Here is a 144,179-nt window from a genome sequence, read left to right as displayed (position 1 = left end):
AGAATCCGCAATGACGGTTATAGCTACTCAAGTCCCATCCGTCAGAAGTGCAATGGCTAGTTTGATTTTAATGGCAATATGACAGCTGTGATCCTCTATCACAACTGCCATATTAGGGGAAATTGTGAGGGACTAGATTTTTATTATGATGGATCCCATATCCCGAGGTGTCGGTTGGATAAGTTATCCTTAGCGGATAGTGCAGGGTCTCAGAGGATCAAGGATCCTTATTATTTCTTATAGTTTCTAAAAATTGTTCTCGATATTTTCTTATGTTTATGTGTAGGGTAGCAATATGGTAGACCAAGTCTAAGCTGGAATCTCGCTAGGAATTCGTTATAAGGCTACGCGTGCTTATTCCATAACGGTCATGGGGAGAGGACGTCGGTCAAGCAATATTTTTGGACTTAGTTGTTATTGTTATTCAAAAAGGGCTGATCGAGTGTTATTAGAAACAATTCATATTCGTATACACACACAACAAGCAGAAAGCTTACACTCAAGTACTCTTAACGATCATACAATCATTGTAATACACTTGATCAACGTCCGAAGTTGTACTCATTTTTATTGTTCAATGTGGTTGGTGGTTGATAGTTTTCACCACCCGAGATTTTTGTGCTGGAGATCTACTAGTGATCAAAGGGTTTTCCTCATATAAATCATCGTGCATTAGCTAAAAAAATCGTTCATTCAATCAAGCACTCTACCTGACAAACACATTTGGTTACGTTATCCTTAAACAGATTTTTGACCAAAACAATTACCTTGCTTATTCAATAGTTACCCTAAATCTATAAAATGATCATTCTTTTTACATAGTTACTATAATTTAATGTTTTACTGTATAATTACTCTTCTTATACATCTCAATCTGCTTTTGTTGCACGTTTACTTATATTTGTATAAGAGTAAATTACAAATTTTGTCCTTTATCTTTATACCAAATTTCAGACGGTGTCCTTTGTCTTTAAAATTGATGAGTTTTGTACTTAGGGGTTGTTTGGCAATATCTGAATGGTTAGTGCTGAACCAGTAAGAGGTCTGGACTATTAAGTGCTGAACCAGGAAGAGGTTTGAACCATTAAGAGCCTTTATAATACTTAACCGTTCAGAGGCAAATGTCTGACCAATTCAGATTAGAGGTCTTAACCATTCAGACTCTGTATAAATCTTAGCTATTCCGAGGCAAATGTCTGAACCATCATACATCTGCTCGTGAAACAAACAGTCTGAACCATTAAGTGCTGAACCAGTAAGAGTAAGAGGTCTGAACCATTAAGAGCCTCATTAAGAGGTAAACAAACAGCTCCTTAGTATTTTAAAATCCTGCATGTTATGTTCTTTTACCCAAACCCAGTTAGATTTTTCTGTTAAATCATATTAGATAAGGGTAGTTTAGTCTTTTACCTATTTAATTATAAAAATGTTACCAAATAAACAAAAATTAATATAATATAAACTCCCTTTTTTCTCTCTCTACTCTCTAGCTCTCTCTCTCTCTCTCTCTATAGACACCCAACCACCTTCGGCCACCATCCTCCAACACTCTCTGTTATACATCATCGTTCTCACATTTATGTTGCACGATTCTTCGAAATCGTTGTGAACTGATCTATTTTTATGATTTTGATGAAAATATTGATTCGTTGCATCAAAACCCCAACTCCAAGTCAACGCATCAATGCCCTCTGAATTTACCAAGATAAAGCAAGTTTGATGAGTAATAGGACAAATGATGAAAATTTGACAACTCATATATGTTTACAGTTAAGCACGTTAACTTGATAATTTAAGGGGAGGGAAAAACAAGTTTTGTTAAGAGCACTTTCCCCAAATTAGAGGTGCAGAGATGCTTTATTGTAAAATTAGAAAAACTCTTAACAATATACGGTTAACTTTTTCTGAATTTTATTACATTTGACAGTTAGCTCACCTTCGAAATTAATGGCAAATTCACCAAAAGCTTGTGAAATTGAGTATATTTGCACCTGCAAAAGAGAAATTGAAGCTAAAAAGCCTAATTTAGGAAGAAAACAAAGCTTTAACAACTAACACTGAACATGAAATTACACCAATTTCATGATTATTTCACAAATTCATAACAGAAAACCATTAAGTTGTTTGAAATTGTCGAGAAAACCTTTAAGTTGTTTGATTTTGAGTATAAGATAATCTTGTTGCAGGTTTGATTTCAGGGTTTATGTTTATGTGGATTACGACTAGGAGGGAGAGAGATGGTTGGGTAGGGTTGGAGGTGATGGAAGCAGGTTGTGGTAAGTGGTGGTGGTGGTGGTGTGGTGGTAAGTGATGTATAGTGAGAGAGATAGATAACATTTATTTATTTAAATCTCTTATCTTTTAAATAATGGTTGGATATTTGAATTATTTATATATTTAGTCCCTGTAAAGGTGAAAGGATAAAAATGCACTCACATGCAAGTCACATGACTAAATTTAACCAAAAAACTAACTGGGTTAGATACAAAGAACATAACGTGCAGAATTTTGAAACTTTAAGTACAAAATTCATCAATTTTAAAGACAAAGGACACCACCTGAAATTTGGTATAAAAATAAAGGACAAAACTTGTAATTTACTCTTTGTATAATTAAGCAACAATTCCTCTTATTCATGAATTACTCTACATATCAAGATAATTACTCTACAATCAAACTATATTCAAGTATAAAAAGTGCAAATCCAAAAATCCTTTAGATCGATGATAGTAGATTTAGTATCAAACACTAAAAAGCTATTTTACAAAAAATCAAATATAATAAGCCAGCTTCCTTTAGACACTGCACTCTCTCCAACTTGACCAAAAAGTCACTGGCAAGTTCAAGTATCATAACCAAGCTTCTTACATACACTGCATCCTCGATGTCTTTTCCCAACACAACTGGCTGTTTTTTTTTTCTTTTTAGATTTAATTCTCCTTTGTGAACCATGGCCCTTTTTCTTATTTTTTTTCAAATAAAAGATCAGAAAGTAAAAATATTTTATAGTACTAGGATGAAGTTTCACAGTTGAGGTTGATGGTTGATTATATCCAAAAAGAGAAGCTAACATATCTTTTTTCTTCAAAATTGGTCTAGTCTTACCACTCTCATCTGCTTTTTCAATCATTTCTTTTAGTTGATATCTAAGCTTGATCAATTCTTCATTATTTGAAAAATATCGACTACAAAGGCATTTGCTAGCAAACATAATCTCACGTACAATCTTCAACAAAAAAAAAGAACAATTGGCTCTGTTTGTGACTGCTTCCTTTTCCAACACCTCAAAATATACTTTTCAGGAATTACCTCTATTTCAAACATTCTAATGACAAGGAAAACATGTCGACATAACAAACCATATTGTTCAAACCTTTTACAAGTACATTAAGCAAAAAAATCATCATCAGATTTAGCTAGTACCTATAAAAAATAAACCAAATTACTATACATATATGTTTTGTTGTGAATAAAATGACACTTTTGAAATTAGAGTAGTATTAACTCTTTGTTACTGTACAAATAGATAATATTACTCTACTGATAGATAATACAAATTTACTTACATAATTACTCTACATATATGATAGGTACTAGAATTTAAAAAAAAAAAATACCTCCAAGAAACCTTTTCCAAAAGCTGAAGTGTCTCTAATAAAGAACCTTGCATACTCTTATTCTTCTTTGACGTTAACTAAACAATATATTTCAAAACTGGCAAGTATCTCATCTTGAGCGTAAAAGTATTGCCTGGTATACAACTTAGCAGCATGTCGTTCAAGAGGTGAATCAATCCGAAAATTAGGTATTGTATTACGCTTATCATGATCGTTTTTTTATGTGTATATTTTTTAGCTTCAATTGTCGTATCGAAATGAGTAAAAAAACTCAACAAGAGTCAATTGCGAGTTTGAAACAAGAATAAACAATTGATTTTCACTTTCAGACCTTGAGGTAGTACGCATAAGCCCTGACATATGCTCATCATGATAAAACGCAGGAATCCACATTGATCTTAAGCCAAACTTAGTTGCTATCCAAATATTATGTATAAGACCAAATTCACTCATTATTTCTTGTCACTTCTTCTCAAACGTTTCAGGTTCAATTGCATCTGTACAACCAATATTGCAAATTGATGTGCGTTAGGTGTGATATATTTTTGATGTATATTTTAAGCCCTTTAACACTTTTTAGCCAAGTTTTAAATTTATAAATCACGATATTTACTAACACTAAACACACATATGGGCAAGTGCACGCATCGTGAACGTAGTATAGTGCCGGTAAGATACCGAGGTCGTCCAAGGACACAAGAGCTTTTAGTACCTGTTTATCCTCAACTTCTAATCAAATCAAAAGTTAGAAAAAGGTTTTTAAACTAGAAAAATAAAACTAACTAAAATGCTGAAAAATAAAATAAAAGTAAAAACAGATAGACAAGATGAATCACTTGTATCCGACTCATGTGTAGTGGTAACCTTTGATTATTTCCGCACTTTTGCACTTTTTAAGAGATTATCTTAGTTATTGTAGTAGGCCCCTCTTTTGAAGGTGATGTTACCCTCAACCCAGTAGTTTGAGTTAGCAAGGATACAATCCTAAAGGGTCGGATTATTGAAAGATGATTAATTTAGTTATTAATGCATAATGTGGTAGGCCCCTCTTTTGGAGGTGACGTTACCCTCGGCTAAGTAGTCTGAGTCAGCAGGGATACAGTCCTAAGTAGTCGGGTTAAAGTTTTAATAGTAGCTTACATATGAGGGGATCAAAAAGTTTGGACCCCCGCCATCCAATACCGGTGGGTATTGAAGGAGGTCCTACTAAATTTGACCCAGGTCCTTGCAGGATCTATACACTGAACAAGGCAAGACTCTTACCAAACCATTCCCTTAACCCCCGACCAAGTAGCCAACATATCTCCATATAGACCGTGGAGATATGAATGGTGAAAATCTTTTATTTTATATAGACAGTAAAATAATGCCAAGACACCACGGACAAACGATAAGGAAGAATCACCTTCAACATAAGAAACTAGTTATTAAAGTCATTAATACATAACCAAATAAAAAGTGCGAAAAGATTAAAAATAAAAAGTATTACACTAAACACTTGTCTTCACCAAGTGATGTATGAGACTTAGGCAAACATGGCCTTTGATTGTTAAGAACTCTGACGATTAATCTTGGATCCCTAGATGACTCACACACTCTATGATGGATGATGGTGGTGGATGATGGTGTTGTGATGGTGGTGGTGGGTGGGTGAAGTGTGAGAGAGGTGGTGTGCCAAGGGATGGTTTGCAAATGAGCCAAGCACCCCTGTTTATAGCCTGAACAGCAGCTCGGGCACGGCCCCGTGTCCATCCTCCTTCTCTTTCTTCATTAATTGCAGTTTGTCTGCATTAGTTGACCACGCCTCCGTGTCCGCTGTGCACGATCCCGTGTGCAGAAGCGTATATCAAGATTTCCCTAGATTCTGCGAATCTTAGAGTTGACCACCATCCCGTGTCCACTGGGCACGCCCCCGTGGTGGGTGATAGAAGCTTCTACAACTTTGTCTTTTCTACAGACACTTGGGCACGCCCCCGTGCTCACTCAGCACAGGGCGTGTTCAGCCTTCTGTTCTCTTGTTTTTGCTTCGGAAGATGCTGTCGGGGGGTCGGGCATGCCACGTTTGTTCCTTTTCTTGTATTTATGCTAGATTTAGCTGCCTTTTGGCTTCTTTTGTTCATTTGAGCTCATTTAATCCTGAAAATACGAAAGGAAGACAAAAACACACCTTTTCCAACATTAGTACTAAAAAAGGGGTTAGTTTTATGCCATATGTAATTTATATGTTGCATTTTGCACATATCAAATACCCCCACACTTGAATCTTTGTTTGTCCTTAAGCAAAACCCTTTATAATGTGGCTTTACACTCCCAAATGGAATGGGTAGAAGAGAAGGTTTTTGGGCTTGTCATAGAGTGTCGGGATTTCCAAGATTCTTAGTTAAGTTTTATTTTTATTTATTTACAATCCTATTCGTCATGATTTATTTAAAACGTTACATAAGATAAATTACTTATTAGGGCATAACATGCCTTTTTAAAATTCCATTTATATACAAGTTCACATACCTCACGGGGGATCACTCAACACTCGGCCGAAGTTGTATTTTAGTGAATCACTCGAGAGTGGCATGGAACTTACTCCTACCATAAGCTTGCCAAGCAATCAATCCTCCTCCTTTTTAACTATACATACACCTTTGTAAATATCAAGAGGACTTTTGGGGTGAAGGGTTAGGCTTGGGTTAAAGGTAGGTGGTTGGGTTAGTGGTTAGTAAAAGGGCGAAAGGCGTAAAAAGCGTCGGTTTTCGTAACACCTTTTATTTTTTTATTTTTTTTATTTTTTTCTGTAACTTTTTATTTTGATGAAGTCATTCTTCAAACAAAGTTATTTTTGATAGACTTGTTTGTTTATTTCTTTTAGCTTCATCCTCATTTTTTTTTTTTCTTTTTTTTGACAAGGAAGTCATAAGAAAAACCGAGCTTGTTACTAAAACAAAGGGTTTAAAATAAAAAAGGGTTTTGGTGGGTAAAAGGGTGTTTGTTTTGGGTTAAGAAATGAAAAGGTTTAGTCTCAAAGGGGTTAACTAGGGGGATTTTGGGTAGGTGGTAAAAAAAATAATGGTGCAGCAAAAACAGTTAGTCCTAATGCCTCCATCATTTACTTACTCGGGTTTAAGTTGGTAAGGACCGGGAATGTATCGTCGTGGCAAGTTCTAGAGTCGTAACAACCAAGCGGCTATTCACACAAGAAACGAAAAATGAGCATTTAGTTTAAAGATATGTATTTGTATGCTCAATAAAGGCTCAAAACTCATTTTTTTGTGGGAATGGGTTTTTATGTGATCAAGTATATATAATCAAATTTTAACTAAACTTGTCATGCCGTTTCATAATTTTCTTATGTTGTTTCTTTTTATCACGACGCTATCGGTTGTAAATTTGTAAAAAACCTTTTTAGAATTTGAAATTCCCAAATCAAACCTAGACAAGTAAAAAAAATTGAAATTTTTTTTGAAAACAATTGGGGTGATTAGCGGTTCCAATAGAGTTTTGTGTAATGCTTGTAATTAGGACTTGCAAGATTCAAAGTTTTAGTATCCCCCCCCCCCACACTTAAATTACACATTGTCCTCAATGTGTCCCAAAAATAAGTTTTTAGCTTGTTTGAATGTGTAAAAAGGTGTGAAAAGCAAAAATTTATGTTACTGGGCGTCTGGACACGGCCCCGTGGTGTCCGGGCACGGCCCCGTGTTCAGATTGCCAGGAACAGAAATTAGTAAAAAGAAACAGAAGCCTGGGCACGGGGGCGTGTTCAGTGAGCACGCCCCGTGTCCAGTTACCTGAACTGAGCATTTTCTGCAAATGGTTGGCCACGGGGCGTGTTGGGTGAGCATGGCCCCGTGTTGAACTTGCTGTAATGAAGAAAAATTTGTCGGATGGCCCTGTTTTTTTTGCATGGGGTGCTGGTTCAAGTTTCCCTTGGTATCCTTCACTATCCCGAGTGTGTTTACCCATTACAACATCATCCAAACACCAATTTAACTAAAATCTTCATTCCATTTAATAGAGAAACTTACATAATATTCCTAATAATTTAAAACTTTAGATAAATAGGTCAAAAGAAACACAAGAAGTTCAAACCAAGAAGTTCTAGCCTAAAGTTTATTTTATTAGCAAAATTTCCGATTAGATAATTCTCTCGGTTGGATGCGGCTCGAAGAACTTTTTCCTCTGGACATGGGCCCCTCACACGTCGGCGAGCCATTCCTCTATCTCCCTTGGGAGAAGAAAGGCGGGCTCATTGGCATCGGTTTGAGGGGGTGCAACCTCCATCGGGACTTCTTGTAGATCTTCAAGAGGAGACTCCACTGGAATGTCATCCCATCCGGTAGGATTATTGACTCCAAGTGCTAGGTTCCAATCCTCTTGAGGGAGGATTGGTTCCATGGGAGGTGTCACAAGAATGTTCAACCTCTGGTGCAAGAGGTTGATTTCTTGAAAACTGTTTTCCAACCCCACCGTAAGATAATTTATAAGGTCTATGAGGACCTCCTCTACCGATGTCATCTCATCCAACGCCTCACGTAATGCCATTACGTAGCGTACGAAAGTTGTTTCAATTGAAGACTTTCTTTCCCTTCAACTGTTTCTAGAGTGCGCAAAAGAAGTTCCACTGTTTTGGCTTGACATTCTACGAAAATAAATGGAAAAGAGTTTATTTTAATGAAACAGTAACCTCGGACACGACCCCGTGCTCAATGAGCATGGCCCCGTGTTCACCTTTCTGCAGATTTTTGGAACAAAGAATCTCGGAGTTTTAAATTATTTTTCCAACTTTTAAAGCTTTTTTTAGCAAAAATAACTTAAAACAATGTTGCAAAACTTATTTTTAACAAGATTCCTTGAACAAAATCTTAACAAACATCACAATAAAGCTTGGAATCATGATAATTTCAAGCTCTAAAGGAGGTGTTGAGGTAAAAGAAATAGAGAAGAAGGTAATGGACAAAAGATGAAAGGACAAGATGGTTGTTAGAACCTTCTTTTAGAAAATACCTAGGATGGTATATGTGAAGATCCTCTCAAATCTATGTCCCTGGAATGGTCCAAATGTGCAGGATTCTTGGCTGCATTTATAGAAAATGACAGCACGCTGCACACGGCCCCGTGTCGGCTGGACACGGCCCCGTGTGCAGACAGTATCCTGACACATTTTGTCCGTATTCTGACAAAAAGTCAGAAAGGAATCTTTTGGTGGACACAGGGGCATATTAACCTGTACATGGCCCCGTGTCTAGAGGCTGTTTATGAAGTTTCGTCTATTTTTTAGGAACTTATCCGGATCGGATGGGTCCTTACTGGATGGAACAACCCCAAAGTGTCTAAGATACCTTAATTGCTCTAGATTAAGACGAGAACGCAAGAGGTTGTCGGTGAGGGTGATTCCTATGCTAAATGTAGGTGGACAAGTCCAACCCTTTCCCGGCTTTCGTTAAAGAAGGTGTATGCCGAATCACTCAGGTCTACGTATGCACCGAACGAAGTCGATGGAGAGTCCTTCACGGCACAATCGACACAAGGACGACTATCGCCCAAGTCTTCGCTAGAGTTCGAGGTAATATCAGGAACAAAGAAGTTGTTTTTATTCGAATGAGATCCCAACAATTCTTCTTGTTGATGCATATGTCTGTCGACTTCGTCTTGTATTAAATTAGATAGATCAGGGCACGAAAAACGAGATAACATGTTAAGGGTTGATTTCGCACGAAATGAAACAGCTATTTCGCACGAAATGACTTTGTCATTTCGTACGAAATGAGCTTGGTCATTTCGCATGAATGATTTCATGTGAAATACCCCAGCCTATATATACTTGATGTGTCACACCCCCAAAAATACCACCTAGGGAATGTCCCTGTTAGGCGTGTGATGTACCGACAACGAGCCACTAATTACATTGAACCCGTTCAAGTTATAAATAAAATCATCATTTATTACTGAAAAACATCGTCAATAAGTTTGAGTGAAAACCGACATGTTCAGCGGAAGCAAATAAAAGAAAACATAATTAACTGTTTCAAAATAAATGTATGTAATCAATAAACTCAGCATTCGTATCCAATCAGCACGACCCATGACCACTCCAGCTACTTCAGACAGCAAGTTCCAAATCCATATAATCTAACGACCTGCGAGCATGCAACAAGTGTATCAGACAACGCTGGTGAGTTCATAGTTTTACGAAAACGTTGATTACCAAGTGTTTAGTTAATCCATTGAATTTAATTCCGAAAGTAATGTTGAAAACAATGTTGATAATACCCCAATACAAGACGGCTTCTGATTATTTTGCCCTTTCTCCAATGCTCCTATCAAAGCATTGGTCATGACTAGGTCATTAGTTCAACACCCGTCCTCCCAGGTACGGGGTGAGGTTGCCAAACCTAAGTAGCGCTACTAACTAATACCATGTTACAACCCAGGTAACCAAACAACACGGAGGGACTTTAAAGGTGATAGGAAGAGTATATTATCCAACATTCCCGTTTTTACCCAAAAGACTTATCCATCCCAGGATACCCACTGACTGTCCCAACCACCGGGACGCATGCTCAAGAGATGAACTCACCTTCGGTTTGCTCGGTTAAGTTAAATGCTCGTTAAATAGTTGGTCCATCAAACCCTATCGTAGTTACCAGATACAGTCAGTTTCATGAATTCAAAATCCTCGTATATAGTCACACGTATTGCTCAAGCAACAACGACCAAACATGTAGTATCAATACCGACACACATTCACATTGCAAGCTAGGGTCGTACACATATGTTTTATTTTATTACATTTACGAGTTTGCCAATCACAAGAGAATAAGACTCAAGTCAGTTAACATGCAACTCAATTGTTACTCACACAAGTGTTTCAGCCCACTCTAATATGTTGTGAATTTTCATAGAATAGTTACCATGCTACCATACACAATACATGTGATCTATTTATCTAATACATAACACCATTATCATCGACAGTAACGGTATAATGAAATCAAAGCGAATATTGAACAACATGTCCTTTCTACAACCATTTGATTAGAATCACCTCAACAATTATTACTATTACCTTAATCAATCTAATCTATCCTAACCGTGCATACACAGGAATCATTTTGTACTCGGCCCACAAGTCAAATACGTTTCTTCAGGCCCAACTACCCCCTACACGTGCAGCCCACTTTATTTTTTTGTACCAGGAGTCAAATACCCATTTGTATAACCCAACCCTAAACCATTCCAATACACACCATAATGCATTCAGATTGCAATACATATGGTTGAAATTATAAACATGAATCCATTCAAAAAAAAAAGTCAAGGCATCGCACACAGATTTCTTGCATATCAAAATAATAAGCCACCTAATTAACATGTGACATGATGCACATAAAGTCTTTTAAGTTACTGACAATATTATTAGAATTCTCCACTTTGTCTGATTTGATTGAGACTACACACATGGCCGCCCACTTTTGTTCCAGGTTATCTACTTGTCAGACCACCTACCATCAACTATTGGACCCCTAAAGCCATTGCCATATCATAACCGGTTGTTGGGCATGTGCTAATTTAGTGGACAACTTCATTTACTTATTCAATTCAAACAATATATCAATCATTCCACTTTGATTCATGCTCATGTAAATCGAACCAAGTAGCAACATCAAATACCAGTTATGCGAAGATCAGGAGTGTCAACCTAAACTTCCATGATTATTCGTACAATTCTATTTACAAGTTCACACATAGTCGTGATCATATAACAGATTTATAACAAGTGTTTTTATACTAACCGAACGAGTCAGGGTCCAAGATGAACACAACGTACAGCTTCACGAGAGGGGGCCATTCCTGCCGATCGCAAGTTTTAAGGAGTAGGGTTTGTTGTGTCGCAGATTTTGGAATATAGAGATGTCACGTAACATGCCATTATAATGCCCAGATAACGCTAAATGGGCCGGTGATCCATCTTGGGCCGAGATCAGATTGAGACACCAAAAAATATGTTAACTGGGTTTTAATGTTGTAGGCTTAAATGGTGTGGGCCGAACTTAAGCGAGTGTAGGGCCGAGATAAAAGAATTAAGGAAATCTGACACACTCACAAGCATACTCGGATACGTTACACGTTAGACACGTTTATAAAAGTTACTAGCGTTTAACAGGATATTATAGTACGGAACATGTAACACGTAGGAGAGAATTAACGAAGAGCTAGGATCACTCGTTTAAATGTTACAACCCTCGAAAGTTCGGGTTGTCACATCATCCCCAACTTGAAAGAAATTTCGTCCCGAAATTTGACAAATAAGCACCAAGAAGTGAAGTGATAAATCAAAAGTGTTGCGAATTATTCTCGGGTGCCACATCATCCCCAACTTGAAAGGGAATTTCGTCCCCGAAATTCACTAGTTGCATCGGAATTGATTCAGCAGATTCGCACGATTGCGGATACTTAGTCTCGAGTTCCGACGAACTCCCATAGTTGGAATTTGGCAGTGCTCGCAAACCCTAACCTCCTGGGGCATGATTTCAATAAGCACCTTGACAATTGCAACATGACGTTAGACACAGACTCTAAGAAGGTATCGCAAGCGTTTCGTCGGACAAACACGGCTTTAGACTCGTGACGCAGATGACATAATGAACGTTACCCAATTGGTCGGGTAACTCGAGTTTTAGGCGACGTGACCGATTCTTTCCAGTATTCCGAATAACCCAACATAACGTAAATTAAGCTTGTCATGCTACCCAAACGTACCACACCCTCCCAGGGTGTTGTGTATTGCCTAACACAGATCATGCATAGATCAAATTCAGGGATGACAGGAGTTGGCACCTCGTGCCTAAAAGCTTCCTCTCCGAGAGGGACATTCCCAACTGTGAAAACTCGTCAGTTTTCTTGATTGCGAGAAAGTGTGCTGGTAACTTGAGTCTATCAATGATCACCCAGGTGATAATGTTTCCATTTTGAGTTGTAAGTAGACTAGTGACAAAATCCATGGCATCCTGTTCTCATTTCCATTTACATTCCCACATGTCGGATTTCGTTCGCACACATAGCTAGGTGGGCCTTCATGCCCGATCACCAATGCAAGATTTATAGATCCTAATATCGCTCATCAAACCCAGACGACTAGAATATCGAGGCCGACGTGTTTTGCTCATCACGAGTTCCCTACGGTTGCTGTATAATGAGACCCACATTCGTTCCAAGAGGTAACGAATATTGTCCATCCTGCAAAGGGTTGCTTCTCCATGCCCCGCACGGGCTTAACTTGAAAATTCTCTTCCTTCAATTCCCTAGTTTCAACAAAACGAGTTTGATCAGGTATGATAGGGTAGATAGTGAGTTGCAAAGCTCGTGCACGTTCCGGTTTCACAGCTGTATTCATACAAAAGTTCCCTCCAGCGATGTCATTAACTGATTTAACTCCCTCATAACCAGCGTACACGGGAGGCCCTTGTGATCGGTCTAAGTAGTGCATTCGGTACCGTCCAGGTGATGCCTCCATCTTAATTCCAAGGACCATGGCTTCCATCGCAGGTCGTGAATCATGTCGTCCTTCCTGTAAGTCCACCACGTGGGCGATCTCCTTCTCGTGTTGCACTGATGTGTAACTGGGACTCGGATTCGAACCATCATGGTATACCGCCAGATCATCAGTACCCTCGGATAGAAGTGATGCTCAAAGCGTTGTAGGGTTGGGTTTCAAAAGCTGAAGAAACGTTTCCCTGTTTTATTTCCCATGAATTCACAGCTCCCTGTTGTGCTAAGGAGGTTGGAGTTGCGCCATCTTCGAAAATCTCATGATGAATCTGCGATAGTATCCAGCGAATCCAAAAGATTGCTGTATCCCAGAAGGAAATCAGGATTTGCATAAGGTCAGTCTGAAATTGCACCTAACGATGTGGAAGTAAACCAGGTAACTCTTCAGAAGACACGTCAGAAAATTCACGAATAACTGGGACATACTCGATCTTCCTTTCTTAAAGTGGCGAATCAGTGACGAGAGCTAGAATAGCAGGGTAGCCCTTCAGTAGACACTTCTGGGCTTTCATGACTAAGACGATGCCAACAATGTCACCATTACGATGATCTTGAACTGATAAGGATTCCCCACTAGGGAGAGGGATACGCACGATTTTCTCTTTACAGAGAATTTTTCGCTCAACGACTACGTCAAAACTTACAAGAATATCGGAAAGTGGGTCAATGTCGAACACTTGACCCATGAGATCAAGTTTACAACCAAAAAGGACATGAGAAGCTTCTATGGTTTTACTATCAGCTAATTCTACTACATGCTTATTCACAAGAGGGGTGGGAGTCAGTTCTATCTGACAACTGAACCCTAGAGGCACATAACTCCAATCGAAACAAGAGTTGAATAAAACAGAAGCTAAAAGATCATTCAAAGAAGACGTACCGGCCTCAGCACTACCCTTCATTGCGAGTTTCCCCCAGCGCCAATAGTAAATGCTCTTCCACGTGCTCCGTTCCCACCATTGTTCCCATTGTTGTCATTCCCAGTATTGTTGTTGTTGCCAGCATTCTGATTAAGCTGAGGGCAATCCCGCTTAAAATGACCCTCTTCACCACACTGAAAGCACCCCTTCTGATTTCCCCGATTCTGTTGTGGCTGTTGCCTCTCCAGTTGCTGTGGCTGCTGCTGCGGCTGCCTTGGAAGCCAGACCCTACAATCTTTAGCCATATGACCCACCTTGTTGCACCTATGACATACCCGGGTGCACGGTCCGCGATGGTGGAACATACACTTATCACACTTTGGTAGTTTTCCCGCGTAAGAACCCTGATTTGAATTGTTGCTCTGATTCTGGTTCACAGAAGACGACTGGCTGAAACTACGGTGGATACTGTTGTCTGCCCTTTTCTGAGATTGGCTGGCACTGGTTGCTTTGTCAGTATCGTTCCATTTTCGCTTGTGATCACTGGCAGGTGGGGTAGCTGTAGCAGTCGAGATAGTAGCAGAAACACGTGGCGGCAAGTTGCCACGTTCGACCTCTTGGTCAGTAATCTTATGTGCCAAACGGACGATACGGGGCAGATTGTCTAGGTTTGCAGCAGTAACGTACCCCTTAACAGCTGGTGCTAAGCCCTTGAGATACAACTCAATTCGCCGAGGTGGGGGTCGAGACATGTTAGGGCACAAAGTTGCTAAATCATTAGACCTCCTAGTGTATGCTTCAATCTCAGATCCCTCCATTTTCAGATTGTAGAACTCGTTCTCCAGTTTCTGAATCTCATCACGAGGACAATACTCCTCTCGCATCAACTCCTTGAAATCATCCCAAGTAGTGGCATTCGCCATCTCAATACCCAACATCTGAACCTGGGCATTCCACCATGTAAGGGCACCATCCTCGAGTGTGCCCGTAGCATACTTCACTCTGTCCCCAGCTGGACAGTTACACATTGCAAATACTGATTCTGCCTTCTCGAACCATCGCAGGAGTCCTACAGCCCCTTCAGTCCCGCTAAAGGTCTGTGGCTTACAATCCATGAACATCTTGTACGTACAAGCAGGTGGAGCAGGTGGATTGTTTTGATTCGCAGATTGACCTAAGACGAAAGAACGTTCAACGCACAGGTAAGATTCGAGTATACGACACAAGGATAGAAAGTAATTGGCACATATCGTACCAGCCTGGTAAGCCGCTAGGGCTTCAGCTACACGAGTGTTGATCAAGTTGGTCAGCTCAGCTTGGGTCATCGCGATGTGACCACGTCCATGTCCTCGTCCACTCATGATTCTATGGGAGAAGAGGGAAAAGGTTACGAGTCGAAGTGAGGTACAGGTCAAGTATCACGTTGAAATGTACAATCTACCAAGTTTTCACACAATAGGGCAGAACCCTTCTCATGCTCGTTAAGCCTCACTGGGACTTGCATGCACCTCGCGTTATTATTATGTGTGCACCCATAATAATAAGGCGATTTGCATGCTTATCTCAGCGCCTCTTAACTTGCGCTAAAAGGTTCCCCACGTTCAAATAGCAAGCGAAAGGTTTTATATGATCAAGAATCACAATAGTCGATGGGTAGTGTCACGCTAACAGTTCACATAACAGGGGTCGGTAACATAAGGGCTCATACTGTTGTGCCAAGTGTGCATTCACGTGTAATGTTATACATAAGTGTACACTAGATATACTATGTAATAGTAGATAAGAAACGAACCTTGCAGTCTGGAGCTGAGTGTCATGGTCGATTTCGGATTTGTTCGGTTATAGTCTGGTTTTATGAAAAACGTTTTTCCCCTTTCTAAAACCAAGTTCACTATAACCAATGGCTCTGATACCAAACTGTCACACCCCCAAAAATACCACCTAGGGAATGTCCCTGTTAGGCGTGTGATGTACCGACAACGAGCCACTAATTACATTGAACCCATTCAAGTTATAAATAAAATCATCATTTATTACTGAAAAACATCGTCAATAAGTTTGAGTGAAAACCGACATGTTCAGCGGAAGCAAATAAAAGAAAACATAATTAACTGTTTCAAAATAAATGTATGTAATCAATAAACTCAGCATTCGTATCCAATCAGCACGACCCATGACCACTCCAGCTACTTCAGACAGCAAGTTCCAAATCCATATAATCTAACGACCTGCGAGCATGCAACAAGTGTATCAGACAACGCTGGTGAGTTCATAGTTTTACGAAAACATTGATTACCAAGTGTTTAGTTAATCCATTGAATTTAATTCCGAAAGTAATGTTGAAAACAATGTTGATAATACCCCAATACAAGACGGCTTCTGATTATTTTGCCCTTTCTCCAATGCTCCTGTCAAAGCATTGGTCATGACTAGGTCATTAGTTCAACACCCGTCCTCCCAGGTACGGGGTGAGGTTGCCAAACCTAAGTAGCGCTACTAACTAATACCATGTTACAACCCAGGTAACCAAACAACACGGAGGGACTTTAAAGGTGATAGGAAGAGTATATTATCCAACATTCCCGTTTTTACCCAAAAGACTTATCCATCCCAGGATACCCACTGACTGTCCCAACCACCGGGACGCATGCTCAAGAGATGAACTCACCTTCGGTTTGCTCGGTTAAGTTAAATGCTCGTTAAATAGTTGGTCCATCAAACCCTATCGTAGTTACCAGATACAGTCAGTTTCATGAATTCAAAATCCTCGTATATAGTCACACGTATTGCTCAAGCAACAACGACCAAACATGTAGTATCAATACCGACACACATTCACATTGCAAGCTAGGGTCGTACACGTATGTTTTATTTTATTACATTTACGAGTTTGCCAATCACAAGAGAATAAGACTCAAGTCAGTTAACATGCAACTCAATTGTTACTCACACAAGTGTTTCAGCCCACTCTAATATGTTGTGAATTTTCATAGAATAGTTACCATGCTACCATACACAATACATGTGATCTATTTATCTAATACATAACACCATTATCATCGACAGTAATGGTATAATGAAATCAAAGCGAATATTGAACAACATGTCCTTTCTACAACCATTTGATTAGAATCACCTCAACAATTATTACTATTACCTTAATCAATCTAATCTATCCTAACCGTGCATACACAGGAATCATTTTGTACTCGGCCCACAAGTCAAATACGTTTCTTCAGGCCCAACTACCCCCTACACGTGCAGCCCACTTTATTTTTTTGTACCAGGAGTCAAATACCCATTTGTATAACCCAACCCTAAACCATTCCAATACACACCATAATGCATTCAGATTGCAATACATATGGTTGAAATTATAAACATGAATCCATTCAAAAAAAAAGTCAAGGCATCGCACACAGATTTCTTGCATATCAAAATAATAAGCCACCTAATTAACATGTGACATGATGCACATAAAGTCTTTTAAGTTACTGACAATATTATTAGAATTCTCCACTTTGTCTGATTTGATTGAGACTACACACATGGCCGCCCACTTTTGTTCCAGGTTATCTACTTGTCAGACCACCTACCATCAACTATTGGACCCCTAAAGCCACTGCCATATCATAACCGGTTGTTGGGCATGTGCTAATTTAGTGGACAACTTCATTTACTTATTCAATTCAAACAATATATCAATCATTCCACTTTGATTCATGCTCATGTAAATCGAACCAAGTAGCAACATCAAATACCAGTTATGCGAAGATCAGGAGTGTCAACCTAAACTTCCATGATTATTCGTACAATTCTATTTACAAGTTCACACATAGTCGTGATCATATAACAGATTTATAACAAGTGTTTTTATACTAACCGAACGAGTCAGGGTCCAAGATGAACACAACGTACAGCTTCACGAGAGGGGGCCCTTCCTGCCGATCGCAAGTTTTAAGGAGTAGGGTTTGTTGTGTCGCAGATTTTGGAATATAGAGATGTCACGTAACATGCCATTATAATGCCCAGATAACGCTAAATGGGCCGGTGATCCATCTTGGGCCGAGATCAGATTGAGACACCAAAAAATATGTTAACTGGGTTTAATGTTGTAGGCTTAAATGGTGTGGGCCGAACTTAAGCGAGTGTAGGGCCGAGATAAAAGAATTAAGGAAATCTGACACACTCACAAGCATACTCGGATACGTTACACGTTAGACACGTTTATAAAAGTTACTAGCGTTTAACAGGATATTATAGTACGGAACATGTAACACGTAGGAGAGAATTAACGAAGAGCTAGGATCACTCGTTTAAACGTTACAACCCTCGAAAGTTCGGGTTGTCACATGATGTGCCTTGTCATTTGTAACTTTCCGATTTTAGTGCCGAACTGCTGCCGAAGTGTCTACTCACTGTAAATTGCTGTTATATCAATCAAAAAGACATTTAAAGTGAATTGCAAGCTGAATTAACTCGATACGTTTGTTTCCGCCTCTCGTATTGAGCAAAAACTCTTCTGAACAACTCGTCTGGTCTTGAAAACGATCCTACAATTGGTACCAGAGCTCAGGAGGAAGAGTTCTTACCGATTCAGCTCAAAATTTTGATTTCTACACCTTCTTTTTCACAATTAACAAGTTTTCACGGTTAAAATGACTTGATTTTCTCACATGTTATGCGAAATTGTGTTCTAACAAAGCCTTGAAAGTTTCAGAATTAAAAGCGGACAAAAACCTGATCAATTTGACAAAAACATGACCGAGATGATGACATCAGCAGCATTTCGCACGAATTGAAGATTTCATTTCGCACGAAATCACTTAGTTTCATTTATTTCGCACGAAATCAACATTGTATTCCGTACGAAATCAGATTCCATTTCATACGAAACCAGTTTTCATTTCGCATGAAATCAAATCATTATTTCGCACGAAATCAGTTGTTCATTCCGTTTGAGAAGTGTATTTCGTTTGAAAGGTGTATTCCGTGTGAAAGTCTATTTCGCTTGAATAGTTCGTTTCGTTTGAAAGACAGTTTTTGTGCAATTTTGTAACCGAATTATGGAAGAGGAATTTTACAACGCATTTGCTACTCCGATTACCATTGCACAGCACACAATGTTGGAAAATGAAACAGGCACTATGCAAAAACCGCCAAAGCTCATGAATATCGAGGAGTATAAAGGATGGGAGGAGCGATTTGAAAATTGGGTTCAAGTAAATTACTTGGATGCTTGGGAATGTGTTGAAACAAAATATGTTAGACCGGTGAATGACGATGTGGTGGTTATTGCAATTAAAGATCTTAGTGCTGAAGAGAAAAAGAAATACAAAGATGAAAAGATGATCACTAGTCTTTTGCATCAAGCTGTTAACGAAGATATCTTGGTTTTATTGCAACACAATGGAACTGCATAGTCAATTTGGAAAGCTTTAAAATCAAAGTTTGTTGGAAGTAAAGAAATGATCAAGAACAAAAAATCAATTTTGAAAAAGGAATTTGATCTATTTCGTTGTCTAAGAACTGAAAGCACTAAACAGATCATTGAAAGATATTGTAATTTGTTAGTCAACATGAAAAGGGTGAGCATCACAAAGGATAATGAAGAATTAATTGAAAAGTTGGCTGATGCATTGCCACATGAAACTTGGGGCACATACCTTATGATGTTGAGAAATAAGAAGGATTTTGGCAATCTAACACTGAGTAAGTTCATTGAAAAACTTGAAGCTCAAGAGATGGAACAAAGGAATATTTCAAGAATGAATGATTTTGATGGTGAACAAGATATCGGTCTTTAGTACAAAGGAAGTATCAGTGATAAGACCAACATGTGACCAAAGGTTGAGACTGCATTCAATGCTAAGATTTCGTCTGGAGGGTCATCTAAAGGATCAAACCACAAAACGGGATTTTCATCATATCCATCATTTGATCCAAACTTGTCAACAACAAAGAATGGCAAAGTTCTTCAATGCAACATTGCATTAAACCTTGAAAATGATCAGAATTACACAGAAGAAGTTGCAAAAAGTCACATGCCTTTGTTGGTAACTGTATTAGAGTCATCTGGGAGCTTAGTTACAGGAAGGATCGGGAATCCAATGTTGACTAAAGAGGATTACGATCAGATTGATGCTGAGGAGATGGAATTGATGGATATAAAGTGGTGTTTGGCGAGTGTGCTAAGAAGAGCTGAGAAATTCAAACAAATCACAAGAAGAGATGACTTCCGTGATTCAAATGTTTCTACTTTAGGATTTGATAAATCTAAAGTTACTTGTTTTCATTGCAGGGAAAAAGGATACTTCAAGAGAGAGTGCACAAACCGCGAAGCAAGTGGAGCTCAAAATCCGTTCAACAACAATAACTACTATCGAAAAGCGATTTATCATCAAGTTGCTCAACAATCACATCAACAAGAACCACAAACTGCACATGCTAAGAAGGCGATGGAAGAATCATCAAAGAGAGCTCTTTATGGTATAATAGATCAAGATGATGAAAAATTACCAGAAGCTTTTAGCTGGGATAATTATTGTCCGGATAAAGAGATGTTAAAAGCACAAGCTTTTGTCGCTCGAGTTGCTGAAGACAGTGATAATGATGATGATTATTATGCAAAAAGAATGGAAGAACACTTAAGAATGCTAGAAGAGAGTGACAAGGATGATGAAAAGATTCGAAAGAAAAAGAAAAAGTTAAAAAACAAGTTAGTAGTGATGATGAAGAAGTTCGTGTGATAAAGAAAAAGGCAAAAGAAGTTCCAGCTTTCACAGTTGAAACAGAAGTCGATGCAAGAAATATTCCTGTGAAATGTGAAAACTATGAAGCAGTTAAAAAGCAAAACAGTACTTTGATTCATAACATGAACAAACTGAAGGAGTCCTATGATGTTCTTAACAAAGCAATGAATCAGTACAATCAAACAAGCAGTGAACAAGCAACATCCATGAAAACACTTCAAGGAGCTTTCATGACAAAGCAGAAAGTCGTCAACAATTATATTGAGAAGTGTGCTGTTCTGGAACAGAAACTGGAAACTCAAAGGAATGAAACAGAAAGGGTAAATAGGTTGTTAAAAAGTTACTCATGTACTTCTTATGTTATTGACAGGATTTATCCAACGGTTGAAGGCATCAAGGCGTTTGAGGAAGTTACATCTGAAGAAAAGAATTCTGAAACAAAAGAAGAAAATGAAGTGAAATATTCTGGTAAGAGACAAAGTGTCAGTTACAACAAGTATTCACCCCCGCTTGAAAATGGATATTCGCCATGAAATCCAAATTCTGAAAGAGTCGAAAAGGCAACCAACTTAGTGTGGGAGTCTGAACCATCAGTTAATTTGCCAGAAAACATTGATGTCATTTTCACAGCGTCTGACACTGATCAACAATCTCCATTGATGAAGAAAGTGGTAGATCATGTGTTAGATAAAGATGAAACAGAGGAGTCTATGTCAAAGTCAAAGTCAAAGTCTGAGTCCAGCACTCCAAGTTCAACAGTCAAAAAGGACAAACGGGTTTACAATAAAGAATTTCTTTTATCAAAATCTAATTTGAATGATGAAACATTCAAAGTTGCTTATACTTTGAATGATTCTGACAAATTATATTCTGATGAAGAATTTCCAATAAGAGGTGTCAAAACTGAAATGATCAAAAAGGTTTTCAAATTAATAGAAATCAATATTTCTGAAATAAAAGATGTAAATCTTTCTAAAAAACCTAAAAAGTACACCTCAAGAGTTCAACAAAGAGAAAACAAGAAAAAGGGTTAGAGTTCTGGTTCTGGTTTCCAAAAGAATTCAAACCATAATGGTAATTACAAAAAGAAAGAATTAGGTTTTATACCACCAGAAAATCATAAAAATGAGAAAACTTATAAACCAAAAACTGTATTTGTTTCAGGAGCAAGCTCGGAAGAAGAGGAGAAAAGCTCATTCTAGAAGCAATCTAACAAAGAATTCCTTGCAAAGAAGCAAGAAGAAATGAAGAATGAAGTTGTTCAAAAGAAAGAGACGAGAACCTGTTTTCAATGTAAAACAGTTGGTCATATTGCCAAGAATTGTCCCAAGACAATTCAATCTAAATAGGAAGTGTTTCTTAAAATGAAAGAAAAGATGGTTGAGAATGAACCACCAACCAAACCTTTTATGGTTTTTGATGTGTGTAAAATGCAACATATAAATTACATCAAATAAGGCATAAAACTAACCCTTTTTAAGTACTAATGTTGGAAAAAGAATGTTTTTGTCTTACTTTTGTATTTTCAGGATGAAATGAGCTCAAATTCGCAAAAGAAGTAAAAAGACAGCTAAATCTAACATAAATACAAGAAAAGGAACATAAGTGGACTGCCGACCCCTCAACGACATCCTCCCAAGCAAAATAGAGAAGGCAGAAGACTGAACACGCCCCGTGCTCAGCCAGCACGGGGCCGTGCCCAAGAAGCAGCCGAAAAGACAAACCTATAGAAGCTTCTATTGCCCACCATGGGGCCGTGTCCAGTGAACACGGGGGCGTGGCGAAAGTACAGCAGGCGCATTAATTGTAATTGCGAATTACAATTAATGAAGAGAGAGAGAGTGTCAGACGGGCACGGGGCCGTGCCCAGCGGACACGGGGCCGTGCCCAGGCTTCTGTTCAGCCTATAAATAGGAGTGCTTGGAGCCATTTCAACTCATCCCTTGGCACACAACCTCTCTCACACTTCATCCACCACCCACCACCATCACAACACCATCATCCACCACCATCATCCATTGTCCATCATAGAGTGTGTGAGTCGTCTCGGGATCCAAGATTGATCGTAAGAGTTCTTGACAATCAAGGCCATGTTTGCTTAAGTCTCTTACATCACTTGGTGAAGACAAGTGTTTAGTATAATAATTTTTATTTTTAATCTTTTGCACTTTTTATTTGGTTTTGTATTAATGACTTTAATAACTAGTTGCTTATGTTGAAGGTGATCTTTCCTTATCGTTTGTCCGTGGTGTCTTGGCATTATTTTACTGTCTATATAAAATAAAAGATTTTCACCATTCATATCTCCACGGTCTATATTGAGGTATGTTGGCTACCTGGTCGGGGGTTAAGGGAACGGTTTGGTAAGGGTCTTGCCCTTGTTCAGCTTTTAGAGGTCCTGCAAGGGACCTGGGTCAAATTTAGTAGGATCTCCTTCAATGCCCATAGGTATTGGATGGCGGGGATCCAAACTCTTTGACCCCCTCATAAGTTAACAACTATTAATACTATAACCCGGCTATTTAGGACTGTATACCTGCTGACTCAGACTACTTAGTCGAGGGTAACGTCACCGTCAAAAGCGGGGCCTACCATAATTTGCATTAATAACTTAATTTATTATCTTCCACTAATCCAACCCTTTAGGATTGTATCCTTGCTGACTCAAACTACTGGGTTGAGGGTAACGTCGCCTTCAAAAGAGGGGCCTACTACAATAACTAAGATAATCTCTTAAACAAGTGCAAAAGTGCGAAATTAATCAAAGGTTATACTAATACACGAGTCGGATCCAAGTGATTCATCTTGTCTATCTGTTTTTATTTTTATTTTATTTTTCAGCATTTAGTTAGTTTTTATTTTCTTAGTTTAAAACCTTTTCTAACTTTTTGATTTGATTAGACGTTGAGGATAAACCGGTACTAAAAGCTCTTGTGTCCTTGGACGACCTCGGTATCTTACCAACACTATACTACGTCCATGATGGGTGCACTTGCCCATATGTGTGTTTAGTGTTAGTAAATATCGTGTTTTATAAATTTAAAACTTGGCTAAAAGTGTAAAAAGGGCTTAAAAGTACATCTAAATTATATTACACCTAACGCACATCAAGTTTTTGGCGCCGTTGCCGGGGACACAAGGATTTTAAGAAAGTTAGGAATCAACGGCCTAATCATATTTTTATCTTTCTTTTTAATTTTTTTTAGGATTTTCTTAGTTTTCAGCTTCTGCAGAGCTCAGCACGGGCGGTGCCCGCTGAACACGCCCCCGTGCTCAATCATTGGAACTGGCAATCCTGTTTCAATTCAGACAGTAAGCTGAACACGGGGCCGCGCTCACTCAACACGCCCCCGTGCCCAAGATTCACTTACTGAAAATAGAACCGTTAGATCCCGGCGGTTGGTAATTTCTGACATAAACATGAGTGATAGTAATTCTTTTTACTTTCGGCACTCTTATGGTACGTGGTGTCAATTATGTGGAGGCGAACATAAAGAATTAGAATGTTACTTTCTAAACTATAGGCCCCACTACATAGACCCACCGATTCCTTATAACCTTAAGAGGGGCGAAAGTAAAAATAAGCACTATCTCTCCCTCGAATGCGCCCAGCCAGATATTCTAGGGGAAATGCTCCTTGATGAGTTATTTCAACTAGAAGAGCTAATTCTAAATTGGTCAAAAGAGCTTAGGAAGGACTTTATTGATCCGCCCCAAGACGATGACCATGAAGAAATGTTGGAACCGCATTCCGACAACCTCGTTGCTCCCAAAAATACCTTCATACCTAGCGAAGACTTGGACGATAGTCGTCCCTGTGCCGATTGTGCCGTGAAGGACTCTCCATCGACTTCGTTCGGTGCATACATAGACCTGAGCGATTCGGCATACACCTTCTTTAACAAGAGCCCGGGAAAGGGTTGGACTTGTCCACCTAGAATGAAAATAGGAATTACCCTCACCGACAACCTCTTGCGTTCTCGCCTTAGTCTAGGACAATTAAGGTATCTTAGGCACTTTGGGGTTGTTCCAACCAGTAAGGAACCACCCGATATCAACGAGGTCCTTAGAAGTAACAAAACTCCATAAGACAGCCTCCAGACACGGGGCCGTGTCCAGGTCAACACACCCCCGTGCTCACCTAAAAGATTCCCTGCTGAATACGGACAAAATGTGTCAGGATTTCCTCTGCACACGGGGCCGTGTCCAGTCAACACGTGGCCGTGTCCAGTGTGCTGTCGTTTTCTATAAATGCAGCCTGATTCCTGCTCATTTTTTACCACTTCAATAGACAGAGATTCCTGGGATCTTCACTCATACCATCCTAGGTAAGTACTAAAAGAAGGTTCCCAAGGACCATCTTGTCCCTTCCACTTTTATTCATTTCCTCTTCTTTCAAAATTTTTCAACATTTCCTCCATAGAAGCCTGGAAATCCCATGATTCCAACTCTCTATGTGAAGTTTGTAAGATTATTTGCTAAGGATTCTTGTTTAAAGTTAGTTGTATAACTTTATTTTAAATTATCCAAGCTTAAAACCCAACTAAAAATCATGAAAATAATTTAAAACTCCAAGGCTCCTTAGCCTAAAATCCTGCAGACAAATGGACACGGGGCCGTGCTCAGCGAGCACAGGGCCGTGTCCGAGGCACTGTTTTGTAAAAATTTAGCTCTCTTCGGTTTCTTTCTCAGAAAATGGCAAGCAGAACAAGCGGGGCATCTTCAAGAAATAACTGACAAGGGAGGAGATCGTCAACAGCAGAAGACTCCCTTGTGAACTATGTTTACGCCCTAAGGGAGGCTATTGACGAAATGACGGGAGTGGAAGAAGCATTGGTCGACCGTCTCAACCATCTGACGGTGGGACTGGAGGGTTGTCTTCGAGAGGTAAACCTCTTGCACCAGAGGTTAAACCTTCTCGCCTCCCCGCCCTTGGTACCTGTAATAACCCAAAGGGCGTGGAACGTGGTGCCCGAAGTCATCATTCCGGCCGAATGGTACGCCATGCACCCTGAGCCTCCGCAAAGGGTGGTGCAAGGAGTCCCGGTGAATGTTCCCCCTCAGCCACAAGCCACTGAGGAAAATGAAGCTGCCTTCTTTCTTCCAAGGGAGATAGAAGAATGGCTTTAAACGACATCTAGCGAACCATCGGCCGAAGGTCCTACTATATCGGGAAGCTATTCTCGAAATTTTCTTAAGAAGTGGAACCCTTTATGATAACCTCGTGTACCTCCTGACCTAGTTAGTTAAGTTTTTATTATTATTTAGGAATTATATGTATTTCTCTATTGTTAAATGGAACGATGGTTTTAAGGATTGAATGGTTCATAATAAAACTCATGGTGGTAAAGGATGAAAAGGGGAACGAGAAAAATGACCCCATGCATAAGAACAAGGCAGTCCGACATCAATTTCTCCATTACAAAAGGTTCAACACGGGCCGTGTCCAACCAACACGGCCCCGTGCTGAACCCCCTGCAGAAAAATGCCTAGTTCAGGTAACTGGACACGGGCCGTGTTCACCAGACAAGCCCCCGTATCCAGGCTTCTGTTTCTTTTCTTTAATTTTCGTTACTGGCACCTGAGCACGGGGCCGTGTCCGGTCCCCACGGGGCCATGTCCAGACTGCCAGTAACATAAATTTTTGCTTTTAACACCATATCACACATCTAATCAACCTAAAAATTTATTTTTGGGACACATTGAGGACAATGTGTAATTTAAGTGTGGGGGGAAGCTAAAACCTTGAAATTTTGCAAGTCCTAATAACAAGCCTTACACAAAACTCCATTGGAACCGCTAAACACCCCAAATTTTTTTTTCAAAAATTTTCATTTTTTTTACTTGTCTAAAGTTTAAGTTAGGAATCCTAAGATTAATAAGGTTATATTTTTACAAATTTACAACCGAGAGCGTCGTGATAACAAGAACCAACATAAGAAAATTATGAAAAGGCATGACAAGCTTAGTTAAAATTTGATTATATATACTTGATCACATAGAAAAAACCCATTCCCACAAAAAGTGAGTTTTGAGCCTTTATGGAGCATACAAATTTACACCTTTAGACTAAATGCTCATTTTTCGTTTCTTGTGTGAATAGCCGCTTGGTTCTTACGACTCTAGAACTTGCCATGACGATTCATTCCCGGTCCTTACCAACTTAAACCCAAGTAAGTAAATGATGGAGGCATTAGGACTAACCATTTTCCTTTCTACACCATTATTTTTCAATTTTTTTTTACCACCTACCCAAAATCCCCCTAGTTAACCCTTTGAGCCTAAACCTTTCATTTCTTTACCCTAAAACCCTTTTACCCACCAAAAACCCTTTTCATTTTTACCCTTTATTTTAGTAACAAGCTCGGTTTTTCGTGTGACTAAAAAAAATGAATGATGAAGTTAGAAATAAACAAACAAAGCTCTTAAAACAAAAAGTTTGTTTGGAGAAATACTTCAAAATAAAAAGTCACTTACGAAAACCGACGCTTTTTACGCTTTTCGCCCTTTTCTACTAACCCATTCACCCACCTTTAGCCCAAGCCTTTACCCAAAAAAGTCCTCTTGATATTTACAAAGGTAACAAGTTAAAAAGGAGGAAGATTGATTGCTTGGCAAGCTTATGGTAGGAATAAGTTCCATGCCGCTCTCGAGTGATTCACTAAAAATACACCTTCAGCCGAGTGTGAGTAATTTCTCCCGTGAGGTATGTGAACTTGTATATAAATGGAATTTTAAAAAAGGCATGTTATGCCCAAATAAGTAATTTCTCCTATGAAACGTTCTAACCAAATCATAACGAATAGGATTGTAAATAAATAAAAATAAAACCCAAAAAGATCTTGGATTCCCAACACTCGATGACAAGCCAAAACCTTCTCTTCTACCCATTCCATTTGGGAGTGTAAGCCACATATTAAAGAGTTTTGCTTGAGGACAAGCAAAAGTTCAAGTGTGGGGGTATTTGATGTGTGTAAAATGCAACATATAAATTACATCAAATAAGGCATAAAACTAACCCTTTTTAAGTACTAACGTTGGAAAAAGAATGTTTTTGTCTTCCTTTTGTATTTTCAGGATGAAATGAGCTCAAATTCACAAAAGAAGCAAAAAGACAGCTAAATCTAACATAAATACAAGAAAAGGAACATAAGTGGACTGCCCGACCCCTCAATGGCATCCTCCCAAGCAAAATAGAGAAGGCAGAAGACTGAACACGCCCCGTGCTCAGCCAGCACGGGGCCGTGCCCAAGAAGCAGCAGAAAAGACAAACCTATAGAAGCTTCTATTTCCCACCACGGGGTCGTGTCCAGTGAACACGGGGGCGTGGCGAAAGTACAGCAGGCGCATTAATTGTAATTGCGAATTACAATTAATGAAGAGAGAGAGTGTCAGACGGGCACGGGGCCGTGCCCGGCGGATACGGGGCCGTGCCCAGGCTTCTGTTCAGCTTATAAATAGGAGTGCTTGGAGCCATTTCAACTCATCCCTTGGCACACCACCTCTCTCACACTTCATCCACCACCCACCACCATCACAACACCATCATCCACCACCATCATCCATTATCCATCATAGAGTGTGTGAGTCGTCTCGGGATCCAAGATTGATCGTAAGAGTTCTTGACAATCAAGGCCATGTTTGCCTAAGTCTCTTACATCACTTGGTGAAGACAAGTGTTTAGTATAATACTTTTTATTTTTAATCTTTTGCACTTTTTATTTGGTTTTGTATTAATGACTTTAATAACTAGTTGCTTATGTTGAAGGTGAGCTTTCCTTATCGTTTGTCCGTGGTGTCTTGGCATTATTTTACTGTCTATATAAAATAAAAGATTTTCACCATTCATATGTCCACGGTCTATATGGAGGTATGTTGGCTACCTGGTCGGGGGTTAAGGGAACGGTTTGGTAAGGGTCTTGCCATTGTTCAGCGTTTAGAGGTCCTGCAAGGGACCTGGGTCAAATTTAGTAGGATCTCCTTCAATGCCCATAGGTATTGGATGGCGGGGATCCAAACTCTTTGACCCCCTCATAAGTTAACTACTATTAATACTATAACCCGGCTATTTAGGACTGTATCCCTGCTGACTCAGACTACTTAGTCGAGGGTAACGTCAAAGCCAAAAGCGGGGCCTACCATAATTTGCATTAATAACTTAATTCATTATCTTCCAATAATCCAACCCTTTAGGATTGTATCCTTGCTGACTCAAACTACTGGGTTGAGGGTAACGTCGCCTTCAAAAGAGGGACCTACTACAATAACTAAGATAATCTCTTAAACAAGTGCAAAAGTGCGAAAATAATCAAAGGTTATACTAATACACGTGTCGGATCCAAGTGATTCATCTTGTCTATATGTTTTATTTTTATTTTTATTTTTCAGCATTTAGTTAGTTTTTATTTTCTTAGTTTAAAACCTTTTCTAACTTTTTGATTTGATTAGACGTTCAGGATAAACCGGTACTAAAAGCTCTTGTGTCCTTGGACGACCTCGGTATCTTACCAACACTATACTACGTCCATGATGGGTGCACTCTCCCATATGTGTGTTTAGTGTTAGTAAATATCGTGTTTTATAAATTTAAAACTTGGCTAAAAGTGTAAAAAGGGCTTAAAAATACATCTAAATTATATTACACCTAACGCACATCAGTTTTCAAAGATTCAAAATTTGAGGTTGGTGAATGTTCAAAAGGTTTTTACAAAAGAAGATCAAATCTTGACAACCAAAAGTGGGTTGTTAAGAAATCTGATAACAGTTCTAGCAATGATTCTGATTCATCAAAATCAGAGGAGCTATTTTCAGACGATGAATCTGATTCCACAAAGTCAAAAGAGCCACATGTTGAATCAAAAGATGAAAAATCAGTACCTCCAATGGATGATGCAAATTTTCCACCATTGAGGGCTGAAAATTTTAAACAAAAAATTGGAAAAGTTGAGATTTCAAATCAATTCTTTTCTGAAAAGAAAGAATTTGATGTTGAAAAAGCCTTTAACCCCAAAGTGAAACATATTTTTGGAAAAATGATTGATGGGAAAGCCAAAGGGGTAAAAGAATTCTACGAGAAGAAGATGAAATAAAAGAAACCGAGTGTTGATAACTTGGAATCCCCCAAGGACTATCAAGCTTGGGAGAATTTCTTTAACTGAAAAACCTGACTTGCCGGAGCTCCCAAGTTGGTAATCGTGGAGCAGGAATCGACATCTTTCTTGAGAACATCTGTGAAATTTCGATCTTCAAGTGGTATTTTCTTGAAATTGTCATATCTTATCTTTATAAGTGGTATAGTGGTTAACAAACCTACAGGTGGTTGACAGGAGGTTTGTTGGGATTGAACCCTACCAAAGGAACAGATAATGAAAGCCAAAACCGGATCACTACAGTGGATTCACAATAAGCAGCTGTTTACATAAAGCTTTCCCCTTTACAGTGGTCAACTAGCATCCGATAGACTTCAAAGTACTGCTCAATAGAACAACTGCTACTAAAGAACTGATGATGTTTAAAGGCTGAAGCTCAATCTACTGACGGAATCCAAGCGCTGCTGAAGAATTTAAGCACTGCACATTCAAGACCTGATCACCCTTTGGAGAAAGCACTGTTGCTCAAACAACAGTGGTTGACTACATCAGTGGAATGAAGAATTAGTGTTTATACATCAGTGATTAGAATGTAATCAGTGTCTGTATGGTTAGTAGATATAGAACAGTTTATACATCAGTGATTAGATGTCACTTTCATGGTGACGTCAGCTGAGATGCCTCAGTGGTTTGGTTTGCCTATAAATGTAACACTACCCTGTACTGTTAAATTTAATTGACTCAGTGAGTTCTTCTCCTCATGTCTAATCCTTTCATCTTGTGCAATCAACCTTGGAGCATCAGGCTGAGGGGGAGTTTAGTTTGTAAGCATGCTTGTAATCATTTGATTTGTATTTCAATCATTCGACTCAATGAAAAGCATGTGTTTATCAAAACTATTTTCTCTTTGATTGTGTTTACAAAGTTTGTTCTTATTTCTGCTGCACTTAATCTTAATTTATATCTTATGAAATGTTCAATTCATACAAACTAGCACAATTGTGAGAGCCTCCGATCCTAACAATTGGTATCAGAGCCAAGACAGTCAAATTCGATTTAACAATCAATTTGACATAACAGTTCAGCTCAACATTCATTGATACTAAGGTTGATTGTATTTTATTGAAAAACAGAGTAACGAGTAATCATGTTCAAAATGATTATTCTAAAGCTCTGTAAAACAACCAAGATGTCATAAGACATAAAAATTTCAAACAACAAGTGATGTCATGCACAAATCACCCATAATTTTCAGATCAACTGTTGTTATAAAATTTGTGATGATCTCATCATGTTTGATGATAAAGTATGAACCTCAGATTAATAAAACCTATGTTCATATAAACATTAGTGTTTTGCTAATGTAAAAAGAGGGAAATAAAAACTTTAGTCATGAAATCTTATGTGTTGAAAAGCAGGTTGAGAATCCTCAAAAGGACTGTTTTGGTCAAAAATCACACAAGGATAATGCAACCAAACTTTATGTAAATGGGGAATGATGCTTGGTATGATGAACAAAGTGAAGGATCACTTAAATGTAAAATACGCAAGTGACACAAGGATTTATACGAGGAAAAAGCCCTTGATCAATGAATGATTTCCGGCATAAAAAACCTCGGGTGATGGCAACTACCGATCACCAAGCTTCAATATAACAAACAATATTTTTACAACTTCGGATGGTAACGAGCTAAGTACAAGGATCACTATAGTATCGTGTGTCAAAGCGTGTGAGAAATGTGTCGTGTGTTTTTTCCGAATGTTGAAGAGTGCTACTTATACAAGTGTGTGTGGTCGTATTTTAGGTAAATAACCTAACTATTAGCTCGTTACCCCTTTAGGAATAGAAGTAAATCTAGCCTAAATTATCGCCCTTAAATTGTGCTGAGTTTCCATATTGTCCACAACGTCCATCTTTGATAATGCATATGCCAAAGTAGCGTGACAGGTTCCTTGTTTACGTTGTTATGAGCGGATCCTACTCGAAATTCCTGCAAGACAACATTAAATTCAAAGAGAACAATCGTTAGTATGAGGATCCCTAGGTTGCTCCGTGATCCTGATCCTGGAACTCTTCTGAGGATCACTATCTGCCAAAGAAACAAGGATCACTGATTAGGATCACGTGTAAGGATCACATGTAAGGATCATAGGTCATAAAAATCCAGCCTTAACAATTGCCCCCAAAATATAAGGAGTAATATTGTAAATAAATGAGTTGTATTTTGTTGATCTTATCCGTAACAAGCTAACGGATAGCTAGCCGTTGGAGACGGACTAGCCGTTGCAAATCTGACGTCACTGAAGTGACTCTCCTGCAAATCATCATTATAAATAGAAGATAGGGATAGGATCGAATGCATTTAAATTCAAAGCGACTCCCTTTATAACCGTATTCAGAAGATCAACCAGGTATTCTCCTTCTCATCTTCGTCTCTTTTGCTCTGTTTTTCTTCTTCCTTCCATCCTTCTGTTAAGATGTTGCTCCGGAACTCCCCGCATAAGGATCCTAAGAAGAACAGTCCCTTGAAGGGTCAAGGGATCATCAAGGATTCTCCTACTGAGAGGTGTTGTTTCACCGATCCTCAGATCGACAGAATCCGTCATTGCTTTCCGGCGAACACTATCTTCAAGTCTTTTACCCCCACTGCTTTGAGTGATTTTATTTCTCATACTTGGGTAGCTTTCCCGGTTACTCCGTTCTTGATTGGATATTCGTATCCTTTCCCACAGTTCACTCAATCCTTTTTCTCTCTTACCGGCATCTGCTATATCCAGGCTATGCCCATGATCTGGAGGGTGTTATACACCCTTGAAAGGATCATTGAACAAGAGGGTATTGACCTTGGTATGGCGGAGCTGGCTGAGATGTATGATCTTACCACTTTCGGATCCCATCGTTATTTGTTTAAGCGAAAAGTTGGGGAGGATCACCCTGTCTTCAAAGTCACCAAGAATGACATGAACTGGAAGCGACGGTTCTTTTTTGTTAGTAGAGACACCATCCCTGATGGGAAGGATCTACCCAAAGAGTGGGCTACTCATGGTAGGATAGAGGATCCTGGAAGGATCACCATAAAACCTGTTCCTTAGGATGAGGATCATGATATTTTCTTGTTTATTGTGCAGCTATATCCATTTCTCGTCTTAGGTTGACCCCTGCTGCAAAAGAGAGACTTTTGGCTTTTAAGAAGCTTGATCCGGAGACAAGAACTTTCCAGGTTGCTACCCAGGATTCCCAAGAAGTATCCTCTGCCTCTGTCACAATGTCAAGTAAGTATCCTTATTTAAAAAGTAATTCTAGGTAGGATTTTCAAGTTTAATTAGAATACTTATCTTATTTTGGTTGTGTAGGTGCTGGAAAATCCTCTAAGTCTGCTTCAAAGTTCGGTATTGATGATCTTGCTAATGTCAAATCTGCAAGGAAGAAGACTCTTGCTGCCAGCCCAACTGCTTCAGCCCCTAAAGCACCTATTAGGGGTAAAGGAAAGAAGAGAAAGGCCTCTGAGGATTTACAAGGCCTGCCCCTGCTCCGCCAACAGTTTTTGGACTACTTCAACGAGGTAAGGATCACTGCCCCTGTTTGTTATCCTGACAGTTTTGAGGATCACTTGTTTCTGACGTTATGCCCTGTTTTCCTTACAGAAATTTGCTGAGATAGAGACTTATGTTGGTCACGTCGAGGATCAGGACCGCCAAATTGCTGACCTCCAACAAATGGGTGTGCTGAAGGATCTCAAGATTGCTGATCTTGAGAAGGAGCTCCGGGCTACCAAGGATGAAGCTGCCAAAATGCTGATCAACTTTGACTATGAGAAGCATGATATCACCCAGGATGCTAAGGTTTCTGCTGCGATAACCATGTATAAGATCCAGCTGCAGATGGCTTCGGAGGCTCAGGATCCTGCCTTCGATAAGAGCACATGGGACGTTGAGGGCTGGAAGGCGAGGCTGGCAGAGTTGGAGGATGATGAAGAGGCTGAGGAGGTCCCGATGCTTGAGGGTGGTGATATTGGCAAGGATTAGGGTGGAGAGGCAAGTGGAGCTGGTGGTGATGGTGCAGCGAAGGCTTGAGCTGCAGGATTAGGCGATGAAGGAAACTTCTAAACATAGCCGGAGCCCAATTTTTTTTGTGGTTGTTGATGTTTTTTAGAAACAATTATGGTCTGTAACTTTGAACAATAGTTTTAGGATTAAGGATCCAGGGTCCTTCAGACAATAGGTAGGATTGCAAATGGTGGAGGGATCCTCTGTTTGGGGGATGAAGCCATTGTGATCCTGCCGCCTTTTATTTACCTGCATGCTATGACCGCACAAACAATGGACACCCTTTGCCAACCCATGTGGACGGGCCACGTTTTGCTGGTAGAAACATGGGTTGGCGATTTTGACAACTTTGAAGGGTTTTAAATCCTTTGTTAATAAAATAACTCTAATCTTTTTGGCTTATCTCGTATTGTTATCCTTTTAATTTCAAATTGTTTTAGTACATATTCGTTTGAGTAAGAACAGTTAAGCAAATTATGTTTAAGAAATTTAGGATATGATCCTGGATCAAATATCCTATAATCGAAAATTTCCAAAGTAGTTTATTTTAAGGATCATAGGTTCAGTTGTCAAGGTCTAAGGGTTATTCAAATGAATAATGAATGAAATTAAAAATAGTTAAGGATCATACCTGAGGATCCAAGTTAGGATCCTAACCTTTAATCAGGATAACCATAAGTAAAAGTTTAATGGATAATAAGGATTAAGGATCCTTAATTGTTTAACTTCGAAAACCTGAAAAAATGGAATATAACTTGGGACTAAGCCAATATAAAAATAAGTTAGTAACTGGGGACAAGCCCAAAGGATCACTGGGGACAAGCCCAAAGGATCACTAGGGACAAGCCCGAAGGATAACTGGGGACAAGCCCAAAGGATAACTGGGGACAAGCCCAAAGGATAACTGGGGACAAGCCCAAGGATCGTATGTAAACTGGAGTATGGCCCTCACTGGCGACTATCCAAACTTAGTGACATGAAAATGCCAAAACCTTAGCTAACGTGAAAACGTTAGAAACCTTAGGAACGGATGTATGGTACGTCTACCATTATACATAGGATCCTAGGTATAGCCAGTATGATGAGGTTATCAGCCCCTAAAGCGGGTACTGGTCCCAAAGACGTGAACTATACCAGGATCATCGTGCGCTACAGGCGAAAACTGGGGACAAGCCCAAGGATAACTGGGGTTGAACCCAAGGATCTGTGATGCTTTTGAAGACTATCAACATTGTGCTAAGGATACCTGTACTTATCAGAACTCAAAATCTCGTGAGAGAAGGATGAAGGATACATGATCCTTATCCTTAGGTAAAAATAAGAAAATGGAATAGTTTAGGATTAGGATATTACCAGAGTAAGGATCATTGACATCATTGGGATCCTTCGAGGATGCTTTTAATGTAAGGATCATATGTGCCAGGAGGATCCTGTTCATATGAAATATTTCTTTAAGTGAACAGCATTCCAGGCTCTTGGTAACAAATTTCCTTCCATGGTTAGCAATCTATATGCCCCCTTTCCTACTTCGGCTTCAATCAAGTAAGGGCCTTCCCACTTTGGTGCCAATTTCCCATCAGCAGGATTGATGGTATTTTGGAATGCTTTTCTCAATACCATATCCCCCACTTGGAATTTCCTTATTCTGACATTTTTGTTGTAAGCACCAGCCATTCTTTGTTGGTAGCTAGCCATCCTTATCCTAGCCAGATCCCTGATTTCTTCAATAGTATCCAAGTCCTGAGCCAGGTTTGCATCATTCTCCTCAGGATCGCGGGTACTTGTTCTAGCAGTTGGAACCACCATTTCTGTTGGGATCACTGCTTCTGCCCCAAACACTAAAGAGAAGGGTGTTTGACCAGTAGCATTCTTGGGAGTTGTCCTATCAGCCCAAAGCACATAAGGCAATTCCTCTGCCCATTTCCCCTTCTTAGATCCCAGTTTCTTCTTCAGATTGTTGATGATGATCTTGTTGGATGATTCTGCTTGGCCATTGGCTTGTGGGTGGACTGGTGTTGATGTTATCATCTTAATCCCCCAACTGTCACAAAAGTTAGTAGTCCTGCTCCCAATAAATTGGGAACCATTATCACATACAATTTCAGAAGGAATGCCAAATCTAGTTATAATGTTTCTCTTAATAAAGGATATAACTTCCTTTTCTCTGACTTGGGCAAAAGCTTCAGCCTCTATCCACTTGGAGAAGTAGTCAGTCATGGCAAGCATGAATACTTTTCCACCAGGTGCCTTAGGGAGCTTGCCAACTATATCCATCCCCCATCTCATAAATGGCCAAGAGGATGGAATAGGATGTAGAAATTCAGCCGGCTGATGAAGGATATTGCTGTGTCTTTGACAAGGATCACACTTCTTAGCATACTCCACAGCATCCCTTTTCATAGTTGGCCAGTAGTATCCTGTCCTTAGGATCCTTGAGAACAATGCCCTGCCCCCAGTGTGGTTTCCACAATCTCCTTCATGGAAGTCTTTTAACACTTCTTGAACTTCAGGATCCTCGATACATCTTAAATATGGTCCTGCAAGAGATCGCTTATATAACACATTATTCAAGATTGTGAATTGAGATACCTTAATCCTGAAAGCCCTAGGATTTTCTCCCTAAGGAATCTCCCCATGTCGTAAGTATCTCATGATTGGTGAGATCCATGATTCTGAATAAGGTTGAGTATCCTCGGGATCATTGCAGTATCCTCTTCTATTTCCATGGCCACCTGAGTTTCAATAGCGGGAGCCAGGATATGGATGATGGGGATACTTATATCCTCTGGGATCTTCAAAGATGATCCTAGATTGGCCAATGCATCAGCTTCTGTATTTTCCTCCCTTGGTACCTGTGTCAAACTGAAGGAAACAAAGGAGAGTGCCAATTCTTTGACTATCTCTAAATATTTGGTTAGCTTTTCACCTTTAGCAGCATAGGATCCATTAAAGTGATTAGTGATTAATAATGAATCCACGTATACCTCAAGATACCTGATCCCCATATGTTTAGCAATTTGCAAACCAGCAATTAAGGCTTCATATTCAGCCTCATTATTAGTGGCTTGGAATTCACAGGCTATGGAATGGGGTATTATGTCCCCCTGTGGCGATTTTAGTAGTATACCGAGCCCTGTGCCTTTGACATTTGAGGATCCATCAGTATGTAGTATCCAATGATCCTTAGTTTCATCCAGCTGCTGGACTTCCAATTCGGCTTCCTTTTGTAAATCACTACTGAAATCAGCCACAAAGTCTGCTAATGCTTGGGATTTGATGGCTGTTCTGGGCTCATATCTTATATCATGGGCACTAAGTTTTACTGCCCACTTAGCCATTCTTTCGGACATCTCTGGTTTCCTGAGGACATTCTTAATTGGGAAATTAGTTCTAACAACAATAACATGTGTTTCAAAATAATGTCTTAGTTTAGTAGATGCCATAATCAGTGCAAGAATAAGTTTTTCAAGGTGTGAATACCTGGATTCAGCATCAAGTAAACTCTTACTTACATAATAGACAGGATATTATGTACCTTCATGATCCTTAACAAGGACTGCACTTACTGCTTTTGAGGATACCGCCAGATATAAGGATAACACGTCTCCTTTTTCTGGTTTCATCAATGCTGGAGCTGAGGACATGTATGCTTTGAGGGCTTGTAAAGCATTCTCATGCTTTTCAGTCCATTCAAATTCCTTGTTCTTCCTTAGGATATCATAGAATTCCTTACACCTTTCTGAGGATTTGGATATGAATCTGTTTAGAGCTGCTATCCTGCCTGTTAGCCTTTGCACATCCTTAGCGTTGGCGGGGGATTTGATATTCACCAATGCTTTGATTTGTTCTGGGCTTGCTTCAATGCCCCTCTGAGTTACCATATATACTAAGAATTTACCTGCTTTAACACCAAAGTGACATTTTGAAGGATTAAGCTTCATGTTATAATTATCAAGGATATCAAATGCTTCCTCCAAGTCCCTTAGGTGATCCTCAGCTCTCTTGGATTTTACGACCATATCGTCTATGTATACTTCCATAGTCTGTCCAATCTGATCTTTGAACATCATGTTTACCAGTCTTTGATATGTTGCACCTGCATTCCTTAATCCAAACGGCATAGCAATATAACAATATAAACCGGTTGGGGTCATAAAAGCCGTATCCTCTTGGTCAGATGGTTCCATCTGAATTTGTTGGAATCCAGATGATGCATCCATAAAGGTTAACAGTTCATGACCCGCCGTTGCATCCACCATGGAGTCAATGTGGGGTAATGGGAAAGGATCCTTGGGACATGCCTTATTCAAATCAGCGAAATCGACACATACCCTCCACTTTCCGTTTTTCTTCTGAACAACGACCACATTGGCTAGCCATTTTGGATACTTTACCTCTCTAATCATACCTGCTCGAAGTAATCTTTCTACTTCTTCCTAGATAATGGCATTTCTTTCCGGTGCAAACTTCCTCCTTTTTTGATGGATTGGTTTGATTGACCTGTCAATGCCAAGTTTATGAGTGATAATATCCTTAGATATACCTGTCATATCCTCATGTTTCCATGCAAAGGTAGATTTTCTTCTTTTGAGGAAGGATACAATGTCTTCCTTCATTATGCCAAGGATCCCTGATCCGATGTAGATTTTGAATTCAGGATCATCAGGATCCAAGAGGATTTCATCCACATCCTGCTCTCTTGCCTCCAAGACACCCCTTGGAGGATACTTTAATTGCTATTGCTCCCTTGGTTTCGAGGCTGGTTTCATTGATGAGGTGTAACAATCTTTAGCCTCCTGCTGATCACTGTCGATCTTGATTATTCCCCATGGGCTAGGGAGCTTCACACATTGATGGTAGGTGGATGGGACTGCCTTCATATCATGTATCCAGGGCCTGCCAAGGATAACATTACAACAAGACAAACAGTCAATAACACAAAATTTCTGATGATTATGTAATCCTTCCACGTAAATTGGGAGTTTGATGTCCCCCAGGGTTTTCTTAGTTTCGCCACTAAATCCCACAAGCACGGAGGATCTTGGAGTGATATCTGATTCAGGGATACCCATCTTCTTCAGAACATCGAGTTGGATAATATTCACTGAGCTTCCTCCGTCAATAAGGATCCTGCGGACAAAACGGTTAGAGATAAAGAGAGTGATGACTAGACTATCATGATGAGGATCCTGGATGTTGATTCTATCATCCTCATCAAAGGTTATGATTTTTCCTTCCGAGACACTTGATGTTCGAATAGGTCTTTCTCCGTTATCCATTTTAGCTTCCTTTGCATGCCTTTTAGCTGCTGAGAAGGATGTACCACAGATGTCTGATCCTCCAGAAATAAAGTTGATCACTTGTGCATTTGCCGGAGGGGCTGGAGCTTTTTCAGGGATCCTTTCAGGATCCTGAGTCTTTTGCTTTTTTCTTCCCAACAACTCTTTTAAATGTCCCTTCTTAGCAGATATCCAATTTCCTTTCTTAATGCGATGCACTCTTCAGTTAAATGCCCGAAATCTTCGTGGTATGCACACCACTTTGATTTGTCTTTAATTCCGGCTGGTTTGTCATTTTTTCTGGGCCATCTGGCTTTTTCTCCTAAACTCTGCATTGCAAGGATTAGTTCATGATTATCAACGGAAAATCAATATTCAGAAATCGGAGGATAATCCTCATCATCCTCTTCTTGGTCAACAGCATGCACGTTCTGGTTGTCATTCCTATTGTAGGATTTGAATTTGTTGCTTTTGAAAGAGGATCCTTGCTTTTCTTGTTTTGAGGATCCTATTTGTCTTTCCTGGATCCTTTTGTCATCCTCTAGCCGGATGAACCTGAGTGCACGAGTTCTTACTTCATCTAGGTTCCTGCATGGTGTCATAACAAGATCATCATAGAACAATGAATCCCTAAGCAATCCCATTTTGAAGGCCTCAACAGCTGTGGCCATATCCAAGTTGGGAATGTCCAAGGATTCTTTACTGAATTTGGTTATATAATCCCTTAATGATTCATTATGACCCTGAGTTACCCTATATAAATCACTAGTTAATCGTTCAAATTTTCTACTACAAGAAAATTGGTTATTGAATAAGTTAACTAAATTAGCAAATGAAGTAATAGAGTAAGGGGGAAGACTTAGCAGCTGTTAGGGCTGGATTTTTACTATAAGTGATCCTTATACGTGATCCTAACCAGTGATCCTTGTTTCTTTGGCAGGCAGTGATCCCCAGCCGGACTTCAAGATCAGGATCATGGGACATTATGGTGATCCTTATACTAACGGTCACCTTCGCTTACTACAATATTGTTTTGCAGGAACATCTAGCAGGATATGCTCTAAAGATCATGATCCAGGGACGCGTCTTCACAAATATGGCAAGAACTAAATCAGAGATAGACGTTGTACGAGATATGGAAACATGGCTTGATCTATGGGCAGCAATTTAGGCTAGATTATCTTTATTTCTAAAGGGGTAATGAGCTGATATTTAGTCATTTTACCTAAAATAGGTCACCCACACATGTATAAGTACCACTCTTCTTCATTCGGAAGAACACACACGACATACGACACAACTCTCGAACACTTAGACACTCAGTGATCCTTGTACTCAGCTCATTACTATCCGAAGTTGTAACTACATTTTTATTATATTGAAGTTGGTGATCGGTAGTTGCCATCACCCGAGGTTTTTTATGCCGGAGATCATACATTGATCAAGGGCTTTTTCCTCGTATAAATCATTGTGTCTTTGCATCTTTTATCACGGAAGTGATCCTTTACTTTCATAATTAACCAAGCATCATACCCCGTTTTCATAAAGTTTGGTTACATTATCCTTGTGTGATTTTTGACCAAAACAGTTTGGCGCCCACCGTGGGGCAATTGGTGCTTCATTCATAAGAAAATCTTTTGTTCGAAATCATTTCAAAGAATTACATGGCTTCATCATTGAAGAACACGTCCACGGCGATGTCTGCGGTCACCTCATCACAGATCACCTTGCCTCCTCCACCGGCAGGATCTCAGAAAAATACTGAGAAGAGATCAACTCCCACTTTCTCTAAACCTCTATCTTCTTCTGCTATGAATTCTTCTATTCCCAGTACTAGTGATGTATTTGCTTTAATTTTGCAGATGAAGGATCGTATGCAGCGGCAAGATGAAACCAACGAAAGGATCCTCAGGGAAATTGGAGATCTCAAAAGACAAAAGAAAGCGGCAGAGGATCATTCTCCACTGATGCCCAAATCCTTGAGCTTCGATACTCCAATAATCACTTCCCAGCCATCAGGGATCCCGGACGTGCAAATCATAGGGGAGTCAAGAGGATCACGTTTCAACTCGGCAGCAATGACTCAGACATCAGATTCACATTTTCAGCCAATAGGATCCTATCCTCAATACACGGGATCCTTCATGAATCCGGGAGCCTATCCGGGGGCACAGCAGTTTCAAGGATCCTACTTTGTTCCAGGATCATTCCAGGGCCAAGGATCCTCCTTTGTTCCAGGATCATCCCAGGTTCAAGGATCCTCCTTCGTTCCAGGATCATCCCAGATACCAGGATCCTTACAGATGCCAGGATCCCTAAAAAGTTTGCAAACAGGAAGTCTAGATGTCCATCAAGGGGACTTCATTCCAATGCAGACCATTGCTTCCACTGGTCCCTCCGTTGTTCCAGAATCCCAGCAATGTGGATTCCCTAACCTGAACCCAATGGGAGGTAACACTTTAAATAATTATCCTACTACTAACCTTGGATTTATGCAGGATACAGGTACCAATCATGTTATGGCCAGGGAACTACAGAAACTAAAGGACATGATCTCAAGTGTTCCAGGGGTAGTCAAGCCTATCCCAGAGATTGCAGATGGAAGCCACAAGGTATCTCGCTTTGCACCACCAATTTGTGATGCAGAGGTACCCAAAAGGTTCCATATCCCTACCATGAAGCTGTATGATGGCACGACGGATCCAGAGGAGCATATAGCACAATACAGGGAGAGGATGGAGATCAATCCTATCCCAGAAAAATTGAAGGAAGCATGCCTATGTAAAGGATTTGGATCTACTCTTACTGGATCAGCCCTTAAATGGCTGCTAAGTCTTCCCCCTTACTCTATTACTTCATTTGCCAATTTAGTTAATTTATTCAATAACCAATTCTCTTGTAGTAGAAAATTTGAAAAATTAACTAGCGATTTATACAGGATAACTCAAAATCATAACGAATCATTAAGGGATTATATAACTAAATTTAGTAAAGAATCCTTGGACATTCCCAACTTGGATATGGCTACGGCTGTTGAGGCCTTCAAAATGGGACTGCTTAAGGATTCATTATTCTATGATGATCTTGTTATGACACCATGCAGGAATTTAGATGAAGTAAGAACTCGAGCACTCAGGTTTATCCGGCTAGAGGATGACAAGAGGATCCAGGAAAGACAAGTAGGATCCTCAAAACAGGAGAAGCAAGGATCCTCCTTCAAAAACAACAAGTTCAAATCCTACCATAGAAACGAGAACAAGAATGTGCATGCTGTTGACCAAGAAGAGGATGATGAAGAATATCCTCCAATCTCAGAATATTGTTTTTCCGTTGATAATCATGAACTGATCCTTGCAATGCAGAATCTAGGTGAAAAAGCTAGGTGGCCCAGGAAGAATGATAAACCGTCCGGGACTAAAGACAAGTCCAAATGGTGTGCATACCATGAGGATTTCGGGCATCTAACTGAAGATTGCATAGCCTTAAGAAAAGAAATTGGATACCAGCTAAGCAAGGGGCATCTAAAAGAATTGTTGGGAAGAAAAAAGCAAAGAACCCAGGATCCTGAAAGGATCCCTGAAAAGGCTCCAGCACCTCCGGCAAACGCACAAGTGATTAACTTCATATCCGGAGGATCAGACATTTGTGGAACATCCTTCTCAGCGGCCAAAAGACATGCAAAAGAATCAAAAATGGATAATGGAGAAAGGCCTATTAGAACCTCAAGCGTCTCAGAAGGGAAGATGATAACATTTGATGAGGATGATCGCGTTAATGTTCAGGATCCTCACCATGATAGCTTAGTTATCACTCTCTTTATCTCTAACCATTTTGTCCGCAGGATCCTTATTGACGGAGGGAGCTCAGTGAACATTATCCAGCTTGATGTCTTGAAGAAGATGGGAATCCCAGAATCAGACATCACACCAAGATCCTCCGTGCTTGTAGGATTCAGTGGAGAAACGAAGAAAACTCTGGGGGACATCAAACTCCCAATCTACGTGGAAGGATTACATAATTACCAAAAATTTTGTGTTATTGACTGTTTATCTTGTTGCAACGTTATCCTTGGCAGGCCTTGGATACATGACATGAAAGCAGTTCCATCTACCTACCATCAATGTGTGAAGCTCCCTAGCCCATGGGGGATAATCAAGATCGACAGTGACCAGCAAGAGGCTAAGGATTGCTATACCTCATCCATGAAGCCAACCTCGAAGCCAAGGGAGCAATAGCAATTACAGTATCCTCCGAGGAACGTCTTGGAGGCAAGGGAACAAGATGTAGATGAAATCCTCTTGGATCCTAGTGATCCTGAATCAAAAATCTATATCGGATCAGGGGTCCTTGGCAAGATGAAAGAAGATATGATATCCTTCCTCAAAAGAAGAAAATCTACCTTTGCTTGGAAGCATGAAGATATGACAGGTATATCTAAGGATATTATTACTCACAAACTTGGCATTGACAGGTCTATCAAGCCAATCCATCAAAAAAGGAGGAAGTTTGCACCAGAAAGGAATGCCATTATCCAAGAAGAAGTAGAGAGACTACTTCGAGCAGGTATGATCAGAGAGGTAAAGTATCCTAAATGGTTAGCCAATGTGGTTGTTGTCCAAAAGAAAAACGGAAAGTGGAGGGTATGTGTCGATTTCACTGATTTGAATAAGGCATGTCCCAAGGATCCTTTCCCATTACCCCACATTGACTCCATGGTGGATGCAACAGCGGGGCATGAACTGTTAACTTTTATGGATGCATCGTCTGGATTCCAACAAATCCAGATGGAACCATCTGACCAAGAGGATACAGCCTTTATGACCCCAACCGGTTTATATTGTTATATTGCCATGCCTTTTGGACTAAGAAATGCAGGTGCAACATATCAAAGGCTGGTAAATATGATGTTCAAGGATCAAATTGGAAAAACTATGGAGGTGTACATAGATGATATGGTGGTCAAGTCAAAGAAAGCTGAGGATCACCTAAGGGACTTGGAAGAGGCATTCGATATCCTTGATAATTATAACATGAAACTTAATCCTTCAAAATGCCATTTTGGTGTTAAGGCAGGAAAGTTCTTAGGATACATGGTAACCCAGAGGGGCATTGAAGCAAGTCCGGAACAAATCAAAGCATTGATAAATATCAAATCTCCTGCCAATGCCAAGGATGTCCAAAGACTGACAGGCAGGATAGCAGCTTTGAACAGGTTCATATCGAAATCCTCAGAAAAATGCAAAGAATTCTACGATATCCTAAGGAAGAACAAGAAGTTTGAATGGACTGAGAAACATGAGAATGCTTTACAAGCCCTAAAAGAGTATATGTCCTCAGCACCAGCATTAGCAAAACCGGAAAAAGGAGATGTGTTATCCTTATATCTGGCGGTATCCTCAACCGCGGTAAGTGCTGTCCTTGTTAAGGATCACGAAGGTACACAATATCCTATCTACTATGTAAGTAAAAGTCTACTTGATGCCGAATCCAGGTACTCACACCTCGAAAAACTTATCCTTGCATTAATCATGGCATCCACTAAGTTAAGGCATTATTTTGAAACCCATACTATTGTTGTTAAAACTAATTTTCCAATTAAGAATGTCCTCAGGAAACCGGATATGTCAGGGAGAATGGCTAAGTGGGCAGTGAAGCTTAGTGCCCACGATATAAGATACGAACCAAGAACAGCCATTAAATCTCAAGCACTAGCTGACTTTGTGGCTGATTTCAGTAGTGATCTACAAAAGGAAGCAGAATTGGAGGTCCAGCAGCTGGATGAGACCAAGGATCCTTGGATACTACACACCGACGGATCCTCAAATATCAAAGGCACAGGGCTAGGGATCCTACTAAAATCGCCACAGGGGGACATAATACCCCACTCCATAGCCTGTGAGTTCCAAGCAACTAACAATGAGGCTGAATATGAAGCCTTAATCGCTGGCTTACAGATTGCTAAGGATATGGGGGTAAGATATCTCGAAGTATATGTAGATTCATTATTGATCACCAATCACTTTAATGGATCCTATGCTGTTAAAGGCGAAAAACTAACCAAATATCTAGAGATAGTCAAAGAATTGGCACTCTCTTTTGTTTCTTTTAGCTTAACACAGGTACCAAGGGAGGATAACACGGAAGCTGATGCATTGGCCAACCTAGGATCATCCTTAAAAATTCCAGAAGATAAAAGTATCCCTATCATCCATATCCTGGCTCCTGCTATTGAAAATCAAGTAGCCATGGAAATAGAAGAGGATACTGCAGTAACCCCTAGTGAAGAAGCTCGATCTTATTCAGGATCATGGATCCCACCAATCATGAAATACTTGCAAAACGGAGAGATCCCAATGGGAGAAAATCCTAGAGCTTTCAGGATCAAGGTATCTCAATTTACAATCTTAAATAATATGCTATATAAACGATCCCTTGCAGGACCATATTTGAGATGTATTGAGGATCCTGAAATTGAAGAAGTGTTGAGAGACTTCCATGAAGGAGATTGTGGAAACCACACTGGGGGCAGGGCATTATTCTCAAGGATCCTTAGAACAGGATACTACTGGCCAACAATGAAAAGGGATGCTATAGAGTATGCTAAAAGATGTGATCCTTGCCAAAGACATAGCAATATCCTTCACCAACCAGCTGAATTACTACACCCCATACCATCCTCTTGGCCATTCATGAGATGGGGAATGGATATAGTTGGCAAGCTCCCTAAAGCACCTGGTGGAAAAGTATTTATGCTTGCCATGACTGACTATTTTTCCAAAGTGGATAGAAGCTGAAGCCTTCGCTCAAGTCAGAGAAAAGGAAGTCATATCCTTCATTAAAAGAAACATTATAACTAGATTTGGCATTCCCTCTGAAATTGTATGTGATAATGGCTCCCAATTCATTGGAAGCAGAACCACTAACTTTTGTGACAGTTGGGGAATCAAGATGATCACATCAACACCAGTTCACCCACAAGCCAATGGTCAAGCAGAATCATCCAACAAGATCATCATCAACAATCTGAAGAAGAAGCTAGGATCCAAGAAAGGAAAATGGGCAGAGGAGTTACCTTATGTGCTATGGGCTGATAGGACAACCCCCAAGAATGCCACTGGCCAAACACCCTTCTCTTTAGTATTTGGGGCAGAAGCAGTGATACCAACAGAGATGGTGATCCCAACTGCTAGAACAAGTGCTCGTGATCCTGAAGAAAATGCTACAATCCTAGCTCAGGATTTGGATACTATTGAGGAAAACAGGGATCTAGCTAGGATAAGGATGGCAAGCTACCAACAAAGGATGGCTGGTGCCTACAACAAGAATGTCAGGATAAGGAAGTTCCAAGTCGGAGATATGGTGTTGAGAAAAGCATTTCAAAATACTATCAATCCTGCTGACGGGAAGCTAGCACCAAAATGGGAAGGTCCCTACTTGATTGAAGCTGAAGCAGGAAAGGGGGCATACAGGTTGCTAACCATGGAAGGAAACTTGTTACCAAGAGCCTGGAATGCTGTTCACTTAAAGAAATATTTCATGTGAACACGATCCTTCCTGCCTGTGATCCTTACATTGAAGTATCCTTGAAGGATCCTGGAGATATCGGTGATCCTTACTCTGGTAATATGCTTATCCTAGAACTATTGCATTTTCTTACTTTTTGCCTAAGGATAAGGATCATGTATCCTTCATCCTCTACTCACAAACCATTTGAGTTATGATAGTTCAGGTATCTTCAGCAAATCGTCAAAGATCTCCAAGAGCACCACAGATCCTTGGGTCCAACCCCAGTTATCCTTGGGATTATCCCCAGTTTCCGCCAGCAGCGCACGATGATCCTGGTATAGTTCACGTCTTTGGGACCAGTACCCACTTTCGGGGCTGACAACCTCATCGTACTGGCTATATTTAGGATCCTACGTATAATGGTGGACGCACCATACATCCGTTCCTAAGGTTTCTAACGTTTTCACGTTAGCTAAGGTTTTGACATTTTCATGTCACTAAGTTTGGATAGTTGCCAGAAAGGGCCATACTCCAGTTTACGTACGATCCTTTGGGCTTGTCCCCAGTTATCCTTTGGGCTTGTCCCCAGTTATCTTTTTGGGCTTGTCCCCAGTGATCCTCTGGGATCATCCTCAGTTATACTTTGGGCATGTCCCCAGTTACTAATTTATCTTTTACATTGGCTTAGTCCCAAGTTATATCTCACTTTTCAGGTTTTGGAAGTCTAAACATATAAGGATCCTTAATCCTTATTAATTATCAAAGTCTTATCTATGTTGTCTTGATTGAAGGTTAGGATCCTAACGTGGATCCTCAGGTATGATCCTTGACTATTTTTGATTATACTCTTTATCCTAATCAACCCTTATACTTTGACAACCGAACCTATGATCCTTGAACTAAAATACTTTGAATAATTTCAAATATCAGGATATTTGATCTGGGATCATATCCTAAATTTATTAAATATGTTTTCAACTCTTGCAAGTACATTACAAAAACAACTATGAAACAATAAGATAAGAATAACAACACGAGATAAGCCACAAAAGTTAAAGTTATATTATTAAACAAAAAGATCATTAACCCTTTCAAGAAAGTTGTCAAAATTGCCAACCCACGTTTCTACCAGCAAAACGTGGCCCGTCCACATGGGTTGGCAAAGGGTGTCCATTGTCTATGCGGTCTTAGCATTTTTGCAGGAAAGTAAAAGCGGCAGGATCACAAAGGCTTCATCCCCCAAACAGAGGATCCATCCACCTTTTGCAATCCTACCCATTGTCCAAAGGATCCAGGATCCTTAACCCTAAGAAACTATTGTTTAAGTTACAGACCATAAATTGTTCCAAATACCACAACCACAACCACTAACAAACCTAAAAAATTGGGCTCCGGCCTAGTCAACAATATCCATCATCGCCCAATCATGCAGCCTACTCCTTCGCTGCTCCATCTCCACCAGCTTCTCCATCCTGATCCTTATCAGCATCACCTCCCTCCAGCCTTGGGATATCCTCAGCATCCTCCTCGTCATCCAAGTCCGCCAGCCTTGCCTTCCAACCTTCAACGTCCCATGAGCTTTTGTCAAAGGTGGGATCCTGAGCCTCCTCAGCCATCTGAAGTTGTATCTTGTATATAGCAATCGCCGCCGAGACCTTGGCATCTTGGGTGATCTCCTGCTTCTCGTTATCCATATCAGTCAGCCTCTGAGCAGCTTCATCCTTGGTGGCCTGGAGTTCCTTCTCAAGATCCGCTATCTTGAGATCCTTTAACACACCCATTTGCTGAAGATCGGCAATCTGGCTCTCCTGGTCCTCAACATTGCCAAGATAAGTTTCAATCTCAGCAAGTTTCTGCAACAGGAGAAGAAAAAGATAAGCATAGGATCAGATGATCCTCCAGAAAAGCAGGATACACAAACAGGATATGATAGACGGATAACCAACAGGGGCAGTGATCCTTACCTCATTCACGTAGTCGAGGAATTGCTGACGGAGGAGGGGAAATCCTTGGAGATCTTCAGAGGTTTTCCTCTTTTTTCCCTTGCCCCGGATAGATGCTTTAGGAGCTGATGCTGAAGGACTGGCAGCAGGAGCCTTCTTCTTCTTTGAAGACGTGACATTGGCAAGATCACTTATCCCAAACTTGGAAGCGGATTTAACAGACCTGGCAGATTTTCCAGCACCTACACAATCAAAAAAACAAGATAAGTTGCTTTATTAATCAAACAATCCTACATATAATTTATTTTCTGTAAGGATACTTACTTGACATAGTGGCAGATGCAGAGGATACTTCTTGAGAATCTTGGATGGTGACTTGGAAGCTTCTGACTTCAGGATCAAGCTTTTTAAAAGCTAACACTCTTTCTCTGGCAGCAGGGGTCAACTTTAAGTGAGCAACGGAGATAGCTGCATAAAAAAGACAAAAGAAAAAAGACATCAGTGATCCTCATCATATGAGAACAGGACTGATAGTGATCCTTCGAGGATCCTCTACCCTACCATGAGTGGCCCATTCCTTGGGCAGATCCTTCCCATCCGGGATAGAATCCCTCTTAACAAAGAAAAACCGACGTTTCCAGTTTGTATCATTCTTGGTAACTTTGAAGATAGGGTGATCCTCCCCAGCTTTCCGTTTCAGCAGATACCGATGTGATCCAAACGTAGTAAGATCATAGAGCTCAGCTAGCTCCGCCATCCCCAGATCAATTCCTTCCTGCTCAATGATCCTCTCGAAGGTATAAAGAACCCTCCAGATCATCGGCATAGCTTGGATGTAAGAGATGCCGGTTAAGGAAAAGAAAGACTGGGTAAAGTCTGGAAAAGGATATGAGTAACCTATAGCAAACGGAGTAGCAGGAAAAGCCACCCAGACATCTGAGACAAAGTCGCTCAAAGCAGTAGGATCAAAGGATTTAAAAACAACATTCGCCGGAAAGCAATGACGAATCTTGTCTACGTGAGCATCACTGAAGCAACACCTCTCCGTAGGAGAATCCTTGATAATCCCCTGGCTTTTTAAGGGACTATCCTTCTTGGAATCCTTGTGTGGAGAATTCCGGAGCAACATGTTTCGTGACGGAATAGAAACAGAGACGGAGTAGAAAAAACAGAGTAAAGAAAAGAAAGAAAGGAAAGAGAGAAGAAGAGGATACCTGGACAACCTTCGATGCAGAATATAAGGAGAGTGTATCTTGAATTAAAACACAAACTGATCCTGACCCTATCTCCTATTTATAATGATGATTTGCAGGGATTGTCACATCTGTGACGTAATGATCATAACGGCTAGTCCGAGCATAACGGCTAGTTTCTTGGAATCGCCCGTTAGAGATAAGATCATAACAAAATATAACTCGTCTATTTACAATTAACTCCTTATATTTTGGGGGCAATTGTTAGGGCTGGATTTTTACTATAAGTGATCCTTATACGTGATCCTAACCAGTGATCCTTGTTTCTTTGGCAGGCAGTGATCCTCAGTCGGACTTCAAGATCAGGATCATGGGACATTATGGTGATCCTTATACTAACGGTCACCTTCGCTTACTACAATATTGTTTTGCAGGAACATCTAGCAGGATATGCTCTAAAGATCATGATCCAGGGACGCGTCTTCACAAATATGGCAAGAACTAAATCAGAGATAGACGTTGTACGAGATATGGAAACATGGCTTGATCTATGGGCAGCAATTTAGGCTAGATTATCTTTATTTCTAAAGGGGTAATGAGCTGATATTTAGTCATTTTACCTAAAATAGGTCACCCACACATGTATAAGTACCACTCTTCTTCATTCGGAAGAACACACACGACATACGACACAACTCTCGAACACTTAGACACTCAGTGATCCTTGTACTCAGCTCATTACTATCCGAAGTTGTAACTACATTTTTATTATATTGAAGTTGGTGATCGGTAGTTGCCATCACCCGAGGTTTTTTATGCCGGAGATCATACATTGATCAAGGGCTTTTTCCTAGTATAAATCATTGTGTCTTTGCATCTTTTATCACGGAAGTGATCCTTTACTTTCATAATTAACCAAGCATCATACCCCGTTTTCATAAAGTTTGGTTACATTATCCTTGTGTGATTTTTGACCAAAACAGCAGCCATTTAAGAGCTGATCCAGTAAGAGTGGATCCAAATCCTTTGCATAGGCATGCTTCCTTTAGCTTTTCTGGAATTGGATTGATCTCCATCCTTTCCCTGTATTGTGCTATGTGTTCCTCAGGATCCGTTGTACCATCATACAGCTTCATAGTAGGGATATGGAATCTTTTGGGTATCTCAGCATCACAGATTGGTGGTGCAAAACGAGATACCTTATGGCTTCCATCTGCAATTTCCGGGATAGGTTTGACTACCCCTGGAACACTTGATATCATATCCTTCAGTTTTTGTAGCTCTCTGGCCATAACATGATTGATACCTGTATCCTGCATGAATCCATGGTTAGTGGTATAAGAATTATTAAAAGTGTTACCTCCCATCGGGTTCAAATTAGGAACATTGGATGTGAATCCTTGTTGCAGGGATTCTGGGATGATGGAGGGACCAGCGGAAGCAATGGTTTGCATTGGAATAAAATCTCCTTGATGGACATCTGGACTTCCTGTTTGCAAATTCTTCAAGGATCCTGGTATCTGAGGGGATCCTTGAACCTGGGATGATCCTGGAACAAAGGAGGATCCTTGAACCTGGGATGATCCTGGAACAAAGGAGGATCCTTGAACCTGGGATGATCCTGGAACAAAGGAGGATCCTTGAACCTGGGATGATCCTGGAACAAAGGAGGATCCTAAGCTCATGAAGGATCCCATATGCTGAGTGTAGGATCCTGCCGGTCGGAAATATGATCCTGACGCCTGAGTCACTACTGCTGGGCCGAAATGCACTCCTCTTGATCCACACATGTGTTGAACGTCTGGGACCTCTGATGGCTGAGAAGTAATCATCGGGGTATCAAAATTCAAAGATTTGGGCATTAGTGGGGAATGATCCTCTGCCGTTTTCTTTTGCCTTTTGAGATCTCCGATTTCCCTGAGGATCCTGTCATTAGTTTCATCCTGCTGCTGCATATGATCCCTCATCTGCAAAATCAAAGTAAATATATCACTAGTACTGGGAATAGAAGAAGTTAGAGCAGAAGATGATGGTTTAGAGGAGATAGGAGTTGGTCTCTTCTCAGCATTTTTCTGAGATCCAGCTGGTGGTGGAGGCAAAGGTGGAATGCCATTAGATGAATTGACTGTAGACATCGCTGTGGAAGTATTCTTCAATGATGAAGCCATGCAACACTTCCGAAATGATCACCAACAGAAAAACTTTCTTATGAATGAAGCACCAATTGCCCCACGGTGGGCGCCAAACTGTTTTGGTCAAAAATCACACAAGGATAATGCAACCAAACTTTATGTAAACGGGGAATGATGCTTGGTATGATGAACAAAGTGAAGGATCACTTAAATGTAAAATACGCAAGTGACACAAGGATTTATACGAGGAAAAAGCCCTTGATCAATGAATGATTTCCGGCATAAAAAACCTCGGGTGATGGCAACTACCGATCACCAAGCTTCAATATAACAAACAATATTTTTACAACTTCGGATGGTAACGAGCTAAGTACAAGGATCACTATAGTATCGTGTGTCAAAGCGTGTGAGAAATATGTCGTGTGTTTTTTCCGAATGTTGAAGAGTGCTACTTATACAAGTGTGTGTGGTCGTATTTTAGGTAAATAACCTAACTATTAGCTCGTTACCCCTTTAGGAATAGAAGTAAATCTAGCCTAAATTATCGCCCTTAAATTGTGCTGAGTTTCCATATTGTCCACAACGTCCATCTTTGATTATGCATATGCCAAAGTAGCGTGACAGGTTCCTTGTTTACGTTGTTAAGAGCGGATCCTACTCGAAATTCCTGCAAGACAACATTAAATTCAAAGAGAACAATCGTTAGTATGAGGATCCCTAGGTTGCTCCGTGATCCTGATCCTGGAACTCTTCTGAGGATCACTATCTGCCAAAGAAACAAGGATCACTGATTAGGATCACGTGTAAGGATCACATGTAAGGATCATAGGTCATAAAAATCCAGCCCTAACAAGGACCAAATCAAACCTGTTAAAACACATTAAGAAAATCAGGGGTCAAAATAGTCCAAATCATATGTAATGTGAGATTTGATAATACAAATGTGGCCAGATCTCTCAAAACATTACTGTAAAATGATTCTGGATTAAGTATTTCTTCAATAAATACCTCCCAGTAAGTATTACATTACTTATGAATGGGAAGGGTAGAAAGGGAAGAAGTAAAATCATAAAAACTCATAAGTGTGTTTATCTCAAAACTTTTGAAGTCAAAAGAAAAGAGTATAAATGGAAAACACTTAAGAGTTCAAAATTTGGGAAACAATGGTCATCAAGCAACTGTGTGCATTCATTAATTCAGGAAAATTCGGGTAACAATAGTATCTCCAGTGATTAAATTTAAAAGAGGACTTTGCAATCAATTGATAAAAAAAGTGGTCCCATACAATGGTCATAGAAACCTGAGAATGATGTGATTATGAGCTTATTTGGAAAGTTACCAGATCCTTTTTGATGATATTTTCAAAATAACCTTTAATTATTTTTCTTAGAAAGGTGTTCTTCTCAAATAAAACCGGATATATTATTCATTTTTTTTTGGAATAATACATTTTGTACTTTTACTCATTTTTGATAGTAAAAGTTTCATCGCCGGTCAGGATGTAATTTCTTTATTTTTGTGTGAAGTTACTATCCTTAAAAATAGATCAAAAGGAAATGGTACATGTGTCAAGGTCATATCAAACTCAAGTTCGTTTTATCACAGATAAAAAATTGATTACTAACAGATCTTAAACTACTGAGATACTCATGTTCTAATTCAGATAATTAGGCACAAAATGAGTAGCCTTAGTAAAAAGATTTTCATCATCAGGGATACTAAACCACTGTCATGAATTTATAAAAGCCTCAAAACTTATAATAAAAATGTGGTAAAACCTCGAACATAAATTCCATGAAAAACTGATGATAAATTAAAATTGACTACTTGCATCTAAAATGTATTTTGTTAAGTATAGCATTCCTGCAGATCAACAGATGTTGGACATGTTATTGTGTTTTCACAAGACAAAATCAATCCCCTCATCTAAACAAGCAGATGCTCAAAATATTTGTCAAAAGTTCAATCACTGTTGCACTAACAGTTGCTAATGTAAAAGCCTTTCAAAACCTCACCATTTTCCTACCACTGTTGTGATCAAACATCTGGTTCTTAAACACTGTCCACTGCTGAAAGTCAACCTCTGCTCTTTCATTTTCATGATATGCACTGTTGTTCAAAATCAGTGTTTTATCCACTGATATGCTATCCACTGATAGTAAAAATCACCCACTGTTTCATTTGTTACCGTTGTAACCACTGATATTTGCTTCATCAGTGGCTCTCAAAACAACTGTCCTCCATTATTCATCTTCTCATTAGAGGTTGACATGTGGTTAGCTTTTAGCCATCAGATCTTTTGTGACTGCTGCCACATCAGCACTTACTTTTTCCCTAAATAAAACCCTGATCAAAACCCAAACAGGGGCTCACACTGTCGAATTGAATTCCAAAATTTTCTTCTCAAAGCAGTTTCCCACTCTTCTTCACTAAAACATTCGTTGATCTTCATCATCAAAATGACGAAATCAAAGTCAAATCAAAATCAAAATCAAAATCAAAATCATCTTCATCTTCCAAAGACGCCACTCAAATGGCCGCTGAACCCATTGAGATCCCATATAAATCCCCTCACAATTACTTGAGTCTACTCACAAAACCTACTACCAATCACACCTTCGATTCCATCATCGACATAATATCTGCATCAAAGTACAAAAATTTGCTAACAGCAGATGCTCCAATTTACCAACAAACCCAGAGAGAGTTCTGGAAAAATGCTACCCTTGAAAAACAAGGAGATATTGTCATAGCCATCAACTCCTCGATACAGGGTAAAGCGATTAAAATTTCTCCACAATCCATTTCAGAAGTGATTAAAGTCGATGATCAGAAAGGTAAAACTTCTTTTTCTAAAACCGAGTTGAAAAATGATTTCTTGAATAGGGGGTATGCAGAACAACCAAAAAGAGATACCTTACAAAAAGGTTATTTCCCTTCTGCACCTAGGTTTTTATTTCACACTCTTTTGATGTGTGTTTCTAATAAAACAACTGCTTTTAACGAAATACCATTAAAGATCCAATGCCTGGGATATGCTATTTTAAATAATGAAAATTTTCCCAGGAGATCTTTGATGATTTGGTGAAAAATGTTGATAGCAAAGCATTTATGCTTTTTCCAAGGTTTCTAAGTTACTATTTTGAATAAAAATTTGGAAAAGAAAATGAAAATTTTCTCAAACAAGGTGTTTATTTTAAAATAAATGGTTTAACACCTGAAACATTCTCTAGAATGTTGGCACCTTCAAAAACAAAAGCAGAGGTGACTAAGCAGAATTTAGCAGATAACACTGCTCCTCAGGTATCGCTGCTGAGCCCACTGCTCCAGGTGATCATAGCAGCACAACCATTGCTTTGAAACCCACACCTGCCATTACCAAAAAGACCAAAAAAAAACATCCAGAAAGCCCACCAAACCCAAAACAAAGGTACCTCTGGAAGATGAGATCCCAGAGCCACTGCCCGTGACAACACAAATGTCACCTATAACCACTGCTGCTACTTCCTCACAGCAGATGGAAGAAAGATCTCCACCACTGCCTCAAACTCCTCCTGCATCCACACAAAAGGATCAGGTTGTAAACACAGGGACCCCACAATATGAAGCTCTGGATTCAATTGGATCCATCTTCCTTAGTCCTAATCCCAAGGACATGTCTCTCTCAACACCCTTATCTTCACCCCTCACACTACCACAATCCATAATACCTTCGTTGCATGCAGTTGATATAGCTCAGACACAAACCAGTTCCTCTCAATCACCTATCACTGAGAGTATACTCCCACAAGTGACTGGGTCTGATGTCTATAGCTCTGCTATCCCAGAAATAACTGAGGAGGTCACACTGCAGGGATTACAAGTAATTCCTGACAGTAGTTCAAGTGGAGCAGCCACTACAAATGTTGAACCCACTGGTTTACATTTGGACAGTGGTTATATTCATAAGACTCTCTTGAAGGAAATTTCTTCAATAGCACCTCTGAGAACCGTCAGTGAGTTTGTTATGCCCACTAGTACATTCAAAAGGCTTTCAAGTGCTGAAGGAATAAGTCCCTAGTACCAAGAAGAAGGGGCATCAATGAATGACTTTTGGGATTCATTTCCTAAGTCACACATTGATACAACCACTGCTGGTGGGGAATCAGATGATCCCATTAACTTGGGTGATGATTTAAAATATTAGGAATTGACGGGCAAAGTTGAAAATCTTGAAACATCAGTTGCTGAAATAAAGGATATGGTGCAACAGCTGTTAAAAGCTCAAACAACACAATCCACTGCTGTTCCAGCTCAAACACCTGCACAACCTGCACCTGCTGCAAATGAGCTATGGAATGTATTCAACCCCTACTTGAAAAACAAAAACAAATAGCTGATCAGCAGCATGCAATACATGCACAAATGCTGACAAACATGGTGGAGTCAAGATTTAAGGATACTCAATCAGATATCAAAGCTATCAAGGCTCATATACAAAGCACCACTGGAAAGGTTCATCCCACTGTCCTCTTCGTGAATAACCCTTTCCAAATAATGTCAAAAAGGGGGAGAAAATCAGATGCAAGAAGAAGGGAATTGAAGATGGTATTTATATTGAACCTGAAAAAGATAGCCAGACTAAGGCTGTCGTACCTACACACACCACCTCACCACAAACCACCACAACCACTGCCCTACCACCATCATCATCTATGATCACATCACCACCACCAAAACCAAACTCACCACCAAAAACAGCCACCCCATCATCTCCTCCTACCAAAAAGCAGAAGACAACAGATGTTACAACATCTGTTGTAATGAGAACAGTGGTTGAAACACCAGTTGTTTCAATAGCTGTTAGTCAGACACTTTCCACCACTCAAATCACTACCATTTCAACACCTGCTCAACAGCAGAAGACATCTACTGACACATCAGTAGTTGTAATGACAACAGAGGTTCACCAGTGGTTCCAATAGCTGTTAGTCAACCATCCACCACTGCTCTCAACACTTCTATATCACAACCAAATTCCCCTTCTCCAAAAAGGTTTTACACCAAGAAAAGAAAAACAACTCAGGCAGATGAAGATAAATATGATCCTATTGCTGCAAATTATCCACTGGAACTGGAGGCTGTAAAAAATGAGATGACACAATTCTACACTGAGGATGATCCTTCAAAACGAAGATTTCCTTCACTCATAGGCTTCATAGTCCCAGAAAATATGGATGAATATCTCAAGCTCAAAGCAAGGCAGGCTAAGATAAGAGCCAAACTTGAATGTGAAGATCAAAGTGACAAAGCCATTTCTGAAAAAATGGAATTCTTGCTCACTAAAGTCAAACAGATGGAAGACTATGCAAGTGATCTGAGCAAAGAAATGTCAAATTTACCACCCAAAGCAGATCTACGAAAAGAAATGAGAAAAGAATATCTTGCATACATCATGAAAGAAAAATTCTACCCAGCTGAAAGAAAAACAGTTTGAAGAATGGCCAATAGTTGCATTAAAGCATGAGGCAAACAGAATTGAAAGGATCAAAAATGATCCAAGCAAGAAGAAAACAGCTCCAAACTAGAACAAATACAAAAAGCTCATTACTGACCTTACATCTGAGTACAAAAGAAAGAAGCAGGAGCTGGTGGATGCAAAGGTGGATACTACCACAGCCATAGCAAAATGGACAAAGCAGTATACTGATGAGGCTTATGAAAGGCTGAAGAAAAGGAGGATAACAGATTCTGACACTCCAAAGAAGCCTGACTACAAAAAGCTAGAATAGCAAATTAGTGCTCCTAAACCACTGATCACATCAGCAGATACCCCTACCCTTGTGATAAACCAAGAAAAGGGAAAACTGTTGACCAGTGAAGAAGAACAAGAAAAGGAAGTTGAGTACTTTACAGAAGCCATCAAGAAAATGGATCTAAAAGAAGATAGCTTAGTGAAACTTCAAAACCTTGTCAAAAAGGTATTAACCAAATCTGCATCACCAAACACTTCAGCAGACATGACAGCCATTGAGCTAGATCAAATGAAAAGACAAGAGCAGATTGAAAAAGAGACTACAGAAGATATAGCTGCAGCAAATGATGTCATCAAAATGGCCTTCATACAAATGTCTACTGAAAGTTCACAACTTTTCACAAGGCCAAAATCTCCAAACTCATCAGTGAATAAATCTCTCCCAAGAAACCCATTGGGTTCAAAAATACTAAAGTGGATGTCTAATCAAAAGACCCATGTATTGACCCTGGTTAGATCAATTGGTGAAGTGAAGTACATATCAAGGAAAGAAGCACTATGCCTTGGTGTTGAAGATCTACAGGATCTCCTTGAACTTACACTATGCAGGGATGAGGACGACTCAAGTTCCAAAGACTTTGAAGTAGAATTTAAAAGATAAGTTAAGGAACTTCTGATGAGAAATAAAAATCCAGCATAATGAAGGGTTTTGGCATTATCTGTTCCAGGGGGAGATTGTTGGGATTGAACCCTACCAAAGGAATAGATAATGAAAGCCAAAACCGGATCAATACAGTGGATTCATAATAAGCAGTTGTTTACATTAAGCTTTCCCCTTGACAATGGTCAACTAGCATCTGATACACTTCAAACTACTGCTTAATAGAACAACTGCTACTAAAGAACTGATGATGTTTAAAGGCTGAAGCTCAATCTACTGACAGAATCCAAGCACTGCTGAAGAATTTAAGCACTGCCCATTCAAGGCCTGATCACCCTTTGGAGAAAGCACTGTTGCTCAAACAACAATGGTTGACTACATCAGTGGAACGAAGAATCAGTGTTTATACATCAGTGATTAGAATGTAATCAGTGTCTGTATGGTCAGTAGATATAGAACAATAGATAGAGTTTGTTAGTTTGTTAGATGTCACTTTCATGGTGACGTCAGCTGAGATGCCTCAGTGGTTTGGTTTGCCTATAAATGTAACAATACCCTGCAGTGTTACATTTGATTGACTGAATGAGTTCTTCTCCTCATGTCTAATCCTTTCATCTTGTGCAATCAACCTTGGAGCATCAGGCTGAGGGGGAGTTTAGTTTGTAAGCATGCTTGTAATCATTTGATTTGTATTTCAATCATTCGACTCAATGAAAAGCATGTGTTTATCAAAACTATTTTCTCTTTGATTGTTTTTACAAAGTTTGTTCTCATTTCCGCTGCACTTAATCTTAATTTATATCTTATGAAATGTTCAATTCATATAAACTAGTACGATTGTGAGAGCCTCCGATCCTAACAAGGTTTGTTCCTACAAGTGGTTAATCAAGGTCATTAAGTTGAACTTGATTTAACTTTCATACAAATGTTTGAAAAACAAAGTGATGAATTTATCCCTATTTCTTACAAGTGGTAAAATCAACGAAACTTATTTTTCGGAAAAACCATTTTGATTAAAACAAACTTAAGTGTTTTGAAATCATAATGTGAAAGTAGTTTGTTGTCAGGGGGATTTCTGATTGTTTATGCCAATTGGATGGCGAATTGAAGCAATTCACATCAAGTTGTCATTTTATTTGTACAGTTTGTCATGTTTTCTTTAAATGATTTTGAATTTTAGGGGGAGTAATAAATTTCATAAAATCAAAAAACATTAGAAAATTTGAAAAAGTCAAAAACATGATAAATTCAAAAATGAGTTTTGTTGTGAAAAAGAGGAAATGATAGTACATCAGTGGACTATCACAACACGCTAAAGAATTGGAAAGTATAAATGATCTCACTTTGGATATGCCAGTAGGTTTTTATACATTTAGTAGATTGTTTTCGAGATATAAACATAAATATCATAACTTACTTATCTCGTGGGTAACATCTCTCGGATATATGGGTAACCCCCGAAATCTTGTTTGAAAGATTTTCTATTTCTGACATACTAGGTCTTTGTGCGTGATGATATCAGGGGTATTATACCTGGACTTCTGATTTTGCGGAAGCAATAGCCTAGTCCTCGTATAATGATTTGCATTGCTTTAATCTTAAAGCCTACCCTCAGTACAAAAAATGATGAAACATTGAAAAATGCTAATCATGTGCTGTTGAAGAAAAGATCCCCAAACGGGACACACCTAAAGACGAGCCATCATCTCTTTGTCGGAACGGAAGTTCTAACCTGAGCTCTCATGGTCTCGCATTGCCCGTTTACAGATATCATTAGTGTACATTCACCTGTAAGACTGAATATAGAAGTTTGGATACGAGAGTATATTCTGAGGTGGTACACGCGAATAAGTTTAAGTGCTTAAAACACTAATCTCGTATCTCGAAACAGTTGAACTTTGTGTGAAAATTTTAGTGGATCAGTATACTGACAATCTAAGTGAATCATTCAGAACTTAAAATGTTTAAAGCTTAACGGTGTTAGTGATTTGTCTCATAAACTGATATGATCCTCTTACACAAACTCACAAAAATATGGTTTGTACATATTTCTTTATTGTTTTATGTTAAAAACAAAAAAAAAATCCAAAAAGATTTTAGTGTGTTTTAGCATTAAATTTTGAAAATCTAAAAAGATTTTATTTCATTTTATCTTCGACAACTGCTGTTGAAAAGCTGATATTCAAAATTCCAAGTGCTATACATGATGAACAAAAGGTTTGGGAAAGTTGTTTATGTTGAAAAAATGTTTGAAAGAAATGTTATTTCTACAAGTGGTTCATTAGAGATTGACATTGTAAAATCATTGATTGATTAACATCTGCAAGTGGTATATAAATTTGTCAAATTTTAAATTTGTGAAATTTATTGTGAGGTAGAAGTTGTGCAGGTATAAGTAAGAGCTAGATTTCGATTCCTGAGAAGTTTGTGATTAGAGAAAGCTAGGTTTCGATCTTAGAATCTGAGCAGAGTGTGAACCAGGTCACGATTCAAGAATGAGAATTCCAGACTACGACCCTAGCTTTTTGAAAGGGGGAGTCTGAAGACTATCAAGAAAACATGATTAGAGCCAGTGTATGATCCTGGAGCTGTATTCACGCAAGCTGCTGATGCTGATGAACTTAAGGAATTAATAGATCTGATCAAGAGAATTAGGAAGATGATAAATCTACATCCAAGGGGAAGGTTAACTGTTGGTGCTGATGAAAAGAAAAGAGAGAGATTTAGGATGCTTTACATTGTCAGATACTTCGGGAGAGATCGAGAAGATTGATAAAGACTGAAGATTGAAGACTCGACACTGAAGACTTCGTCAACATCCAAGGGGGAGTCTGTTGGTGCATATGTATGTCGACTTCGTCTTGTATCGAGTCTTGTATTAAATTAGATAGACCAGGGCACGAAAAACGAGATAACATGTTAAGGGTTGATTCCGCACGAAATGAAACAACTATTTCGCATGAAATGAGCTTGGTCATTTTGCATGAATGATTTCGTGCGAAATACCCCAGCCTATATATACTTGATGTGCCTTGTCATTTGTAACTTTCTGGTTTCGGTGCCCAACTGCTGCCGAAGTGTCTACTCGCTGTAAATTGCTGTTATATCAATCAAAAAGACATTTAAAGTGAAATGCAAGCTGAATTAACTCGATACGTTTGTTTCCGCCTCTCGTATTGAGCAAAAACTCTTCTGAACGACTCGTCTGGTCGTGAAAACTTAAAATCCTTGTGTCCCCGGCAAATTAAGAAAATCCTAAAAAAAACAGAAAAGATTAGAAAAAACGATTAGGCTGTTGATTCCTAACTTTCTTAAAATCCTTGTGTCCCCGGCAACGGCGCCAAAAACTTGATGTGCGTTAGGTGTGATATATTTTTTATGTATATTTTAAGCCCTTTAACACTTTTTAGCCAAGTTTTAAATTTATAAATCACGATATTTACTAACACTAAACACACATATGGGCAAGTGCACCCATCGTGAACGTAGTATAGTGTTACCGAGGTCATCCAAGGACACAAGAGCTTTTAGTACCGGTTTGTCCTCAACGTTTAATCAAATCAAAAGTAAGAAAAAGGTTTTTAAACTAGAAAAATAAAACTAACTAAAATGCTGAAAAATAAAATAAAAGTAAAAACAGGTAGACAAGATGAATCACTTGGATCCGACACGTGTGTAGTGTAACCTTTGATTATTTCCGCACTTTTGCACTTTTTAAGAGATTATCTTAGTTATTGCAGTAGGCCCCTCTTTTGAAGGTGATGTTACCCTCAACCCAGTAGTTTGAGTCAGCAAGGATACAACCCAGTCCTAAGTAGCCGGGTTAAAGTTTTAATGGTAGCTTACATATGAGGAGATCAAAGAGTTTGGACCCCCACCATCCAATACCGGCGGGTATTGAAGGAGGTCCTACTAAATTTAACCCAGGTCCTTGCAGGATCTATACAATGAACAAGGCAAGACTCTTACCAAACCGTTCCCTTAACCCCCGACCAGGTAGCCAACATATCTCCATATAGACCGTGGAGATATGAATGGTGAAAATCTTTTATTTTATATAGACAGTAAAATAATGCCAAGACACCACGGACAAACGATAAGGAAGAATCACCTTCAACATAAGAAACTAGTTATTAAAGTCATTAATACATAACCAAACAAAAAGTGCGAAAAGATTAAAAATAAAAAATATTACACTAGACACTTGTCTTCACCAAGTGATGTAAGAGACTTAGGCAAACATGGCCTTTGATTGTCAAGAACTCTTACGATCAATCTTAGATCCCGAGACGACTCACACACTCTATGATGGATGATGGATAATGGTGGTGGATGATGGTGTTGTGATGGTGATGGTGGGTGGGTGAAGTGTGAGAGAGGTGGTGTGCCAAGGGATTGTTTGCAAATGAGTCAAGCATCCCTATTTATAGCCTGAACAGCAGCTCGGGCACGGCCCCGTGTCCATCCCCCTTCTCTTTCTTCATTAATTGCAGTTTGTTTGCATTATTTGACCACGCCCCCGTGTCCGCTGGGCACGACCCCGTGTGAAGAAGCGTATCTGTACTATCAAGATTTCCCTAGATTCTGCGAATCTTAGAGTTGACCACGGCCCCGTGTCCGCTGGGCACGCCCCCGTGGTGGGTGATAGAAGCTTCTACAACTTTGTCTTTTCTGCAGACACTTGGGCACGCCCCCGTGCTCACTCAACACTGGGCGTGTTCAGCCTTCGGTTCTCTTGTTTTTGCTTGGGAAGATGCTGTCGGGGGGTCGGACATGCCACGTTTGTTCCTTTTCTTGTATTTATGCTAGATTTAGCTGTCTTTTTGCTTCTTTTGTTCATTTGAGCTCATTTAATCCTGAAAATACAAAAGGAAGACAAAAACACACTTTTTCCAACATTAGTACTAAAAAGAGGTTAGTTTTATGCCATATTTGATGTAATTTATATGTTGCATTTTGCACACATCACAAATACGTCGCTTAAAAGTATCATCGTTGCACAATTCATACCCAACCAATAAAAAAAGAAACAATAAATCTGCATATGTGATTATTAACAAAAATCTAATAAATAAAAAACAATTCGTCTTTTTTTTTGAATGGCAAATGTTACATTGCTCTTACTTTTTAAATTACACCAATAAATATTAAACTATACCCCATGTCAGGATTTGAACCCTGGTCTTTTCTCCAAAAGACAAGAGCCTCTACCACCCAGCTATAGCTGGAATGGATAACAATTCGTCTAGTTGACAACATAACATAACAACACTTAATTACCGTACAAACTTATTAATTACTCTAATTAACATAAGTACTCTACACTTACTTAATTCTAGTAATTACTCTACAGTACTTGATAATTACCCTAATTGACATAATTACTCTACACTTCATTAATTACTCAAATTAACATAATTATTCTATTGTACTTAATAATTTCTCTAATTAAGTTAATCAAACCAACCGTATGAGCTATTTTCTTCATGATATGCCACATACATAATCTAGGTCGACTCTTCGTAAAAACAGTTTCAATTGCTGACTTCATAGTAGCATCTTGATAGTAACTACAACCTTTGGTTGACGACTAAATGCACTAAAAAAACATGTTAATAACACCACATAAGATTCAATAGTTTCTTTTGGAATTATACTAGCTCCAAGATTGACATTATGAAAATGATTATCAATACCAGTAAGTGAATGGTACAAAACCATTTTGTATCTTGATATAAAAGAATTAAGAATAATAATGATAAAATTAAAATCGATAAAAAATATACAATAAACTTAGTTATTCGTTTTGAAAGTTGGACATTACATCAACAAAAGTCAAATAATTCATTTTAGAGACTTCATATGCCCAAAATAACCTTGTTAAACAACCATTTGAATGTGTAGTATATTTTCAAAAATTCCGAAGATATTCTTTCTTATGAGTCAATCTTTGAACAATCATTTCAGCCTCTGTTAAAACATTTTAATTCTCTTTTAAAATTCTTGCAGTCCACAGCAGTTGCACCAACCTTTTTAAAACAACCATATTTTGCCCCCACATTATGAAATTATTTCAAAGGACCTAGATTTAACATTGACAAGGAATATATCCTCTTTTGTTTCATATCCGTTAAATTTCTTGATGAAGGAACAAATTGTATATCTTCTTGAGAAATCGAAATATGATTATGTTCTTCTACAAACTTGTATAAGCTATACGAATTACCATCATAAGAGGATAATGAAATATATGCTTGACAACCCGTACGAATGGAGGGCCTATTCCTACCCTTTCTTCGTTTTTTTTTCTATCTTTAGCAAATTCTAAAGCATCATCAAACTTCTTAAATGGCTTATGACTCTCCTTTGAACATGTAAAGTATTTATATGCAATGAAATCATTCTTTCAACTTGAGAACCTTTCCTTACACAAACCCTTCCCTTTTTGGCATACGTTTGATAAAAACACATATGCATCATCCAAAGATGAGAAAATTATGCCAACAATCGATGTTATTGAAGAAAATACACTAGATTTGAAAGTCCTTTCAATAGAAGACGCCAAACACTGAAAACCCGCAATTATATCTTCTACTCGAATATCTGAAATTAAAACATATATATAATTACTCTATAAATTAGAAATTATTCTACTAGTCTAAAATGACCCTACATAAATTCTTCTTTAAAATTACTCTCTACTAATTGATAATTATTCTACTTATTTGAGCAAATATATCCACATAAAATTACTCTAGCATTAATTACACTATTCATATGCATAATGCTCCCTAGCAATAATTACACTACTAATATGCATATATGTTAAAATAACCCTACATAAATTACTTTATAAAAATTACTCTACTTAGTTCAACAAGGGTATCCCCATAAAAATTATTCTAGCCATAATTACTCTACTGATGTAAAAGTAAAATCTAGATAAATAATTCTATATAAAATTACTCTACTATTGTAAAACTGCTATACCTATATGAACTTAGGTGTACCCATAAAAATTACTCTACGTATTCTAAAATCATACAATATATGCATGATGTTAAAATTATTCTGGTGCATGTCTAGAATTATTTCACAAAATCCACTCAACTCATGTAAAATATTAGTTTAACTATATCAATTCCTACTATAAAAACAATAAAAATGACACAAATCAAAGCAAATCGATCAAAAAAGCTACAAATCATGAAAATTAGAGTTCGTATATTCAGCCATTGATGATGAAAACGACAATGCAATCGTTCGATTTGAGATAATACAGAATCACCAACTAAACCTAGTAATATAATGTGGCTACTCAGTCTGATTAAATCATGGGAGAATATGAAATAGAATCAGGGATGTTGATTTTTAGGTTAGTACGATTGGCATGAGAAAAATTCAGATACATGGTATTTACGATTTTGTCACCGCCTTTTTTTTCTTGTACGATAATACTATTTGTATTTGATCTTTTGTCTATAAGTATATCGCAAAGAGAAACTTTGAATCTTATAAAACATATTATTTAAGAGTTACGAGAGGAAATAGTTATATAATAAAATACTACATTTGTGTTTTGATGACTTTTACATGTATATTCACAAGTCGGTTTTGAGTATAGTTTATATCAAGGCAGAGATAAAATTAAACACGTTACAACGACATACTCGTAACTTTATAAACATCATATCTTAAAAGTCTTAAAAGACAAAATATATTTATTAGCACTTATAATAATATAAATACTAGAATATTTTGTTTGCAAGTATAAAGGAGTCACCCATTCATAGTAGTATTGTAATTTAATCGTAACTAAAATACAAATAATGCTAACGAAAGATTATATTATTAAATTATTTACAAAGTTAAATTAATATGTCATTTTCAATAAAATATTTTTACGGTAGACCACTAAGCAATCATCTCTAACTATTATATTATTTCTTTCGTTTGATTGGAAGGCGACAAACATAGTAGAAACTGAGCTTAATTTACGTATAAAATTTAAGAAATATAATTTATTCATTTTGATAACTTTTTAGTTTTATAATTAAGCCTTAAAACTGATGGTGTTAATTATGTTAGGTTTAACATGTTAGCTTGTTAACGGCTGGTAAGTTGAACTTATTCACGCTAGTTTAACACATATAAAACGGTATGGAAATGGGTTAAACTGTAACTAAGTTTTAAACTGATTGGTGGTTTTATATGGAATTACACTTCACCTATTTAGTATACACTGTTGGAACTAATCTTGACTTTTAGTTTAGTTTTATTATTTGTTTTATTAGTATTTTATTTGATTAAGTTACTAGGTAGACTTGGTATACTTTAATCGAATATTCTTTGGATGTGTACGTTGTAGAAGGTGCACATTAGGGATGAGCTCGGTATCATCCGGTATCAAACCGGTACCGGTACCGAAAATCCTTAAAAGTGGGTATCGATACCGGTACTGAATATATCCGGTTCCGTACGGTTCGGTACCGAAAATGCTAAAAGTCGGTACCGAAAAAATACCCAATTCGGTAAATTTGGTACCGGTATCGGTTCAGTACCGAATCGATTTGCTCATCTCTAGTGCACATGGGTAAAAGAGTGGGTGCAACATTTCTTAGGGAGTTGAATTTTTTGTGGCTTCCATGTTCCCACGTAGAAGTTTGTGTAAGGCTATTTATAGCCATTTATGTTTATTGAATGAAGATGGAGCAGTTTTCATATTTCTTCTCAATTCACGTATATAATACATACATACATACGTTGAGCTTGAGTTGTGTAGTGTGTGTTTGCAAAGGGGCCTGAATCTACATACACAACCTGGCACAATAGTTTAATTCAAATCTTATGAATTTACTGAATGTAAATTGTTGTAAAGCAAAACTGAAAATATAGCGAGCTAGGAAACTAATTTAATACCATACAAATGCTTTTAACAAACGACTCAAGCTTGCTCATAAAAGTTGCTCTCTAATTCATCTCTAGATATGGAAATAAACGCATCCAATTGTTTAGCAGGAAGGGAGATACCGATTTCAATATCAGCCGGTGAATCTTTGCACGCGTTAACGGATATGTTGATAAGTGAGAATAAATATATTTTGTCTTTTAAGACAAAATATATCTTCGGTCTTTATGCTGCTTATCATCTGGGTATCATGGTTGTATCTTTTACCGAAAAATAACGGGGACGCAAGTCAAGATCTTCCATGATACTATACATACGTGTGCATATTACATACTGCATTCGACCTCAATAAGTGATAAACAATCACATGTCCATATCAAATAAGTGATAAAATATCACATTTATCCGGGAGTCAAGTTCGTCTCTCTGCTGTACGGAAGTACTGACCTGTTCACGGACTTGCTCCTGTGCCCTCATGCATCGAAAATCAAGTTCCTCATCAATAAGTGATTCTATCACAAAGGGCTTGTTTTCAAATCAAAATAAGTGAGAATCTCACATCAATATACGGTCAAACAGATGATAATCGGTATACTCACCGGTAAGATGAACCCTCGTGCATACCTTGATACGGGAATGTGTCGTGATGTGGATGAACACCGGTCGGTAAGTTTTAAATCATACCTTAATGTATCTCCTAAACATGATTACATCTGATAAGTTGAGCTTAAGTGGACAACAATACCGATAATTGTTATAGGATGCTTATCTTAATGTTAACTAACTGAACAACAAGAGTGTTTTGGCATGACCGTACACTGATATGATTCTCTTACCCTCGAAACTCGCAAAAAGAATGTATGTATATATTTATTTACTGCTTTCAGTATTTACATTTAGAAAAGTCAAAATACCAAAAAGATTTTAGGTGTGTTTCAATTTAAACTTTATAAAAGCCAAAAAGATTTTATTTCTATTTTATTTTCGATCGTACGATGTTGGAACTCGAGTCTTCGTTGCCTGAAACCTGAACGGAAACCGAAATGACTAAATCTTCATAAACGGTCGAAATTTGCATGTTTTGAAAGTTTGAAATTGAAAATGATAAATTTGTTAAACTTTCAAACTGTCGGACGGTGTTTGTTTGTGACTTGGTCATCCGTGTGTCACTTGTTTATGATTAACTATATTCCAAGCAGTTGTTCTCATTATGCGTTTAGATTTCTTGCATGTGCAGATTCTAAAGGCTAGGAGAACATGGTCGATGACAAAGCTTTGGAATGAAGACACGACATGAAGGCACTCAAATGATGAAGATAATCGAGTTGCCGCTGGCCATCGTCAACACCACAAGGATCTCACTTCATAAAGATAAAGTATTTCACGAGCATAACTCAAGGGGGAGCTTATGTTAAGGGGGAGTTTGTCAACACACTTCCTACATGATACGGGTAGTTTGTTGATACACTCTCTGCTCTCAAGATGTGAAGACTTTCAAGATCCTCCGACATTGAAGACATCAAAGGCTAATCTTGTGAGTAGTGTCCAAGGGGGAGTTTGTTGATACATATTTGTGGACACGACTCACGGAACGAGAACTCGAAGACCAAAGACCATCGAAGTTCGAGACGAGTCTACACCTATAGAGAATAAAGACAAAGCTACAGCCAAGGGGGAGTTTGTTGATGCACTTATGTCTGTACTTTGTCTGTATTCGGTCTATATGTAAACGATGTCCTAGTCAGTCCTGTAAGTTGACCAAGTCAACCGTCCTCCTGGTTTGACCTGGCGCAACAGTTAGAAATATATTATGTGAAGTGTCTGAGTCGAAGGATGAGCAATCGAAGGATTATGTCTATCCTTCGATTGGCTCGAAAGATAAACCACGAAGGATACTGATGGACTTCGAAGGATATGCTATCCTTCGAAGTATATATGGATCCTTCGATGGAAATTGTGGTCGACAGATAGTCCTTCGGACAGTCTGTCTAATCCTTTGACCAGACCTGCTGTGTGTGGGTATAAATACCCATGTAGTGTGTTGTGTTAATAGACAAGACAAGGGACTTGAGAGGCTTGTGAGATAGATGCACACATAGAGAGAGCTTGAGAGCATTCTATCAAAACACACACACACACACTAGAGAGTTTGCAAGTTAGATTTGTAAACATTGTGCTTGTAACCGGAACCTTCATTCGTATTAATACAGTGGTGTTAATCGGTGAATCCTTGTGTGTTTGTGTTTATGCTTGTCTCAACCCGGTTTGCTTGCTAGCTTGGATTCCGCACTCGCTAGTGGGTTTGTATAACAAGGTTTAGGTTCGTCATCCTCCGGAAAGGGACCTACAGGATATAGACCCGTTGTAATCAATAGACGGAGTCTCATGCTTTTTCGCCTTCCCCCATCCAAAATCAACATCGTAGACCTTGTACTTTGGGGTTCCAGACACCCCAATCGTCGGCACAGGTTCGTAGGCTTTCTCAAGCCAGGTTTCGGCATCTTTCATCAGTGCATCTTTATTTTTTATCGTCTCGCTTAGCGCTTTTCCAAATACTTCAGCAGCTGTACGGAATCCGGTGTTACTTGCTAATAGTGTGCTTTTTGTTGGTGTACAAAGACATGGACCAACACAATTACCAAAATAAGTTTGAGGGAGTGGTGGATGGATTCTAGATCTCCAATCCACAACACACAAAAACCTTTCTAGATCGTCATCGCCTGCTTGCCCACCAATTCTAGCACGCGATTTCGCTATGCAACTCCATACGTAAGCACATGCCACGGAAAATGAAGATACATATTCGAGTGTTGGCAGCTGGACCGATATCCATTTCTTTAACCGGTTGATGTGGGCTTGGGTTAAAACAAGCGTGGCACGAGCTTTATCGGTGTCACCTACAAGCTGAGGTAGTTTGTATTCCTCATCAATGGTTTCAATCCCTGGTTGATTGCAACAAATTTCATCTAAAGATTCTGGATACTTGATCACTCTCTCATAGAACGGCAAAGATCCACTCGCTATGAATAACTCATCCGTACCATGTTTAGCGATCGATGTCCACGCGTTCAAGAAGTTAAAGCGTGTGGTCGCGTCACAAAGGCAATGGTGGTTCGTGAGCCCAATAGAGATCCCCTTATTCGGGAAAAGTGTTACTTGCACTGAGAATAGAGGGATGGTGACATGATTGGACACTTTTGATGGTTGTCCCAACAAAGGTACAAGTGGATAGAACTTGTGACATTCACGAGGATGATTTCCTATGAGATCATCAAAATCAAGATCACATTCTGCGAACGTAAGTGCGACCGCATCACCTTCGACATGACGGATTTCGGGTCTTTTGCCATTCGGCGAACGATTTGGATTAGGAAACACAATCAGGTTCCCTGCGAACGGGAAAAAGTGCTGAAGAGTTATGGATAATGAGTGTTTAAGTTTAGGAACTATTGTTTCGAGGAAATATGAGGTAGGATGAGGGAACTCGTAAAAGAAAATTTGGTGGATCGGGAAGAAGAGTAGCCATGCTGAATCAAAGAAAGTAAGTGGTAGAGATCTGTCCCCGATGGCGGCAGGTGGTGGAGATATTCGACACTTTTCAAGAACGTTCAACATCTTAGTGGTGGGTTCCTTGAATCCTTTTGTTTGGTTTGTGTCATTGTTGTTAGCGTAATCGGTTATATAATCAAGACTACCAATCAGGAAGGCACACTTGCACACCACTTTCAATAGAATAAAGTATTAATCGTCAAAGTATTAAATTCTAAAATTGCCGTGTTCATAAGAGTGTCTACATTGGTGGTAAGCTAGGCTAGTCCGGAAATAAGTAATTAGGTAATCAAGATTTAATTGAGGTAGGATGAGGGAACTCGTAAAAGAAAATTTGGTGGATCGGGAAGAAGAGTAGCCATGCTGAATCAAAGAAAGTAAGTGGTAGAGATCTGTCCCCGATGGCGGCAGGTGGTGGAGATATTCGACACTTTTCAAGAACGTTCAACATCTTAGTGGTGGGTTCCTTGAATCCTTTTGTTTGGTTTGTGTCATTGTTGTTAGCGTAATCGGTTATATAATCAAGACTACCAATCAGGAAGGCACACTTGCACACCACTTTCAATAGAATAAAGTATTAATCGTCAAAGTATTAAATTCTAAAATTGCCGTGTTCATAAGAGTGTCTACATTGGTGGTAAGCTAGGCTAGTCCGGAAATAAGTAATTAGGTAATCAAGATTTAATTGGTATTATTTTGTATTTATATATAGGGTAAAGATCAAATAGGAAGTTAATTTTCGCTAGGAAGGATAGGAAGCAATCTCAGCCGTTCATCATAAATTTTTAAATTTTTGGACGCGTGGGCTTTTTCGTCATTTTACATTATCAAATCTTCGTTCTAATTTATAGATTTTGTTACTTCTTTTCTTAGTTCATCGCTCTCATAACAGAATTGAAGATTCCATATCCCTAAATCGCCTTCGATCGCAAATTCAACTCTTTTCAAACATTAATCTTCTTTCGTTTGTCAATTCGATAACTTCAATGTCTTCGTCCGACTTTGCTGGTATGTTTAGCTTCAATTTTGTGTTATTTTTTGTAATTTTTGTCCAAATTTCATTTTTTTACGTTTTATAATTCGTGTTTCTGTAATTAATATTTGATATTTCATAAGTTTAATTGTTATTGTTGTATAATCTAACTTAATTTGTTTGTTTTGTTTCTTCATCATTTTATTGCGTTTTAGTTAATAGTTGCGTTTTATGATATTAATTAAATTAAATGCATACAAACTTGTAGTTTAAGATTTATGTAATATAAAACTAAATATTAGCTATAACTGTTATTGTTGTACAATTTTTGTTTGTTCATCATTGGATGCGTTTTACTGAATGTATTGCGTTTTATGCATTTACTCATAATACTTCTTATACAAACCTTAAAGGTCTGTATTTCTAAATTATTATATATATATATATACTTTGAGATTTAACAGTAAACACATTATTATTTAGGTTGTAATGCGTTTTATGATTTTTTGTAAAGTGTTTCAGATCACATGATGCGTTTTACTGAACATATTTTTAGGCTTATCAGTAAAAACATTATTCTGTAAGAGGTTTTCCGTTTTATATTCTTTTTAATTGTTTCAGATAATATTTCCAAGTGGGAGGAACGTGTATGCATAAACAGTGGAAGAAAGTTTTTCAAACCTAAAGTCAGTGGATCTCTTACACCTGCTGTTGGAATGCTTTTTAAGTCATTTGATGAGGCATTTGCATTTTATCAGAGATATGCACTTGCTGCAGGTTTTTCTGCAAGAAAAAATACCTCTTGGAAAAATGTTGGTGGTTTAGTAAAAATAAGATATATTGTCTGTTCAAAAGAAGGATTTCATGTTTCCAAAGCAATAGATTCTGGTTCAGTTGAGAATAGTAAAAAGATTGTTAGACGTAATAGAGGTTCAAAAAGAGTTGGATGCAATGCTCATGTGAAACTAATATTAGAGGACAATGATATGTTTAAAATCTACTTCTTTGAAGAAGAACATAATCATATCTTTGTTGAAGATAAAGATATTCATTTCTTGCCGGCTGCCAGAAGTATTGATTATGTGAAAGAAAGTTTTATATCTGGATTGTCTGCAATCAATATTGGACCTGTTAAAGCATTCAATATTATGAAAACAATATATGGTGGTTTTGGTGAAGTTGGAGATAGTAAAGTTGATTGTAAGAATTATAGAAGGGATTTGAATCTTTACATCGGAGAGTATGATGCAGAAATGGTAGTTAGGCGCCTTATTAGGAAGAAAGAATGTTGTCCTGGTTTCACATGTGATTATGTTATTGGTGAAGATAGAAGATTGAGAGGGCTTTTCTGGGCTGATGAGGAATCAAAAAAAAAAATTATACAGTGTTTGGTGACATATTTGGTTTTGATGCTACTTATAAATCAAACAAGTAAGTTTTTTTTATTTATTGCGTTATATAAATTCTATTGCGTTATATATCCTCTTCTAAATTTTCTAATGTTTTTTTAATTTTTTTTGTTCAGGTATGATTTGGTTTTTGTACCATTTACTGGTATTGATAATCATTTTAGGAATGTCACATTTGGTGGTGCATTACTTGGTTCGGAGACTGCAGATTCGTATAGATGGCTTTTAAGATGCTTTGTTAATGCTTTTGGAAGTGAGCCTAAAGTTGTTGTTACTGATCAAGATATTGCAATGAAGAGAGCTATTAAGGATGTACTTCCAAGAAGTAGGCATAGGTTATGTATGTGGCATATATGGGAGAAATTGAAGACAAAGGTATTAACTGCGTTTTATGTTATAACAAACTGCAATTTTATAATTGTTTTATTACTGCGTTTTATGTATTATACAATAAAATCCAACATTTTTAACAATAGAATTACAAAACAACAATTGCGTTTTACAATCAATGCTTCTTAAGTTATTGCGTTTTATGTTTAATGATTTTATAACTTTTGTTTCAGGTTGGTCCTGTTTTGTCAGCAAACACTGATTTTAATACAAGAATGACTCGTGTTGTTTGGAATGATACTATTATTCCAGAAGATTTTGAAACTGAGTGGCATTCAATAATGTCTACTTTTGGATTGGAAAATCATGAGTGGTTAAAAGACATGTACGATCTTCGATTTGATTGGATTCCTGCTTATTACCATGGAGAGGATTTGGCTGGGCTTATGCGTACTACCTCAAGATGTGAAAGCGAGAATTACTTCTTTGGTCAGATTTGCCATCCAAGATGTACACTTGTTGAATTTTTCACTCATTTTGAGACTGCAATGGATATTCAAAGGCATGAGCATAGGAGGAATGATCATGATACAAGGTATATTGAGTGTAAACCGTGGAGTGACTTTGTATTGGAGAAACAAGCATCAGAAATATACACCCAAACAATTTTTAAGGATATTCAAATTGAAATTGATGCTGCTATTACAAAGTGTATGTCAAAGTCTGTTGATACTGTGGGTGATGTTCAATATTTTGAAATAAAGGATTTCAGACAGCCATGCACATCTTTTTTCAAGGTAATTTTTTAAATTTATATTGTTTAAATATCTATTGCGTTTTATATTTCATCTTTAATTGCGTTTTAACATTATATGATCATATGGTTATATCTGTATTATATTTATTATTCATTGCGTTTTATATTACATTTCACTAATTTTATATATCTTTTTAATCTTATTTTACAGGTGCAATACAACAAAGAAGAAGATGGTTTAAGTATAAATTGTTCTTGCAAACGGTTTGAACAATTTGGTATATTGTGCCGCCATATATTTTACGTATTACGGTATGAGGATATTAGTGAGTTTCCTAGAAGATATGTTCATAGAAGATGGACGAGAGATGTCGTTTCAATGGGATCAAATCATTCCAATATTCGATTTGATGAAATTGGTAGGAATAGTGAGATTGATAAAGTTTATAGAGAGATTGTTGTTGCAAATGAGTACGTGGTTAATAGGCTGGTTGGCGATTTAGATGAATTGTGTCGTTACAGGGATCATATTAAAAGTTATATTGATAAAGCGGATGAGGTTATGGTTGCTGCGCCGCCTCCTACTCGCAAAGAAAGATTTGCTGATATTGGAGGGAACATAGAGAAACCTGATTCTATGATTCGTGTCCCCATCAAAACAAGGACCAAAGGATGCGGTGTACAAAAAAGGATCAAGTCTAATCGTGAGATTGCAATTCAGAAATCATCAAAGATCCAGAAATCGTGCCGTGTTTGTGGTGGAAAAGGACATAACAGTCGAACATGTAAAGATAAGGTTTCTTCTAATGCTATAGGTTCTAGCAATTGAATGTAATTATGTATACAAATTCTTTCGAAATCAGATATCAATAAGTAAAAAAAAATTTGTCATTGCGTTTTATGATGTTTTGGTTAATTGCGTTTTATGATAACAACAATATATTTGATCTTTACCATATACTTTATATGGTATTTCCAAATCACTTATCAGCTTTTTTTGGTTATTCCGTTTTATACATAGAACAATACAATATACTTTTAATGCTATTTGTTGATTATTGCGTTTTAATATCACACAGATCATACACAAAATTAAACAAGAAATGCAAGTGGATATAATAAACATTGCGTTATATAGATGATGATAGTTTTTAAACCCACAAACATGATGTTTTCAAAACACATAATTAAAGAAAAATTACTAGCATTATCAGCTTCATGGATCAAAGTTTGTTTCTTCATCGGATGAGAACCCTAAGCTTCCATCAGGGATTTCCTCATCACTTTCAGATTCAACCCAAAGTTCAACCTGTGAGACTACTGCGTTTTGGAGCTTCTCTGCAAATTTGCTACCAGAGTTGTTGATGATTGGTATTTCAGATAACTGCTTCAAAAACCCTAGATCCTCATTGGTAGATATGTCCTTTGGGTCATACATCTCCACTTCACCATCGTCCCAAGTCACTGAAACTTTGAAAGTTTCCTCAATGAACTCCCAAGATGTAACCTGGGCATCTTCAGGTGCAGTTTGATTCGGATCACCATATCTCTTGTGTAGAATTCTGAACAGTGCGGCTGATTGATTTGTGTAACAAGAAGGTGGTATACCTATTTCGTTCATTTTTTTCAAAACATCTTCATTGCAGTTATGAAGAACAGAAGCAACGAAATGGTATTTTATTTTTTTTCCATCAAGGAATTGAAGAACAAAATTGCCTCTTTTAACCCACCAAACTGATAGTTGTGCATTAGTCATTTTTAGGGTTTGTGTGTGTTGGGTATTTGGTGTATTTTTGGTGTATGATGAGAGCAATGTGAAAATAGTTTAGGTTTATGTTCTTATATATTGCTAGAGGAATTTGAATCAACTGTGTTTTTAATAATAAAAATGATTATTTTTTATTTTTTTTCTTTGAATTGAATGTTCAATCATACACAGTATTGGGTATCAGGAATCCAAAAGGCTTTTTAAGGCATTTTAAGGATTTTGGTCTAATCAACTGTATAAATTTCTATCATACACAGTTTTTTAAGGCTTTTTTTTGTATATTATTTTATTTTTTATAACATTTCGTTTAAGAAGATTATAATATATTATTTTTTTATTGTCCTTATTGTAATTATGTTTTTTGTGTTATAAAAAATTTAAAAAAAAAATGCATTGCGTTATAAATTATATTGCATTATATGTTTGGTAATGAATAATTAGAAAAAACATTGCGTTTTATAATCAAAACATATTAAAATTAAAATTGACAATGTTGAGTTATAACATACTTTTAAAATGATGCGTTTTATAAATTGTATATATATTTTATAAATTTTTTTCAAAATAATGTTTAAATAATTTTAAAGGATACATATTGCGTTATAAAATAACAAACAAATAAGTGCATTCATCAAAATATTGTGTTATATGAAAACATTGCGTTTTATAATAAGTAGCATTTCTAAATCAAAGTAACTAGCAAGATCAAAATCAAAACATTGCGTTTTGAAAATAAGTAGCATTTCAAAATCAAAGTAAACCAGCATTAAAAAGCCTGTCTTTAATCCTATCTAAACTAGTGTCATAGGATTGTTTTTTAAGTTTCGCACTGAGGTCTCGAAACTTCTTTGAGTCCTCAATAACATAATCTCTTTGTTCGTTGATTTCATGCAATAATATCTTCGCGATGAACTTCCTTCTTAAATCTTCAAGTTGTGCGGTCTGCTTGTTGACTTGTTTTTTGTTTTTACCCCTTGCAGGTTCTTCATACTCCACGTTAAACCCACAATCCCATTTTTCGACTGGTTCTCCATGATAACATTCCATATGACGCATAGTGAATATACCACAGTCAATTCCATTATATTGTGTCCTCCATTTCATCTGCATTCTAACAGGGGTTATTTTCTCTATATCATCTGCTTTTACATGTCCAACAGATTTAAGGTAAGCTGCCAAAGCATTCCTCTACAGAAAAAAAAACAAAACAAAAAGATTAGGTGGTTTATATATGTATTTTAAAAGTATAAGTAATAATACTTACTGTATTTTCAGGCACATCCCCATATTTAGCTTCATTTGTTTCTTCTTTGGCGCTGTTGTCAATGATGAATATTTGTTTCTCTTCAAGATTAAAGGAGATCACAAAGAAATGCTGTATATGGAGAATCGGGACAAGGATAATTTTAAAATCCTTTATGCTTTTTAGCTTTGCACCTTGAAGAATTTTTTCTATGTTCATTGTGAATGCTTCTATCATCTTATCTTTATTTGTTTCTTCCTTATCATTCAACGGGAAAGTCTGCGTAAAATTAAACAAATTAACATATTATTGCATTTTATGAAGTTAATAAACATACAGCTGCGTTTTATGAAGGTAATAAAACATTAAGCTGCGTTCTATAAAACTTCATTCTTTCATTCAATCAAACATTAAGCATTGCGTTTTATTAAAGAAATAAATTATAAAACTTCATTCAATCAAACTTCAAAATACTTCATTATACGAAAACAGAAGAATTGAGTTTTATATATCATACCAGCATTCGAATAGTACAGAAAAATCTTGGAGTTTTGTTGTCTTTTGATCTTCTTTTTTCTTCTTCATTCAAAATATAAGACCAACATGTTGGTGCACTTGTGTCTGTACTTTGTCTGTATTCGGTCTGTATGTAAACGATGTCCAAAGTCAGTCTGTAAGTTGACCAAGTCAACTATCCTCCTAGTTTGACTTGGACAACATGATGTTGTCTGGATCGAAGGATAGCCTCGAAGGATACAACTGATCCTTTGAGGTGCTCGAAAGATATGGTTCGACCATAGTTCAACCATTAGACATCGAAGGATGATCCTTCGATGTCCATGCTGATCGTTCGAGCTCCCTGTTATCGATAGATGATCCTTCGGACCATCTATCGAGTCCTTCGACCAGAACTGATATGTATGGGTATAAATACCCATGCAGTGTGTTAGTGTTAGACAGAGATGCACACATAGAGAGTTGAGAGCATTCTGCTGGAGACACACACACACACTTGAGAGTTTACATCTTTGGTTTTGTAAACATTGTGCTTGTAACCGTAAACCTTCATACGTATTAATACAGTGGTGTTAATCGGTGAAATCTTGTGTGCTTGTTTCTCTACTTGCTTCATCCCGGTTTGCCTACTAGCTTGGATTCCGCACTTGCTAGTGGGTTAGTATAACAAGGTTTAGGTTTGTTCTCGATCCTCCGAGAAAAGGGACCTACAAGTGGTATCAGAGCCTCGCTCTTTACCTTGTTTAAAACCGGTTTGTTCGAGTTCTTTGGTGTGTTTGGACACTTGGTTTAGCACTCGTTTTTGGTAGTTTCCTTGCATTTTGAAACTGAAAAACGGATACTAAACCCTTCGGGAGTGTTCGGGGTCGGTTTGGGTAACATAAAAATCGTTTTTTGTGAAACTTTGATTTTTCCGGCCGTGTTCCGATCATCTTTCCGGTGACTGGACTTGGGGATAAGGTTACTTGTTTTGGCAAACTTTTTGAAAGTCAAAAAGTTGGTGAAGATTTGTGTGCAGAACATACTTTCTGCCGAAAGCAACTTCACCTACCTGTCACCTTTCTCACCAACCTGTCCTTTCGTGTCAGTGTGTCAGTAAGCTTTCGAAGGATATCTTTCGATTTCGAAAGATCATCTTTCGATTGGAGACAGCTCGAAAGATTAGCATTCTTCGAGTAGTCTTTCGAAGTCTGAGAAGTATCCTTCGTTGTTGGAATCTTTTCGAAAGTTGGTTGTCCGAAAGATAAGGATTCATCTCGAAAGATAAGGATCTTTCATTGTGAATCTTTCGAGATCAGTATTCGAAAGATATAGATCTTTCGAACTGTGAATCTTTCGTGATAATCAGTCGAAAGATAAGGATCTTTCATTGAGAATCTTTCGAAGACTTCGCTCGAAACTCAACAGTAATCTTTCGATCACTGTTGATCCTTCGAACAAGTCTTGATCTTTCGATCAGATTGTATCTTTCAATTGTTGTCTGTTTGTTGTTAACAGTTTGTGGTGTGTAGGTTATTTGTTAATTTTTGATCAAAATGAGTTGCACAAGTCCTTGGGATTGGAGTACGGATCCACAACCAGATCTAAAACAGATGTCGATGGCTGAATATATGACGAGTGCCATACCTAAACAACAACAGTCAATAAGTTCATGTCAATGGGCTTTGGTATCCAATCAAAGTCAAAGTCTTCAAAATCTTCTGATTAGTGAGAGTGAAACAGGCAGTAACAATCGTCCACCAAAGCTGAACCACATGAATGATTTTCCGTCATGGAAAGGCCGCTTTCACACATATGTTCAAGGACAAAGCACCGACCTTTGGATGTGTTTTGTCAATGCATTCAATGAAAGTCTTGAAAGTAGAGCATCCACTTCTGAAGGTTACGCCAACATGCTTGAAAATGACAAGAAGGCTTATGAATTGGAGAAAAAGGCCTATGCCATACTTACTCAAGCACTCAACAAAGACATCTACCATCAGTTTTCATATTGCAAGACCACGAAAGCATTGTGGGATGCCTTAGTTGCTAGAGGAGAAGGCAATGCAGCTGCTCGAAAGTCTAGGCATGATTTGTTGAAGAAAGAATTTGAATCTTTTCAGTTTTTGGAAAACGAGACTCTGAATGATATGACCACACGTTTCTATCATTTGATTAGTGAAATGTGTGCTTATGGGGTGGCAGCTACTCAACAAGACATGGTGAATAGGTTTGCTGACGCCCTACCCCCAAAATGGAGTTCGTTTATTGAGTTGTTGAAGCATACTAAAGCTCTAGATGAGATTAACATCTATGAGTTCATTCAGAAGCTGGAACATAAAAATGATGAAGAAATTAGGAAAGCAAGGCGTGCTCCAGCTCCTCAGAATACAGAAATGTATTTGCCTGGTTTTGGTCCTTCAGCTAGTTGTGTTCAGCAACCGAAGCTTCAAACTGCTTTTGTGTCCAATACGAGTTCCTTTCCATTTCCTCAATCAACAGCTGCTCCACCACAACCTCAATTCGATCCGAGGTCTTACATTCCTGTTCCAACACAGCCACAACCACAACCTCAACAACAACAACAGCAAGCTCACTATACAAGCAATCCTCAACCTCAGCCTCAAAGTCATCACACAATCCGAGTCGACAACTCAAATCTTTCACACCTTAGTATTGAAGTTGCTAAGGAACATATGGAAATTATCAACACCATGGTCAGTGCTTACTGTGGTTTGGTAGCTGGTCAGCTTGGAAACATCAACATGACCAATGAAGATTATGATCAGATCGACAAGGAAGAAATGGAGTTGATGGATATTAAATGGGCTTTTGCTAGTGCGGTTAGAAGGGCAAAAGATTTCATGGCGCGAACTGGAAGAACTTCGTTGGAAGGAAAGAAAAACACGAAGTATGGGTTTGATATTAATGCCGTCACGTGCTTTAACTGTGGCGAGAAAGGGCACTTTAAACGTGAGTGCACTCGACCAACAAAACACGGCAATCACAACCCGTTCAGAAACCAGACTAATGTGAATGCCCAACAAGAAAACCGTGAACGGAGGATGGTGGCAGTGAATAACAATCAGGGACAGCCTGGAGCTACCAATCACAATCGGGCTTTGGCTGTTCAAGCTGATGAAGGATGTGACTGGTCAGTTCAGTTTGGTGAAGGTGATCAGGGAAGTGGAACTGCATTGTATGCTAAGGTCATCGAGCAGGTTCAAAAGGAAGAATCTTCTGGAAGTGATGACAGTTCTGGTTATTCTGGAAGCTCGGATGAAGAAGGCTCTGTTTCTGGGGATAATCACTCAGAGCCTGATGTGAATGAAGAAGGAGATGATGATATACAGGAGCTACTGAATGAAGCTGATGAGCTTAAATGTCAGAAATCAATTCTGATTAGGAAGGCTGCTGCTACATCAACGGAAATGGAAAAGCTATTCTCTGAAGATGGAGCTTTTTCTTTTCAAACTGCCTTTATGGCAAATGGTTCAGCCTTTACTAGTCAGGTAACTTCTGAACCTCCTGCTCCTAGTATTTGTAAATCATGTGCAGAGATGAAGCTTGAATCAGAAAAGCTTCATAGTCATAATCAGAATTTGGTTATTGAACTGTCAAAATGCCAAGAGGCAAACATGGCTTTAACCCGGAATGAAAAAGAATTTAAATCTGTAATAGAAACATTAAAGAAAAATGTGTCCGAGGTTAACAAAGTAGTTTACCACAAACAAGTAAGTATAAATGAATACATTAACCTTGTGGAAGAAACTAAGAAGCAATTAGCCATTGCCCAATGCAAGCATGATGCGATCAAACAGAAATTGGATAGTTATTCTAACTCCCGATTTGTGCTTGATCACATCATAGACGTTCAACAACTGAAAGGTAACGTGAAAGGTGTAGGGTATAAGGCGTGTCCACCCCCTTTGATGGACAACTATACCAAGATGCCCGATGAAGAGGAAATGCCTCGGTATGAACCCAGTGTGCCTTTGAACTTTGAGGAATTTTCTACTGGCCTAGGGTTCAAACCGGACAATTCTTCAAACACAGCCTCTAAGGAACAAGAAGCTTCACCATCCATGAAACAAAGTCCTCCAATTATCGAGGACTATGAGACATCGGATGATGAATCAGAAGTGGATGTAAGTGATCAGGATAAATCACTTAGCAAGATGAAAGGAGTAGATATTCCACGAGAGAATCACATCCTTTGTGATCCTGATACTCCTGAGGTTCCATCTGTTGAGAAGCAAGTGATTGATCCTGTCAAGGCTGATAAGACAGGTGTGTCTACTGTTAAAAGCAGTAATGTGTTGTACACTTTGGTTGGAGATAATAAAATCTACTCAGATCATGTTTTTCCAATTAAAAATGTAAATAAATCTTTGATTGACAAAGTCTTTGAAGACAATACAAACAGATTTTTGGGAAAAACACTTCCAGGAATTGTGGTAACACAATGTGATCCAATTCCTAAGGCTGAGGTTAGGAAACAATTTGGTAATCAAAAATCTCCAATCACTCGACAACCTACTGCTTCTAAGAGTAAACAACCACAACGAGCTCCAAAGCCAAAGGCTAAAGTTGAATCAAAAGGAGCTCGTTACACGAAGAAAGGAAAAGATGTAAAATTTGTAGCATCAAGAGGTACAGATAAAATTGAGACTTTTGAAAACAAATCAAACACTGATTTTGTACAACAAGTCAAAATTTTGAAACGTAACAGTGATAACAATTACACCCAACACACAAACGGGTGTGATGAAAGAGCAAGTACCTCAGGTTCTACAGGTTCAACATCTGGTAGTCAATCAAGTTCTCCTAAGTCTGTTGAAAGGAGAACTTGTTTCAAATGTGGAGAAATTGGGCACATTATCAGAAATTGCCCAAATGCTCCAAAGAAGAAATTTGTTGAGAAAACTCCACCTGAAACAGTTCACCCTCAACGTCGATCAGTTTCACCTAAACAAGATAAACGAACTGTAAAAGAACAAGAAACTAAACAACGACGTAAGAACATAAAAACTGTTGAAAAAGCTTTAAAATCTGAAGTTAAAACAGTGCAAAAGGAACCAAGTGTGTCACAAACTGTAAAACCAGAATCTTCAAAAATTGGTAGGCACAGACAAACTTGGTTACCTAAGTCGGGTGACAATTCAGGGGGAGCAGTTGTTCTTGAAAACCATCAAGAGATAGAGCTTACGTATCGTGATGCCAAGGGACGACCCAAGACCACTAAGGCTTGGGTCCCCATTCTCAACTGATGTGTTTAATTGACATGTGCAGGATGTTCTAGGAGGAACTATTAATAGTCATTGGATTGTTGATAGTGGGGCATCCAGGCACATGACTGGCGACTTACGGCTCCTGTATGACGTGAGAAATATCAGAGGAGGGTATGTTGCTTTTGCGGGTGATAAAGGCGGGTACATCACTGGAGAAGGAAGTATCTCCAATGGTATCGTGTGCTTTGATAAGATCAATTATGTGAAGCAAATTGATCACAATCTTCTCAGTGTGTCGCAAATCTGCGATAAAAAGTTCTCAGTGATTTTTGATGATGCTGGCTGCTATGTGCTGAAACCTGGATTCAAAATTCCACAAGAATGGATTCTCTTATCGGCTCCGAGAGTTAATGATCTTTATATTCTCGACATGAGCCAGGCGATTACAACATCTGCACAAGTTACTTGTTTTGTCTCAAAAGCCACAGAAAAGGAGTCTATATCTTGGCACAGAAGAATGGGACACATTCACTTGAGAAAAATGAACCATTTGGTGAAAAATAATCTTGTGAATGGTGTGCCTGTGAGAAGTTTTCATTTGCAAGATATCTGTGTCTCGTGCCAAAAGGGGAAGCAAACAAAGAAGTCTCACCCTTTGAAGAAAATCAACACTGTCAGCATGCCTCTCGAACGTCTTCATATGGACCTTTTTGGACCTATGAAGCACAAGACAACGTTTGGTGATGCTTATTGTTTAGTAGTTACTGATGACTACTCTAGATTTTCTTGGGTATCTTTTATGGCACACAAGAGTGAAACTCCTGGCATCCTCAAGGATCTTCTTACAATGTTGGAGAATCTCTATACGTTGAAAGTGAAAAGGATCCGAAGCGACAATGGAACTGAATTCAAGAATCAAGTTATGGATGAGTTTTGTACTTCTAAAGGCATTCTTCATGAGTACAGTTCTCGTTATACTCCACAACAAAATGGTGTCGCTGAGAGGAAGAATCGAACTATTATTGAAACTGCAAGAACAATGTTAGTAGAGTCGGAACTCCCTATTCAATTCTGGGGGGAGGCTGTATCGGCTGCATGCTACACGTTGAACAGAGTTCTTACAGTTAAGAGACATGGCAAGACTTGCTTCGAACTCCTTCAGAAAAGGAAACCGGATCTTTCTTACCTTGAACCGTTTGGTGCTCCTTGTACTATGATTGAGCCGGATGGAAAGTTTGGTGCACGAGCTATCGAGGGTTTCTTCCTTGGATATGCTACTCCGAATTTTCGTGTTTGGAATCTAACTATCAAAAAGATTGAGCTATGGAGCGAAGTTAGGGTTCAAAGGTACACGAGTCCTGTTAGGGCTCCGGGTGATCCGTGGATGTTCGATTATGATGGGCTATTTGACTCCTTTAATCTGCCAACCTTTGACGAAGAATCAGCAGCGGCTCGAATGTTGTTGGAAAGTGACAACGCTGCTGTCTCTCCATTGGTTAGACCTATTGTTGTAGACTCTCAAGCTTCTTCGTCAGTCAACAATATGGTTCAAAATGAGGTTTATGAAGATGCTGCTGATTATAATGACTCTTCTGAAGATGATGAATATCATGATGCAGCCGAAGGATCTTCAGCTCCAGCTGCTCCTGTTCAAGGTGCCTCTGGTGATACACCTCATACGCAGAATGTAGATACTGCTGAAGGGAATGCATCCACCTCTACCCACATTCCTGGTGTGGAGTTGGTTGTTGATCTTAATCTGAATAATTTGGGTATCAATGCTCGTGTGCCAGATAATCCTGAAATGAGGATTCACGATACCCATCCCCAGCAGAATATCATTGGAGATGTCCATCGCGGGGTGCAGACGCGTAATCAGCTGAGAAACAACCGGAATGCTGGTTTGTATTCAGCTATAAGAGAATCTGGTCAACAGAATGACTGGTCCTTCGCGTGTTATGTGTCACAAGAAGAACCAAAGTCGTGGAAAGAAGCATTGAAAGATAGTGCTTGGGTTGAAGCCATGCAGGAAGAGTTACAGCAATTTCACAAGCTTGGTGTTTGGAAGCTTGTTGAAAAGCCTGAGAATTACAAGAAGATTGGCACTCGATGGGTCTTCAAATGCAAGAAAGACGACCGTGGAGTGGTTATTCGAAACAAAGCTCGTTTAGTCGTTCAAGGTTTTCGTCAGATAGAGGGGATCGACTACAACGAAGTCTATGCACCAGTTGCACGTCTGGAAGCTATTCGGATCTTTCTGGCTTATGCCTCATTCAAAGGATTCAAGGTTTACCAGATGGACGTCAAAAGTGCATTTTTACATGGTGTGGTTGAAGAAGAGGTATATGTCGAACAGCCTCCAGGTTTTGAAGATCCTGTTCATCCCGATCGGGTTTGGTTGCTCAACAAAGCTCTCTATGGTCTTCATCAAGCGCCACGAGCTTGGTATGCAACCTTATCTACATATCTGCTGGAGAACGGTTTTCGAAGAGGTCTTATCGATTGTACTCTCTTCATCAAAGAACAAGATGGAGATCTTCTTTTGGTACAGGTATATGTTGATGACATTATTTTTGGTTCTACTAATGATGTTTTGTGTAGGAATTTCGAGCGCATCATGCAGGATAAGTTCGAGATGAGTGCTATGGGGGAAATGAATTTCTTTTTGGGCCTACAAGTACAACAAACGGAGTCTGGGATATTCATCCATCAGACTAAATATGTTGGTGACATCTTGAGCCGGTTCCAGATGTCCGATGCAACGCCCATTGGTACCCCACTGCCAACTAATCACGGAATAACTCCTGACTTGAAGGGTGAACCTGTTAGCCCTTCATACTATCGCGCGATGATCGGATCCCTTATGTACCTCACAGCATCAAGGCCAGATATAATGTACCCAACGTGCCTACTTGCCAGATATCAAGTTAATCCGAAGGCCTCACATCTTGCAGCTGTCAAAAGGATTTTTCGTTATTTGAAGGCTTACCCCGACACCGGTCTGTGGTATCCTAGGGATAATAACTTTGACTTAGTCGCATTCAGTGATTCTGATTTTGGCGGATGTAAAATCGACGGCAAATCCACAACGGCTGGATGTCAGTTTTTAGGAAATCGCCTAGTCACCTGGCAGTGCAAGAAGCAGACGTGTGTCGCTACATCAACATGCGAAGCTGAATACATTGCTGCCTCAAGTTGTTGCTCACAAGTTCTTTGGATCCAACAACAATTGCGGGACTACGGTTTTGAATTCCTAACTACTCCTATATACGTTGATAATTCTGCTGCTTTAGATATCACTAAAAATCCTGTGCAGCATTCAAAGACCAAACACATCGAAATCAAATATCACTTCATACGTGATTGCTTTGAGAAAAGGCTAATCGATGTTGTTAAGGTCCACACCGATGACCAACGTGCCGACTTATTTACCAAAGCTTTTGACAAATCTAGATTTGACTTCTTATTATTGGTAAATGGCATTAAGGTCAAGCAAGAGTAAACCAACGTCGGAAAATCATTTTTGTAAATATCTTTGTGTGTTTTTAAATTTATCTTAGTTTGTTGATTTTAGGGGGAGTAAATCCAAAAATCGGAAAATACAAAAACATCGAAAAATTTCAAAAACACAAAAACAATAGAAAATCAAAAATGAGTTTCCTGGCGAGCAAAAGAGAAAATGATAGTACATCAGTGGTCTATCCTAACCTCTTTAAACCTTAAATGCAAAACGATAAGCAGCTCTATATAAGATGTATCGGTAGGCTCACAATCATTTTAAAGTGTGCAGGGTGATATAAATCTTAATCGACTGAAGATCAGGTGGGAACCATTCATTGGCATATGGTCTTAGTACCGAAATTTCGTTTGATAGATTGCCGAGGTTCTGAGATATTCGGTCTTTATGCTGCTTATCATCTGGGTATCATGGTTGTATCTTTTACCGAAAAATAACGGGGACGCAAGTCTAGATCTTCCATGATACTATACATACGTGTACATATTACATACTGCATTCGACCTCAATAAGTGATAAAATATCACATTTATCCGGGTGTCAAGTTCGTCTCTCTGCTGTACGGAAGTACTGACCTGTTCACGGACTTGCACCTGTGCCCTCATGCATACGAAAATCAAGTTCCCCATCAATAAGTGATTATATCACATAGGGCTTGTTTTCAAATCAAAATAAGTGAGTATCTCACAATTTATACGGTCAAACAGATGATAATCGGTATACTCACCGGTAAGATGAACTCTCGTGCATACCTTGATACGGGAATGTGTCGTGATGTGGATGAACACCGGTCGGTAAGTATAAATCATACCTTAACGTATCCCCTCGCCATGATTACATCTGATAAGTTGAGCTTAAGTGGACAACAATACCGATAATTGTTATAGGATGCTTATCTTAATGTTAACTAACTGAACAACAAGAGTGTTTTGGCATGACCGTACACTGATATGATTCTCTTACCCTCGAAACTCGCAAAAAGAATGTTTGTATATATTTATTTATTTACTGCTTAACTTTTATTGTTTTTCTTTTAAACAGTTTCGTCGTTTGGTGCATATCAGCACGACATTAGCGGTGATGTCGTTTGATAACACTCAAAGGATTTTAAATTGTTGTCTTTTACTTTCAAAAATACCAAAAAGATTTTAGGTGTGTTTTAATATAAACTTTATAAAAGCCAAAAAGATTTTCTTTCTACTTTATTTTCGATCGTACGATGTTGGAGCTCGAGTCTTCGTTACCTGAAACCTGAACGAAAACCGAATTGACTAAATCTTCATAAACGGTCGAAATTTGCAAGTTTTGAAAGTTAAAGACTAAAATTGACAAATTTATTAAACTTTCAAACTGTCGGACGGTGCTTGATTGTGACATGGTCATTCGTGTGTCATTTGTTTATACTATATTCCAAGCAGTTGTTCTCATTACGCGTTTAGATTTCTTGCATGTGCAGATTCTAAAGGCAAGGAGAACATGGTCGATGACAAGCTTTGGATTGAAGACACGACGAGAAGGCGCTCAAAAGATGAAGATGATCGAGTTGCCTCTGGCCATCATCAACACCACCAGGATCTCACTTCATAAAGTTAAAGTATTTCACGAGCATAACTCAAGGGGGAGCTTATGTTAAGGGGGAGTTTGTCAACACACTTCCTACATGATACGGGTAGTTTGTTGATACACTCTCTGCTTTCAAGACGTGAAGACTTTGAAGATCCTCCGACATTGAAGACTTGAAAGGACATCAGAGTTTTGGTAACTCGAAGACCAAAGACCGTCGAAGTTCAAGACGAGTCTGCAACTACAGAAGATAAAGACAAAGCTACAGCCAAGGGGGAGTTTGTTGGTGCACTTGTGTCTGTACTTTGTCTGTATTCGGTCTGTATGTAAACGATGTCCAAAGTCAGTCTGTAAGTTGACCAAGTCAACTATCCTCCTAGTTTGACTTGGACAACATGATGTTGTCTGGATCGAAGGATAGCCTCGAAGGATACAACTGATCCTTCGAGGTGCTCGAAAGATATGGTTCGACCATAGTTCAACCATTAGACATCGAAGGATGATCCTTCGATGTCCATGCTGATCGTTCGAGCTCCCTGTTATCGATAGATGATCCTTCGGACCATCTATCGAGTCCTTCGACCAGAACTGATATGTATGGGTATAAATACCCATGCAGTGTGTTAGTGTTAGACAGAGATGCACACATAGAGAGTTGAGAGCATTCTGCTGGAGACACACACACACACTTGAGAGTTTACATCTTTGGTTTTGTAAACATTGTGCTTGTAACCGTAAACCTTCATACGTATTAATACAGTGGTGTTAATCGGTGAAATCTTGTGTGCTTGTTTCTCTACTTGCTTCATCCCGGTTTGCCTACTAGCTTGGATTCCGCACTTGCTAGTGGGTTAGTATAACAAGGTTTAGGTTTGTTCTCGATCCTCCGAGAAAAGGGACCTACACAACAATTGATTACTTCTCCGGTGATTTCCAATCCTGGCCTCATTGTTTCAACATCATATCTATATAGAAATACATGTTCTTTGATTTCGAAGAGAGTATCCCTGCAAAAAAAAAAAAAATTAATAATAAATTATAATTTTTTTTTATTTTTGTTTTAGTCTATATAAATGAATTTTTACATCATTTCTCCTTCTGCATGGAAAGCGTATCCCGATATATTGTTTTCGTGTGCCGTTCTTGCTTCCTTCATTGCTACTTGTCTTAGATAGTACGGTGAACAAAATACTTCTGGTATATTTTTCTCTCGTTCAGGTCGTACCATCTTTGTTATTATTTCTTCTGTTTTGCTTATATCTGTTGTTGTTTGCTCTTGATGAACTGATTTTGCAGGTGTTTTATACGGATCTTCTTGTGAGTTGAGGAATGAAGTGTTTTGAATTAGATCACTGATTTGCTTTTCAGTATTATCCTGTTCTTCAATTCTCTCAAACATTGTTTGTATTCCAGTAATTTGAACTTCTTTTTCGATTGATCTATTTTCAGATTCCGCTTGAATTTCGGTTTGTGCAGCGAGAGGAGTAGCATCAACTTCAACTTCACTTTCATGAACATTTGAAGACAACTGAGAAATTTTCAAATCAAAGGATGGTACCTCATTATCCTGAATTTTCTTTTGATTTGATTTTTTTTCTTCTTCATCTGTCCTTTTGATCATCTCCAACATTAATGATGGAGTTTCTTCGCTAAATGATGATTGTTCCATTGAAGGTTTTTCCATGTGTGTTTGCAGAATAGATGCAGGGTCATTGTTACTGTTTTTTTCTGGAATGGAGGACTGGACTACAGTTGTGTTATCATCATTGCGTTTTGCATCATCATCATCATTGCGTTTTATAATCAATGGAGTTGAAATGATTTGATTTTCAGTTTCATCATTTTGGCTCAAATTTAGGAATCTTGATGGTGTTTCCATCGTATTTGAATCAATATTAACTTTCTTGTTCTTTTTTGCTTGATGGTTTAATTTTTCCATCAATGAAACCCATTCGTTGACTTTGTTATGAAGTGCTTCACTGTTTGGATATTCTTCGACAAGCTCATCTATGCGTGATTGGATGTTTTCGAAAATATCTTCAAATCCTTTTAAATGATTATCCAAAACAGACACAAGATATTCTTCTTGTGATCTTTTATCTTCAATGTTCTTCATATTTTCATCGCCACTTTTTGTTGAATGAATGGCAGAAAGACCTTCACTTTGATTTTGTGATGGCATGAAATTACGCAGTCGGCTTTGACTGTCTACCCACATTTTATCTTTATTTCCTATTGATGGTTTAATGAAGAATTGCCCCCATGATCCTCCACTTTCTGTTTGTGTTTTCTCTGTTTCATTGGTTTTAATTGGGTTGTTTTGAACATTTTCTTGATTCTCATCTTGATCAATCCAGTCTGTTGCAGCTTTAAGTAATGTGATTGGTTGTTCTTCAGCATCGTCTTCATCATTTTCTTCAGATTCATTTTCAAAAATTTCTTCGTTTTCATTCTCGGATTCAGTTGGATAAACATAAAATTCATCATTTTCATCTTTCTTTTTTTGCTTAGTCTTTTTGACTTTTTTCTTTTTTTCCATCACAAGACATCTCCCCTCATTTTGCGCAGCAATTTCCAATTCATCTTCAAATTCTTGTAATGTTGTAGAGTCAATTTTATCAAGAGAGAACACTTCAGTGTTTTCAGCATCGTCAAATCCTTGTTTTTTGTAAGCATATAGTATCTGTATGAATCATTGCGTTTTAGAAATATAATCAATTCAAATTTTGATGAGTTTTAAAGTATAAATCATTGTAATCAACTTACAAAACTTTAAATATATTGCGTTTTACAAAAATATTGCGTTTTACAATAGAAAAGAAGTTTTAACAAATAAAGAATATAAAGAAACAAAAATGAAAGATCATTGGGTTTTATAAATTGCGTTTTATAAAGTAAAATTTTAAACAAACAAAGAATATAAACAAGCAGCCTAAACAAGCATTCAACAAATATGCAGCAATAGTGAAAGATCAGATTTCATACCGCTAACAATGCAATAGATCCATTGAAGAGCTTCTCATTTCCAGGCCATTGTCTTCTTGTACGCCTTAAAACCGACAGAATATATTCACACCAGTTAAAATCCTGGGTTTTTTTGTCACTTTTCATTGATGGCAAGAATCTTTGATTAACATTACTACTTTGCATTGCCTCTGCCATGATTGTAAAAAATATAACCAAGAAATTTAGTTTGAACAATCTTCCAAGCTCATTTCTTGATTTTAAATAACCAATCAAGTTGTGCGCATACATTCTCTTCAATATATCTTTGCTGAATTGATCGCGCCAGAATTTAATTATAAGATCAGTGTCTTTTGGTCTCAATTTTTCCTCAATCTTTGTTTTTCCATTTGGTATTTGAAGTACCTTTTGGATAAATTCAGCTGTGATCTTAATCTTTTCATCTCCGGTATTTATCTCATCCTTTTCAGCATCAAAGTTTTTTACCAGCCAATATCCAAATTTGCGTGGAACTGAATGCAGATTGAATTTTAGTATGCTCTCAAACCCTATTTCTCTAACAGTATCCCTTTGCTCTTTTGACAAACTTTCAATATAATCTTTTAGATTATTGACTGCACATCTTTGTTGATTTTTTTTCCGTCGTAATCATAATATGGTTGTTGTTCTGGTTGTTCTTTTGTTTTATCTTTCCTCTGTGATCTCTTTGGTTTTGATTCTGCCTTTTCCTTCTTTTGATTTTTTGTCGGGTTAACTCTTGGTTGTGGATCAACAAAATCATCATCTGACACATTGAATTGTGTTAAAAACATATATTTTTTTCTTGAAATTTTGTTAAATGCGTTTTATGTTACCTGAATTTACTTGTTGTTCGGAAGTATGCAGAACAATAGCTCGACTAGATTTTTTATCATTGGAATCAGAAACTGTCTCTTCTGATGATTCTATCACCACTTTCTTTCTTCTCCTTTTTTGTTTTTCCTCTTGTTTTTTAACTTCAAATAGAATAATGAAACAATGTCAATTAACAAATTTATGATAAAACGCATTAACTAACACTATAAAGATAAAAAGCAGTGATTCCCATGTTTTAGATAAAACGCAATACTTTAAATCATATTATTTAACACAGCAAATTAATATTACATAATCTCATTTTGTTTTTTATGATAAATTAACATAAAACGCATTAGTTAACAATGTCAATTAACAAATTTATGATAAATCGAATTAGCTAACACTATAAAGATAAATAGCAGTGATTCCAATGTTTTAGATAAAACGCAATACTTTAAATCATATTATTTAACAGGCAATAGTTAACAACATATGTATCTCAACAAATTCAAAGATAAAATGCAATGTTCTAAAATTCGATTACAATTCTCATAATAATAATCTCTTTGTTTCTGCAACTTTATTAAGGTAAAACGCATTAATTCACAATATATAAATCCCATAAGAAGCATTAGCATCTTAGATCATAGTTTTAGCATAAAACGCAATGTAGTCTCTACTAACAACAATGTTAAGATAGGGGAAGATATAACTCATTAACTATTTTTCGGAACGGATATCATATATTAGGTCTACTGTACTTCATAAAACGTAACTTGAATTCAGTTAAAGAGCAAAAATAGATAAAATTACCATTGTCTGAAATATCTTTTCGTTTTCTAGTTCTTTGTTGTTTCATTGGTGATTTTCGGCTAATATTTTCTTGTTCATCTATGTTCTCTTCTGCTGATGATGTTTTTTGCTTCTTTGATGATTTAGGGTTTTCAGCGACGGATTTCTTTTGAGTAACTCGAATTTAAACCTTCAAATTATCTCTCGACGACGCCATGAAGTTCAAATGGAGTATGATTTTCTCAAATTTCTGTGTGTGTTTGATCGTTCAATGGAAGTGTAAAACGTAATGCACTTTTTTTTCGAAGGATTTCTGTGTATATTCAACGGCGGTTATTTTGGATTTTGACGATAATACCCCTGAAACCCCGGAGAGCGTGTTTAAATGACAGTTTTTAATTTGATTTTGATCTAAACCGTAGATTATGCAATTGGACGGTTATGATTGCTTCCTATCCTTCCTAGCGAAATAAACTTCCTATTTTATCTCCACCCTTTATATATAAACTATGTAAAAATAATTATTTTAAAACCCAAATAAATATAAATTCATGTATATCTAGTACGAAACTAATAATAAATAAAATTGTTAGTAAAATTTATGACAAACTGATATATAAAATAATAAATATTAAATGAAATAATATATGATAACATACTTAATATTTAATAAAACAAAAATAAAATCTAATTCATTAACTGTTATCGTTAAATTAAAAAGATTATACAAAACAAATATAATAATTAAAATTCAATAAATAATATGTATTGACTTAAAATAATGCGTTATGAATAGAAATATTTATATAATAGTTAAAATGAGATAAGTGCTAAAGGGACACGTAAGCAGGATGTGAAAGAAAACAACATCAATGTATAAAATAGTATAAAGGTGAATATTTGACCAGGTAAACCAAAGTTGTGCATTATGTATTGCAAAAGGGACATGTAAACACAATGTAAAAGAAAACAACATCAATGTATAAAATAGTATAAGGGTGAATATTTGACCAGGTAAACTAAATTGCAAAAGGGACACAAACAGGATGTGAAAGAAAACAACATCAATGTATAAAGTAGTATAAGGGTGAATATTTGACCAAGTAAACCAAAGTTGTGCCTTATGTATTGCATAATTTAACTTGGTGCATAATGTCACTTTTGCATATATAATTTATTAATTTATATATGTCTTTTTATACAATCATTTATTTACATAGAAAATATTGAATATAACAAGTAAACTAAAGTTGTACTTTATCATCCTATCATGAAAGGGTTTAAATCTATTATATATAATAAATGAAAGTTATTTGGACTACGTGTCACTTAATTAGGGCATCCTCAGTTCTGTTTTCCCGCCCAACAGTACCACTGCCATTTTCCTTATATAATCTCTCTTCTCACTTCTCCTCTTTCTTTACAAATGCGTAGGGTTCCTTCTCTCTCTCTATTCCGACGATTCAAATTCAAATTTCACAAACCCTGCAAACCTTAATCTTCTTGCAGATGCCACCATAAAATCTTCTTTTGTTCATCGATTACTTCATCAAAAGGTTTGTTCTTCTTTTTTTTTAGTTGAAATAGTTTCATGATTTCCTCTTATTTATACTAATCCTTTGTGTTTTGTGTCTTTTCATGTAACCATTGCTAGGGTTATGATATAGAGTACAACATCTGTTGATTATTGATCTGTGAATATGTTCACCGCTTATTCTTTTTGAAACTAGGGTTTCGTTTGCTTGAGATTTGAATCTTCCGATTTTTTAGTTAATTTTTGTTGATATGTGGTTTTCCATAATCATGGTATGTGTTTTTGTTTTTGATTTTTACTAAAGTTTTGTTATCTGAGTTGTGACTAAATGATGATTGTCAATGATCTGTTGCAGATGATAATGATGATGATTGTTCTACTGTTGTTTCCAGTATCATTGTTCCAACATCGTTTAAAGTAAGTGTTTTTTGCTACTCCAATTTTCAAATTTTGAGTTTTTAATTATGAAGTGATATACTCTAATTCTCGCTTTATATTTCAGTCTAATGACAGTTGTTTGAAGTTCATACAATATGTTGCGGGTTATTATAGGTTTGTATTCTAAGAAGTATAAAGTTTAATTAAACACAAAGAAAGATTATTAAATTTACAGTTAAAATAATTTTTTCTTATGAGTAAATGATGATTATAATTGACTTGTGCAGAAGATGATGATGACTTGTCCAAGAAAGGATCTGCTACTGTTGTAAGATAAGATTTTATCTTACTAGAGTAATGGTCTTTCCTGCCTTTTTTGTATTAAAAGAAGCATAAAGTTTGGTTTAAAGCAGCTCTTTATAAACAAAGTTAAGGATTAAGTATATGAGGACAGGGCTACTCTTCAGCAGCTGAAGAAGTGTTTTCATGTACTGCATCTTCGTCTGTTCACTAGACATCAGCTTTCTATAAATCCTGATGTTTATGCATTGAGTCATTCCATGGAGTTCATGGCGATTGTTGGAGATATAAATTGATTGACTTTATGTAATTAGAGTTTGATTAACCAAAGGAAAATGACTGCTTAGTATCAGCACTGGCTCGGCATCTACAACGGATTCAATTTAGTATTTAATTATCAGTGGTTCTTATGTAACTTTTTTTTTTGATGTAGTACAACAGTTGTTTGATCTGTATTATAAATACAACAGTTGGTTGATCTTTATACTACTAAATAAAAATGCAGTACACTTGGATGTTAAATAAGTTCCTCATTATGATTATTTGGATATAATGTTTTTGAAATTCGTTTTTTTTTTTTTTTTTTTTTTTTTTGCAAATAGATGTTTATGGACAAACTTCTCTTTAAGGTCAAACATTTGTTTAACCTCAAATATGTTTTTATGTTAAAACATCTGTTTAAGGTGAAATATCTGTTTAACTCCAAACAACTGATATGGAAGGTCAAATATCTGTTTAAGGTCAAAGATATTTTTCATTAATCCTTAAAAGTATGTTGGAACCACTGTTTTGGTTCAAACATCTGATTGTTAAATGTTATCCATTGCTGAGAGACAACCTCTTCTTCATTCTTTATGTTGACCACTGACTGTCCAAACACCAGTGTTTCAATCACTATTAGCTATCTACTGATATTTAAAAATTAAAGTTAACATAAAAAATCCAAATAACTATTGATGAGATTATGTTCCATATAAAATTAGTAATTAATGGTAATTTTTTGAGCTTTGGACATCTTAAATATGGAAAATGGGAATTTCAAATTGACAGATATTTTTTCTTAATTAAAGTTAAAATAAAAATTAGAAATGTCATGATGACATTGGCTTTCAAATTAAATCAGTAATTATTGACAATATTGTTAACTTTTCAAATTCAAAATATGCAAAATGGAAATTTAAATCACTGTTGGTTATCCATTGATAGTTAAAAAATTGTCACTGCTCACATTTTTATTCTTCATATCCACTGATATTGACCATCATTGCTTTTACTAAAAAATATCCACTGCTCACATTTTTATAATTGATGCGGTTAATTAATTATAGAATGAAATTATCAAATGAAAATTAAAATTGCAATAAAATTACCGTTACCCTAATCGTTACATTCCAATGAGATAAGAGTTCCTCCAATATTGTTTTGATGATAAAAATTAAACTTAACATAAAATATCAAAATAACTGTTTTTGAAATTCGTTTTTTTTTTGTTTTTTTGCAAATAGATGTTTATGGGTAAACTTCTCTTTAAGGTCAAACATTTGTTTAACCTCAAATATGTTTTTATGTTCAAACATCTGTTTAAGGACAAATATTTGTTTAATTCCAAACAACTGATATTGAAGGTCAAATATCTGTTTAAGGTCAAAGATATTTAAAATAGTAAAAAATGATAGTTTTCATTAATCCTTAAAAGTCTGTTGGAACCACTGTTTTGGTTCAAACATCTGATTGTTAAATGTTATCCACTGCTGAGAGACAACCTCTTCTTCATTCTTTATGTTGACCACTGACTGTCCAAACATCAGTGTTTCAATCACTGTTAGCTATCTACTAATATTTAAAAATTAAAGTTAACATAAAAAATCCAAATAACTGTTGATGAAATTATGTTCCATATAAAATTAAAAGTTAATGGTAATTTTTTGAGCTTTGGACATCTTAAATATGGAGAATTGGAATTTCAAATTGACAGATATTTTTTCTTAATTAAAGTTAAAATAAAAATTAGAAATGTCATGATGACAATGGCTTTCAAATCAAAGCAGTAATTATTGACAATATCGTTAACTTTTCAAATTCAAAATATGTAAAATGGTAATTTAAATCACTGTTGGCAATACACTAATAGTTAAAAAATTGTCACTGCTCACATTTTTATTGTTGATATCCACTGATATTGACTATCATTGGTTTTCCTAAAAAACATCCACTGCTCACATTTTTATAATTGATGCGGTTAATAATTAAAGAATGAAATTATCTAATGAAAAATTACAATGAAATTACCGTTTAACCTAATTGTTACATTCCAATGAGATAAGAGTTCCTCCAGTATTGTTTTCTTGATAAAAGTTAAAGTTAACATAAAAAATAAAAATAACTGTCAGTTACATTTTGTTGTATATCAAATCAGTAATTAATGTTAATTTCTTGAGCTTTGGACATTGAAAATATGCAAACTGAGAATTTGAAATTGACGGTGTTTTTCTTTTAATAAAAGTTACAATAAAAATTAGAAATGTCATGATGACAATTGCTTTCAAATCAAATCAATAATTACTGACAATATCCATAACTTTTAAAATTCAAAATATTCAAAATGGTAATTTAAAATTCAGGGGTATTCTCAAATAATACTTTCTAGCATATTTTAGATGCAAAATATGCAAAATGGTAATTTAAAATTGACATTCTCTCTCTTTTTTTTTCCTACAAGCGCAATATAGATTCATAAGATTAAAATTTATTCATTTATTCATGACCTTGAATGTCCAATTATTACATAAATAACATACTGAACCAATAAACTTTTAAATCTAACAATAACCGTGAGAATTAAGAAATGACAGCTTCAACTCCATCGATTGCTGAACTTCTTGATGAATGTCCTTCAGCATCGCCATGAACTCAACGTCTCTATTACCGCACTCTATATTGCTGACAACACAAAGGTCATGAACTGCAGTTGAAGGCATTCGCATAAGATTTCTGGAAACCTGCTCTCTCGTGAACAGGCCAACTTGCAATCCATCAAAATATCTCTTCAGCTCTTGAAGAGTTGTCCTATCTTCATATACATGTTCCTTTATATGCTTGACAAAACGCTGCTTTAAATCATCTGATTTTACAGTAGTGAATGACGCCATATCAACAATAAACTATATTAGTCCACTTTTTTGAAAGTATGAATCTTGTTAGGAAATTGTGATGAAAAACAGGTGAAGTGGTCATGAGTTTATATACTTAATCAATCTAAACGTGTAGATTTAATATAAACCGATTAATGTATATTTCAAAACAGCAGTCTTTTAATGCAAAATCCTTTCCAAACCCCAATTTTTATGGGAGAATTTTAAAATTAAATATCAAGAAACCCAAGGGACAAATTTTCGAAGTTCAAAGAACAAAAGCATATTATCATAATTACCATTAACCTATTCATTTACCATGTACACGCGTTTTTAAACTCTATAAAAGATCGATAATTACTTTTCATTCATGTAGGATCGCGTGCTGACCCAAACGAGTCAATCGGAAGAGCTCTAATCCGTTTCAGATGTGGAAAATAAGAAACGGACGTGAAAAACAGCTTGATATACTTAATTCTGCCTTGTATTAATGATTTCACACTGATTATAGTCAAATGGCACTTCGGCAGCAGTTCGGTACCGGAAACAAGAGAGTCATGTTTGATTTCGCTCAGAGACACCTATATATAGGGTCCTGATTTCGCTCGTAGTGACACAAGAACCATTTGGAGCGAAATCAGCAACATGTTGATTTAGCTCGAAACCGTTTCGGGCGGAATCAGCCTTTGGAGCGAAATCAGAACTTTAAAACACTAAAACATCTTATTTTCTCTTACAACATGCCCTGATCTAACAATCTAAGACTAAGACTCGATACAAGACGAAGTCGACAGATGTATGTACCAACAGACTCCCTCTCAGATGTTGACGAGTCTTCAGTGTCGACTCTTCTCAAACTTCAGTCTTTATCAGTCTTCGGGCTTTTCCTGCTCTTGACTCACTCTATCTTCACCTGCATATCAGCACCAACATATAACTTCCAAACTCTCTCTAACAGACTCCCCCTTAAAACATGCTGGGATCGTAGTCTGACTTTTACAACATCAGGATCATAACCTGGCTTGCTACTCTCAAACAGAAACCAGGCTTTCCTGCAAATCGTCTACCCAAAATATAAGATTCATAAAAATAAGATATTAACAAAAATATTTAAAAATTGTATGCATCAACACTGACTCCCCTTCTATCAATATACAATCAGAATAACAGTAATCATTCATAAAATCATTTTTAAAACAAAATTTTCTTTGAACAACTTTTCAATCAAATTCATCCAAACCTGTTCATCATGTTCAGCACTTGGAATTTTGATAATCAGCTCTTCAATATCAGTTAACGAAAATCTTTTTGGATTTTTCAAAATTTTTGCTAAAACATACTGAAAATCTTTTTGGAATTTTATGAAACAACCGAAATGAAATGCAGTAAAGGAATATTTACATACAATATATTTGTGAGTTTGTGTAAGAGGATCATATCAGTTTCTGAGAAAAATCACCAACACCGTTAAGCTTTAATCATTTTAAGTTTTAAACGATTCACTTAGATTGTCAGTATGCTTATCCACTTAAATTTTCACACAAAGTTCAACTGTTTCGAGATACGAGATTAATGTTTTAAACACTTAAACTTATTCGCGTGTCCCACCTCAGAATATACTCTCGTATCCAGATCCCAATATTCAGTCTTACAGGTGAGTATACCTAGATGATATCTGTAAGGGGTTAGGTGCGAAACCGTGAGAGCTCAGGTCAGAACTTCCGTTCAGCAGAGAGATGACGGCTCGGCTTTTGGTGGGTCCCCTTTAGAGGATCTTTTTTACAACAACAATGACTATCAATTTTGTTGTTTCATCAATTTGCTGAGGGTGGCGCTATTTTTCAAGCAAGCGAAAAGTATTCTCCGGGGACTAGGCCATTGCTTCTGCATTATCAGAAGTCCCGGGATAATACCCCAGATATCACTAAGCATAAAGACCTAGTATCTCAGAAAGAGGGGTCCTTCAAACAAGATTTCGGGGGTTACCCATCTATCCGAGAGATGTTACCCACGAATTAAGCAAGTTTGAAATTTAGGTTTATATCTCGTCACAATCTATCAAATGTGCAAATACCTACTGACACATCATCAGTGAGACCGTTTATCACTATTAAACTTTCTAATTCTTTAGCATGCCGTGATCGTCCACTGATGTACTATCATTTCCTCTTTTATACAACAAAACTCATTTTTGATTTTATCATGTTTTTTGGCTTCTTTTCAAATTTTCTAATATTTTTGGATTTTCTGTGGATTATCTATGAAATTTTTACTCCCCCTAAAATGCAAACACATTTAAAGGAAAATTTGAAAACAAACTGTACAAACAAATTGACAACTGATATCAAATCACTTCAAATCTCCATCCACTCGGCATAAACAATCAGAACTCCCCCTCACAACAAACTATTTTCCCATTGTGAGTTCAAAACACTTAAGTTTGTTTTAATCAAATGGTTTTTTCGGAAAATTAGTTTTGTTGATTTTCAAACCACTTGTAGGTTAGGGGATAAACTCATCATTTGTTTTCCAAAATATCACTTGTAAGAATGGTCCAATCAAGTTCAACTTAATGACCTTGATTAACCACTTGTCAATGAAAACCTCTTTCAACCACTTACAGGTTCACTCACCAATTATAACCACTTGTAAATCAAAATATAACAATTTAAAGATATCTTTTGTAGATTTACCAAACAAACATTTTAAGAATGATGCCGATTCCTGCTCCACTCTTACCAACCTGGGAGCTCCGGCAAGTCAGGTATATACTCAAACATAATGTCCACCCAAGCCTGACCAGCCTTGGGTGATTTTGGAACACATCCATCCCACCAACATTTTGATTTGTAAAATTCTTTGGCACCCTTTACCTTCCTATCAACCATCTTACCGAAAATATGTTTGACTTTCCCATTGAAAGCCTTCTCAACATCAAATTCTCCCTTATCAGCGAAGAATTGATTTGAGATCTCTACCTTTCCCACATTCAATTTCAAATTTTCCTTTGTCAATGGAGGAAAATTTTCATCGTTCACTTCTAGAACGGAACTCACAATCCTTTTCTCAACCAATGACTCCTCTGATTTTATGGAATCAGATTCATTGTCAGAACAACTATATGTTTTAACCACCAACTTTTGTCTACTCAAATCACCTCTTCTTTTGTAAAACCTTTTTGAACTTTCTCCTTCCTCAGAAGTAGAATTTTCAAACTTTTTAACATTTTTTACAGGTTGTTCTTTCTTATCAACACAAGTCTTTCTCAAAACAGCGTTAGAAGAAACTCCCTGTTTTTGGTCGTTGGTCTTGGGGCAATTCCAAGCTATGTGACCAACTTCTTGACATTTGAAACAGGTTCTTCTGTCAACTCTTTGATCAAACTTTCTCACATTCTTCTTCACTTCAGCAAGAAACTCTTGATTTGACTGCTTCCAGAACGGTTTCTTCTGTTCATCCTCTGAACTTCCTCCTGAAACAAATTTTGTTTTTGGTTTATAAGTTTTCTGATTTTTATAACTTTCTTGTGAAATAAAACCAAGACCTTTCTTTTTGAGATTACCATTATAGTTTGGTTTCTTTTGAAAACCATAACCACAACCATAACCCATTTTCTTGTTTATTCTTTGTTGAATTCTTGAAGTGTAAGGTTTAGGTTTTTCAGAAAGATTTAAATCTTTTATTTCAGAAATATTAATTTCTATTAATTTGAAAACCTTTTTGATCTTCTCAGTTTTAACACTTCTTATTGGGAATTTCTCATCAGAATATAATTTGTCTGAATGATTCAACGTATATGCTACTTTGACTGATCCGTCATTCAAATTAGATTTTAATAACAGGAATTCTTTATTATAAACCCTCTTAACCGGCGAACTCTGACTCTTCTTAGACGAATTCGAACTATCTGACTTAGACTCCGACTTTGACTCTTCATCCATATCCAACACCTGATCAACAACTCTCTTAACTAACTCAGACTCATGATCAGTGTCAGACGCTGTGAATGTGACATCAATATTGTCTGGTAATTCATCAGTGATTTTAGACTTTAATTTGATGTTTAGAGCCTTGTCTACTTGTTCCTCATTTGGTTTCCTGGGAGAATAACTCTCAAAGATAGGAGGCGGACATCTGTTATACTTGACACTTTGTGTCTTACCAGTATCCTCTTCTTTTTCTTTCTTCTTGAAAGCTTTAAGACCTGCAACAGTAGGATAAACACCATCAATCAGATAATCGCAAGTAGTATATCTCAAAAGTAATCGGTTAATCCTTTCACTCTCAATTTTCTCAAGTTCCATCTCCTTCTTCAAATTAGCACAGTCTTCAATATAATCATTGATGACGCTTTGCTTTGTCATTAAAGTTGCACTCATTTTGTCATTTGCTTTTTCGATTTCTGCATTTGTCCTTTTCAGACCATCAACTGTCCTGTTTAGAACATCATAGGACTCTTTCACATACTTCACATCAGACAATAAATCTTCTTTAATCTTTTCCAACTCAGCAATCCTTTTGTCTTTTTCTTCACAAACTTTGCAAGATTCTGAACATTTCTCACAAGGCTTAGTAACTTCAACCACCTTTTCAACTATCTTTTCAACTTCGACAGTCTTTTCAATTTGAACAAGTTTCTCGACTTCAACAATTTTTTCAATTATTTTCTCAACTTCCACAAATTTCTCAACTTCGACGATTTTCTCTATCACTTTTTCTACTTCAACAATCTTTTTTATTGTGTTTTCCGTCACAGCTTCAACTTTTGTTTCTTCAGCTTCTGTCTTTGCCTTTTCATCAGCGAGTAACTTTGCTGCTTCCAGCTCTCTCTTCAGACGTGCCATCTTCTTCTGATTCAGCATTTCAACTTTATCTGCATAGAAAAAATTAAAACTGTCAGGATCAATACTTTTCTACATTTGTTAAGATATTCTTCCTCATCATCAGTATCAACATCACTTCCTAGATCTGGAAATATTGGAATTCTTTTCTGACAATCTTCATTTTCACCCAGAATTCTTGTAACAAGAGCCACATCAGGTCTAGTCACACCAGGTATGTAATTGTCCCAGCTAAATCCTTCTGCAACAATCTCATCACCTTGATCTATTATCCCAAAATAAGCTTTCTTATTTGCTTCTTCAATCATTTTCCCATGAGCAGTTTTCTGATCCTTTTGTTGAGGTTGTTGGTCGATCTGATGAAAGATTGATTTCTGATAATAATTGCTCTTATCTTGACTTCCAGTTGTCTCTTGGTTCTTACATTCCCGTTTAAAATGACCTTTACCTTTACATCGAAAACATGTAACCTTTGACTTGTCAAAACCAAGTGGAGAGGTAGCCATTCCTCGAAACTCGTCTCTGCCAGTAATTTGCTGAAACTTTTCAGCTCTCCTGCATGCACTAGCCAAACACCACTTTACATCCATCAGCTCAAGCTCTTCTGCATCAATTTGGTCGTAATCTTCTTTCGTGAGCATCAGATTACCAATTCTTCCTGCAATTAGGCTTTCATACGACTCTAACATGGCTACAAGAGATGCCATGTGTTGTTTAGCCACTTCAGGAGATAGATTTTGACCATTCTGAATGTTCAAAGTCACATTGCACTGCAGATTTGTAGAATTTAGCTTCTGAGGGCTAGGTGTTTTGCTGTTTGGATCAAAACTTGAGAATGATGAAGTGTATCCACCACTTTGAGTTGTAGTGCTAGCATTTGGACTTGCAGAACTATCAACACTGAAAGCAGTACTAGTCTTTGGACTTTGACTGGGAGTGGCCTCAAACTTGTTCCCTCGGTAATACAGACTGACATCCTGTTTCGCATTTGGATTTGTCATGATAGCTGTCTTTTGAATATCCAGCTCCTGTTCTTCAATCTTCTGGATGAATTGTGCTAAAGTCATACTCTCAGACTTTCTCATGAGTTTCACAACCATCAAATACGTTCCCCATTTGTGTTGTGGCAAAGCTTCAGCTAGCTTATCAACCCACTCATCATCCTCTTTCTGAGTGTCTAATCTTCCCATTTCCAGAACCAGATGACAGTATCTATCAATAGTCTGTTTAGTTGTTTCATGATCAAATGCAATAAACATGTCAAGCGATTTCTTCAATAAGGCTTTTTTGTTTTTGATCATATCAGCACTCCCTCTGAATTTCTGAATCAAAGCCTCCCAGATTGATCTAGCTGTTCCGTTATGTTGAATTAACACAAAAATATTTTCTTAAACAGCTTGCTGAAGAATGCTGATCATCATCTTTTCACTAGTATATTTCAACTTGTCAGCTTCTGTAAAATCATTAAAACCCTTTTCTAACCCGCGTTCATTCTTTGGTCTCTCGTAATCTTTTAGCAATGAACACCATGCATCAAATCTGTAGGCTTGAACCCAGTTCTCAAATCGGTTTTTCCAACCCTGAAAATCTTCAATGTACATCAGCTTCGGTGGTTTCTGATGAGTACCCGTCTCATTCTCACTGTATACTGTTTCAGCAGCGGTAACTGGTGCAACGGGTGTAGCAAAAGCATTGTAGAATTCCTCAGCCATGGTTCGGATAACACGTTTTTCAAAATCAGTCAGTTTCGAGCAAAATAGTAAGCTGGAGCGAAATCACAGTTTTCTTGACTCAAGCGGAATCCCAACTAGTGCTTTTGAGCGGAATCTCAACAATGATTTGGAGCGGAATCACGATTGTAACTTGGGGCGGAATCACTGATGTAATTTGGAGTGGAATCTGATTTTTGATTGACTGGAGCGAAATCAGACAAAAGTATTTGGAGCAGAATTAACAAATGAACTTTGGAGCGGAATCTGATAATTTTGTCACACTGGAGCGAAATCAGCAGACAGTTTGGAGCGGAATTACTCAGAAGTGTTACTTTGGAGCGAAATCAAACACTAAGTTGGAGCGAAATCAGACCAATCTCAGGAGGAATCAAAAATTGTCTATAGGAGCGGAATCACTTCGCACATCATTTAAACCCACTTTTAGATCGAATTTTGTCCTGGTTCTTTTAAGGCTTTATCTATGTCCAATTTTAAACAATCTGTGAAAGTTTGGTCCTAATTTAATCGTGAAATCTTGTTCAGATTTAAAAAGAAGGTGTATAAGTCAGAAAATGAGACTGTTTTGGAAAGAACTCCTCGTCCTGAGCTCTGATACCACTTGTAGGATCGCGTGCTGACCCAAACGAGTCAATCGGAAGAGCTCTAATCCGTTTCAGATGCGGAAAATAAGAAACGGACGTGAAAAACAGCTTGATATACTTAATTCTGCCTTGTATTAATGATTTCACACTGATTACAGTCAAATGGCACTTCAGCAGCAGTTCGGTGCCGGAAATAAGAGAGTCATGTCTGATTTCGCTCAGAGACACCTATATATAGGGTCCTGATTTCGCTCGTAGTGACACAAGAACCATGTGGAGCGAAATCAGCAACATGTTGATTTCGCTCGAAACCGTTTCGGGCGGAATCAGCCTTTGGAGCGAAATCAGAACTTTAAAACACTAAAACATCATATTTTCTCGTAAAACGTGCCCTGATCTAACAATCTATGACTAAGACTCGATACAAGACGAAGTCGACAGATGTATGCACCAACAATTCAAAATATCAACAAACCGTGTTACTAATCATTTTCTGTGAAAGATTTTCAACATCCGAAAATTCAACAAAAATCTACATGGCAAACTTCAGCTTCTACCACTGGTCAGACACCAGCGATGTTAAAACCCAATTCTCGATGTGGTCACTTAAAGAAAAAAAGAACAGACGAAGAACTAAACATGAAAGTCGACATAATCAATGACACTAATTACAAGAAAACCTGGAACAGCATAGCATTGCTTGATGAACTCCTCCACTCTCCTCCATAAGATTTCCAGAAAAATGCAGAAGAGTTTGTTACCCAACTTCTAAAACAGGATCAGATAATCTGCAACATGCTAACTGATCTGAAAAACAAAAGAGAGCATGAAATGACATGGAGAAAGGCCAGAGTTTACGAAATCCTAACAAGTGTTAACTCTAGCGTGTAATAGTTTATAAATATTTCATTAAATTATATTTTTCTATGTAATACTTTATTTTAATAATCTCAGTGTGAACAAAAATTCTCAACATGATTCAAACGTCTCCTCTCAACTGTTGTATCATGTTGAGAGTTTCACGATTTTCATTCAAAGTTTTATGATACTTCAGTGTTTATTCGTTCATAGTCTTTAATCTATCATGGGTTTCCAAACATCTGTTGACCAAACGTCAAACATCTGTTCAACAAAAGTTAAATTGAGGTTCACCAATAGTCAAATACATCTTGACCTTAAACAGATGTTTGGTTTAAGACCATTTGTTTAAGGCTAAACATCTATTTATGGCCAAATATCTGTTTATTGCAAATATCTGTTTAAGGTTAAACATTTATTTAACTCCAAATATCAGTGTTTCAATTACTATTGGCTATCCACTGTTAGATAAAAAACAACTACTGCTCACATTTTGTTAGTTGACATCCACTGAATAAAAATGAACTACACTTGGATTATTATTAAGCTCCTCATTTTGATTGTTTGGGTATAGTATTCTTGAAATTGGTCTTTTCTTGCAAACAGTTGTTTATGGGCCAACTTCTTTTTAATGTCAAACATTTGTTTAAGCGCAAACATGTGATTGTTAAATGTTATCCACTGCTGAAGGCCAGCCTCTGTTTCTTCGTTCTTCATGTTGACCACTGACTGACCAAACATCTATGTTACATTTTGTTGGGTATCCACTGATAGTTAAAAAATAGTCACTGCTCCCCTTTTTATTGTTGACATGCACTGAAATTTACAATCATTGGTTTTTTCATCAGCGGTTGACACCTGGTCAGTTTTTAGCCTTCAGATCTTTGTAACCGCTGCCACATCAGCACTTACTTTTTCCCTAAATAAAAGCCTGATTAAAACCCTCAAACAGTGTTTTACACTGTCGAATTGAATTCTAAAAATTCTCTTCTCAAAGCAGTTTCCAGCCTTCCATTTCGAACCATTCTTCGTCTTCTTCATCAAAATGACGAAATCTATATCAAAGTCAAAATCATCATCATCTTCCAAAGAGGTCGCTCAAACGGCAGCTGAACCCATTGAAATCCCTTACAAATCCCGTCACAGTTACTTGAGTCTACTCACAAAACCCACCATCAACCACACCTTTGATTCCATCATGGACACCATATCTGCATCAAAGAACAAAACTTTGCTTACAACAGATTCTCCCATTTTCCAACAAACTCAAAGAGAGTTCTGGAAAAATGCTACCCTTGAAAAACAAGGAGACATCGTCATAGCCATCAATTATTCTATACAGGGAAAAGCAATTCAGATTACTCCATAATCAATCTCAGAAGTCTTTAAACTCGATGATCAGAAAGGTAAAACTTCTTTTTCTAAAACCGAGTTGAAAACTGATTTCTTGAAAAGGGGGTATGCAGAACAACCAAAAAGGGATACCTTAGAAAAGGGTTTCTTCCCTTCTGGAGATAGGTTTTTATTCCACACACTTTTGATGTGTGTTTCAAACAAAACAACTACTTTTAGCGAAATACCATTGAAGATCCAATGTCTGGGTTATGCTATTTTAAATAATGAAAATTATAACTATTCACAGGAGATCTTTAATGACTTAGTAAAGAATGTTGATACCAAATCATTTTTACTCTTTCCAAGGTTTCTAAGCTACTATTTCAAAGAAAAATTTGGAAAAGAAAATGAAAATTTACTCAAACAAGGTGCATCTTTTAAAATAAGTGGTTTGACAACTGAAACATTTTCTAGAATGATGGCACCTATAAAAACAAAAGCAGAGGTGCCTGAGGAAAATTTAGCAGCTACCACTACTCCTCAGGTATCTACTGTTGAGCCCACTGCTCTAGGTTTTCATAGCAGCACAACCACTGCTTTGAAACCCACACCTGCCATTACCAAAAGGACCAAAAAGAAAATATCCAGAAACCCCTCCAAACCCAAAATAAAGGCAACTCTGGAAGATGAGATCCCAGAGCAACTGCTAGTGACAAGACAAATGTCACCAAAAACCACTCCTGCTACTTCCTCACAGCAGATGGTAGAAAGATCTCAACCATTACCTCAAACTCCTCCTGCATCCTCACAAAAGGATCAGGTTGTAAACACAGGGACTCCACATTATGAAGCTCTGGATCCAATCAGATCCATCTTCCACAGTCCTGATCCCAAGGACATGTCTCTTTCAACACCCTTATCCTCACCCCTGACATTACCCCAATGCATGATACCTCTGTTGCATGCAGTTGATATAGCTCAGACACAAATCAGTTCCTCTCAATCACCTATCACTGAGAGCATACTCCTACAAGTGACTGGATCTGATGATTATACCTCTGCTATCCCGGCAGCAACTGAGGAGGTTACACCCCTTGAGTTACAAGAAAGTAAAGTAACTCTTGGTGGTAGTTCAATTGGAGCAGCAACTACAAGTGATGGATCAACAGGTCTACATTTGGACAGTTGTTTCATTAGTAAGACTCCCTTGAAGGCAATTTCTTCTATAGCACCTCTGGTAACCACCAGTGAGTTTGTTTTAACCACTGGTACCATCGAAAGGTTATCAAGTGCTGAAGAAAGAAGTCCCCAGTACCAAGAACAAGGGGCATTAATGGATGAGGCTTCATGTCCTAAGTCACACATTGGTACAACCACTGCTGGTGGGGAAATAGATGATTCCATTAAATTGGATGATGATTCAAAATATCAGGAATTAACGGGCAGAGTTGAAAAACTTGAAACATCAGTTGCTGAAATAAAGGATATGGTGCAACAGCTATTAAAAGCTCAAAAAGCACAATCCACTTCTGTTCCAGCTCAACCACCTGCACAACCTGCACTTGCTGCAAATGAGCTATGGAGGGTATTCCAACCCCTACTCCAAAAACAAAAACAAGCGGCTGATCACCAGCATGCAATACATGTACAAATGCTGACAAACATGGTGGAGTCTAGGTTCAAAGATACTCAAGCAGACATCAAGGCTATAAACGCCAGTATCCAAAACACCACTAGCAAAGCTCCTTCCACTCTACTATTCTTTCATAACCCCCCTGCAGATAATGCCAAAAAGGGGGAGATACTGAAGCAGTTGAAGAAGATGGGAATAAAACATGGCCTGTGTGTTGAACCTGAGGAAGAAAAACAAACATCTAAACCACCTCCCAAAGGCTCCAAACCTTAAACCACAAAAACTCAAACTTCCATTCAAACCGTTGATATGTCAGTAGTTTCAAAAACTGCTAACCAAACAGCTGCCATCTCTTCAACATACACCACTACAACACACACTACAACCACTGCCCTACCAGAACCAAAAACTACAACACCATCCACCAAATTACCACCTGCTCAAAAGCAGAAGACATCTACTGACACATTAGTAGTTGTAATGACAACAGAGGTTGAAACACCAGTTGTTTCAACAACTGTTTGCCAGTCATCCACCACTGCTCTCATCAATGTCACATCACCACCATCACCTCATGCGAAAAAGAAGAAGACATCAGATGTTACAACATCTGTTGTAATGGCAACAGTAGTTGAAACACCAGTTGTTTCAACAACTGTTAGTCAGACACCATTCACCACTACCCTCACTTCACTTCAAACCATCTTCACTCCACTCAACAAATCACCCAAAAGCACTCCTTCAGTGAATAAAATTTACTCCAGAAAAAGAAAAATAACTCAGGCAGATGAAGACAAACATGATCCTAATGCTGCAAAATATCTACTGGAACTAGAAGCTGTAAAAAATGAGATGAGACAATTCTACACCAAGGATGATCCTTCAATAAGAAGATTCCCTTCTCTCATCGGCTTCATAGTCCTAGAAGATATGGATGAATATCTCAAGCTCAAAGCAAGACAGGCTAAAATAAGAGCAAAAGTTGAATGTGAAGGTCAAAGTGACCAAGCCATCTCTGAAAAATTAGAATTCTTGCTCACGAAGGTCAAGCAGATGGAAGACTATGCACAAGATCTTAACAAAGAAAAGACAGATCAACGAAATAAAATGAGAAAAGAATATCTTGCATATATCATGAAAGAAAAATTCTATCCTGCTGAAGAAAAACAATTTGAAGAATGGCCAATAGTTGCTTTAAAGCATGAGGCAAACAGGATTGAAAGAATTAAAAACGATCCAAAAAAGAAGAAGACAGCTCCAAATTGGAACAAATTCAAAAAGCTCATCGTTGACCTTACATCTGAGTATAAAAGAAAGAAGCAAGAGCTGGTGGATGCTAAGGTGGATACTGCTGAAGCCATAGCAAAATGGACAAAGCAGTATACCGACGAGGCTTATGAAAGGCTTAAGAAAAGAAGGATAACAGTCTCAGACACTTCTAAGAAGCCTGATTACAAAAAGCTAGGACAGCAGATTGATGCTCTTAAAACACGGATCACATCAGCAGATAACCCTATCATTGTTGAAAACAAAGAAAAAGGAAAACTGCTAACCAATGAAGAAGAAAAAGAAAAGGAAGCTGAGTATTTCACAGAAGCCATCAAGAAAATGAATCTAAAAGGAGACAAATCAGCAACGCTTCAAGACCTTGCCAAAAAGGTATTAACCAAACCAGTATCACCAAACACTTCAGACATGACAGACATTGAACTAGATCAAAAGAAGAGGCAAGAGCATATTGAAAGAGAGACTACATAAGATATAGCTGCATCAAATAATGTCATCGAAATGGCCTTTAAACAAATGTCTGAAAGTTTACAACTTTTCACAAGACCAATTTCTTCAAACTCATCAGAAAATAAATCTCTCCCAAGAAACCCATTGGGTTCAAAAGTACTAAAGTGGATGTCTGATCAAAAGACCCACGTATTGACCTTGGTCAGATCCAATGGGGAAGTGAAGTACATATCAAGGAAAGAAGCACTAAGCCTTGGTGTTGAAGATTTGCAGGATCTCCTTGAACTTTCACTGTGCAGGGATGAGGGTGACTCAAGTTCCAAAGACTTTGAAGAAGAATTTAAAAGACAAGCTAGGGAACTTCTGATGAGAAATAAAAATCCAGAATAATGAAGGGTTTTGGCATTATCTGTTCCAGGGGGAGATTGTTGGGATTGAACCCTAACAGAGGAACAGATAATGAAAGCCAAAACTGGTGGCTCTTTATCCATTGTCCGTATACAACTGCTGCTACCCTTTAAACTGCTGACAAAGCCCTGAAGAAGTAAACACTGCTGGTTCTATCTACTGATGACAAAGCACTGCTCACTCAAGGACTGATCAACTTTGAGGAAAGCACTGATGGAAGAGGATAGCAGTACTTTAGTATATTACTTGTTTTATGTAGAAGCAGTGGTTAATAATAGCAGTATTTGTATAGGAACAGTTGTTACAGGTTGTTAGGCTGTTAGACGTCGCTTTCATGGTGACGTCAGCTGAGATGCCTCAGTTGTTTGGATTGTCTATAAATGCAGTAGTACTCTCAGTTGTGCAACCAACCATGGAGTAACAGGCTGAGGGGGAGTTTAGTTTGTAAGCATGCTTGTAATGTTTTGCTTTGATTTGTAATCTTTCAACTTAATGAAAAGCAAATGTTTATCAAAACTATCTTCCTCTTTGATTGTGTTTACAAAGTTTGTTGTTCATTTCCGCTGCACTTAAACTCTGTTCATTTCTATTTGATTTGTTCAAATTATACAAACAAACACAATCACGAAACCTTCCGATCCTAACAAGGTTAGCTAACGGACTAACTACCGGTGTTTGTGTTAGTGTGTTGCGTGTTCCGCAGCATCGCGCGGGTTCCTTACCATAATAATATGGTAACTATCCATTAATCAGGATCACATGTGGAGTTACATTTTTTGAATTTATTGTTTTTTTAACGTTTTTTTCCTGTAAGGTACTGATCGTTCATTTGTTTAAAAGTATATTAATAACTTTCTGCATCCTGGGAAGCAATCCCGGTGATGTGAAAACATTGATGTTGAATCCAATGAGATGCTTGATGTAATGAGGTCGTATTAATAAGAAATAATAATTGATATAACTAAGTTTCCCGAGCCCGGGAGCAATCCCGGGTAAAAACCTAGTATGTTTATAGATAACACCCAAAGTGTTATTCCTAAACCTGATTATCAGTTATAGAAGGTTATGAGATCTCATTTTACATGACTTGGTTATGTAACTGTCTCATTGCGTATATATATATATATATATATATATATATATATATATATATATATATATATATACATATATATATATATATATAGGGAGTCGCTAAAATAGAAACCACCTCCAGTTGTAAGAACCGCGAGAACCACTTTCAACCAATCAGATTATGCCAACATTAAGGGTATTTTGGTTATTTACCCCAAATGTCAAATCCCCTATCTCTCTCCATTTAATGCCATCAGAGATATTTAAATCTCTCACCTTTCTCTCTCTTCAAACCACCAGAGATATTTAAATCTCTCACCTTTCTCCCTCACTCATGTCCCTGCTTTCTCTCTTCAAACCTTAACCCAAACATAACCAACCGCACCATCCTTCTCTCTCGCAACTCCGGTCGACGGAGCAACTCCGGCCGACTAGTATCTTGTTTATGGTTTTTTGTTGAAAACCCTTGAAAATCTTGGGAAAAGGGGGAAAATCATTCACTTTCAGTGGATTTTTGTTACCTTTGATATGCTAGTATCTAAATCATTCACTTTCAGTGGATTTTTGTTACGTTCGATGTCGTTTTGTTCCCCTCGGTTCCCCTGTTTCCGGGGACAACCACCAGCCAAACACCCCCTCTCTGTCTCTACAGTAATCGCTGGCCACCCAACTGTGGTGGCGGCGCGTGATGCCGGTGGTTCAGTTCTTCACTGGCGGTGGAACACGAAGAGAGAGATCCGACCACCATTTTGGGCGGCGGTGCACCACAAACAACGGCAGCAGCCGTAATAGGCTACGTCGGGGGGGGGGGATGATGGGGTTGGGTGGCGTCTCGAAGCAGAGAGATCCGATGGAGCTGGCTTCTGAATCTCCGGCAGGTTTATCCCGGCGTCAGCGTCGCCGATCACGACGGCTGTGGTACCTCCATTGTTGTAAGATTTGACATTTGGGGTTTTTGGGGGTTTTGAACAGTGATAGTTTTCTGATTTGGGGTTTTTGATTTGGGATTTTTGATTGTTTTCTGATTTAAACAGTGATAGTTTTCTGATTTGGGGGTTTCTGAACAGTGATAGTTTTCTGATTCAGTGGTAGTGGCGGTGGTATCTCGCCGGTAGACCAGTGATAGTTTTCTGATTTGGGGTTTTTGAACACAAATTTTGAATTGTGTATTTTGATTATGTTTTTGAACAAAAATTGTCGTTTTAGTGATAGTTTTCTAAGTCGAAGATTTCCGGTCAGTTGGGTGTTTTTTGAATGATGCATTTTGTATTCTTTGATTCTGTGGGTTTTGATATGTTAGGCTGGGTGGCGATGATGCAAAAAAAATGTAGATTTTAATGACGATGGCGCGGCAAATATGGTGGAGGGTAGGTTTTTGAACCTGCAACCCCACTTTGCAGCCTCTTGATTATCGGGAAAGCTGAGCCAAACCCCTTTTTTTCGAGATACACATTTGTTTTGTTGTTGTTGGTTTTTTATTTTTTCCCCGAGTCGATGATGATAACAATCTATCTGAGACACCTGCCGAGTTTGCGATTTCTGGGTGCGTTTGTTTTGCGTAAAAAAGTTTTTGTAAAAAAAATGTTAAACCGTAAACTTTTTAACGTATAACGTAAAAACGTAAAACCTAAAAATTTTAACGTAAAACGTAAAGCGTAAATTTTTTTTAGTAAACCGTAAAAAGTTTTACGTAAAACGTAGAAAACCGGCGCGTAAAACGTAAAAAAACGTTAACGTAAAAAACCGGCGCGTAAAACGTAAAAAAACGTTAACGTAAAAAACCGGCGCGTAAAACGTAAATAACGTTAACGTAAAAACGGCGCGTTGAAAAAAACGACGCGTGAAAAAGCCGGGCGTAAAAACGGCGCGTCAAAAAACGAGGCGTGAAAAAGCCGGGCGTAAAAACGTAAAATGTAAAAATCTGTAAATAAACCTGAATTTGAAAATGCTTAAATTGTAAAAAACAGCGTGTAAAAAACGGCTCGTTAAAAAACGGCGTTAAAAAACGGCGCGTAAAAAACGGCGTTAAAAACAGCATTAAAAAAACGGCGCGTAAAAAACGGCGCGTAAAAAATGTCGTTAAAAAATGGCGCATTAAAAAAACGGCGTGTTAAAAAAACGACGCTTGAAAAAACCCGGCGTAAAAACGGCGCATCAAAAAAACGTAAAACGTAAAAAGTTTAAAGTAAAACTTAAATTGTAAAAAGTATAAAAATCTTATAAAAAATCTGAATTTAAAAATGTTTTTAATAAAAAAATTATATTTAAAAAATAAAAAGTAATATAATAATACTTAAAAGTAATTAAAAAACAATAAAAACAAAAAGACAAAATAAAGTCATTTTACTAAATTACCCTTTTGGATTATAATATTAAAGACATAATAAGACAAAAAGCATTTAATATTATTTTTAGTTACTTTTAATCTCATACATTGATCTTGAAGATCTAATGGCTAGAAAGTGGTTCTCTCGGTTCTTACAACTGGAGGTGGTTTTCATTTTAGCGGTCCCATATATATATATATATATATATATATATATATATATATATATGTAGGGAGCCGCTAGAATGAGAACCACCTCGAGTTGTAAGAACCGCGAGAACTACACCCCACGGAGCGCCGTTCGCCGCGATTTTTTTTTAACAAGTAGATGTGTGCATTATAAACACGGCCGTAAAAAATCACGACGAACGGCGCTCCGTGGGGTGTACTTTTTTACACCTCAAGTTTGGTGAAAAAAAAAGAAAAAAGAAAAAAAATTAAAAAACACCAAACTTGAGGTGTAAAAAAGTACACCCCACGGAGCGCCGTTCGCCGTGATTTTTTACGGCCGTGTTTATAATGCACACATCTACTTGTAAAAAAAAATCGCGGCGAACGGCGCTCCGTGGGGTGTAGTTCTCGCGGTTCTTACAACTCGGGGTGGTTCTCATTCTAGCAGCCCCCTATATGTATATATATATATATATATATATATATATACATATAGGGGGCTGCTAGAATGAGAACCACCCCGAGTTGTAAGAACCGCGAGAACTACACCCCACGGGTGGGCGTTCACCATGATTTTTTTTTACAACTAGATGTGTGTATTATAAACACAGCCGTAAAAAAAAAAAAATTTAAATGCCGCGGCCGAGGGGGTAGTTTTTTACACCACAAGTTTGGTGTTTTTAATTTTTTTTGTTTTTTCTTTTTTTCTCACCAAACTTGTGGTGTAAAAAACTACCCCCTCGGCCGCAGCGTTTAAAATTTTTTTTTACGGCTGTGTTTATAATACACACATCTAGTTGTAAAAAAAATCATGGTGAACGCCCACCCGTGGGGTGTAGTTCTCGCGGTTCTTACAACTCGGGATGGTTTTCATTCTAGCGGCTCCCTATATATATATATATATATATATATATATATATATATATATATATATATATACTATATTATAAAGCATATAGGAAGGACTGCTTAAGGTAATTTGTCATTCCTTTAAAACACCGTTAATGCATGATGTACAACCCTCTAAAGCACAATATTCATTTACCTTTCCAACAACACCCTTTTCTTTTCGGCGGCCAAACCTCACTCAAATTTTGAATTCCCGCTCAGTGTACGACCCGCATTCCTATCTATACTAACGTCTTCAACTCGGGGTTAGGGTTATCAGAACTTAGAAGAGTCTTCTCTTAGCATTCGATGTCTTGTTCACTGCGTCATCAATTCTATGTCCACTTGCACTACCACCACCACCAACACCCATATTGCCGCTGGTGAATCAATGGTGGTGGTTAGGGTTTGATGGTTGGGGTTAGGTGGCTTGTTGGTGTTGACATTAGGATTTTGAGACCAGATCGGAGGCCTATTCAAGATCAAGCGGTTTGTGAGTGAATCTGATGGCTAAGATTGCGATTCAGGTGTCGATAAGGTGGCAACGTGAGAAGGAGGCCGCTTCCATAACTCCGGCTGTGGCAGAGGATGATGGTGGCTACCGATCTACTCCTTGGTAAGCTTCAACATCTTTTATTTTCTTCCACTAAAGTTTGTTTCTATACTTCTTACTGTATTGACAAGTTTACTTGCAGGTTCTGGAAATAAAAAAGTCAAGTTCTGGACAATTTGAATTTTCACCACCAACAACAAAAACATTTCTCAGGTATCTTTAAGAAAGTAATGTTTTGTTTACATATCTTATAAAGAGAGCACTTTTATGAATGTTTGTTGTTTACAAGAGATTTATAAGAGTAGAACGTTAACTGGCTTCCAACAAGGTAACTATTGCCTCTTTGCTTGAAATTTGGGTTAATTCCATTTCTTCACATTCTTAACTGTTGTTTTCTACAATTTGTTAGAGCTGAGTCTTGTATTAGAGTGTTTGGCAAATTATCTAGCTGAGTTACCTAAGCGTATTGTCATCAATGGGAATTTTTTTGGTTGGCTTTGCTTCTTATTAATTTTTGTTAAAATGCCTATGGCCCAAGGATTAGGTATCAAATAAAAGTTTGTTTGGTTTACTATTGTTATTTTTAGATCCAGATGCAGAAAAACAAACCTTTGGACGAAAATCGTAAAACTGGTCAAACCTCAGGACGAAAATGACGTTTTACTCTACCATTTATATTTCTAAGTTAAATATGCTAATCAAGTATTACAGTTCTTAAACTAATGTGTAAAATATTCAAAATTGTTGCTACTAATGTGTGGTCGTGTCACAAAGGCAATGGTGGTTCGTGAGCCCAATCGAGATCCCCTTATTCGGGAAAAGTGTTACTTGCACTGAGAATAGAGGGATGGTGACATGACTGGATACTTTTGATGCTTGTCCCAATAAAGGTATAAGTGGATAGAACTTGTGACATTCACGAGGATGATTTCCTATGAAATCATCAAAATTAAGATCACATTCTGCATCGTAAGTGCAACCACATCACCTTCAACATGACGTATTTATGGTCTTTTTCATTCGGTGAACGATTTGGATTAGGAAAGACAATCAGGTTCCCTGCAAACGGGAAAAACTGTTGAAGAGTTATGGATAATGAGTGTTTAAGTTTAGGAACTATTGTTTTAAGGAAATATGAGGTAGGATGAGGGAACTCGTAAAAGAAAACTTGGTGGATCGGGAAGAATAGTAGCCATGCTGAATCAAAGAAAGTAAGTGGTAGAGATCTGTCCCCGATGGTGGAAGGTGGTGGAGATATTCGACACTTTTCAAGAACGTTCAACATCTTAGGGGGTGTTTGGTGTTGCGTTTTCAAAATAGATTATGCGTTTTCAAATCTGCGTTTTAAAAAAGCATGTAGGTACATGCTTCTCCAAAACTGCGTTTTGGAGGCAGATAATCACCTTCTCATCCAAACATTTTTTTAGATTATTTATGTTTTATAAACGCACTGATCAAATAATCACTTCAAAACGTAATCCCAAACACCCTCTTAGTGGTGGGTTCCTTGAATCTTATTGTTTGGTTTGTCATTGTTGTTACCGTAATCAGTTACATAATCAAATATTAGGTTTGGCTGAGAAAAAAATTGAAACGTTGACACGTATTTTTTTTCATCAAAAATGTGTCCAAAATAAGTATAAGACCACCCGTAGTGGTGGGTTTTTGGGCTTTTTTTCCCAAAAAAATGCCCCCCAACGCCTTAAAACCGCCCCCTGGGCATTTTTTTTTCAAATAAAAATGTCATGAGCGTGCCTTTTTAAACGCCTTTGTTCGAAATGTTTGGCCAATGACCGGTATTCTTCTTTTTGTTTGGCCAATATCATTTTCTATGGTTTTTTTATTTAATTTTATTATACCACTTTTAACATAATGCCCCACAATGCCCACATCCCCACTACACCCATTTTAGAAAAAAACACCCCATAATGCCTCATTGCTGACTGGACTGAAACATGGCGCAAAACGCCCAAGGTTGGAGACATTATTTGTATCATCCACTACACATAGTCTAATGGAAGGGACTTGATTAAGACTTGGTTCGTAATTAGGTAATCACTATTTAATTGGAATTATTTTGTATTTATATATAAACTAGAGTAAACTGGAATTTTACCCCGTGGGGTTTAGGCTGATTGGCATGTCTACCCCCCCTAAGGAAATAAATGCAATTTTACCCTCCACTGTTTGCTCTTATGATGCAACTTTACCCCCCAACGTTAATTTGGCTTAACAGTCAACATAAGAAGCTAATGGTCAAAGGGTAAATATGTCATTTTGCTATTATTGTGAAGCTTCTTCTCTACAACACCCCTATAAGTAACATATCAAAGCAGAATTACCCCCCCCCCCATCTTCCCACCATCCTCCTTCCTCCTTCGAACCTGCGATCACCTTCTCTGGTGACATTAGGGTTCTCTAGCGATCAGTGATTCTCCGGCGATCAGGCTTCTCCTCCGGCGACATCAGGTCCTCCGGCGATAACAACTCCTCTGCTATCTTCAGACCTTACAAAATGCCGGTTGTTTGTTGGCTAATCCGCTACCTCATCCGCCACAATGCAGGTATAATCGGCCAATATTAGTTAATCAGGGTCAAATTTAGTCATTATCATGTTATAAACAGGGTTAGGGTCTGATTTGGTTCACTGTTGGTTTTTTTACAGTTGACCTGACGATGAGCTAATCAAGCTCATCATTAGTGGTCCACCTGATGATCTTTGTGTTTGGGAGGCATGTCCTCAACTTCCATTATCCACCGAAGAGTTGAGCGGATGTTTACTCTAGTAGTTATTTAGCTTTTGTTTAATATGTAGGTTAACTTAACTTAATCGAAGCTTTTGTGTAATATGTAGGTAAACTTAACTTAACTTATTTAGCTTTCGTCTAAAATGATGATAATGATTTTAGGTATGTTGTTAGCTTGGTTACCTTTATGCAGTGTTGTTGGAATCCTTTATGCATTTTGTGTAAAATGATGATTTTGGGTATGTTGTTAGCTTGATCAGCAGATTGATGTGCCTATAATGTGCCTAGTTATAAGAACAACAGATTGATCAGCAGGTATGTTTGAACTTCCCCTCAGCAGGTTTTATGTGTAGGTATTATAGATGCTATGATGCAGAAAAATATCATGGAAACATGGAATAATGTGTTGTTTTTGGCCCAGATTCTTGACATTATGTTTGATCAAAATGGCCAGCATGTTAGTTATTGATTAGGATTACATTTTGATCTCCATTTGATGATCATACACAGTGGTTAGTCCATAACTTATAACTCAATAAACAGGTTCTTTGTTATAAGTTTATGACTTGATCATGAATAAGAAATAGAAGCTATGATGTAGAAAAAGATCATGGAAACATGGAATAATGTGTTGTTTTTGGCACAGATTCTTGACATTATGTTGGAGGGCAAAGGTGTAAGTATCCACTTTTCTTTCCTTTTGTCACAAAAACAGAAACTATTTATGATCATACAGTTGCTAGGGCTAGTAACCTGCTAGCCATATGATCATACAGATGATCATACAGATAGACTAAAATGAATAACATTGTGCATTTGCATTACAGATAGACTAAAATGAATAACAATGGATACTGATGCTAAAATGACAGTTTGGGTCAGGTATGTGCCTTTCATGTGCATTTGCATTACAGATAGACTAAAATGAATTGAATTAATATGTGAGCAATGAATTGAATGTGTATACTGATGCTAAAATGTGTATACAGTTGCTGCAAATGAATTGAATCAATATGTGAGCAATGAATTGAATCAGTGGGTTGATTAAGAGCAGGGGTTTATAAGAGCAGGGGTATTAATTGCATCAATATGCATCATAAGTTATTAATTGGTTTCGATTATTTAGTTATTCAATATGCTGCAAATGAATTGAATATGGGTGGTGGCGGGAAGGGATTTGGATGTCCCCAGGGGGTAAAATATTGCTTCTTAACAGAAAGTATAAGGGGGAATAAGAAAGGGCATTTTAGTAATTTACCTGTGAGGGGTAATTATGCAACATAACAGGAATGTTGGAGGGTAAAATAAAAGGGTAAAATAGTTATTTCATATTAAATCTGACAGATCAGTTAGCCAAATTAACGCCGGGGGGTAAAGTTGCGACATAAGAGCAAACGTTGGGGGGTAAAATTGCATTTATTTCCTTTGGGGGGAGGGGGTAGACATGCCAATCACCCAAAACCCCAGGGGGTAAAATTGCAGTAAAACAATTATTTTAAAACCCCAAATAAATATAAATTCATGTATATCTAGAACGAAACTAATAACAAATAAAATTGTTAGTAAAATTTATGACAAACTGATATGTAAAATAATAAATATTAAATGAAATAATACATGATAACTTAGTTAATGTTTTAATAATAAAACAAAAACAAAATCTAATTCATTAACTGTTATCATTAAAAAGATTATACAAATTAAATATAATATTAAAATTCAATAAATAATATTGACTTAAAATAATACGTAATGAATATAAATATTTAAATAATAGTTAAAATGAGATCAGTGCTAAAAGGACACGTAAGCAGGATGTGAAATAAAACATCAATGTACAAAATAGCACTAGTTTAAATTTACGTGTGTTACACGAGTTGTATAAAGAAAATACTTCTTATAAATTTATTAATTTAATAAATTAGATATAAATGTGGATGTTACTATACTCATAATTGTTTCCCGTTTTAAGATTATTAACATAATTTAGCACCCCCTACTCTTAAATACGAAGTGGTTTCTCATTGTCAAATGTACCTTGCTTTCTCTTCTTTATTGTTGTCTATGATCTGCATCATTCTTCACCAATTTCAACTATAAGATGCTTAGCTCATGTTTACATACAACACAAAAAAGAAAAATATTATTAACACAAATATATAATTCGTACTTGATTATTGACTTAAGCAAAATATTTTAACATGTTAAACTATTATTATATCTTAACATGCTAAACTATTGTTAATATACTTAACATTTTAAACTATTATTAAATATTTTAACTAGTCAAAGTATTAGTAACATAAGTTGCGAATCTATAGTCAAATACTTGTACGGCTGTACATATCATCTTCTTTCAAACATTTGCTACCTTCACCTTCCATGAAAGTTGTTGTCAAAGTGAATCTCCAAAAAGCCCATTGCTAATTAAATGATGAATTTATAGGTTAGATTTGGTTACAAAGACCAAATCTAAGGACAGTACCATAGACTGCAGGAAACCACGCTAAAATTCTTGCATTAAAGGTGTTTAACAACACTGTTATTAAGTTATCATGGTTGATATTGGTACACTGACATTTTAACCAAGCATTAACCCTCACACAAAGATTAATAGATAAGACCTAAATCGCTTACTATCAGTACCTTAGTTATTAGATGCATACACCTAAAACAACTTTCGACCTTTTGAATGTAATTCAAGGTTTCTTCATCAGTTTCACTTCTAGATCAGTAACATTGAAGACTGTCCAAACACAACATCAATTAACAATTTAATATTAATCAATTTCAAAATCAACTGATTAAAAAGAAGTGGGGATATGCTTATTACCCTTGATGTTAAAAAGCGTCCAGAACAAAACTTTACCACTTTTAACCGAGAACCATTCTTTTGGTGAAAATAGGCCATATCATAGTTGATCACCCATGAGGTTTCTTCTTAGGCTCTTTCTTCTTAAGCTAGATCCACCATTGACTCACTTCCAATTACCCCCCATGGATGTCCTACAATTAATTACAAACATAAATCTTAGAATTCCGAACCGACTACTTATTTAAGCTTTTCAGCATGAATAAGATCTTTAAGTTGTAAAGAACAAAGACTTACGTTTTCTTCTTAGCACCTCCATCAGCCCTACATAAATAACATCCAACCAAAGTAAGAGACATATAACAAATACAGGTGTCGCATACATATGGAATGTAAAAATACCAATATATTCATCTTGCGGAGAATGCTAGACATCTCCTCTCACTTCTTTTCAGCCCTCTTGTGAGTTTCCAAGTTTCACTTGGCAACTTTGAGGGCACGTTTGTCTTTTCCTACCTTAAGAAGTTCGGTAATTCTCTTCTCGCATGGAGTAAACCCGGCCACATCTCTGATTCTCACAAAGTGTACTCTTTTGCTTGTTTTCTATAGTAAGAACCAATACATAAAAGAAGGTTGAGATATGAAAATCAAAGTCTTTGATAAAAAAATATACAAAATATTACTTACCCTTTCATGTCGTGGTGCCAATTCCTTCTTGGTCACGACATGTCCTTTGTTTAGACTCGCAAAAAGTCTCGTATTCAGCTCTTTTGGAGGAATCTTGAGCTGAAAAGAGAATTCAATTCAATATACTTTCACATACATTTTACAATGCATTAAAGGGGTGCATTATAAAGTAAAAACAAAACAGGTGCAAGCTAGGCACCTCAAACAGACACAAAGTATTTTGGTCAAAAATTGTCGAATGAATTAAGTGATCAAATTTAGTTTGTGAGGTACCGTGCTATTGTGATTTGCAAAAATGTGTTGAGTTGATTAACAATGAAAATAGTTTCAGGATATAGTTCAAGGATATCAAACTATATCAATTATCAAACAATAAACAATAAAAGTAAAAGTAGACACGAGATGTACGAGGAAAGCCATTGATCGATCTTGATCGCCGGCACAAAACCTTGGGAGCTGACAATTGCCAGCTGTCTTTGTTCTTCTTATTAATTGAAATATCAGGATACAACTTCGGGATAATGCTCGGATCAGATCTAAGTGTTACAATGATTGTGAAATGTGAGTGAATGAGTGAGTGATTGCGAAAATAGCAAGTAATCAGTGTGTGTACGAGATTGTACGTGTTTTTCTAGTGATACGGTGTCACACCCCAACCGATGGCGGAATCATCAGGGCGCGGTACTAGGGGAATCAGATTGCTCAAGAGAATCATAACAACTATTTATTACCAATATTTTAAAAGTTCATCATCCCATACTAACGAACAAATATTTAACAAACTTCATTACAGATAGCGAGTTCTCATAAACAAACATGATCTGACAACCTAGATTTTATTGTGGGTTTGTAGACTTCCTATCTTGTTTGCAGCATAACAATCCATCAACCTGTCACATACGTTATAATAAAAGTCAATACATAAAGTAAGGGTGAGTACACAAGTTTGCATAAATATAGTATAAAAGTGTTTACGCATAACCAGCATGTAACACGTAACGAGTGAAGCATGAAAACTACAAACAATGATCATCCTAACCACGTGACTGCGAGTAGAGTATGCGCGACACATGTTCACCGAAGCGAACACGTGAAGTAAAGTATGTGATCCTTAGCAACCCCTGACAAATCAGGTGCTGAGTCCAAACTATAGTACTATCGTTGCTAAAGGTGGTCGGGCAAGTAATCACTGTATAAGCATAGCAACAGGCATTCAACTAATCACGTATAGCATGCGGGAGCGGTGAACGTTTAAAAGTGTTTGCGTTGTGTGTTGTGTTTTTTATAGAGAACGTATGTAACACCCAAAAGTGCGTTAAACGAAAATGGATTCAAGTATACCCACAGTGCGTGTCTAACAAGTAAACATGATCTAAAATGGATTGAAGGGAGCGCCGGATCAGCCTGCGTACAGGGACATAATGCGTAAGTCTTCTAAAGTGCTGAAACGGTTGAAATCGAAGTGTCGGTGGGAAAACAGAGGCTTCATACGAAGCTGTGCCTTCGTACGAAGATGGTCTACGCACAAGTGATGCTTCTGTTTGTCCAAAATCGAGTGTCCTTCGTGTCTGTCTTCGGAAAATCAAGTGTTCATCCCTCTAACCTTAACCTACTGATTAAACTTAGAGTTGGAGAGGTCTTTGATTACGTCACGAGTGAGAATCGGGTTGTGATGTGTAAAACCAGTGCCTTTGTACGAAGGCAGTGCCTTAGTACGAGGCCATGTGCCTTCGTACGAAGCTGGCTTCGCACAGAACAGTCCATTTCACAAACCTGGCTATTTTTGGCATTTGGTGTTGTGTTTCCGCCTGAATCCGATGTATTTCCGAGTCCTATTCAAGTTGGTTTCGACATTACTTCGTCCCACTATTCAGTGAACGAAATTCATGCCGTTTGGGTTCGTTTTAGGGTGAAAAACAAGTTTAAACTAGTTTTAAAGAGTTTTCACTTAGATCTAACACTTGGTGAGTGTGAAATCAACTGATTTCTAACTTGGGAAGCCCTAGCTAGGCCCAATACACTCCGTTAAATGTAAATCAGTGGTGAAATAAGAAGATTTTGATGAAAAAGATGAAGGTTTTTGTAACAACAGAGAAGTTATAATGAAAAAGATGAAGTTTTAGGTAAAAAGATGAAAAAGATGAAGTTTGGTTGAAGAATGGAAAAGTTTTGATGAATTTAAAGTGAATCTTGTGGAAAATCGAACAGCAATTTGGCAGAGTTTTGGTATGAAATCAGCAAGTGGAAATGAACGAGGAGGGGCTGGGTATTTATAGAGATGGTGGGATCGCATAAGAGGCCTGGTTCGAACCTGCTGCCTTCATACAAAGGCAGTGCCTTCATACGAGATTGCATGGCTTCGTTCGAAGGGCCTGTTGTGGGGTACGGGATCACCATTTCGCGTGTAGGATGCTCGTCTAATGTGTTTTGTTACGTTAGTTAGTATTAGTACTTTAAGTGTTTTAGCGTGGTGATGAGCAATGCGTTGCGTTTTGAGTGCGATAAATCGAGTTGCGAGAATAATCCATAATATATATAAGCACACACAAGTAAAGCATGTAAGAACACACAACATAACATTACTACTACAATTAACAGTGTTGGCGATTAGCGAGTTAGCACGATAAGCGAGTGTGAAGGCGGGAGTGGTTGCCGAACAAACAAACACACTCGGTAATTGAAATAGCATAACTCTCTGTAATTCGTGTTGCGTAAGCGTTAAGCGTCTGTGGATATAAAGTGTTTAAACGTGCAGCGGTGCTGTGTGATGAAAATGTATTTAGTATAACAAAACCCTTTGTTTATATTGAATCTCGAAGTATAAAACAGTTACAAATCGAAGCTAGTCGTAAACCGATAACAATCCGAAAAGTTAGGTCGTTACAGTCACCCCTACTTTAGGGAATTTTGTCCTGAAATTAAGGTAGTGGCCGTAATAAAGAGTTGCAGATATTTAGCTTTCATATCACTTTCGAGTTCCCAGGTGAACTCGGCGCCACGTTTGCTTTCCTAGCGAACCTTCACTATGGGAATGCGAGAGCGTCGAAGTTTCTTGGTCTCTTGATCCATGATTTCTATTGGCTTTTCCACAAAGTGAAGAGTCTTGTTTATTTGCAAATATTCGAGAGGTACATGAAGGTTTTCTTCGGCTAGACACTTCTTGAGGTTTGAGACATGGAAAGTTGGATGTACGTTGTTGAGTTCCTCCGGTAATTCGAGATGGTAGGCCACTTTACCAATTCTTTCCAGAATCCTAAAGAGACAAACATATCGTGGCGCTAGTTTCCCTTTCTTGCCGAATCAGATCAACCCCTTCCAAGGTGAACCTTTAGGAGTACGTGATCACCAACTTCAAACTCAAGGGGCTTGCGGCGTTTATCGGCGTAGCTCTTTTGACGACTCAGAGCTTTCAAGAGATTGTCTCGTATTTGGAGAATCTTGTCAGTCGTTTCTTGTAGTAACTCGGGACCGGTAATCTGTGCGTCTCTAATCTCGTGCCATACAATAGGTGATCGACATTTTCTACCATATAATGCCTCAAAGGGTGCCATTTGAATACTAGCGTGATAACTGTTATTGTACAAGAATTCTACTAAAGGTAAATGCGAATCCCAATTACCACCAAAATCTTTAATGAACGAACGAAGCATGTCTTCAAGGGTGCGGATCGTGCGCTCAGTCTGACCGTCGGTCTAGGGATGGAATGCGGTACTGAGATTAAGAGTCGTACCGAGAGCGGACTGGAATATTTCCGAAAGACATGAGGTAAAACGACCATCGCGGTCAGAGATGATGTCACGAGGCATCCCGTGTCGACAAATGACTTCGTCGGTATAGATTCGTGCTAATTGTTCAACCTTAAAGTCTTCTCGTATCGGGAGGAAGTGAGCGGATTTCGTAAGACGATCAACGATAAGCCAGATGCTATCGTGACCAGAAGGTGTGTGAGGGAATTTCGTAATAAAGTCCATGGCTATACTCTCCCATTTCCACATCGGGATTTTGGGTTGTTTGAGTAAGCCAGAGGCTCGTTGATGTTCGGCCTTAACCTTCGAGCAAGTTAGGCATTTCGAAGCATATAGAGTGATATCCTTCTTCATGCCCGGCCACCAATACCTAGAACGATGGTCCTGGTACATGTTGTCAGCACCGGGGTGAACGGATTATCGAGATTTGTGGGCTTCCGTCATCAATATCTCCCTGAGGTTATTGCGACTAGGAATCCAGATGCGATCGAGATAGTAGAAGATACCGTTCGATTTGGTGACAAGCTGAGTTTCAGCACAACACTTCATTTCCTCTTTCAAGGTATTCTCAACGAAGCATGCATGCTGGGCGTCGTGAATTAGAGCTTCGAGGTCATTCTGGGCTTGAACGTCACGAATACTATACACATAGCTTCGTCGACTGAGAGCATCGGCTACGACGTTTGCCTTGCCTAGGTGGTAGCGTATCTCGGAATCATAGTCTTTCAGAAGTTCCACCCATCTGCATTGGCGCATGTTCAGTTCTTTCTAGTTCAAGATGTGTTGTAGGCTCTTATGGTCGGTGAAGACCGTACACTTTGTACCATAAAGGTAGTGTCGCCATATCTTCAACGCAAAAACTACTGCACCGACTTCGAAATTGTGGGTAGCGTAGTTCTTCTCGTGGACCTTGAGTTGTCAAGATGCGTACGCGATAACCTTGTCTCGTTGCATAAGAACACAACCAAGACCTAGGTTAGAGGCATCGCAATAAACAACGAAATCGTCGTTTCCGTCGGGGAGTGTAAGGACAGGAGCGTTGCAAAGCATATACTTGAGGGTTTGAAAGGCTTCCTCCTGTTTGGAACCCCAAACAAAAGGTTTGTCCTTGTGAGTCAAGGAGGTAAGAGGCACTGCGATTTTAGAAAAGTCGGCAATGAATCGGAGGTAATAACCCGCCAATCCATGAAATGAACGAATTTCGGAAGGGTTCTTTGGCGTAATCCAACTCTTAAAAGCTTCTATCTTCGCGGGGTCGACGTGAATCCCTTGACTGTTAACAATGTGACCGATGAGTCACACTTCCTTGAGCCAAAATTCACACTTGGAGAACTTGGCGTAGAGGCGATTTCCTTGAAGAAGTTTGAGGACTAAACGAAGATGTCACGCGTGTTCGGCCCTCGATTTCGAACAGATAAGGATATCATCGATAAACATAATGACAAAGCGATCCAAGAAGGGTTTATACACATGGTTTATCAAATCCATCAAGACCGCGGGTGCGTTGGTGAGACCGAAAGGCATGACCACGAACTCGTAATGGCCACAACGGGTAAGGAAGGCAGTTTTCGGAATGTCTTGCTCTTGAGTACGCAACTGATGGTAGCCAGAACGTAAATCGATCTTCGAGAAACACGTAGCGCTTTGAAGTTGATCAAATAAATCGTCGATTCGGGGTAGAAGGTAGCGGTTTTTGATAGTAAGCTCGTTGAGTTCCCTATAATCGATGCACATTCGGAACGATCCATCCTTCTTTTTCACGAAAAGGGCAGGTGCGCCGCATGCTGATGTGTTAGGGCGTATGAAGCCTTTATCAAGTAACTCCTGGAGTTGGCTAGACAATTCACGCATTTCGAAGGTGCAAGGCGATAAGGAGCTTTCGCAATAGGTGTAGCACCTGGGATGAGATCAATACGAAAGTCGATATCACGAGTAAGGGGTAGACTTGGTAAATCATCAGAAAGAAGTTAGGAAAATCACGAACCACAAGTACTTCTTTCATCGTCTTCTTTTCCTCCTTTGCTACTACAATGTGGGCTAAGAAAGCGGTGTACTCCTTGCGTAAGTACTTACTCGCTTGGATACACGACATAAGCTTTAGTTCTTTCGAGGATACTTCGCCATAAACATATAGTTGATCACCGTTTGAAAGAGAGAAACGAATCATCTTTTCAAAACAAACAACTTCAGCACGGCTCTCACGAAGAAAATCCATGCCTACTATGACATCGAAACTACCAAGTTGCATCAGGTTGAGATCAATCGGGAAGACGTGATTGTTGAGTTCAAGTGTACAATCACGCAGAATAGAGCTGACGGTAACGGTTCTTCCGGTGGCAACTTCTACGTCGAAGGTCGTTGGGAGGTTAGCGTTTACGTTTTAAAAGCTTTTGGAATTCAAACGATACAAAACAGTTATCGGATCCAGTATCAAACAAGCAAGAAGCACAAATACCATTAACAAGGAACGTACCATTGACAACATTGTTGTCAGTCTGAGCCTGGCAGACATTGATATTGAAGGTTCTTCCGCGGGCTGCTTGCTGTGGCTGTTGTTGTTGGTGCTGCTGTGGTTGTTGTTGCTGTGGTGGCGGTTGCTACTGCAGCTCTTGTTTCACAACACGCTGATGGCAGACATTTGCAAAGTGATTCGGGTCACCATATGTGTAGCAGGCTCGTGTGTGTATAGCGGGTGCAGGAGCTGCTTGTTTGACCAGAGGAGCAAAAGGTTGAGCTGGCGGTGCAGGAAGAGCTTGAGGAGCTTGCTGGCAAGGGCCTGAGCGGCAGTGAGCTGTGAAGTGCCCATATATGTCGCAATTAGCACAGAAACGACAGTTCACCCCTGTTGGATGATGATAGGTGCAAGTAGGGCACAGAGGGTGACACCAGTACACGCACGCTTAGCAGGCGGTGCCTTGGTTGTAGCGACCTGTCGAGTCTAGTTGTTGGGCGGTGCTGTGTGTCACACCCCAACCGATGGCGGAAACATTGGGGCATGGCACTGAGCGAAACAGATTGTCCATGAGTATCCATAACAACTATTAATTACCAGATATTTAAACGTCATGTCCCATACCATAACATCCAAATAAAATAGTTATTACAAATAATTGTCTCATAAACAAACACTGTTCCGACAACTCAGATTTAGCGTGTCATAACCAGACCCCTAGCTTGATTCACCAAAGCACAACATTCCTAGCATCTTAAGCACCTGCCACATACATTAAAATAAATTCAACACACATAGTGTAAAGGTGAGCATACAAGTTTGATAGTATAATAGATTCAAAAAGCGTTTACGCATAACCAGCATGTAACTTGTAGCAAAGTGAAGCTAGTAGGTTATCGACAATGAAATATGCACAGACGTGACTGCGAGTTGTAGAATGCGCAACACATATCCCCACTGGGACACGTGAAGTAAAGCCCTTAACAACCCTTGTCCATGACAGGTGCTGAGCCCAAACTATAGTACTATCGTTGCTAAGGTGTCAGGCAACAATCACTGTGTAAACATAAGATACAAGCATTCATCGAGTAACACGTATAACATGCAGTAATGGTCAGTGTATAAAAGTGTTTGCGTTGTGTGTAGATTGTGATTTGAATAAGTAACGTATGTAACACCCGAAAGTGCGTAAAGCGAAAAGGGATCGAGTATACTCACAGATAGTGTTGAGAAATTTCCTGAACAATTACCGGTAGCATAAGCGATGAATTGGCGCCTAAAACGGTGCAAGTGAAACAAGTGAGAAGGGTCATCCAATTGGTCGACAATCCAAACGGATGGTCGTTCGATCGGATGTCAATCCGTTTGGATGGTCATCCGGTTGGATGGCCATTCGGTCGATTGACATTCGTTTGGGATGGATGTGTTTGTGTATGATGGCTTTGAAGTTTTCGTTGTAGCATTTTGAAAACAAAGAAGTATCTCTACCTTTCAGGTCGTTCGATCGAATGGTAGTTCGATCGGATAGCGATCCGTCCGGCGAGGCATTTCTTAGAAAACAAGTTCACAGCAGGATTGTCATTCGATCGGATGGTCTACCAATCGGATGGCAATCCGTTTATGAACTAATTATTTTTTTAAATTGAAAAGGTTGAAGTATTGAGGACCAAGTGCAATCCGATCAGATTGTCATTCGATCGGATGGCAATCCGTTCTACCACCTGATCGTTTGAAAACTTGAAATATTTGCTAAGTTTTGGAAAGTTTGCGGTTTAACCGAGACGGTATGACAACGTGTTAAACAACAGGAACTCCACCAAGTCCAAACTATCTGATCGGATGGGAATCACCCTAGTCCGATCAGTTAACTGTTCATGATGGTTTGTTCATGTTCAACCCGAAATCGGTTGTCTCCTTGATAGGAATCAGATCTTCAACCAACACTTCACTAGAAAAGAGTAGAAGTCCTGAATGAGCTCCGATTCTATCGGTTTTGAGTGCATTAAGTGTAAAAGAGTTGAAAGAAAGTTATGAAACCATCTTTCAATCCTTTTTTACTCTGAAAATGTTTAGATCTGTTGCGAAATCAGTGTTCAAACATGTTGAAATCCTTTAGATCTGAGTTGTTCTTCGTGGAATGAGGCCAAATCTTGAAGTTCATAAGAACCCCATGATGACATCACCCTAGAACGCCTCAAATCCGCTGATTTCACGGTTAAAAGTTAAGATTTGAAGGTGAAAATGATGAAGACGTGTGTATAGATCATAGAAGTACAAGATTTGAGGTAGAAACTTACAAGACTCGTGAGAAATCGAGAGCAAAGAGGGCTGGAGATGCTTGGTCGAGTGAGAGAGCTGTCACATCACTGTTGGTGATGTGACAGGGGTATTTATAGGTTGCCAACAGAGGAAAGGTGTGCACATGTAACGGATCGGATGGCAAACCGATCAGATGGCCATCCGATCGGATGATCATCCATACAGATGACCATTCGATCGAATGGTCATTCGATCAAAGGTTTGCCGCGGGTGAGTTTTGGCATTTCGTTTTGTGTGTTGAGCGTTGCGATGCGTTTAAGAGAGTGTCGATTAAGTGATGCGATAGACTTAAGTACTAACTGTTATGGGTGGTTTTCTGCTTATATATCCTGGACAATATTCTGACAGCGTTATTTTTTATTGAGATCAGGATACCGGATCAGGATATTGGTAACATCCTGATACAGTATCCTGGTAATAACTAATTAGTTCATGTGTAGATTAACATGGCAGGCTTATAACGTTCGAGTGGACCTGTTCTCCCAAAGACTCGGACTAATCAGTTGAAATGGGGACGTTGAAGCCAGAAGAAGTGGTCTACAATGTTAACAAAGGGAATATTCGCCGTATCCCAGTTTTATAGGCTAGTTTGTTATTTCCTTTGCTATATATAGGATTGATCAGATCAGATAGAACACACACAATTTTTGCACACTCTTGCTCTCTACTAGCTGCAATCACTCACAAAACACCTACACTTGTACTCGCATCGCATTGTAACACTTAGTTGATCTGTATCATATCCTGCATTGTATCCTGATATTTGAAGTAATAAGAAGAACAAGCCAGCTGCGATTGTCAGCTCCCGAGGTTTTGTGCCGGCGATCTAGATTGATCAAGGGCTTTCCTCGTACATCCCGTGTCACCCTTTACCTTTTTTGCTCATTGTTTGATTGTAGATATAGCTCGTTATCCTGAGCTATATCCTGAAAACTGTTTTTTTAACAACTTAATCAACATATTTTCCACGAATACTTCTAGCACACTACCTCACTTAACTAATTTCAGTTAATTACTTAGTTAATTTTTGACCAAAACAATTTGGCGCCCACCGTGGGGCAAGTGGTGCTATTTCTGCTAAAAGCTTTCATAGAATCATTACTTGGTTTTCTGTTTTCAAAACTTTTTGCTACACTGTTTTCAATGGCCTCAAGATCAAACATGAGCTCTTCTACCGTGTCTGCTACAACCTCTGCAACAATTGGTTCGGTGCTTCCACCACCTCCGAGGACGCAAGCCTCTTCACAGCCTCAGGATCTTCCAAGAAGGACTGAAACTCATGTGGCTCGGGATGTTATCCCCACTCAGAATGTTCAAGGATCTGCTGTCTCAGGGGGAACTCCTATTTTGGCTTCTAATGATGAAATTCTAACTTTGTTTGGTAGTATACATGATCAGATGAAGCAATAGTAGGAGACCAACTAAATGCTGATGAGAGAGATACAACTCTTGAAATTCAGCTCAAGCAGGCCTGCTGAGGATACTGTCACTCCCTTGCAGCTCAGAGCTTTGACTTCAGTTCGGCAGTATATACCGAGGATAACAGGGGCAATATTGTGCGTAGCCATTCCCAGAGTCATATTCCTGAGATACCCTCTTCGGTTAGGGTGTCAACTATGAGAAGTTCAGGATATGGCCAGAATCCTCAGACTGGTAACGTGTCTAATAATACTAATACTCTTGTTAATAATTGTCTTGGGTTTTTGAAGGATGCAGGTATGACATCAGCATTTTCTAGGGGGCTTCAGAAATTGAAGGACATGATATCCAGTGTACCTGGGTGGTCCAGCCAATTCCAGAAGTGTCCCAGGATAGCCACAGGATATCCCGGTTTGCATATCCTATTTGTGATGCTGAAATCCTAAAAAGATTTCAAACCCTCAACATAAACCTCTATGACGGAACTACGGATCCCGAAGAGCATATTGCTCAGTATAGGGAAAGGATGGAAATTAACCCTATCCCTCTGGATCTCAAGGAAGCATGTCTCTGCAAGGGTTTTGGCTCTACTCTAACAGGATCAGCCTTAAAATGGCTCCTAAACATTCCACCTCATTTAATTACATCATTTGCACACTTAGTCAATTTATTTGATAGTCAATTTTCTTGTAGTCGAAGTTTTGAGAAACTAACCAGTGATCTCTACAGGATAACTCAAGGACCTCAGGAATCCTTAAGGGATTATGTGAACAAGTTTAGTAGGGAATCTCTGGATATCCCACATCTTGATGATGCAACAGCTGTGCAAGCATTTAAAATGGGGTTGCAAAAAGATTCCCAATTTTACCAAGATCTTGTAATGAATCCTTGTAGGAACCTGGATGAAGCTCGAAACAGGGCTTTAAGATATATTTGACTAGAGGATGATAAAAAGATGCAAGAAAGGATGAATTCATCCTCAACTTATGAATCGACTAACAGGAAGTCAGAATCCTCATACAAACCATATCGCTCTAAGCCATATGGTAGGAACGGCAGCAAGAAAGTGAATGTTTTTGAAGACGAGGATCCTGAGGAGTATCCTGAATTGTCAGAATATTGTTTTTCTGTTAATATACCTGAACTAATGTATGCTATGCAGGGTTTAGGAGACATAGCGAGGTAGCCTACGAAGAACCAACAAAAAGCTGATTGGAAGGATAAATCCAAATGGTGTGCCTTTCATGAGGATTTTGGACATGTTACGGAAGATTGCATTGCCCTAAGGAAGGAAATAAGCTATCTGCTGAGCAAAGGATATCTGAAGGATCTTCTGGGAAGAAAGAAGAATAAGGGTCAGGATTCTGAGAAGGATCCTGAGCGAGCAGCATCACCTCCTACAGATGCCAAGATAATTAACTTTATTCCAGGAGGATCCGACATTTGTGGAACCTATTATTCTGCAGCAAAAAGACATGCAAAGGAGGCTAAGGCAGAAAGGGAGATAAGCCAACCAAGATGACAACCCTCACAACCGATAAAGTGTAACGTTTGACAGCGATGACAGGGATACTGTCCAGGATCCCCATCATGATGGTTTGGTAATAACTTTATATGTTTCTAATCACTTTGTGCGCAGGATACTGGTGGATAATGGCAGCTCCGTCAACATTATTCAGTTAGAAATGCTGAAAAGGATGAATGTTTCCCTAATGGATATCACTTCAAAATCTACTGTACTTGTCGGGTTCAGTGGAGAGGCCAGGAATACTGTGGGAGAAATAAAGTTGTCGGTATACGTTGAAGGAGTCAACTCAATGCAACGCTTCTGTTTCATGGACTCCTTATCCTGCTACAATATCATCTTGAGCAGGCCATGGATCCCTACCCCTTGGGGGTTGTCAGGGTGGAAAGTGATCAACAAGAAGCGAAGGAATGTTATTCTTCCTCGATGAAATCCTCGACGAAGCCCAAAGCAGGATAGCAATTAAAGATGCGAGCCCATGATATCGCGGAGGCTTCAGAGCACGATGTTAAGAAAATTATCCTGGATCAGGATAATCCAGATATCTCGGTGCTCGTAGGAACCAATATCCCTCAAGATATTGAAAATCAATTGACTAACTTTTTGAAATGCAGGACGTCAACATTCGCATGGAAGCATGAGGATATGACAGGTATTTCCAAGGATATTATAACTCACAAGCTCGGAATTGACAGGTCTTTCAAGCCTGTCCAGCAAAAGCGAAGGAAGTTTGCTCTTGAATGGAACACAATAATTCAGGAAGAGGTTGAAAGATTATTAAAGAGCAAGATTGTTTTGGTTAAAAATCACACGAGGATAATGCAACCAAACTCTTTGTAAACGGGGAATGATGCTTGGTATGATGAACAAAGATAAGGATCACTTAAATGAAAATTGCACGAGTGACACAAGGATTTATACGAGGAAAAAGCCCTTGATCAATGAATGATCTCCGGCATAAAAAACCTCGGGTGATGGAAACTACCGATCACCAAACTTCAATATAAGAAACAATGTTTACAACTTTGGATGGTAACGAGCTAGGTACAAGGATCACTATAGTATCGTATGCTAGAGCGTGTGAGAAATGTGTTGTGTCTTCCAAATGCTGAAGAGTGCCCTTTATATAAGTGTGTGTGTGGTCGTATTTTAGGCAAGTCACCTAACTACTAGCTCGTTACCCCTTTAGAAATAGAAGTAAATTTAGCCTAACTAAATGCCCGTAATTTGTGCTAAGTTTCCATATTCTCCACAACGTCTATTTTTGGTTATGCATGTGCGAAATTAGCGTGACAGATTCCTTGATAACGTTGCTAAGACCAGGTCCAACTCGTAATTCCTGCAAAACAACATTAAATTCAAAGAGAACAATTGTTAGTATGAGGATCCTTAGGATGATCCATGATCCTGATCCAGAAGCTCTTCTGAGGATCACTATCTGCCAAAGAAACAAGGATCACTTGTTAGGATATCACGTAAGGATCATAGGTCATTAAAATCCTGCCCTAACAATTGCCCCCAAAATATAAGGAGTAATTATGTGATATTAACGAGTTATATTTTGCCGGATCTTATCTATAACTAACTCAACGGATATATAGCCGTTAAGAATGAACTATCCGTTGCAATCTGAAGATGACAGCCCTGCACAAATCATCATTATAAATAGAAATAGGGATAGGGATAGGATCGTTTGCATTTAAATTCAAGAACTCTTCCCTTTATAACCGCGACCAGAGGATTGAACAGGTATTCCCCTTTATCTTCTCTCTTGCTTGCTCTGTTTTTCTTTCTCTTTCCATCGTTCTGTAAAAAATGTTGCTCCGGAATTCTCCCTGCAAGGATCCTAAGAAGAACAGCCCCTTGAAGGGTCAAGGGATCATCAAGGATTCCCCCACCGAGAGGTGTTGTTTTACCGAACTTCAAATCGACAAAATCCGTCATTGCTTTCCGGCGAACACCCTTTTTAAGCCTTTTAGCCCCACCGCTTTGAGTGATTATATCTCTGAGACTTGGGTAGCTTTCCCGGCCACTCCTTTTATGATAGGGTACTCGTATCCTTTCCCTCAGTTCACCGAATCCTTCTTCTCCCTTACCGGCATCTGCTATATCCAGGCTATGCTGATGATCTGGAGGGTTTTATACACCCTTTAGAGGATCATCGAACAAGAAGGAATTGATCTGGGTATGGCGGAGTTGGCTGAGATGTATGATCTTACAACTTTTGGATCCCACCGATAATTGTTCAAATGAAAAGCTGGAGAGGAGCACCCTGTTCTCAAAGTTACCAAAAATGACATGAACTGGAAGCGGCGGTTCTTTTTTGTGAGGAGAGATACCATCCCTGATGGGAAGGATTTGCCCAAGAAGTGGGCTACCCATGGTAGGATAGAGGATCCTGGAAGGATCGCCGTAGAACTTATCCTTTAGCATAAGGATCACTGACATTCTTTTGTTTCCTTATTGTGCAGCTATATCCGTTTCTCATCTTAAGTTGACTCCTGCTGCAAAAGAGAGACTCTTGGCCTTTAGGAAGCTTGATCCTGAAATAAGAACTTTCCAGGTCATCACCCAGGATTCTCAGGAAGTATCCTCTGCTTCTGTCACAATGTCAAGTAAGTATCCTTTTTAAGGAGTATTTATATAATGAGAGTCAAATAAAATTAAGATACTTATCTTGTTTTGGTTGTGCAGGCGCTGGAAAATCCTCTAAGTCTGCTTCGAAGTTCGGCATCGATGATCTTACTAATGTCAAATCCTCAAGGAAGAAGACTCCTGCTGCTAGCCCAACTGCTTCAGCCCCTAAAGCACCACCTATCAGGGGAAAAGGAAGCAAGAAGAGAAAGGCCTCTGAGGATTTGCAAGGTCTGCCCCTGCTCCGCCAACAGTGTCTGGATTACATCAACGAGGTAAGGATCACTGTCTTGCTTGTGTATCCTGCTAGTCTAAGGATCACTTGATTTCTAAGGTCATTCCTTGTCTTCCTTGCAAAAATTTGCTGAGGTAGAGACATATGTTGGCCATGTTGAGGATCAGGATCGCCAGATTGCTGACCTTCAACAGGTTGGGGTGTTGAAGGATCTCAAGATAGCCGATCTTCAGAAGGAGCTCCAGGCCACCAAGGGGGAAGCCGCCAAGATGCTGATCAACTTCGACTATGAGAGGCACGAGATCACCCAGGATGCCAAGGTCTCTGCTGCAATAGCTATGTACAAGATCCAGCTGCAAATGGCTACGGAGGCTCAGGATCCTGCTTTTGACAAGAGCACCTGGGATGTCGAAGGCTGGAAGGCTAGGCTGGCTGAACTGGAGGATGATGAGGAGGCTGAGGAGATCCCGATGCTTGAGGGTGGAGACACTGGCAAGGATCAGGGTGGAGAGGCAAGTGGAGCCGGTGGTGATGGTGCAGCGAAGGATTGAGCTGCAGGATTGGGCAATGATGGAAATTTCGAGACTTAGCCGGAGCCCAATTTTTTTGTTTGGTGGTTGTTTTTTTTTGTGGTTGTGATGTTTTAAAACAATTATGGTCTGTATTTGAACAATAGGTTTAGGGTTGAGGATCTAGGATCCTGTGAACAATAGGTAGGATTACAAATGGTGGAGGGATCCTCTGTTTGGGGGATGAAGCCATTGTGATCCTGCCGCCTTTAATTTCCTGCACTCGCTATAACCGCATAAACAATGGACACCCTTTGCCAACCCATGTTGACGGGCCACGTTTTGCTGGTAGAAATGTGGCTTGGCAATTTTGACAACTTAAAAAGGGGTTAAATATTTAATGAATGAAATTTTTAACTTTTGACTTATCCTGTGATGTTATCCTTGTATATCTTTTGAACTTTCAATTGTTTTGATTTATACTTGTCTAAGTAAGAAAGGTTAAGCAAATTATGTTTAAGAAATTTAGGATATGATCCTGGATCAAATATCCTATAATCGAAAGTTTTCAAAGTAGTTTATTTTAAGGATCATAGATTCAGTTGTCAAAGTATATGGGTTATTCAAAAAAAATAATGAATAGAACCAAAACAGTTAAGGATCATACCTGAGAATCCAAGTTAGGATCCTAACCTTTAACACTGTAATCAGGATAACCATAAGAAAAGCTTTTAATGGGTAATAAGGATTGAGGATCCTTAATTGTTTAACTTTGTAAACCTGAAAACAGAATATAACTTGGGACTAAGCCAATATAAGAGATAAGTTAGTAACTGGGGACAAGCCCAAAGGACAACTGGGGACAAGCCCAAAGGATAACTGGGGACAAGCCCAAAGAATAACTGGGGACAAGCCCAAAGGATAACTGGGGACAAGCCCAAGGATCGTATGTAAACTGGAGTATGGCCCTCACTGGCGACTATCCAAACTTAGTGACATGAAAATGCCAAAACCTTAGCTAACGTGAAAACGTTAGAAACCTTAGGAACGGATGTATGGTACGTCTACCATTATACGTAGGATCCTAGGTATAGCCAGTACGATGGAATTATCAGCCCCTAAAGCGAGTACTGGTCCCAAAGACATGAACTATACCAGGATCATCGTGCGCTACAGGCGAAAACTGGGGACAAGCCCAAGGATAACCGGGGACAAGCCCAAACAACTAGGGTTGAACCCAAGGATCTGAGTTGCTTCTGAAGATTGTCGACAATATGCTAAGGATACCTGGACTATCAGAACTCAAAATCTCGTGAGAGAAGGATGAAGGATACATGATCCTTATCCTTAAATAAGAAAATATGTAAATAAGAGTTCGAGCTTAGGATATTACCAGAGTAAGGATCATCGATACTTCAGGGATCCTTGAAGGATACTTCTAATGTAAGGATCATATGTGCCAGAAGGATCCTGCTCAGATGAAATATTTCTTCAAGTGGACAGCATTCCAGGCTCTTGGTAACAAATTACCCTCCATGGTTAGCAGTCTATATGCCCTCTTTCCTACTTCGGCTTCGATCAAATAAGGGCCTTCCCATTTTGGTGCCAATTTCCCATCAGCAGGATTGGTGGTATTCTGGAATGCTTTTCTCAAGACCATATCCCCAACTTGGAATTTCCTTATCCTTACATTTTTGTTGTAAGCACCAGCCATTCTTTGTTGATAGCTAGCCATCCTTATCCTAGCCAGATCCCTGATTTCCTCAATAGTATCCAAGTCTTGAGCCAGGTTTGCATCATTCTCCTCAGGATCATGGGTACTTGTTCTAGCAGTTGGAACCACCATTTCTGTTGGGATCACTGATTCTGCCCCAAACACCAAAGAGAAGGGTGTTTGACCAGTAGCATTCTTGGGAGTTGTCCTGTCAGCCCAAAGTACATAAGGCAATTCCTCTGCCCATTTCCCCTTCTTGGATCCAAGTTTCTTCTTCAGATTGTTGATGATGATCTTGTTGGATGATTCTGCTTGACCATTAGCTTGTGGGTGGACTGGTGTTGATGTTATCATCTTAATCCCCCAGCTGTCACCAAAGTTAGTAGTCCTGCTCCCAATAAATTGGGAACCATTATCACATACTGTTAGGGCTGGATTTCTATGACTTATGATCCTTACATGTGATCCTAACCAGTGATCCTTGATTCTTTGGCAGATAGTGATCCTCAGAAGAATTCCAGGATCAGGATCAGGATCACGGACCATTCTAGGGATCCTCATACTAACAGTTGTTCTCCTTGGATTTAATGTTATCTTGCAGGGATTTCAAGTAGGATCCACTCTTAGCAACGTAAACAAGGAACTAGTCACAACAACTTTGGCATTTGCATAATCAAAGATAGACGTTGAGGACGATATGGAAACTCAGCATAATTTAAGGGTGATAGTTAGGTTATTTACCTAAAATACGACCACTCACACTTGTATAAATAGCACTCTTCCACATTCGGAAGACACAACACATTTCTCACACGCTTTGACACACGATACTATAGTGATCCTTGTACTTAGCTCGTTACCATCCGCAATTGTAAAAATATTGTTTGATATATTGAACTTGGTGATCGGTAGTTGCCATCACCCGAGGTTTTTTATGCCGGAGATCATTCATTGATCAAGGGCTTTTTCCTCGTATAAATCCTTGTGTCATTTGCGTATTTTACATCAAAGTGATCCTTTACTTTGTTCAACATACCAAGCATCATTCCCCGATTACATTACCAGAGTAAGGATCATCGATACTTCAGGGATCCTTGAAGGATACTTCTAATGTAAGGATCATATGTGCCAGAAGGATCCTGCTCACATGAAATATTTCTTCAAGTGGACAGCATTCCAGGCTCTTGGTAACAAATTACCCTCCATGGTTAGCAGTCTATATGCCCCCTTTCCTACTTCGGCTTCGATCAAATAAGGGCCTTCCCATTTTGGTGCCAATTTCCCATCAGCAGGATTGGTGGTATTCTGGAATGCTTTTCTCAAGACCATATCCCCAACTTGGAATTTTCTTATCCTGACATTTTTGTTGTAAGCACCAGCCATTCTTTGTTGATAGCTAGCCATCCTTATCCTAGCCAGATCCCTGATTTCCTCAATAGTATCCAAGTCTTGAGCCAGGTTTGCATCATTCTCCTCAGGATCATGGGTACTTGTTCTAGCAGTTGGAACCACCATTTCTGTTGGGATCACTGATTCTGCCCCAAACACCAAAGAGAAGGGTGTTTGACCAGTAGCATTCTTGGGAGTTGTCCTGTCAGCCCAAAGTACATAAGGCAATTCCTCTGCCCATTTCCCCTTCTTGGATCCAAGTTTCTTCTTCAGATTGTTGATGATGATCTTGTTGGATGATTCTGCTTGACCATTAGCTTGTGGGTGGACTGGTGTTGATGTTATCATCTTAATCCCCCAGCTGTCACCAAAGTTAGTAGTCCTGCTCCCAATAAATTGGGAACCATTATCACATACTGTTAGGGCTGGATTTCTATGACTTATGATCCTTATATGTGATCCTAACCAGTGATCCTTGATTCTTTGGCAGATAGTGTCACACCCCCAAAATCCACCCGCGGAGTACCACCGCTTGGGAGCGTGACTGACCAGGATCAAGCCATCAATCATATCAAACATAGTATTTAATAATAAAAGTAATTAATGTAAATCATCGTGACATGATTGATGTTCCAAAACCAAACATCGTTTAAATAGCGGAAGCATAGTTTGTAATCTCAAAATAATTATAAGTTCGAATAACGTTCATGAATCCAAATCCCACAACGACCTGCTCCTCCCTGTGCAAGCTCCATAATGTACCTAAGGTCCTGCAAGGCATGCAGCAAATAATCAACAAACTAGTTGAGCGAGTTCACAGTAAGTTCATAGTATAGTGTGCATGTTTAACTAGTGGGGGTTTCCCAGACTATTGTGTACTAAAGGTGGGGGCTTCCCAAACCTTGTGTTCATATTACTGGTGGGGGCTTCCCATGTTTATCCTGGCTAATGAGGGCTTCTCATTAACGGTACTTACTAGACTAACTTCCGACCATGTGTTCTTCTTTACCGAGAATAGGAAAACGTACAGGGTCACGTAGGCTTTACGTGACGTGCCCTTCCCCGAGGACAGTGGTACGCGTGGGGGCTACGTAGGCTTTACGCAGCGTGGCCTTCCGACCTGGAAGCCAGTAGATGGTATTGGGTTACGTAGGCTTTACGTAACGTGTCCTCCCGACCCGGGAGACATATGGCAAATACTGGGTTACTTAGGCTTTACGTAACGTGTCCTGACTAACCTGAGGACGATGGTCTATAGTCTAGAGTATGCGTAAGTACGAGTAATCATTCCATATTCAACATATCCAACCCAATTCCCAACCCGGGAATCCCATGCCTTGGCTGTGTGAACTCACCTTGGTTTGCTCGGCAGATACACAAATAAAAGACTCTTGAACTAAGGGTGGTCAACCACGTCCTAACAGGGTTACCACACAAGTCAGGTTCGTATAAAACACGTAGGTTACTAACACGTATTGATCATGGCAATGAACACGTATTCCAATGGCAGCCCAAAGCAAACAGTTAAACAAATAGCCAAGTGTCCGGCCCAATCAGTTGGGCCTGTAATAGTAAAAGTCCAATAGCAAACAGTCCACAAATCAAATCATTGGGCCCGTGACAGTGAAGGCCAAACAGTGTGCGTGTAAATGGTGGTCTCGAGTCGCAACCGGCGATCTCGAGTCGCAACCGAGGATTACGAGTCATATCAGGAGATTACGAGTCGCAACAGTAGGTTGCGAGTCGCAATGGTTGGTCTCGGTTCATCATGGTCCGGTTACGAGTCGCAACGGGACTCGCAACCATGGTCTCGGCTTGTGTTGTTTGTCGGTTGGGTGTTCTCGAGTCGCAATGGCCAGGTCTCGACTCGCAACGGTGTGTCATAACAAACATGTAAAAATTTCCATAATTATCAGTCAACAACTATCCCGTAATTTATGCAAACAACTTTGGCAGTTACAGAAACAAATCAAAGCAGCAATATTCAACAGTTTCTTATTACATTCAAATCTTCATCATCAAGAACATCATCCTAGCAATTCTATCTATAACTCAGTCTATGATCATCATTACATTATGAACCGTATTAACCTACTAACATGCCACCTAAATCACATGTGCAAACAGAACCATCACAGCCGATTATGAACATCTACACGGACCGGTTATTAACTATACATGTAGCCGATTACCTATGAAATCTCAATCATTGTTTACATACGTCGATTAATAGCACACAATCCAATCACGGAACATAACCCTATGCTATCATACAATCCGAATAACAACAATATCACACAAGCACATAATCATGAACGTGGTACTAACCGAGAAGGAAAGAAGAGGAAATCCGACTCAAAAGCAGTGAGGGTGTTCGGCCGCCTTTGTTCTCCGAGTCGCGAGAGAGAGAGAGCTTGTGCGTGTTCTTGATTGCAACTAATGTGAAAACTAAAACCCTAAGGTGTGGGTGTATGCATATACGTGTAGGGTAGAAGTGGGCCGAAACCTCACTTGGGCCGCTTCACGGTCTCGAGTCCAAGCATATGGGCCGAATGGATTGTGTAAACGAGTTATTATTCAGTTCAAGTTATTTTATACAGATTCTCATACAATCACGTAACATGTAGCGTTCAATCAACCACTTAATCACATAAGTTCAATCATTACACGTAATACAATAGTCGGTAAGGTACGAGTTGTCACATTATCCCCAACTAATTGGAAATTTCGTCCCGAAATTTGGTATGCACTCACTGAGGAAGCTAGGTAAACTGTATTGTTCACTGATTTTCCTGGGGTGTCACATCCTCCCCCCGTTGATCTGGAATTTCGTCCCGAAATTCCGAAGTAGTAGCTTCAGCCTCAGTAGTGGTAGCATTGGTTTCGAATAACTGGGGGTACTTTTCTGTCATCCTGTCTTCGCGTTCCCAGGTGTACTCTGGGCCACGTTTGGAGTTCCAACGAACTCGGACAAGAGGGATTCTCTTGTGTTTGAGGACCTTCACATCCCGGTCCGTGATTTCCACTGGTTCCTCGACGAACTGCAACCGCTCGTCGATAGTGAGTTCCTTAAAAGGAATGATGAGGTTTTCATCTGATAGGCACTTCTTTAAGTTTGATACATGAAAGACATTGTGAACTGCCCCGAGTTCAGCTGGTAGGTTCAACTTGTAGGCTACTTTGCCAATCTTTTCTATAATTTCGAATGGTCCGACGTATCGCGGATTCAGTTTGCCCCGTTTGCCAAAACGAACCACACCCTTCCAGGGTGAAACTTTCAATAAAACCCGGTCCCCGACCTCAAATTCCAATGGCTTTCTACGCTTGTCCGCGTAGGCTTTCTGACGGTCGCGTGCTGCCGCCATGCGTTGTCGTATCTGTGCGATCTTTTCTGTGGCGTCCACAACAATCTCTGGACCCGTGATCTGACTATCTCCCACCTCTGCCCAGCAGAGGGGTGACCGGCATTTACGCCCGTACAATGCCTCGAATGGAGCGGCTTGAATGCTGGTGTGATAACTGTTATTGTATGAGAACTCCACTAAAGGGAGATGTTTTTCCCAGCCGTTGCCGAAATCTATAACGCATGCCCGAAGCATGTCTTCAAGCGTTTGGATCGTTCGCTCAGACTGCCCATCCGTCTGAGGGTGATATGCTGTGCTCATGTCTAACCTTGAGCCAAAAGATTTGTGCATCGCTTGCCAAAGTTCCGACGTGAATCGTGCGTCGCGATCCGAAATGATAGATGTGGGCACCCCGTGCCTAGAGACAACTTCTTTAAGATATACGTCTGCAAGAGTGGAGAACTTATCCGTTTC

The 144,179-nt window shown here is 38.3% G+C and overlaps 3 protein-coding genes and 1 pseudogene across 3 annotated transcripts; 1 reads left to right on the top strand and 3 right to left on the bottom strand.

Annotated features, from left to right (window-relative positions):
* Positions 1 to 67,283: 67,283 nt before the first annotated feature.
* On the bottom strand, positions 67,284 to 70,879 carry LOC110896848 (malonyl-coenzyme A:anthocyanin 3-O-glucoside-6''-O-malonyltransferase). The gene is made up of 2 exons (XM_022143923.2): positions 69,620 to 70,879; positions 67,284 to 67,432 (listed from the first exon to the last, which is right to left on the bottom strand). Exons 1-2 carry the CDS (start codon positions 70,877 to 70,879, stop codon positions 67,301 to 67,303), a joined length of 1,392 nt encoding a protein of 463 aa, XP_021999615.1. The 3' UTR covers positions 67,284 to 67,300.
* Positions 70,880 to 73,486: 2,607 nt separating this feature from the next.
* Positions 73,487 to 75,111, top strand: LOC110893101 (protein FAR1-RELATED SEQUENCE 5-like). The gene is made up of 3 exons (XM_022140222.1): positions 73,487 to 73,570; positions 73,759 to 74,322; positions 74,494 to 75,111. The coding sequence occupies exons 1-3, from the start codon at positions 73,487 to 73,489 to the stop codon at positions 75,109 to 75,111; spliced, it is 1,266 nt and encodes a 421-aa protein (XP_021995914.1).
* Positions 75,112 to 76,800: 1,689 nt separating this feature from the next.
* LOC110893102 lies at positions 76,801 to 104,588 on the bottom strand. Its single transcript, XM_035981309.1, has 13 exons — positions 104,476 to 104,588; positions 103,946 to 104,088; positions 102,990 to 103,141; positions 102,748 to 102,885; positions 102,240 to 102,345; positions 91,918 to 92,058; positions 91,333 to 91,677; positions 91,085 to 91,254; positions 90,642 to 90,782; positions 89,185 to 90,551; positions 89,019 to 89,106; positions 77,315 to 77,572; positions 76,801 to 77,238 (listed from the first exon to the last, which is right to left on the bottom strand). The coding sequence occupies exons 1-13, from the start codon at positions 104,586 to 104,588 to the stop codon at positions 76,801 to 76,803; spliced, it is 3,600 nt and encodes a 1,199-aa protein (XP_035837202.1).
* A 12,335-nt stretch (positions 104,589 to 116,923) lies between these two features.
* Positions 116,924 to 117,458, bottom strand: LOC118485070 (annotated as a pseudogene).
* Between the last annotated feature and the right edge of the window lie 26,721 nt (positions 117,459 to 144,179).

The sequence above is a fragment of the Helianthus annuus genome, chromosome 12 (assembly GCF_002127325.2).
Source record: "Helianthus annuus cultivar XRQ/B chromosome 12, HanXRQr2.0-SUNRISE, whole genome shotgun sequence".
Lineage (NCBI taxonomy): Eukaryota > Viridiplantae > Streptophyta > Magnoliopsida > Asterales > Asteraceae > Helianthus > Helianthus annuus.
Note: the sequence above shows the minus strand (reverse complement) of the source record. Positions and strands in the feature narration are given on the sequence as shown.

Bases quoted from the DNA above. Each gene is read 5' to 3' on its own strand.
- LOC110893102 (XM_035981309.1), bottom strand. From the start codon at position 104,588: ATGGCTGAGGAATTCTACAATGCTTTTGCTACACCCGTTGCACCAGTT. The intron at 92,059-102,239 runs GTCTTAAAGCTT...TTCTATTTGAAG, and splicing joins TGTTTATCCTACTGTTGCAG to TTAAAAAACAAGAGGAAAAA. The intron at 90,552-90,641 runs GTGATGGAAAAA...ACTGAATCCGAG, and splicing joins AAAATGAGGGGAGATGTCTT to AATGAAAACGAAGAAATTTT.
- LOC110896848 (XM_022143923.2), bottom strand. From the start codon at position 70,879: ATGTTGAACGTTCTTGAAAAGTGTCGAATATCTCCACCACCTGCCGCC. The intron at 67,433-69,619 runs ATATCCTGTAGG...TCACTTATCAAC, and splicing joins CTATTGATTACAACGGGTCT to ATATCCGTTAACGCGTGCAA.
- LOC110893101 (XM_022140222.1), top strand. From the start codon at position 73,487: ATGAAGAGAGCTATTAAGGATGTACTTCCAAGAAGTAGGCATAGGTTA. The intron at 73,571-73,758 runs GTATTAACTGCG...CTTTTGTTTCAG, and splicing joins GGGAGAAATTGAAGACAAAG to GTTGGTCCTGTTTTGTCAGC. The intron at 74,323-74,493 runs GTAATTTTTTAA...CTTATTTTACAG, and splicing joins CATGCACATCTTTTTTCAAG to GTGCAATACAACAAAGAAGA.